Here is a 127,292-nt window from a genome sequence, read left to right as displayed (position 1 = left end):
TACTTTTCACCCCGTGCAAGTTAGAGAAAATCCAAATAAATAAAAACTTTTGCGCCCAGTTTTTTAATCATTCAAGATGCATTAAAGATTATAAACTGCGTTTAAATATGCAGCCATTAGGTCAACGATTCTCTTAAACTCTTCACTGAGCCTGAGGAGGTTAAACAGTTACGTTTGATCTGGGGTCCCTAAGCACAGAGAGGTCAGAGGTCAGTCAGTGGGTTGTATATTTACACAAGAAACCACAAAGTGTGGCAGAGTACAGTGTTGGTGTAATGAAAAAGATGATGGTCTCTGCAGTGATGCAGGCTGAGATACAAACACAGCTGCTGCAGCTCTAATGAGAAGGAGTAAGAAACAGCAGGAGCATCGGAGGCAGTAACAATATGAGCTACTGTCCAAGGCCGGACTGTGTAATAATAGATTGGCATTAACCAGTCAGCTGTGTTAGCCTATCAGAAAGGATCATTTAATTACAGTAAGAGAAAAATGTCAAAAGTAGTTAAGGGCTCATATCAGTAGTTAAGGGCGACCGTGGCTCAGGGGGTTGGGAAGCGTATCTGTAACCGGCAGGTCGCCGGTTCGATCCCTGGGCTCTCTGTCCTGGTCGTTGTGTCCTTGGGCAAGACACTTTACCCTACTTGCCTACTGGTGTTGGCCAGAGGGGCCGATGGCGCGATATGGCAGCCTGGCTTCTGTCAGTCTGCCCCAGGGCAGCTGTGGCTACAACTGTAGCCTCCACCAGTGTGTGAATGTGAGAGTGAATGAATAGTGGCATTGTAAAGTGCTTTGGGTGCCTTGAAAAGCGCTATATAAATCTAAACCATTATTATTATTATCACATAAAAAAACATACTCCATGTACTTATCATAGTTGAATTCAATTCTGTTGTATTTATATAGCGCCAAATCACAACCTCAATGCATTTTATATTGTAAGATAAAGACTCTACAGAGATCATCCCTATCAAACAACCCCCCATGAGCAAGCATTTGGCGACAGTGGGAAGGAAAAACTCCCTTTTAACAGGAAGAAACCTCCAGCAGAACCAGGCTCAGGTACAGGCAGCATCTGTGGAGACCAGTTGGGGGCAATGGGAGGAAGACAAAACAAAGGACAAACCATCCTTGCTTCTTTTTCTCATAAGCCCTCAGCGTACTCTAGATGTCCAGGAAGTACTTCATCACCCTTCGACTGCAGGTCTTCTGGTAAATCTGATACTTTATGTCACTACTGGCGTTCTTTCTCAAACTCTACAGTTCAAAAGTAGGACTGTACAGGTTAGCCTTTCATCCACAAACCAGCAATCACAGACAGAGCTAACCAGGACCTAGTAGCTGTTCTGTCACTGCCTCCAAACGTTGCTCACACAACTCTCACTGAGTGGACAGTCTACCCACATAATGAAGGCTCTCAATGGCTACTCGATTAGCACCTTTGGAATAAACTCTAGGTTGTCAGCCACATTTAATTCCAGGCCAGAAGTTGTCGGGGCATCCTGCTGCCATCCTGCATCATTATTTTCAGTATTGCTGGAAAGTCTAGAGAGACCAGCACTGGTTACTGGTGACTGGCTGATCAGGCTGAAGACTCTTGCCCAGGTTGGACACCAGGTCAGAAAGTTTGACTGCACTCTACAGATACCTTGTTACATTATTGTAACCATCCACATAAGACTTTAAAATATGAATCTCTAAACAGTTAGAGTATGATAATGCACTCGTGTCTTCGAGTCCTGCACTCTGTCATTATGAGCTGTGGTTGAACTTTTGCAGACTGCCTCCCACTGTCTCTGAGGGGGTTGGTGGTCTCCTTTTGCCTCTGGAGTGAGCCTAATGTACGTGTGTCTGTCAGGTCTTTTCAGAGGTGTGGCTTCTCACTGCTTTCAGCTCGATTTCTGGCTGACATACTTGCACTTCATCATCTAATCACCCCTCTGCAGTACTGAAGGAGCAACTTATCCACCCACTCTCTGCCAGGTCATTACAGCAGCCACAGTGCTAGCTTGTTCAACTGCTTTCAAGTTGCTTTTGTATTTCCCTGCACTTACTTTTGATTCTCCTCTTGTTCGAGAACTTTGACAGCCAGCAGTCTCCATGTCTCTGGAGCCCTGGCTCTCACCAAACTTTACTGCCCACTCACTTTCTGTTGCCCCTTCAGTGACAGTCTGACTCACATCCAGGCTTTATAACGAATAATTTTTTCTCATTCCAGATAATGGAAACACATGTTTGTGTCTGGCTTCACTCACTTTAAAATTGACAGTCAAGCTAATCATCACATGATCAACTTGATAAGTAAACCCGGGATTTCATAATTAGCAATAACGGCAGCATGAGAGTTATCACAAACATGGGCAGCAGAGCATCATGTTTGACAAAAGAAGGGCTGCAGTGTGCACGTGTGTTCACAACATGCTGTGTATGTATTTATCATGTATGGCTGTAAGGCTGGGAGACTGCTATGTAAATCTGCTGAAAGCAAGAAAGAGAAACTGGTGAAGTTATTGGATTTATCAGCATCACAATCCCATCATTAAGACAGGACTTTTACATGGAATTACAAATTATTGTAATTCCATGTTGATGCTAGTATAGTGGTGTTTGAGAGAAAATTAAAAACAAAAAACAAAAATAAAAACTGAATTTAAATGAGTAGATCGGCTGTTATGCAAAGTGTATGTAAGGTCAACAAGGAGCAACATTTAAATGCACAATTTTAGGATATTATTGTTATGCTTACACGACAGTAAAAGTATTTTAAGAGCAAGGGGAAAACTGAAGAACAGTAAAGAAAGTTGCTCGTCAGGCAAAGACCAACACTTTGTCTGTAGGAGTACACACTCCCAGTGTCTCTCACTGCATCCACTCAGAATGGGTTAATTGTTTTGAACAACTTTATTCTCTTTAACGAAGCCATGCAAACTTTTATCTTCATCCTATGAATATTTTTGAATTGTAGGACTTTGCTCTAATTTTTGAGCCTTTGCCTTATTTATTTATTCACTTATTTTTGAGAAAAGCAGACCTAAACTCTGCTAAATACCACAACCGAATAAATGTAACACCCACTCTTTGAGCATCAATATCATGGGATAAATCCTAGTTTCAATAAGGTGTGCTTACTGTGAGGCCCTGTGGAAAAGTCTGTATTACCTGACCAGTTGACGAGTGGTTGGTTGAGATTGCTACCACTGTTTGAAACTGGTTACACTTACAATCAGCTAGAGATTCCTTTGATCACTTGCAGGTTTCCAGCACTTCAGCTGCTCATTAAGAGCAGTGACACTGTGAATGGAGAGCGCTTTGGCTCAAAGTAAAAGTTGCACCTTTTGAAATGTGTTGGTTTTAGCATCAAGGCCCAACTTTTAACTTTATTTCTTGTTTGCATCACTTTCACTACTTCCACAGACTAATTGGAGAGTTTTTCATGCAAATTATCATCAATTACCCCAAACAATCACAAGGGAGATCTATATGACTAGTTTCACCCTGCAACAGTCAGCACACAGATTTTACTCCAGCAACAAGGGGTCACTGACTAGTCTCTGTGACTATGGTATATAAAGGCTGGTATCATTTGCATTGCAATGAAAATGTGTGAAGTTTTTCTAATAATGCTGGGGAAGCACTGGTCCCAGCAGAGAATCCTGCAGAACTCTGAGACTAACTTTTGTGTTACAGACGCATTTCCACGCACAAACTGGAGTCTAACAGATAGATGTGATTCACACCACTGCAGCAAAGTTCCTTTAATAGCCTCATTGTGTTCTGTTCTCTGTAACAGCATTGTATTGTGTTGTGAACTGAATGTTGCACTGAGGTCTAGCAGGACAAGCATCACGATGAGTGCACTGTCAAAGGCTATAAGAAGATCATTTGTAACCTTCACTGTCTTCGCTGTCTGACAAATACTCTTCCAAGATTCTTTAAAATATAAGGTAAGTTAGAAATGAGTCTACAATTAGCTAAGACAGTCAGATGTTTGCTTAGAAAGTAAAGGCTTAATCACCGCCACCTTAAAAGTCTGTGATACGTAGCGTGTTACTAAAGATTAAAACTGAATCGTGCTTTGTTCCTGTTTTCGTTTCATCAGTGACGAGCAGTAAGGCGTCCTCGCTTAGCAGAGGGCTTTTGTTCATCAAGCAAACGGAAATATATAAATGAGCGCAACGCCATTTCCTGTCCAGCTTATGTGTGGTCTGCTCTAAGGTGAGAGGAACACATACCAACCTTAGATCAGTTTGAGGTATCTCTTCCTTAAACATAATTACAACACTTTAAGAAAGATTATTATTGTAAATGTTATCCAAACATGGGGAGACAGAAGAGGTTTCTCAGGAAATACTCTTTTACTGGTTTTGATTTTACAGTAAAGGTGAACAAGGAGTCAGGCTTTCAGCTGAGCACCCCAATCTGTGGTTACAGTGACAGATTGCTGCCACTCCTCCTCAGGCTGTGCTTCAAGCATTCTGACAGTTTGCATGACTCGGGGTGTTGATGTAAGGATTCAGCCTGCTGTAACCATGTGTCTGTAAGGCACAATCAATACGTTGATCAATTATTGACACTGGTTGTTTGGAGTAGTAAATATTACGATGGTTCTAGGGGCTCCTGCCCAGACTGGGACCAGCCAGGTTTCCCAGTCTGGCCCCCACAGAGTCTGAGCTCTTTTGTGTGGATACACATCATTTTAGCTGGTCTGATGATGACTTTATTTTTCTGAGTGTGTAAAGAGACGGAGAGTGTAACTGTGGCCAGAGGCCTTGCAGAACGTACGTCTTGGTTTGAGGACATGTTTATGGGCAGACTGGAGAGCACTCCAGCACGTGTTTATTGAGGACGACAATGCAATCAAGAGAGACGGGCTCACAATGGTAGGTTGTTTGTGTCTGTGTGTGTCTCCACCCTCCACCTGCACCTGAGTTAGGTTTCACTTGTGGAACGAATCATCCAAGTCAGCTACAACACAGATGCCTGTTTGAAACCCAACGATGTGGGACCACTGTAATGAGATAATGAAAAGACTACAGGATCTACTCTTCAAATGTGCAAAGCATCAAATATCTCAGTGTAAAATCATATATAAGGCCATGCTTTGATCTTTATGGAACTATTACTTTATTTGAAAATGTTGTTACTTTGGGTGCAACTCAACAATGCCTCCGCTCAGCCCTGGCGCAGGGGGCCTCTGGCGCATCGACCTAACTAGGGGGCTCTTCAACTGACAGGGAGGTTGTTCCATCCTTGGAGGAGTCCACTCTGCAGGTGGGGGAGAGTCACAGGAGAGGTGGAGAATAAACTTAACCTGGGTGTCTACTGTCTTGTGCAGTCTGGGAGATGATTGAATGTTAGGGTGGGTACAGTTTCCTCTGCGGTGGGGTCGGGTGGGCTGCCCCGGGTCCTGTGGGGCAACAAAGGTCGATCAAATGGATCAATACGGCAAGGCCGTGGTGATCCATTTGGCAAGTAAATCCATTGGGTCTCATTGTTGGTCTTCAGACAACAGTTCTGACGGCTAAAGAACCAAATGGGACAGGAAAAAAACCAAAAAAAAACAAACAATGCCTCCGCTAACTCGTTTAGCTAATAGCCTGCATGCCATGTTTATAACTCTGCTAACTTCTGCAAGAAGGACACCAATCTCTTAATTTCTCAAGTGATGTTTGCTGTTGGTGAAGTTTGGCTTCAGTTGGTCTAATCCATCAACTATCACATGAGGAAGTAAGGAGGTGTCATATTCAGGAGTGGGTTGGCCAATTGTCTTGGCTCATGCATCATTCTGCTAGCTCTGCATCTGTAGCTTCTTGAGAATGCGATACATCATCACCGTCTTGTCTAAGACAGATTTGCACAGCGGCTAAGAGTTTTTCATCAAAGCGAAATGTGTCATCAAGTATCCAGAATAAAAGATGCCATGTGCTCCCTCTAATTCCTCTTCCTGGCAAAGTAGACGGTCCAGAAAACATTTAGACTATTCAGTCTTGCCCGCCAGCTTGTATATCTGCACTGTCTCTACCATAGGTGTGCAAAATCATTTTATATATGTATAAATTGCATTTAATTGCTTGTCGTTTGGACAGAGCCTGCTAGAGAACCTAGAGACTTGCAGGCTAAGGAGTCGTGTATGTCGGGTCACGAATGTCTTTTATTGTGATTTTATATCCATGTGGTGGCGGGAAGCTGGAGCCACATTACATGACAAACTGTTTTAATGGTTTCACAGTTCAGATTTGTCATCCAGATTGTTGTCTATAAATAATTACATCACATTAGCTCTGCAATAACAACTGATGCCAATTCACTGTCCAAAATTTAAACAGTAACACATTAGAAAAATTACACAATTAGAGACACTTGCTGACTTACTGACAGAATAATACCTTCATTTGAATTGACCTATGGAGTATTAATCCTTCGATGTCGACTTTTTCTGTTGTTTTGTAGTAGAATTGACGCATTAATAGGGAATGCGAGCTGGTTTTAGGCCATCATGGTTAGTTTTACTCTACTGATGATGTGTTGTTGCAATAGTCCGTAAGCACTTTGAGTAGAAAAACGCTATATAAGAGCCAGTCCAGTTACCATTTACAAGACGAAACAAAGGTCAGACATTTGGGTTACCTGCTTGACTGTAAATCAGGACCCTGCCTAGACACAGTGATACTGTGGCTCTGAGAATTTCTGGATGGTCTTGGTCCAAGACATATCGATCCTTTTAGAGGAACTTTTTACAAACAGCTCTCCTTCAATGGCCAGTTATCCAAGACCAGAGGCGGAGCCAGACATTTGAAACACCCGGGGCTTAGCCCTAAAGGGTAGTATGCATGTGGGATTTTTTTTGGGGGGGGGGGGGTGTAGAAATGACTGAAAGATTAATAGGCTCTGTTTTGAGTTTTGTTCAAAAAAGAATGACTTCATATAGGGAAAAATATATATCACACATGCAGGACATCTTAAACTAGTTTTTTAATTAAGCAGCGAGGCAGAACAAAGTCGGGGCTGCATCAAGACACGAGGACTAAACCCCAATTCAACCAGACCCAGAACTGATCCAGAATTAAAACAGGACTACAACAGTTCAAAATCAGGACTACTGAGGACTTAACCAAGACAGAACCAGAATCAGAACTAGATGATAGTAGCATTAAAAATCATCATAGACCTGCACTACACTTATTTTTTTAATTCTACCAAAGTACAATATTTAGATTGAGAAACGTTTATATAATTATTCAGCCTTGTTGTGCAAACAAGCCTGCAAAACTTAATTAATGTAGAATTTGAAAAATAGCAAACCTAAAAAGAAACACTTGGTACGAGATACATGAGGACCTGTGATACGGTGATACTTTTGGTAAACAACCATTTGACTAACATGTGTGTCTCACCTGCTCTTGTTCATCTGTTCTGTCCTCATTCTCCATCTCCCTCTCTCTCCCTCTCTGTTCCTCTCTCTCCCTCTCTGTTCCTCTCTCTCCCTCTTTGTGCTGACAATCATCAAATATACAGTTGAAACCACATATTAATGTACTCTTCAGATCAAAACACAAACACTTTTTTAATTGTAACATCAAATCAGACTAAATGTTTATTTTTTTAGATTGATAAATATAAAAACATATTTGTTAACTTTAAGAGTAAAGAGAGAAACTATCTGTATTTCTTAATTGCAAATGGCACCAAATTGTATTCAAACTTGAGCCACACTTATGGAGCTCCACAGTTCTGTTCCTGGTGTTTTGGTTGACATCTCTTGATGTTCCCATGTCACAGAAACAGGCTCTGTGTTTTGCCTTATATGCATCCACAGCTGTGCCACCAACTTACTCACATGGACTCTACAAACCAATCAGAAGCTTCTTCAGCTCAGAATGGAATCGTCTGCAGTTTTCTTATTAATTAACAATAAACTTAGTGTACATGTACTCCTAAATTTAATGAAAGTGATAAAAAACAGAAGCTCTGTCTCTCTTTATTCTGACATTTAACTAATTCAAAATATATTTCAATATTCATCTAAAACAAAAGTTTACTCTAAATTGATGTTGTACAGTAAAAATGTTTTGTGTTTTCTCCCTAAAGTGTAAATGTCCGGTTACAAATGTGAATATCCTGCTGTGTACTGAAATCCCTCTTGTTTTGCATAGAAATATACTGAACAACATACAAAGCATAATATATAAAATAACATTTACCTGAGTTTTTTCTTTGAAAGAAGCCTCTAATGTCCATTCTTATATTTCAGTACATAACTGAAACCGATTTAGTCGGGGAGTACGGAAGAGGATTAGGGCCACTGAAAAAAAAAAAAAGAATTCTGACTTTTTTCTCAGAATTCTGAGATTAAAGTCAGAATTCTTTTTTTTTTTTCCAGTGGCCCTAATCCTCTTCCGTAGGGGAGGGTAAGAACTGAAAATATGAAATAAACACACGTAAGCTAAGACTCTAAAAAAATAGCATTTGTTCGGCTTTTCATTTCGCCATTTGTTGATTCACTTGAAGAGCGAGTAACGTAATATTGGTCAAGTGATCAGTTTGATATCAATCTTTGGTGATGCACCGTCATATTTACATTATTTGTACAGTACGAATGATTTGCTTTGGTACCTGCTCAAACTTAAGCTCTCCTTAGTATGGCTGGTAGTGATGTGTGGATCGATCCTGAAATATCGATTCCTCCGATACCAATCATTTATGTTCTAGAATCGATTCTCACATTAAAATATCGATATTTTAGTCATTTAGAGTAAATTTGTAGTTTATCATTAACAGGAACACAGTGGAAAGAAACTATAACATTCGGATTGTCTACATTCAAAGGAACTACTTCCTCTTCCGCCTTTCATAGTCATGTGCAAAATACGGCTGTATAAATGTCTCGCAGCCCCTTGGCGCGTGCACTCACAACAATGGCTGAGCGTAACTGTGCGGACGTATTTTACCTCCACAAACAGCTGAGATGTGGTTTGCGATACATGTGACAAAAAAGGGAGGTGTTGTGGCCATAGGGAGACCTTCAAAAGGGCTGTTGGGGGGGTGGAGCTCCCTCGGTGGAGTGAAACTCTGCTGTCTGCTCCTTACTATCTAAAATATAACCGGGCGCTCACACTTTGTTTAATTAGTTTTCTGTTTGACGTTTATTCAGCTGTGTGAAAACCCAGAGGAACCCTCCCGAGGGATTAATAAAGTTAAATTTAATTTAATCTAATCTAATAACTTTAATCTCAGCCAAACCGATTTACTCATGAACAAGTAAAACACTGAAAAAGCCAAACAATAACATTTTTAAGTTATCAAAGTGACTTATATATCATGTTTAACCCGAGTAGCGAAAGACCGCGGGGGTTTGAGAACGATGTGTCGGTTGGCTCAGATATTTGAAGTTTACACAGCTACATTCTTTTTTTTTGCGACCCGGAAAGAGAAATAAGAGTAATATTAAAACTAAGTAGCTGCCGCCATTGTTGGAAACTGGAATTGGCTGGGCCGCGCTATGAATTCTGCGATATGGTTTTTCAATTTTGTTGTCTGGGTGAAAAATCGGGAGAAATTCGGGAGAATGGTGGCTCTGGGAGATTTTCGGGAGGAGCACTGAAATTCGGGATTCTCCCGGAAAAATCGGGAGGGTTGGCATGTAAATGGAAAATGGCCTGTATTTGTATAGCGCTTTACTAGTCCCTAAGGACCCCAAAGCGCTTTACACATCCAGTCATCCACCCATTCACACACACATCCACACACTGGTGATGGCAGCTACATTGTAGCCACAGCCACCCTGGGGCGCACTGACAGAGGCAAGGCTGCCGGACACTGGCGCCACCGGGCCCTCTGACCACCACCAGTCGGCAACGGGTGAAGTGTCTTGCCCAAGGACACAACGACCGAGACTTTCCAAGCCGGGGCTCAAACCGGCAACCTTCCGATTACAAGGCGAACTCCCAACTCTTGAGCCACGATCGCCAGGATGTATGGTTGTGGCAACATCACTAACCTTGTCAAACACCTCAGAGTAAATCATATCACAGAATATGAGGAGCGTATGTTGAGACGAACTAAAGAGGAGGAGAGGGACAGGTGCTGCTAGGGCGAGACAGACGTCTCTCACGGAGTCCTTTAGTGCTGCAGGCAGGCAACGTGTTCAAATAGCCACAACTTAAGTTTTTGTATTTCTATATGATGAACCCTGCATTATTAAGTGATAAGAACACGTAATCTGATGTCCTGTAATCATTATGATGCTATAATTTGAAATACAATAAATAAAATAAGTTTCGATGCTCCACATTGAAAGGAGCCAGCTGAGGTGGTTCGGGCATCTGACAAGGATGCCCCCTGGGCGCCTCCTGGGTGAGGTGTTCCAGGCATGTCCCACCGGGAGGAGGCCCCGGGGCAGACCCAGGACACGCTGGAGAGATTATATCTCTCGGCTGGCCTGGGAACGCCTTGGTATTCCCCTGGATAAGCTGGAGGAGGTGGCTGGGGAGAGGGAGGTCTGGGCCTCTTTGCTTAGGCTGCTGCCCCCGCGACCCGGCCCCGGACAAAGCAGATGAAGATGGATGGATGGAAGTTTTTGTACAAAGTATCGGTATTGGATCAGTATCGTCGATATCACCCTGAATATTACTTGGTATCGGATCGGAAAGGAAATCAGTGGTATCGCACATCACTGATGGCTGGCTCCGTCTCTCCAACAGCGCACTCACAGGCAGCAGCTGCCCCGCCCTCTCGCTCAGTCGCTTAGTGCCTGAGCTCGGATCATACCAATATCAGGGGGGATTCACGCACAGTCGTAAATTCCCACAGTGTGCACTATGTGCTTCGAATATTGCTTGCACTTTTTGTTTTATACAGTTGTCAGCCAGGCATCTAACTATGAAAAAATTACACTCCAAAAGACCCCGGGCTTCTGACAAAACAACCCGGGCTTAAGCCCAGTAAGCCACCCCCACGCTCCGCCCCTGGTGGCAAGACGTCTCTGTTTCCACTATTGTAACAGGTCTGTTACTGCAAACCCGTCCCATATGGACACTCAAAGTCAGATTTAATCACAATGAGCGTGTTACAGCTTGTCTGCATAGATTATTGTGATGGGACATACTTTCTCTAAAATTTCTGATCCTATCCAAGCACCACCTGACAGAGCAGCAGTATTCGATGCCCTGTGATTGGAATGGTCAGCTATTGCCCATAACAGTAAAACATATTGACAAGTGTGGTAAATTACTTTGTGCATCACGACAGAGACATCGCCTTTCTGAAGTAGCATGGCAATAAAAATGGCCAGACTAGTTAGGAGCTAGAGAATCCACCAACCCCATAGATAGAAGCGTACACGAGTTCCACACAAGACAGAAGGAGTCACAGACAAAGTGGATTTCAGTGTCATTTTATTGTGAAAACAGGATAAACCACGGGTCACGCTGCTGTAGGATCCACCGCACTCTCCCACACAGTGTACATTATTCATTATTCATGATTTTGGAAAGTACCCCTGAAAATGAACAGAGTAAAAGAGCACAGCGAGAGGCTGTCCCACGAGGAAAAGCAACATATAGAAAATTTGGGTGTGTTGCCATGGTAACGTGAGCAGGGAAGCAGTATCTAGAAATAAATAAATAAATTAATGGTACATGTTGGAACGAGGGTCTCGACTTCCTGGAGCAGTGGTGGCGCGCACACACGCGCACAAACTCCACTGACACATAGCTCTTTGATACAGCACACATGGTGAAAACGCTGATGATATGGAATAACGCAGCATCACACACTGATCGTTTAAATTAAAAGGTCACCCACACATTACAGCGCAACATCCGTGCCTCCTGGCAGCACGGGAAGCAGCTGGAACCACGAGACGTGCGGGGCCTCTGCTGAAGGACGTACACAACGTCAGGGCGACACAGAGACACGTGAAACCTGCTTGGACAGGTCATGCCCATGCTAATGCTAACTGATTTGAAAACGTGCCTAGATGTCGCTGAGCATGCGAAGGGCAGGCCTACTCATGCTAACTTGTTTATTATAAGATCACTTATAATAAACACCATCTCAGTTTATTATAACTTGGGTTGTTAGTTTTGGAGTCATTGCTATTAAATATTTATTGGCAAGAGTAACAGTGTTACAACCAAGCTAACTATTTGCATCTTAAACAGGATCAATAACTGGGAAAAGATGGTTACATTTTTTGGAAATCTGACTTTACTATGTAGGTACCATTTTCGGCCTGTATACTTCATAAACACTTTAGAAAGATTTACATTTGATAGTTAATTTTGTGCAGTTATATTTAGCAAAGTTTTCAGCTGTCAGAATGTTAGCTTGTTCTGGTGCTAGTTGGATAACTAATCTGTGCTGTACATATTCATACTATTCTGCTCTGCTAGTTGTTGGGATTGTTACAGATATTTTGGCTGAGTCTGCTGCTGTTTGACCTAAAAATAAAGTGGTTTAAGTCTAGAGACCAGTCGCACCCATCTGGCAACATCTGTTTGCAAGGGGAAAATGTGTATTCCCCAACCAGTTGGCAAGTGGTTGCTGGAAGCTGCTGGCAGCCACTGGGTGAAGTCAAAAAAACTCCAACTGTTTTCCAACCAGTCAGGGAATACCCACGTTTCTCTTGCAACCAGCGGCTCACTTAGAGGCCTACAACACTGAGAGAGTCGATTTTATAGCGACTGCCAACAACATCCAAGTGCTTGCAATTGGTGGGGGATAAAATGTCCACAACTTTTTCATCCTTTGACTGCTCTGACTTGTGTGTCTTTAACACTAACCTGTTGTGGTGATACCGGTATTACCAGTTTGTTGGACAAAATACTCCAAATAATCCAAGCTGTAATAAACTGAGCAACTTCTGACGAACGCTCATTTGTTTGTAGTTTTCAGGATCATGTCCGTCCCACAGATTTCTAAAAATAAAGCTGAAGTCATACCTGATGGGGTCACTTCTTTATTGCAGGTATGAGTAAGGTTATAACTGAGGATGTACGCCTTCTGTCCTAATGTGACTGCAGGATGTTCACTGTGTCTCTGTGTCGCCTCTGAATGAAAGGCACAGAAAAATGAGAGTAGTAATGTGTGTGTGTCTGTGTGTGTATGTATGAGGCAACCAAAGTAAGTCATAAATATCACAGCTCAAAAAATAACAGCAGAATGAATGACATCATGTTTGGACTGTACAAAAATATCCTGTGCTGGGACTCAGATATGTCTGACACGACACAGGCAGAGGACGCATGTAAGAAATCATCCTGGCTTTGTCCTTCTGTGCTGATGATATGATGCTTATTTTCAAATATGGTGTCTCTGCTGATGAAAAGTGTCCCCACAGAGAGAGAGACTGAAACGACCTTTGTGTCTCCACTGCTGTGAGTGAGCGAGTGAGCCGACTGAGAGCTTGCAGCGTTTGGTTGGAAACAGGTGACGAGGGTTAGGTCATTAGCCAAACTAGCAGCGTGCTCACCCACTTAAATTGTATCTTCTACCTTTATAATCAGCTCTTTTTTAGCATGTTAACAATCTGAACTCTGAAAGTAAAAAACAAATAAATGACCTGAACAAATAAGTGTATTTACACTAAAAGACTTAATCTGTTGACATCATCACTGACAAAGAGTCCAATCCAAGGCCAGGCGCTGCACCGTGTCTCCTGTTTTCACTCAGAATGACAGAAATGCTCAGCTCCAGCCTGCATAGCTGAATGTCACTAACAAATACGTCAGATTATATTAGATATAGGCACACTGACACCCACTCCAAAGCACAGAACTGAGTCAGGATTCCATTTGAACTTTCTACCATCAAATTTACAGGAAATTTCACTTCAAACACAATTTTCCTGCTTCTGAAACGATTCTTTCTTGTATTTACAAAATCTGGGTGTCAATACAATAAAATAAAAATACAAGTAAAGCAGAAAAATAACATCATCTACTCATCCTCAAGAGGAAAACTGCTGTTAGAAGACAGCAAATGTGTAGTTCAGTCTAAAAGCAGACGTCGTTCAGAAACAACATAAATATACCCACTAGCTAGTCCTCAATATAGACACAGCTATGGAGGAAAAATAACTTTAAATGTTGCTGCTTGTTTGTAACTGAGAGACTGAGACAGCGTCTCAGGGCTGCAGGAGTCCCCGTGGGCTCTGTTTGCTTAAGCAGGCTGCGTTTTCCTGCATGGACAGTACTGATCACTGACACTGAGCCTTTTTGTTCTGGTTTTGTTTTTAAACCAGGGGGCCACTTCTGGAGCGATGTAGGAGGAGAGAAACCGGAGTGTGAAGAGAGGCAGCTGTAATGGCTTGTTTGCAGGTTAAGAGGTCCTTTGTGCATTGTTTGTCTTTCATTCTGAGCGCAAAATGAGCCGTTTAAACTGAGCTCTGACAGTGTGAGGTTCTGCCTGCTCGTGGCTTTCCCTATAACTGCTGAGTAAGACGCTGCGTGGCAATAACCTCAGCAGCAGTGCTGGTGTGTGTCTGTGTGAGTGTGTTTGTGTGCGCCTGACCCAGGAGGAGGCCCAGATGAGAATATAACCATTGTTTCTGCTGGAGGATGAGGACCGGGGCGACAAGCCAGCCCAGTAGACTCGTTCCTTTATTAGAGCCAGATGTCTGTGGGTGTTAGAAAGGAAAACTAAGGCTGTTTGACTCGAACCTCCAGACACGGGCATGTCTGGACACCAGCAATGAGTCCAAAGCAACAAGAAGGGATCTGCAGCTACAACATCCAGCCCGAGGGGGAAAAGGCGTATGTGCAATCTGATTTAGATGTGCTGACTAACCAGGGGTCATAATGAGACAGTTTTCAAGCAGAGTGGACCTGGATTTATTCTATCAGAAAGAAAACATCATACTGCAACTCCAAAGAGTTAGGGACTCAAAAACCATCAAAATCCTTAATGAAGTACAATCAGTAGTGTTATATATATATTTACGCTTGTCTTGCTAATCTCTCAGGATGAGATCAAACTCAGTGATCAAGCCTGAGCTGTGATAACCCTACTGTCGCCACGTCATCACCGCTGGAACGCTCTCGTCACATTTTGAGGGTCTTTACTTTGCAACCTAAAGCACCTCGAGGCGATTGTTGTTGTTGTTATTTGGTGCGATACGAAAACATGGAATTATCCTGAATTGAATTAAATTGACTATATTAACCACAATGCCCCCTCACACAGATCTGCTGACCTCCCTGAGCCTGCTTCTGCTGGAGGGTTCTTCCTGTTAAAAGGGAGTTTTTCCTTCCCACTGTCGCCACAGTGCTTCAAAGGCAGTTGTTGTTCTCTCTGTTATTCTCAGGTCTGTACCTCACAATATAAAGTACCTTAAGGGGATTGTTGTTGTGATTTGGTGCTATATAAATTAAATATTCTAACGCTGTGAAATTAATTTGAAGCTGGAGTGGATTAAAATGTACAAACTGGTGTAAAACACAAAACGACTCCCTCTGTCACTATAGTGTGTGACGGGCAGCCCATCCTCCCTCCTGTGTAGTTATTGACATTACACAACATTAATCACACCACAGGATCCTTTCTCTGTTATGTTGATTGTTGACGTGTCTTCTTTGGGATGTCCTAAATGGCAAAGATGTGCACTTAACAGTGACTGTGGGTCTCTGAGGCCCTCAGCCATTTTGGCACCAAACGTCTGACAATAGAAATGTAAAAAAACATAAATTTTGAATGATGTGAAGCACAGAAAGACAAAGCCAAGGGCCAAAAATGTACCACAAGAAATGAAAAAGTTTGAACTTCTCTAAAGTGTCCTAAATGTTTTTCAGCCCAAGAAAATAAAATATTAAATTCTTTCCATCTTAGTTTCAACAACAAAGCAAATTAAATAATCTTTTCATTGCTGCTCGCAGCAGTGATTCATAAGACAATAAAAACAAATAAAGCATGAAGACGAGAAAAGAGGATCATTTAGTGAAAAACAGGTTTGGTTGCTGGAGCAGGGGCACGTCAACGAAGCTCCTCTATGCAGGGCATGGGCGGTAATGAGACTCAGCGCCTTTAACCCTTTAACAGCCACACAGGCCGTCTCTCGTCTTGTAGGTTAGAGGCAGGCCGGTGCGCCCACTGAGCGAATCCTGTACCTGTCCAGACACGTTCTGTAGCTCAAAGTATTAAGGATGCTTGGTGTTACAGGCAATGATACGTAAGCACTTCACTGCTGTGGCAGAAGGGCCGACAAACTAATGCTAGAAACCAGTGACAGCGAGCTGTCGGCTGCACCGCCACACTACTAATGTGGAGGTCTTGAGAGTGGAACCGCAGCCATCAGCTGCAGTAATCCTCGAGGTGGTGATGAGGCAGTTTCCCTCTCAGCTGTATGAATCTAATGAGAGCAAGCATGATGGGTACTGGCTCGCCACGCCGAGAGCTCGGTGGAAGATGTGAAGTGTGCCTTACAATTTGGCGGAGTTTCTATATTGATCAGAAGGAGGAGGAGACAAACTTAGCTCCCATAATGCTTTGGGGTCAGGGCACGTGCGAGGACGCTGTTTGCTTTGCAGAATCTGAAGCAGCCTAATTTGTCAGCAGTTTGCGTGTAGGGAACAACATCAGGAGAATCCCTCATCCAGTCCATCCTCTGAGGATAACAACCATGAAGACCTGCTTCACCCACACATTTCAGTCTTTGCATGCGTCTAGTCCATTTAGCCCACATCCATGTCCAGTCGGTGCTGACTGAACATCCTCTGAATTATTCCCAGAAACTCACACACCTCCGGCACCTGTTTACACATCAATTTTACAGTTTTTTAAATCAAGTTTGTTCCCATAAAATTCTGCCCTCCGCTCATTTCCTTTTATCTGTTTGACCGAATCAGCCGCTCTCAGAGTCCCATCTCTGTCCACCATTACTCCAACCTCAGGTAGCTGGGTATGGAGTAGTTGAACATGAGGAAGTCTAACTTGTAAAGCTGGTAGAGCTGGATCTGCTGCTGAGTGCTGATATTGCTGAAGAACTGAGCCGTCATAGCATCCGTGGTACGAGTGGACTTGGCGTAGGTCGGGAAGCGCAGGGAGTCACCTACACCCACCAGCTGCAACAGGTAGTTTGCATCCTCCTCCAGTGTCTCATACTTGCCCACCATGTCATAGTGGATGTGACACGGGTGACAGAGCTGGTACACAGTCTGCCAGTGCTCGTTGAGTCCGTCCCGCTGTGTGGCCGGGTCCACCAGATACTCAATGAACTCTTTGAATTTGACATCAGCCCCGTTGAGCAGGGCATCCTGCGTGGCGTTCTTGCGGTAGCGGCGGATGATTCGGGTGCCAAAGCGCTTGTGGAAGGATGAGTTGTACTTGAGGGTGAACTTGTTGCGATATGCAGAAACCAGCCTCTCGAAGGGCTCACGAACAAAAAGGAACTTGAGGTAGTTCTTGAGGCGGTGATTGATCTCGGCAATGCTGTACTGATTCAGTGTCTTAAGGTTGGAGGGAACGTGGGCTTCATTGGAAGGAATTTCCATTGGGTCACTGCGTGAGAGAGGCACGAGACAGTGAAGAACAACAGAAGCACTTATTTTCCTTCCTCTCTGTACAGTACCAAACTCACCTGTACTTGCCCCGGCCTGTAAGCACCATCATGACACGTTTCCAGTTGGTACAGGCCACCTTGGGGACATAGCAGTAGATAAGCTCATGGTCTTCATCCACCACGAGGTGTTTGAGGTCTCCGGGTGTCAGGACTCTCCGCTTACGACTCGATGCACTGTAGACCCGACAGGCATCGACTACCTGATCCCTCCTGGCCTGGTGGAGGACAGCAGCTCCTGATAACTCCGTCTGAGAGAGAGAGAGAGAGAGAGAGACTACTGTGAAATTCAAATAAAAGGCTTCAGGAGGGTAAGTACAGCACAAGATGTGAACAGTCAGTTTTACTTTAATTATGTAGTTTACAGCACAGAGTTGAAAAGAATCCAGAGTAAACAATGTGTGATGTGCAATAAAGGTCCCTGAACAAACACTGGTTCCCAGCTCAAACTGGGTGGTTAGCCAACTTTCAGGATAATTACCAGATAAACCAATGAACCCTCTTTAGGCTGATGTAAAAAATAAATCTTTCTTTTTCAGCTGTGATTGATTGGGTTCAGCTAACCACAAGCTTAAAGAAGAAAAACTCATTGGCTAAATGAAAAGCTCCAATTCCCATGTTACTAGTTTGGACGAGTATGTCCCAGTGAAAGCCCGGCTGTAATCTGTGTGAAGGGATGAACAAAACAAACAAAATGAACTGCCTACTGGTTTTATTACCAGTTGATCTGATAAGGAATCCAATAATTAAACCCAACAACACTTCATCATTAGCTAAACTCTGCGCAAGTCGTTTGTAACAAATGTAGCAAAATGTGACAATTGTGGGATTTTTGTTGACAATAATTGAACTAAACCTTTCCCAAGAAAGGGAACATACCGTATTAGTCACCAACATTCATATTTAACTCACTACACTAGTTATTGTAGCAGAATAATAAAATATTATTTCACACATTTGTTCTGAAACTTAAAGATGTTTTAGTGCTCTTGGTCACTAACACGGCAGTGAGAAAAAGCCGAGCACTCTACAACTGAAATGAATCAGAAAGAGGGCATGAGGACGGATATGGAAAAGACAGGCAGTTAGATTGCGAGTTATCAATCTTAGGCTTTATTATCATACTCATCTCTTTATTCACTCTATCTTTTTGCCTTATTTGAGTCATTCCACAGACTGTGATAGAGATTAGTCCATGGGTGTGGAGGAAAATAATGATATTGGAGAATATTACAGATCCTGCGAGTTCGGTATGAGTGGCTCCAGTCGGTAATCATTTATTGGAGGCATATTTCACCGTCCCAGTGATGCCTGTGGTGAAGCCGACCGTGGCAGGAGAGAAAGGATGAGGTTACAGAAAGAAATGAGAAGAGTAAGAGCAGTATGGAAGTTTTGCATTTTAGGGGCGGGAATGTTTGCTCGTGCCTCTTGATTATTTTTCCTCTGGGTCTACATTCCCCTGTAGGGCAGTGCTCTGGGTTCCTCACAGTATCTAAATTGATTTTACTGTGGCCTGCAGCCTTACCACTCTGTCCCACTCCACACAGCCATGGCCTTTCAGTGATACACTGTCAGGGGCTGAGAGGGTGGGAGAGATGCTGACATGAAGTAATGAAACAACACTGGGGCTAACAGGGAGTCTGTACACGAACACAGCTTTGACTAAAGAGGTTTGCATGTGATTCTCTTGGACGCCAGCTTTCAAAACAGGTCTCCAAGTTTGCAGTTCATCACACGCACAGCTTGCTACGGCATCATGGGGAAAGCTTTTACAGTAGGGGATTGCACGATGTGCTCCTGTTATCCCGTAGCTAACAAGTCTACAACGATCCCAGCTGGGGCGAGAGGCGCGGTACACCCTGGGCAGGCGACCAGTCTATCGCAGGGCAAACACAACAGACAGTCATACCGACGGGCAATTATAATCATTTAACCCAACCCTACTAACTGCATGTCTTTGGACTGTGGGAGGAAGCTGGAGTACAGAAAGGCCCCGGCTACATGGGGGAGTCGGACCCAGGGACCTTCATGCCACCGTGCTGCCCCCCATAAGTCAGATAAGACATCTATAAAATACACTTCTTGAACTAAACCAAAAAATAAAGTACTTACAATCGTTTTTTCTCACTATCTTTCTGTTCACTTATCTAGTGCTCAGTTCATTTAAGTATATCTCACAAAAATACTCTACATTTAAATACAAATACAAACCTGTCCACAAAAATGATGTGGACAGGTTTGCAAAGCAGTTTCATACTGTGAGTCACCTGGTGGTCCAACCTGTCTCCTGACAATTGTTTGCACAGTAGTGTCTCAGTTATAAGAAGCACACTGACTCACACTGACTCACACTGACTCACACTGACTCACACTGACTCACACTGACTGGGCCTCGGTGTAAAACATTGCCAATTGGTTGTATTTTGGTTATATCCCTATACAAAAACACGGTTGCCCAGCACTTACGATATTTTGCAGTCAAATGTAATTTTGTGTAGTAAAAATAAATAAATAAAACACATGCAATCCTTGCTCTCCCTGACCAAAAAATAACTTCCTGTCACATTAGACAGCTCTGCACAAAACTATGATTTATTTTAAACTGTCATGGTTTGCTGTGTGGCAGGCAGGAGAAGGACCCAAGATGCAGACTCACAGACACGGGGATAAACTCAAAAAACACAGCTTTATTGCTGGCCACGAGAAGTAATACAAAATAACCTAAAACTGGGAAAACTAAAGCATGAGCTGTACAAGGAACCGAACCACGGGGAGAATTACACACAACATGAGGGAGAACGCGACGCCGAACAGAGGGAGACTCAGACAGAAATACACAGAGGGTAAACGAGGAAAGTGGGCACACACGGGGAACACAGGTGACACTGATAATCATAACGAGACAGGGCGGGGTGAACTGAACATGACATGTACAGGCACAGAGGTTCAGACAGGAGGAGAGAGAGCACGGGGAAAACACAGACATAACGGGCTGGGGAAACATGAAACAACCACAAAGGGAGACGAGGGCTCATAAATACATAGAGGGCACACAGGGGGGAGAGAGAGCACGGGGAGAACTTAGACATAATGGGCAGGGGAAACATGGAATAAAACATAAGGAGAGACGAGGGCTCACAGATACACAGAGGGGCACACAGGGGGTAAAAGCCATGAAGGGAAAACACTTAGGGAACAACACAACAGGGCAACTCAGAAAACATGGCCTAAATAAGGAACGAAATACAAACATACAAGGAACTAAGAATACTGGGCCCACATGGCCCAGGACCATGACATAAACTAAGATTTGCTTTTTTGCACAAGACACAATATTTTATTCCCACCAGAGAAAAAGTAATATCTAGATCTTTCTTCATTGGGCAACGATAAAAGAGTATTTTCAAACGTTGCTGTCTTTATTAGAATTAAAGCAATAGTGGGCGTCCTTTATTCCCATAGTTACTCCTGCTTTTGGGAAAGGGAAGTGGAGCTTTTTCAGGATGGACAATGAAAGTCTCCAGTCAAGATGAAGTGCTCCTTTTGTGCGTCTCCACTTGTTTGCTCTTTTATGCATTTTGCAGTCATGGTCATCAACTCCAAAGCATCAAAGCCCACTAAGGCATAAGAGCTCTTTGTTGATGAAACTCTTAAAGAAAAGGAAGAAGTGGGAGCATCAGGCTATAATTCCCTCAAATGTTGCAGCAGACATGCAGCCCTCCATCTCAGCACAGTTTAAACTGTATTTAACTCGGGAAAAGAGACAAGGGGATCTTCTCAGGCTTGCCCTCAGTTTTCCTCTCATCTCTCTTCTTTCTCTGGGATCACTTTCTACCACTTATCTCATCTTTAGGCAGCCCTGTGAAGTCTCTTGTGGGGTTTTGATGAAGAGTGAGGACAGGGATGAAAAGCAGGAGGAGGAGATGAGATGTGGTGGAGGTCACTGACCTCTGGCCATGTCGAGCTTTTCCCATTGGACAGCAGACTATAGCACTAGCAAATATGCTTGCCCATTTCTGCCCTGATACTTTGTGGACACAAGCTAGTGAAACGGCACCAAATAAGAGCCAGTGTCATAAAATGTCATAAAACCACAGCTATAAAAGTAGTTAGCCGCGACACATTTTATGGCTAATTCAGTTTGATCTCTTCCAATAAGAGCCTCAAACATCCAGCTCAGCAGTTTCTGCGTGCAGGTATACTAGATGATGAATTACTTAGTGTTACAGACACCATGCACTGATATGGAAGTGAAGGTTTAGTCCCTATTTCTCTCTGGCAAACACCATCACAACTTTGAGAAAACCGGGGGGCTGGAAATCCTTAATCCCACCACGAAAGTCATTGTCAGCAGCGTATCTGCAAACAGGGAAGGCTTTACTTCCTTATCCTGAGGGTTCGAGATGATGGGAAATGCACATCCTCTCCTTGTTGCACATTTGTTGTTAAAATGTGTGAGAAAGTGATGAAAGGGCAACATGGAGACTGTGTTTCAATATTTCAAGTCTTCATTTCCTCACCACGACTGTGTTATTGTCTCTGAAAGTTGTTATGAGTTTGAAATATCATCTGTGTATCAGCGCTGAGCCGCTTGTCGCAGCGGTGGTAATGAATAGCTTCCTCCTAATCTGCTGATGATAGCAAAGAAAGAGATAAAGGAAGGAAGCCAGGAAGTGATCGCTAAAGGACAGAAGAAACATATTCCAGTGAAAGTCTGTAAACTAGCTTACATACAAACGTAGACCCAAGGCTAAAGTATCAACAAAGCAAAGCAAGCCAGCGACGCAGGAAGTCTCAGGGTTACTCCACATCAGTTTGGTCACTTTGATTTGACCAAAGTCTCTGACAGAGCCTTCATCAGACTGTTAATTGGCTGCCTTGGCAGTAGTTTTATATACGTGTGCTATAACCTGTGTTTCTGTATTGTAACAAAGTTAAGACAAGTGTAAAATATTCTGAAAGCTAAAATAAAGATTGAACCAACCATATTTTTGACAGTAAATCATCTTCTGTTACTAATCAAACAGTTTTAGTACAGATTAGGACTTAAAGACTTTTACTATGTAGCTAAAGATGACTAAAAATACACTTGAATGTTCCAGTTAGAGTCATGAATTTTCATGGTGCAAAAGTAAGAAATTCACAATTTGTCTCACGTAATGACCTGAGGATGTTTCTTCAGAATAAGCTAAATGCTGAGGACCAAAAGGTTAAGGGAAAGAACAAAATGGACAAGGATGCAGCGAGTGAGAAGGAAAGACTATGACTTGACTGGCAAAGAGAGCTGGCTGATAAAAGGAGAGTAGATATACTGTGCGTGCAGTTGTCCAGGGTAAATAAGGGGGAGGCTAGGAGCTTAGGAGATGGACTCAAACTGGTCTACAACGGTGCCAACAGAAGGGGAAATGGACTTTATTGGCTAGACTGACAGACTAAGTTAGAAAGGAAATGTACTAATGATTGAAGGGAGTGTGTTGAGGGGTTTGTGATGAAAGAAAATAAGAGAGAGAGACAGATGGATGGCAGTTAGTGAATCAGGAAGTGCAGAGGATGAGTAAGGACAACGTGAGGATGAAGAGTGGAAAGGTGGTTGGTCCTGATGACATACAGCGGACTTTTTTTTAACACAATCTAGGAGGATGAAAAAATGCTTGAGGAATGGAGACAAAGTGCCAATTTTCAAGAACAATGATGATGTGCAGAGCTGTAGTAACTACAGAGAGATAAAGCTGATGAGCCATACCAAGAAAATATGTGAAAGAGTTCTTGGCGGGCTGATAATCAGTGAGCAGCGGTATAGCCATGCCAAGAAGGAGCACTACAGATGCGATGTTTGCTTTGAGAGTGTTGATGGAGAAGCACAGAAAAGGTCAGGACAGCAGCACAGAGAAAGCATATGATAGCATGCCTGGAGAGGAACTGTGGTGCTGAAGGAATCAGGAGTGGCTGGTGCAGCACATATATGAGTGTGTGAACAGATCTGTTTAAGGTAGGGATGGGATCACATCAGCAATCAGCTCTAATTCTTTGCAATGGCTGACAGATGAGATCAGATGGGAGTGTCTGCAGACTATGAACAGATAGAAGACAACCTGGTGTGTTGAGGTATGCTTTGGAGAGCAGAGGGATGAAGGTCATCAGAAGCAGGGCAGAATACATGTGTGTGAACGAGAAGACGACAGTGTGACAGCTGCATGGAGTACAGGTAGTGGAGGTGGATGAGTTTAAATACCTGAGGTCAACCGTGTGAAGCAATGGACGCATAAGAGAGGTGAAAAATATGTGACAGAAGCACAGCAGCAAAAGTGAAAGGGGAGATTCATGAGACAGTAGTGAGACATAACAAAAGGCTGGAAATGGACAGACTGTCATTGGGAGTGACGACAACGGACAGGATTAGAAACAAGTGCATGAGGACGGCTCAGGCTGAGTGCTTTGGAGACACAGTTAGAGCAGCAAGGTTGAGACGGTTTGGACACGTGCAGAAGAAGTAGACCACATGAATATAGAGGCTATGGGTGGGTGATGGTGGGGAGCCAGACGCTCCACTGTGGTGACCCCTAAGGTGCTGAAAGAGAGAAACTAATGCATTTGATTTATACCTCCCTTTGTTTAGAGAGGCACTGTTCATTCATGAAGCTAAGATTCTGCTCCTTATTGCAATTTAGACGCTGCAACAGTCATTACTCCTGTGTACATTTAACCGTCCGATTTATTCTGTGTATGCCTTGTGTTTCTGAAGACTTTACAGTGGGTGTGTGAAAAGAAGAAAGTCCAGTGTCGAGAGGGTGAAGTGCAGCAGCAGCACGTATCCTGTCTTTAGCTCGATGCTGCTTATTATCATAAGAATGCCGTTTCCGTTTTGTCTCCTAAAAATTCATCCGTCTGCGCTCCCCGTCTCGGGTCGCTGAGTTAGCTTCTCTCTCTGCTCGCCAGCTGTGAAGACAGCCAAACAAAGATCAACAGGATTCATCAAAGCACCTCTCTGTCACACACACTGAGCACTAAAGGCAGTCTGTGTCTGTGCGCACAGGCTGGCATTCATAAAGCAGGCAGGCATAAAGCTGCCAGTGTGCCACAACTGTACCAAATAGCACCTGATTTGCAACCATAGAGCTTAACGGGTCGCTGCATGAAAGGTAACAAGGCTCTGCTATGAAAGCTTTATGAGGCAGATTCATCCTTTCCAATAAGACCAGCAGTACATGGACTTTTCCACTATGTCATTTATGAGAAGTCCAGTAGCTGCTGAGGAGAAACTGGGCCAATCATCATGACACAATAACCGCCTGCAGCCACGGAGACACCGACTGGATCTGAGGAAGTTTTTCTGTACCTGTATTTTTCCAGTGGGATAACTGAGAACACACACTCTTTTTCTGAAGCACTCTGCTTCATATTCCTTCCTCATACATTCATACCTAGAAAAAGAGCACAGCTGTCTACTGAGCTGCTCTGAAGGAGGAGTAAGCAAATGCTGCAGAAAATAATAAGCTTAATGTTAAATAATTGATTGTAAAGCAAGAATGTTTGTAATGCCAAATTTGTTGAGTCTTGCTGGCTTTTATACACAGACAGCACTCGGGTGTAGCTGCTGACAGCAGCTTCATTCAAAGTAGCAAGTGTGACTGTTACAGTGTAACTGGATACATTTGAAATACATTTCAGCCCTCTCTGTCTCTGCTACACTGAAACTGGAAAATCAGATCAGTCTAAAATGAGTTTGTTTTTGATGCTCTTGTCCCGCTTTGATGTTTTATGGAAAGCTGTGGTCGTGGTTATTACCTTCTTCAGTAAAGTGTTGAGCTACAACAGCAACTTCAAGTCAACAGCTCTCAGGGAAATGTAAAACATTTATATGAGGCATGTTTCCCACCATCAGTGATATTCTGTGAGTCTAACTTTGAACTCTGTGACTCTGTTGTGCAGATTCAGAGGATTTCAGTGGCAAACTGAGAACAAGAACCTCTCGACCTTGTATCCTACTAGCTGGATACGATCAGTTAACTAACTCACATACACTGGGTCCTGATGATACTGACATATTTACTGATGTCATGCCAATCTGCCTGCCAGCCTCATATTCAGTTAACAAACTGCACGTACTTACCACAGATGCCTGAACTCGACTGCTCTGTGTTTTATCTCAAACATGGCTGGTGCAATGTTTAAATACTGAGCATCACAAAAGCAGCCTTTCTAAGCTACAGCTTTAAATCTGTGAATCTACTGATTCATGATTTTTGTGCTGACGCTGTTGCATAAGGGCAGTGTGGGAAGGCCATGAATGGAGACAGTGTTCATGCCAGGGGCTAGAAGCACTGAGCTTTCCTGCCAGGTGCCATCAAGGTCAAGTAAACATGCAAACACACACAGATACATGCTCGCTATGATGCTACTTGCTGCAGGGTTCACTTCTTAACACATTCGCAGTAGCAGTTAAAAGTACTGCTAATAAAGTAAAAATAATCTGGGAATCCCCAAAACACCACCCTGAGCAGCAGCCAGTCACAGATGTTTCATTAGAGGCTACAGTTTGACACACAGCCCTGGATGTTTATCTGTAAAAGCAGCAGTGGAGCCTGGAGGCCTCGCCTTCACTGAGGGGGCTGTTAACAGACCATCATAAGAATTTAACTGGCAGAGGTTTTTATGGAGTCTTTAGTGTCTTGTGACGATCTGTAGCTTTTCAACCCTAACAGTGTTGTAACTCTGGGGGTAGGCACCGAATCCTTCTCATGCATGCATGTGACAGGAGGACAGGAGGTTAGTGAACTCTGCAGCATGGTCATTTCATGTGTTACGTTTTGGTGTTGTCGGTGTGTTGCTTTTGGCGTGACTGTTATGTGTTTCCTGTTTTACTTTGAAAGTCTGTGTTATCTTAGTGTTTTCAGTTTACGTTTCCCTGTCTCGTCAGGTCTAATTTGCCCCAGCTGTGTTTCCCTTCTGTGGTCCATTCCCTGATTGCCCCTTCTATGTATTTAAGCCTTGTGTTTCAGTGTGTCATGGTCGCGATCTTCCCCCCGTTGTAAATAGTTTGGTGTTTTGTTGTGAATAAATAGTCTGTTGTAAATAGTTGTGAATGGGTTGGTTAATAATTTCGTTATGGGAATACTTTCGTTTCGGGATTTTGGTGGTGAGCCTTCGTGGTTTTATTTTTCTTATCTTTGTTTTTCTACGTTGCACCCCGGTTGCCTAGGCCGGGGTGTAACACATGCTTTAAACTCCAGGATATCCGACACCTGGGTAAGGCCGGCCGTCCCTATCCCACGGTAACGTTAAACCGGCAACCTGAGCCCGGAGACAGACCTCCTTCACAGGTGAAAGCTAACCCACAAGGACAGAGAATAGTCTTTACACTGTATCTCTGATGTCAGCCCAACGTTTTAAAGTTCATGTGAAGAATGTTATACTGTAAACTCTTTGGATGTGCAAGGGTTTTATGCTGCTCTGCCAGCTGATTTGTTTTTACCTGACGAGGAAAAATGAAACACACAAGGGAGAGTGTCGATTTAGTTTGTCGGTCTGTGGAAGAACCACTGACTGCTTAACAGAGTGAAAGCGGAGAGTATATCCCTGTTTTTTTAAAACGTAGCTATTGGATTTATCAACATTTAATCTGAATGGATTCAGAAGTTAATGACTAATAATGCATTGCTGTGACTGTTAAAACGTGAGCCTTGAAAAAGTTTTACTCATATTTACTTTGTTATTTATCTTCCTCTCTGGATACGTGCTCGTGGCCTCGTAATACAGACGTCTGTTTTACTTTCCAGGGTTAAAATGCAACAAAGAGTTAAATTAAGCAGGCGGCGCAGTGACACGAGAGAATGAAATGAACCCGGAGGCCGTACATGTGTGCAGTGATATGTGTTTACTGTATATGTAGAACGTGTGCGCTGATGTACATCTCTGGATCAACAGTGTGTTGTACTTAAATATACACTTGTGCAGAGAACCAGCGTGTGTCTGTGACTAAACAGCAAAGAGAAAAGTGTGGGGTATAATCATAGCACCAAAGACAAGATAATGACAAAGTGCTCTGACTTTCCCTCAGTGCAATCAAAGTTTCTTCTTCCTCTCATGAGCACTTTACTTTGTCTCTCTGCATCGTGTGTTTCACCCCTCAGGGAGAAAAAAATCAGAAAAGAGACGTCGAAGGAAAAAATGAGAAATAGGATTTCAATAAAACCCAGTGACAACTACATTCTCTTTTCTGTTTGTTTTGTTTGTTCGAGTTTGTGATTTGATGGCCTCAAATGCAGCAAACAAGAATTTGTTTGGGTTTAGACGTCTACATTATCAAGAAAATTACGCACTGTTAACTCTGCTGCAGTCAGTGTAAAGTAGAGCTGCTGTGGTATCAGTCCAGTCCTGATTTTCAGATAGATAACACTGCTAAAGCTAAGCTCTGAGATTCCTTTGGTTTTAATGTAAGGACATGCACTCAATGATCACTCAAAATAAGCGGCAATAGTTATTATTTTGGTAGAAAAGTGAAAATAAAATGATATACAATGTACAATTTCCAAAATAACAACAATAATAAAAAAACAGTCCTATTGAGTTCATTATTATTTCAGTTTGTACTTTTTGGTCATTAGTCAGGATTGTTTGTTAATTCCGTTGCTTTTTTTTTTGCTTTGAATCGAATAGAATAGAATTCAACTTTATTGTCATTGCACATGTCACAAGTACAAGGCAACGAAATGCAGTTTGCATCCATCCAGAAGTGCTTTAGCCATGATATAGATATATTACAAAATATATATTAGCAATAATATAGGTATATAGATATATTACAGAAATGGGTCTGTTATAGGTATGAGGGTACAAAAATGGGTCTATTATGGTATGTTATAATGTACACGGTATGAAGGTATGTTATGAATATGCTATAACTATAAGTATGTACAGGCTATGAACAGGATATAAATATGAAACTAAACAGAAATATGCAAGTTATAAACAGTTGTAGAATTATAATTATATTGTACAGAATGATTGTTTATACAGAATTATACAGTAGTGCAGTTAAGATCAGTGAAATATGTGGCTACTTTCTACAGAGGCTATATAAAGTGTAGGTGGTTATGGGTGTATGTTCAGTACATGTGTTAACGTGGGTCAGATGTCAGGAGGCAGAGTTCAGGAGTCTGACAGCTGTGGGGAAGAAGCTGTTCCGGTACCTGGTGGTCTTAGTCCGGAGGCTCCTGTGGCGCCTCCCAGAGGGCAGGAGGGTGAAGAGTCCATGTGATGGGTGACTGGGGTCTTTGATGATTTTCCCAGCCCTTTTCAGACACCGCTTCCTGTAGATGCCTTTTATGGCAGGAAGTGGTGCTCCGGCGATGCGCTGGGCAGTTTTCACGACCCTCTGCAACGCCTTCCGGTCCGAGGCAGAGCAGTTCCCGTACCAGACTGTTATACAGTTGGTCAGGATGCTCTCGATGGTGCAGCGATAGAAGTTCACCAGGATGTCTGAGGACAGGTGGTTCTCAGGAAGAAGAGTCCTTGGTGAGCCTTCTTGACCAGCTTGGAGCAGGTGGTCGTCCACGTGAGATCCTCGGAGATGTGGACTCCCAGGAACTTGAAGCTGCTCACATGCTCCACAGCCGTCCCCTTAATGTGGATGGGTGGATGTGGGTCAGCATTCCTCCTGTAGTCCATGATGAGCTCCTTGGTCTTCTCGGTGTTAAGCAGCAGGTTGTTTGTGTCGCACCACTCAGCCAGACGATCCACCTCCTCCCTGTAGGCGGCCTCATCGTTGTCACTGATGAGGCCAATCACCGTGGTGTCATCTGCAAACTTAATGATGGTGTTGGAACCATCAGCCGGTCTGCAGTCGTGGGTGAAGAGGAAGTAGAGGAAAGGGCTCATCACACAGCCTTGTGTGATGAGCCCTTTCCTCTACTCCCTCTTCAGGGAGTTGGTCAGGATGCTCTCGATGGTGCAGCAATAGAAGTTCACCAGGATGTCTGAGGACAGGTGGTTCTCAGGAAGAAGAGTCCTTGGTGAGCCTTCTTGACCAGCTTGGAGCAATTGGTCATCCAGATGAGATCCATCGTTGTCACTGATGAGGCCAATCACCGCGGTGTCATCTGCAAACTTAATGATGGTGTTGGAACCATCAGCAGGTCTGCAGTCGTGGGTGAAGAGGGAGTAGAGGAAAGGGCTCATCACACAGCCTTGTGGTACACCGGTGTTCATTGTGATTGTAGATGAGCAGCGGTTATCCAGCCGGACATGTTGGGGGCGGTTGGTCAGGAAGTCCAGTAACCATTTGCAGATGAGGGAACTGATGCCCAGGTCTGTCAGTTTCCTGATGAGTTGTGAGGGGTGGATTGTATTGAATGCTGAACTGAAGTCTATAAACAGCATTCTGGCGTAGGTGTTGTTGTTGTCCAGGTGTGAGAGGACAGAGTGCAGTGCGATGGAGACTGCATCCTCTGTGCTCCTGTTCTGGCGGTATGCGAATTGGTGGGGGTCCAGGGTGGGGGGGGGGGGGGGGGGGGGGAGACAGGATTTGAAGTGTGCTAGGACCAGCTGCTCTAAGCACTTAGTGATGATGGGGGTGAGTGCTACTGGGCGGTAGTCATTGAGGCAAGATGGGTTGGAGTTTTTGGGTATCGGGACGATGGAGGTGGATTTGAAGCAGGCCGGTACCACAGCGTGGGCCAAGGACAGATTGAATATGTCTGTGAGCACTCCTGCAAGCTCCCCAGAACACGCTCTGAGAACACGCCCGGAGATGCCATCAGGGCCTGCAGCCTTGTGGACATTGATCCTGCTCAGCACCGCTCCTACATCGGTGGGGGAGAGAGTCAGAGGTTGGTGGTCTGGCGTCATGTCTGCTTTGGTTGTGGTTGTGGGGTTCCCTCGCTCAAAACGAGCATAAAAGTTGTTGAGCTCGTTGAGGAAGGAGACATCAGAGGATGCGGGGGAGGGTTTGGTGGTCCTGTAGTCTGTGATGGTCTGGAGTCCTTGCCACATGCGTCGGGGGTTGGAGTTGGAGAAGTGTTCTTCTACCTTCTTTTTGCAATGGTGTTTGGCTTTTTTGATTCAGTGGTTTGGTTTGGTGGTCTGAGTTGTTACCACTTTGGTGCTTCTCAGGAGAGAAGAATGAGTTTCTTAAACAAGAGTTCAGTTCAGTCTGGGCATAGGCTCGCCATCTCCATCCGGAGAGAATCCAGGAATCTGTTCCATTTGCTTTACACCAACACCAACAAAAAAAACCTAGGACAGTGGCGCAGCTGCCCCTCTGTTGGTCTTCCTTGGTCTCTTGTGTTCTGGGGGCCTCTGGATGTCTGGAGTTTTGATCTCCTCCATACCTGCTTCATGCCCTGGAGGACGGGGCTGTGGCCCCCCCACACCCTCTAGCAGATCATTACGTGAAGGAACCTTTTAAAAACAAGCGTGTCCATGCTCACAGGTGTACACACGGGTGATCACACCCACAAACTACACCCTTTTTGGCTCCTACCATAAGCACACTGTGTTCTGTTGATCTTATGTGCTGCACAGTAATGTTTAATATTTAGTATTTACTGTCATATTCCCATATATCATTGTGATGTTGTTTATTCTATTACTCTTGTTCTCTTCTGCTTGTTTTCTTTTTTCTTTCTCAGCAGGTGATCCAGGTGATTGATATATGCATTTTCTTTTTCTGCTCATTCTGTTGGTTTTTGTTTTTTGCCCTTCTCCCCCGTCCCTCTTCTCAGCTGTTTCTCTTTCCCTCTTTCTTTCTCCCCTTCTTTCCCCCAGTCAAGTCTGTCCCGTATTCAGTAAGTGAAAATAAAATAAACAATAAAAGGTGAATCAAATGGACCATTACAGCAAGGCTGGGATGGTCAATTTGGTAAAGTAAATCCGTTGGGCATCTTTCTTTGCCTTTAGACAACAATTCTGATGCAAAAGAGCCAAACGGGACAGGCAAAAAAAAAAAAAAAAACCTAGCCAAGATGAGGTATCAGCGTGAACGTGGCAGGGGACACAACCACACGCCCCCCTCTAGCTCCTGCTCACATCAACAAGACGACCGATAGTTCAGCATGGACGTCTGCAGCCTGTCTCATTTACTTTTCAAAGTGCAAATACTCTCAATACTTAATACATGATGGCTGGACTAACATAGTTTCTACACAAATGACAGTATTATCGCCTATCGGATGACTGCAGAAAAGTAAATTTTTTACAGTCACTGGTCTGGCTCCAGTCCCCTCCGCTAACAGGGAGGCGGGGTTTATGACCTATACTGCAGCCAGACACCAGGGGGCGATAGAGACATTTTGGCTTCATTTTGGGGAGCTGGTAGGTCGTCCTTTTCTACAGTCGCTGCACTGATCGCTAACCGTGAAACAGAGAAGGTCACACTTCCTTTTTTCAAAATAAATATTTTTCAAAGAAAACGACTGCAAATGCAAAAATATACATAAAAGGAAGAGAGAAAGGAAATTAAAAAAAAAACGTTTTCTCTACTCTGTTACACTTGGTAATGCAAATATGTTATCAGCCAATCACATGAAAGCAGCCTCGGTGCATTTAGGCTTGCAGAAAGGGTCGAGTTGACTTGATGAAGTTCAGACTGAGCACCAAGCAAATGGTTTAAGTGATTTTTAACGTTGTGTTGCTGTTGGTACCAGACATACTAATATGAGTAATTCAGAAACTGCTAAACTGCTGGGAATTTCCCACGCAGCCATCATTAGCATTTACAGAGAGTGCTTCGAAAAAGAGAAAATGTCCAGTGAGCAGCAACTCGTTGGGTAAAATGTCTTGTTGATGCCAGAGAAGAGGGCCGAGCTGATTGAATGAACTGAATCTATCCCATGAAGAATAAGGGCAATTCTAACCCCACACTAACGAGGTGTAACTAATCAGAGTGGACCCTGAGTGTATTACTGACATGACACTGCTCAGGTCAAAGTGGATTTTTTGCTTCATTTGCTTGGTTGAGATTTTACTGCTGAGCTTGTAATATCTTTTTTTGATTTCACAGAACTCAGACATATTTATCTCCCAAACTGGACAACTCACACCAAAACACTCTTTAAGGATAAATAGCACCACAGACCAGGTAAAATATGGGAAAACTGTCCATTTACAACCGAGACTTAACACAGTAGCTACTGCTGCAGCCAGAAACTCCACTGTCAGCTACTTTTATGTAGACTAACTAATACAAACTCATCATCTTGCAGGACTTCAAGATTCAAGAACATAAGTGTTTGTCTCTGGAAAGCAACCAACAGCAACCAACACCGTCACACCCAATTTGGGATGAATCAGACTTTCCATTATGACCTGAGTTCAGGTGTCGCATCTCTCATTTTGCAGTATTTTAATTTTTGGCATAGATCGAAATATCTGTCAGCTGAATCACTTTTTGCTGTAAAATATTCTCCTCTGAGAATCCATCGCATACAGAGACCTGAGACAGCAGGAAAAACATTGCTGTGCTTTCTTCTGCCTGCAGTAGGTGCGTCTCACAGTTTCGGGGACTCCACTGCACTATGAAAGCTTAGTGTGGAGCAGGTAATGTTAATGAGCACTATAACCTACTTTAATACACAGTTACATACGAAAGAAGACCAAGGTGGAATCACAAAAAACAATTCAAGATTAGTTTTTCTAAAAATTCAAAGTAGTGAGCCAAAGGCCTTCTGGAAGGACGTCTGCTGGAATCGAGCTTGGTTTGAACTTCGTGTAACCACACAATATAATTATTTTATAGTTTTAAGTAAACAAGCTTGTAATTTCAAGATCACGAAACATTTGCTTTTTGATCTCGATGACACACAAAGTCTTATTTATGCATTTCTCTAATCCATTTCTCTACGGCCTTCTGTACTATAGCTCCTCTTTCATGCACACAGTTTATCTTCTCCGAGAGCAAAACAGAGCACTCATCCCCTTTAAATCCCTTTGTCTCTCTCTTTTCACCGCCTTTCTTCAGCCTGTTTATATGCAGCCTGTAGAGATAGGCAGAGACAAAAAAGAGTAAAGCCTCCTCCTCTAAAGCCCTTTGTCTTTAAACCCAGAGTGACTTATCCAGCTTCCTGCGCACACATCTTAGAACCCACACCCACAGCGTATGACTGTGCTCCGGTCTGATGGCTTTACAGCAGAGGAACACTCAAGACAGCTGCTTTGGCTTTTTGCTGTGGGTGAAAGGTGTGACGCTTCTTTCAAGTCTGTGCCAGTCTCAGCTGCTGTGTTCCTGCATAATCTGGCCCAGGGTGCCAATTCCAGAGAGTGCACACACACACACACACACACACACACACACACACACACACACACGATTGCAGTGAGTGGATTGCAGGGTTAGAGGCGTATCTGCAGCTGGTGAAACAGCCACACAGGTATTAGTGTCACAGACACACAGAGACACTTTCCTCTTTTCACTGATTACATTTATTTATGAAGCAGTAAAACGACCTGTCTGCACAACATGGTTAAAGTCTAATGATGTCTGGTCTGAAACATGCAACCCTACATGCAACCCTACATGATGTTCAATATGAACTAATGTGCAGTTTGGTCTACAACAGCCTTCTTTGCTTGTCAGAGGTGGACCCTGTTTATTGAATGTCCAGCCCACCTCCCACAACAAATATCATTTGTTGTGGGAGGCGGGCTTCTTTCGTTGAGCCTTGTTGATTGGTCAGCTGCTTTGGTGTGATGAGTCATAGAGCGCTATGTCGTCTGAAAGATTTTCGAATTAGAGTCGCTCTTTTTCACCTTTCTGATGATGACCTCATTATTTTTGTCAAACCTGTCAAACGCTCATCTAAACTTTGCTGAATGAGTAAAGCAGCTAGCTTCCAGCCTGGATTAAATACCATTACCAGTCAAATTATTAGTCAAGTGTACCATCCAGTCATTACCCTGGGACCTGACTATTTACTGAAAGAATGACATTTCACAGCCTGAAACTCTTTAATGTGATATTCCTCAGAAATGTATGTGGACACAAAATGCAACTTGAGTGTGATTATCAGGAGGTCATAGAGTCAAGAAGCAGGTTTGAGATGTATGGAACTGCTATTTTTTCACTTTCATGCAGCTTTTATACCTAAATTACGTTTTTGGTTCACGAGTTTCTGTCGTTCAGAATCTTGATGTGGGTATTATAAATCCTCCTATTTCAAACTTTTACATTTAACAAATAACCCACTGACTTTAGCCCCCTTTTAACTTTCAAATCAATTTATTTGTTCAGTCGTTCCAAATTACGTCAGTAACAGAAAGGAAACCGTTTCAAGTTACTACAAAAGGGCTGTTGTACCAGAATGCAGCACGTTACCTGATAAAGTCTGAACGGTAAGTGGCAAAAGTTTAGTCAGATTCAGGTTTTGTCATTGACCCATCTTTTAAAGCGTCTCTCTGCTATGTCAGTATAAAGCTGAAATGAAAGAGGATGAATGAACAGAGCTGTAAAAAACACTCCTCTGTATCCTTTGACAGAATGGTATCTTTAGCAGGTATGGAGTTTAATTCCAGTTCAAATGTTCAGCCATTATGAAAACGAGATACCTGGAATAAAAGTCTCCCTACAAAACGCCTTGTTTTGTCACTCTGCAGTCATCTGGAAACACCTCTGAGCAGTTATTTTCTGCCATTATCTAAGTTAGACTCCACAGCCATAGACAGTACATGTTTAAACTGATAGTGAAACTTGTGCTCTAACCGCTCTCTATGCTGCTGTGGACCTGTCATGGGTTTCATCTCAGGCTTCTTTGTGCTGTACTCGACTTTCTCACAGAATTTAAGATGTTTTCTCAGGACATTTAAATTCTGCCGTCACTGCTAGCTGAGGAAATCTAGGAAAGAGCAAGAATTCATGGGTTTTTTGGTGCTCTTCTTTTAACACAGTGCTGTGCATAGTTCAATCCAACATATTCATCTCTTCAAATAAGTCATTCCATTCAAATAAAAAGGATTTCAATGCACCTATCAGCCAGCACTAACCAGTGAAGTGAGTATAAACATGGATCCTGACATTCAAGTGGGAGCTACTCTGACATGTCAGCTGACTCCACACCGAGCACAGGAAATGTGAGAAAAGAGTGAGACACCAACGCTGAGGTAACCAGCGTTTTTAAAAATATATAACCCCAAAATGTGATGCACACACACACACACTGATGAATGGTTTAGGGGCAACCCAGGGGTCAGGGGTCAGGACTTGCCCAAGGATGCCTCACAATACAAACTGGAGGAGCTGGGGATTGAACCGCTGATCTTGTGGCCACCTTCATACTCCGTTTAAAAACTATTATTACAACCATGCATATCTGAACTGTTTGGCTTTCAACTTAACGTTGATGAGAAGAATTCACCAACAAGCCAAGAAACCTGCATAACTCTGAACGATTGTATTTTTCTTATCAGACTGTCCTGTTACTTTTGGACAAACTCATGCATGTTTTCTGGCAGCAGAAAAGTTTGTAGTAAGAACAAGAAAATAATTCTCTAACTTTTATTAAATGCACTTCAGAAGAAATCCTGGCATCTGGACTTTATGATGTCAAAGGTGGATATGGATGTGATTAGGAGACAACAGCAGTATGATTAAGGCAAACTATTGTTTTAAGCCCAAACAGATGGATCATCAAAACAACTTGAAGCATCTGTGTATCCTTGGATCCCTCAGCACAAACACAATGAACACACATAGACGATGTTAGCCTACATTAGCTGAGTCATTCCTTTTACTACGGCACAGATCTGAGCATCAAGTCTGATTTCTGATTCAGCATTAATGAGTGAGCTGGTATAATCTGTTATAACTGCCTCTGTGAGCCAGCCTGTCATTGCTGGTTGGAGGATAAAAAGGAAGAAGGATCATTAGCAGGTTTCTTTACTGTATTTAGATGTACTCTGACCACATGTGGCCACGTTAAATTACTTAATTACATTCAGCATCTGATTTAAATTGTGGTTAATAAAACTATCTCTGAGGAGTCAGAGCTTAGCTTTAATATAATGTATTCTAAAAACACACAGGTTCAAGTCACAAAGACGAGGGTGTCATTGGGCTTTTGGAAGTCTAAGCGAGACCTTGTAGCTCCCGCCTTCTGCGCCTCCAGGGCTCAATAAGAGGGAAGTTAAGCCCTGAATTAAACACTTGACTTCAGATTTATTTAAAGTGAGCTTTTTTGTAAGAAAACCAGCGAGCATGTATTAGCTGAAAGCAAAAACATCCAAAAGAAGAGAGCGGCACGGAGAGAGAGGAGTGCAGATTATTACAGAGTAGCATATTAAAGGGCTGCGAGGAGCTGAGTGGGTAAATGAGAATACTGCAAGGGAAGCTTTCATTTACTTTTGTTTAATAAACTCTGGAGCTGTGTATTAAAAGTGACGCTGGGAAATTATAGATATGAATATGAGTAAATCTCTACATGCAAATAATAACAGTAAAGCTGCAGGCCTGTTAGCAGTGATGCTGGTGTGTGCAGGCTGTGTTTGCCAGTCACATGAATCATACCTCAGACAGCACGGCCCTGCTGACAGAACGGCCTGAGGACATGGACCCTGTTGCTGTATGCATGATTAATACCGTATATAGAGACATGATGTTGTTCACTAGCAAGGATGCCACCTACAGTGGGCCAAAAAAGTATTTAGTCAGCCACCGATTGTGCAAGTTCCCCCACTTAAAATGATAACAGAGGTCAGTAATTTGCACCAGAGGTACACTTCAACTGTGAGAGACAGAATGTGAAAAAAAAATCCATGAATCCACATGGTAGGATTTGTAAAGAATTTATTCGTAAATCAGGGTGGAAAATAAGTATTTGGTCACCTCAAACAAGGAAAATCTCTGGCTCTCACAGTTGAAGTGTACCTCTGGTGCAAATTACTGACCTCTGTCATCATTTTAGGTGGGGGAACTTGCACAATCGGTGGCTGACTAAATACTTTTTTGCCCCACTGTATTTAAACTGGTTCCAATATTTTGAAGTTTCATTAGATTTTCTGCATTTCGTTTCAATCATTTCTATCATGCAGCAGTTAAAAATAAAAACAGGTGGATGGAAACACGCCTACAGTCTGCGTAAACCTGCTACTGTGAATGACTGCACGAGGTCGCTGTGTAGCCACCATGTAGGCTGCTGCTTGCAAAGTTTATGTTTTGTAAAAGTGGATTACAGATGCACTAAAAGCACAAAGTGAGGTTTTCATATTTATATGAGTCTTACATTTATTTCTATTTATGATTCTGTTTTCCGCTCGACACACACACACACACACACACACACACACACACACACACACACACACACACACACACACACACACACACACACACATCTCTCTTTGACCACTGACCCCAAGCACCCTGCTAAAATTTACCCTAGCTGCACTAGAAGCCTCCTCTACATAGAAATATATCAATGGTGCTTCACATGAGTGGGAAAAATCATCCAGGGAAAATCAACTAACGCCAGGCCCATGTGCGCCTGGTCTAATCTTAGCTGTCCAGCAAACCGTTTAAATTCCTACGGTATGCTTTTAAAAGGTCCTGGGTGATAAATGGCCGACAGTGAAATGGAAACGGAGAGAGGGAGAGGATGAGGGACAGCCTGAGACAGCACGCAGCAGAACACAGTGAATAAAGGACAACAGGAAGCGTGAGGTAAGACACTGTCGGGGTTAGCGGCAGAAGAAAGAGGCATGCAGACAGGAAGTGATAGATGGTAGGACATCGATCAGAGAGCAGAAGAGGAGCAGAAACTATCCAATCTATCACCATCACCTCCAGCAGTGTCCTCCTGTCATGCTCCTCTCCTCAGTGACTGCACTGCTGGCAGGTTGCGCTCAGCCCCGAGAGCCACAGCTGCACAAAATGTGCATCTCCACAGTGCTCCAAAATGTGCCTGATTTAGTTGATACTGCATACTGCAAAACATGTACACTTTCCATCCTTTCCAACCATCTTTTGAACATTAAGTTGTTGAATTGATTTTCTACCTTCGAGGCACTCATTGGTTTCAGCTCACTTGCTTGAGATTGGTAATCCATCACAGTGAACATCGAGGCACAGTTTCATTATCACAGCAAGCAGGGTTTCTTTGAACGTTCCCCTCTCTGATGCAGGCTGTTTGAAGTCAAGAAGACTCATACCTGTGCAGCCACACTCGCTGGTTCACCTACAGCCTGCTTTACATGCTGTAGTTTCCAGTTTTCTCATGAAAACTAAACATATTGATGATACACTGTCCAGATAAAAAGTTACATTCCAAGAAGGTAAAACACTCGAATTCTAATTGGAGATAAAGTATCTGAATTTCAGGCGTGGGACCTCGCCTCCAAACACGCGCCTGCGCCTCCCCACACAAGCTGTTCATCTTGTTCGGCCCTACACTGTAGAGGCTCTGGTATTACACAAAGGGAACAATCAAAAGAGGGTCAGTTCCTCTTGCTGGCAGGACATGCAGGGTTCAGCTTGACAGAGTGTGACGTCCAGCACCAACCTGGCTGCACTCAGTTCTGTGTACATGCACGTCTGTGTAAGGATGTCTGCTGTACCTGAAACACTGCATAGACCAATCCTATAGTGGTACCTAATAATTTGGACCAACTGACGACTCGTCTCTCTGATATTTGATAGTAACCTTTTGACTGCAGCACGCTGTTATTTTAAACTAAGAGGTGACCACACCTTTCAGGACGCAGTGCCTGAACTCTGCAGCAGCCCTCCTCAGCTCATCAGGTTGGCTGAATGAGTTTGCTTAAAATGAAACACATTGTTGTATGTTAGCATTTCCTTTCATCTTGCATCCATTATTTCGGTCATACTTTATCTGTATGCTGCATTCGCTTTAATGCATGTTTATCCAAACTGGAGCATTTTGTAACCGTGTGTTTGAAGCAGCACACCGACACAAGTGAAGATTCATCTGAGAGGGACAAACTGAACTAGACCGAGTGCTGAACTTTATTTATTTTTTCTACTTTATGGGACAATTTTAGACTTTTCAGGTCAAAATAATAGCCATCACTGCCAAATCCTTCTTCTGTGAGCATTAACAGACTGGGCACAGATTGTTGCAGTTTTCACTAGACTCATTTTTCCATGAAATATAAAACCTATAAGAATATTCTATACATGGTATTAAAGTTAGCAATGACTTTGTTAGTGCCATCCTTTTAAAACATATGCTTTTCTCTGGTCCCCCTTCAGTTCAGTATAGCTTATGAACGCAGCACTGTTGGCAGCTACATTTAAAGTGCTGCCAAAGCTTCTTTTTACCCTTGAATTAAAAAGCTCTCTGGGTGATAGGAAATCATAGCAAACATAGCATATGCTCAGGAGTAATGTGCAAAACCACTGATATGGTTTGATTCATTTGATTTTATCCCAGCCATCGCTCTTAAAGTCATTCACATGGTAGGTGTTCTCTATTTTATGTCCTTTGCTTCTTTAATTGTAAGCATAAACCGACGAGGCTGAGGCCTGTGTCTGCATCTCCTTCTGATTTTTCCTGCGTCAGTCTCTTCACTGTAAACTGTCCAGTAAAACTCGAGCCATTAAAATGGCATCACATTATACGCTTTAATTTCATGCTGGCAATCACACTGTTATAGCAGGCAGCGTGCGGTCAGATGGTCGTCGTCCTGTAAAGCGTTTTAAATCGTGAAAAATGAGATGAAGCAAGGTTTCACTGGCTGGGACAGACATGACAGCACTGTAATAGTCTCGCTGTTTATGCGATATGAAAAAATGCTGCAGAAAAGAGCTTCTAGTAGGAGTTTGTCATTTCCTCACTGTCCTTGAAAAGGGTAAATTGTGAGACCTGAGAAAAACCTCTGTCCTTTCTTGTGATTTATTGTCTGCTCTCATTTATGATACAATCGGGATGACTTATCACCTGAGGCCGGCAACATTTCCTGACCAAGAGACGGAGAATCAATCATTATGCTGAGCTTTCACAAACAGTCAGCTGTTTCCTCAGGTAAAGACTGAGCATCAGTCCTGTGGGCACCAACAGTTAGAAAAGAAAATATCTGCCTTCTAAACATGCAGGCAAAGACAAATATAGGCCTTCTTCCACCGCCTTCTTCAGGCGAAAACCTGGAGTAAAATACAAATGTGAAAACAGATGCAGGTGGTGATAAGGAGATGACAAGGGCGCTTATGGAAGTGGGACAGTGTCCTACCTGTGTGGGGTTGTAGAGCTCCTGCAGGGCATTGCGGGATCCTTTCCTACAGCAGCCTTCCACCATGAAGGGGTTCCTCCGCATGACTGGAAAACAGATGATGCTCCAGTAAGAACGGAGGACATTCAGACTTACTGCAGCTGTTCTGACACAGCAATCATTTTGACAGCATGCAGTGCAGAACACACGTCATCCTATATAAAAACATATCGTTTGGGTTGGATTATTTTTCATGCAGCTATCAGTGTGAGAACGCCTCCACGACACTTGAGGCTGGCTCCAAGCGTCCATCCATCCTTTCTATACAGTCTGTGATCTCAGCTCATAGCTGCTCAGCAGCGGTGACTGTGGCCACATGTGGTAATTACACAACAGTAACGCCTTTTATTCCTCACACTGAACACGAGTCTGTCTACATCCAAGGGGGCTGTTATCCTTTGACTGATGAAAGATTAAATCCCAGCTTCCCTTTATTTTTTACTCCCTTCCTTGAATATCCCACATGTGGAAGCATCACCTTGAACAACCAACTGCTGCAAGTGGCAAGCAGAAAGCTACAGGGATAAATAATGAGAGCAGTGACTATATGCCAAGGGCAAAGCCACAGTTCAGTGTTTATTTGGCTGGATCTCAGCTCTTTATACAACTCGATACAGAGCAGTAGCTGCTGGCACCAGCTCAGTGGGAGCAGCCAGCGCAACACTTTGCCTCGGCCAGCACACTCTCTCCAATTACTCTGGACGGAAAAGTGCGCAAGAACGGCGCAGGATCAACAGGAAAGGAAAGGAACCGCTAACGAGAAAGCCGAGGGTTTAATAGCACTTTGTTCTGCACGTCATCTGCCTCGTGTTCGTGGATGAACGCGTGTTCTTGCCATCAGGAAAGCTAACGATGAGAATAACAAGAGGTGTACATTCATTTCTACGGCGAGTTTCCATCTGTGAATCAGGTTTCACAGCATGTTTGCCAACCACAAAGCAACAAAGTAGGATTATACGTGGACAACAGAGTATGTTTACATTTAAAGCACACTGATACTGTTCAACTGATCAGGGGTTAAAATAATAGCCAGACCTGTTTCTAAACACCACAGACTTCTTATGGGTTAAGAACTATTATAATTATATGAAAACAAAGCAGTCAAACACACAGTTTTATATACGCTGTATGTTTGAAATGGATGGTCCACAGGCCTTCTGCACACAGGCCACAGGGCTCAGAGGCTGAGGAAGTCCCAGAAAGACAGAGGTGCTGCAATAAAGAGGAACAAAGGGATGAAAAAGACAAAATTACCAGAGAGACACAAAAGACATCAAATACTCCAAAAGAAAACTGAGAGACACAATGTGATTGCAGACAAAGTCACAAAAAACCTGCTGCAAAACACACAAAGAGAGACAACGCAACGATGAAATGATGATGAAATAATGAACAAAACAGCAGAGATGCAACGAGCAGTGGAAGTAAATATGAATGAACACAACCACAGACAAAGTTCTGCCACAAAGAGATGCAAGAAAGAGACTAAATGGCTACAAAGTGCAGCAACTGGACCACAGAGAGAAGCTATTTCGAACAGTTTTGTGATGCTGTCAGTTTTGCGCATGACATGGAGGGCGTGGCTTCTAATTAATGATCAGTTATTGGTTAATGATTCAGGATCAGAAGCCAGATAAACACCGTTGTCCTGTTAGACCTACACTTTATGAGGGTGTGTGTCTGTGTGCTCGTTGGACATGCTGCAAATCTGCTGTGCAGAGCTGATAATGTCACAATGGATATTTGCTCATCTGCAGCATCTAACAAATGTGTTGACCGCAAACATGTAGCCTGTGTACACAATATCTGATGAAGATGTCGTTGCAGTGTCATCATCATTATTATTATGAATGTTATTTAGTGATTCATTTTTCCTGTTGCGGAGAACTTTCCGTCAGGACTGATTGAGGGGCGTGTCCTCGCCTCTCTCGTCCTCCGCGTCACAAGAGCATCAAAGCAAAAAACAGAAAAGGAGACTCTTGATTTTTTCAAATCCTGCTTAAAAATTGAAGAATGGGGTGTGATGGGGCTGGAACTGAGCACAGCCTGGATCCCTGTAAGAGACGTGTAATCCTCTGTTCACACGAATCCTTTGACAGAGCCCTAGGGAGTGAGCCGGTGCTTGTTAGTGTAACGAGCCCCAGCAGACAGCAATGACCTTCAAACACCAAAGGGAATGCTAGACAGAAAGGAGGGATGCCTTTACACACGCTATGTGCAATTAACCATGCACAGACACACACGAGAGCGTGATTGATAATAGTTTTGTGAAAGCTGGTCTTTAATAATGCAGTTCAGCACTCCGTCCTGCTGTGGACGTTGTAAATAGGCAATTAATGCTGGCTTGGAGAACAAGAGCTCGCAGCACAGTAACGCAGTTGCATAGTATTTGCCTTTTAGGTGCTTCCACAGGCCAGCTCAAACCCAGCACATACACACACGTCTCCAGCACCAGTAAGTCAGTACAAGCTGAATCAGCAGACGGTGGGCCACTGCTGATTGCTGTGGACACAGCCCTGAGGTGGGTCTCAAGGTATTAAGGATTTAGTGTCTGAGTGTGTGTGATTGCACTGTGTTCACTGACAGGTTGCACAGCTGGGGGGATTCTTATTCACTAGCACCAGTGGACCCAGGGCTAACTGGAATGGAGGCCATAATAAATCAGGCATCGGTAACAGTCACTACAATTGAAGAAGAGGCTTGAATAGACATAAATGAGCTAGTTGTATTGTGGGGACCTTTCACTTGTTACTCCACATAAGAGCACTGTTACACATGTAACAAATCTTATTTGAGAAAATGATTATATATCTTAGCACATGCTCTTAGACAACTGGATGCAATAAAATAAAAGAGGAGGCTGAAAGCAACCACACAGAGCACAGAGGAACACAACTGCAATGAAAAAACACGCAAAAGCCTGAGACAAACCAGAGAATCAATGAAAGGTATGATTTTACTTTTTAACAACGTGGATATTAGTTAATATGTACAAAGATATAACATCATTATCATGTTATGTCAATAGATACAACGTGACCACAAAGAAGCTTCCCACAGGGATGATGAAAATATACAGTGGGGCAAAAAAGTATTTAGTCAGCCACCGATTGTGCAAGTTCCCCCACCTAAAATGATGACAGAGGTCAGTAATTTGCACCAGAGGTACACTTCAACTGTGAGAGACAGAATGTGAAAAAAAAATCCATGAATCCACATGGTAGGATTTGTAAAGAATTTATTGGTAAATCAGGGTGGAAAATAAGTATTTGGTCAATAACAAAAATACAACTCAATACTTTGTAACATAACCTTTGTTGGCAATAACAGAGGTCAAACGTTTACTATAGGTCTTTACCAGGTTTGCACACACAGTAGCTGGTATTTTGGCCCATTCCTCCATGCAGATCTTCTCGAGAGCAGTGATGTTTTGGGGCTGTCGCCGAGCAACACGGACTTTCAACTCCCGCCACAGATTTTCTATGGGGTTGAGGTCTGGAGACTGGCTAGGCCACTCCAGGACTTTCAAATGCTTCTTACGGAGCCACTCCTTTGTTGCCCGGGCGGTGTGTTTTGGATCATTGTCATGTTGGAAGACCCAGCCTCGTTTCATCTTCAAAGTTCTCACTGATGGAAGGAGGTTTTGGCTCAAAATCTCACGATACATGGCCCCATTCATTCTGTCCTTAACACGGATCAGTCGTCCTGTCCCCTTGGCAGAAAAACAGCCCCATAGCATGATGTTTCCACCCCCATGCTTCACAGTAGGTATGGTGTTCTTGGGATGCAACTCAGTATTCTTCTTCCTCCAAACACGACGAGTTGAGTTTATACCAAAAAGTTCTACTTTGGTTTCATCTGACCACATGACATTCTCCCAATCCTCTGCTGTATCATCCATGTGCTCTCTGGCAAACTTCAGACGGGCCTGGACATGCACTGGCTTCAGCAGCGGAACACGTCTGGCACTGCGGCATTTGATTCCCTGCCGTTGTAGTGTGTTACTGATGGTGACCTTTGTTACTTTGGTCCCAGCTCTCTGCAGGTCATTCACCAGGTCCCCCCGTGTGGTTCTGGGATCTTTGCTCACCGTTCTCATGATCATTTTGACCCCACGGGATGAGATCTTGCGTGGAGCCCCAGATCGAGGGAGATTATCAGTGGTCTTGTATGTCTTCCATTTTCTGATGATTGTTCCCACAGTTGATTTTTTCACACCAAGCTGCTTGCCTATTGTAGATTCACTCTTCCCAGTCTGGTGCAGGTCTACAATACTTTTCCTGGTGTCCTTCGAAAGCTCTTTGGTCTTGGCCATGGCGGAGTTTGGAGTCTGACTGTTTGAGGCTGTGGACAGGTGTCTTTTATACAGATGATGAGTTCAAACAGGTGCCATTCATACAGGTAACGAGTGGGGGACAGAAAAGCTTCTTACAGAAGACGTTACAGGTCTGTGAGAGCCAGAGATTTTCCTTGTTTGAGGTGACCAAATACTTATTTTCCACCCTGATTTACGAATAAATTCTTTACAAATCCTACCATGTGGATTCATGGATTTTTTTTTCACATTCTGTCTCTCACAGTTGAAGTGTACCTCTGGTGCAAATTACTGACCTCTGTCATCATTTTAAGTGGGGGAACTTGCACAATCGGTGGCTCACTAAATACTTTTTTGCCCCACTGTATATATACACATATATATACACACACACAGCACAGAGGCACTAATCATGGCAGCACAAGAACAAGCTCTGAGCACAAGATCCATAGAGGCTGGGGTCTATCACACCAGCCAAGACCCCAGGTGCAGGCTGTGTAAAGATGCCCCAGAGACAATCCAGCACATAACAGCAGGGTGCAAGATGCTAGCAGGCAAGGCATACATGGAACGCCATAACCAAGTGGCCGGCATAGTGTACAGGAACATCTGTGCCGAGTATAACCTGGAAGTCCCGAGGTCAAAATGGGAGAACTAAGTTCCTGTGGGACTTCCAGATACAGACGGACATAGTGGTGGTAGACAAACAGAAGAAGATGGCCGTAGCGATAGACGTGGCGATACCACACGACAGCAACATCAGGAAGAAGGAACATATATACAGAAGCTGCTTCCATCAGCTGGAGTGAGCTGTTATATTCAGCCTATGTGTTTCCATTTTTATGGTAAAACGAATTTCTCTGTAGGTTTGTGCAAATGAGACCACCCTGGAGAAAGAAGTGAGAGAAAAGCTCATCTTTCTAAATCCCTCACATGGTGCAGAACTTGCCCCAAGCACACATACAGACACACAAACCAAAATGTACAAGTTATATTAAATCTGTCCACACAGGCCTTATCTCTCTGCTCTGATGCCTCCAGGCATCACATACACAGCCACCACGCACAGCTGTACTAATGAACTTTTTAGTCTGCCAGTATTCCTGCGTGTGTTTGTTACCTTGAAGTAATGGATTAGTCACAGCGCATGAAGGCCTGGGACTGGTGCGACAAGGCTGAAAACCAGCTTCCAGAACTCTGCATGTAATCCAGTCAACAGGAACACAAGGTCACCTCTACCAGTACCTGGCTCCTTAATTAGTGGGAACTGGGCTGAACCTCCACCATCACCTGCACCAGCTGGCTGGATGCCTGAGCTCTGGAATCAGGTAAGGTCATGGGAAAGCAGAACCTTATTCACTTCCTCAGTGCTGACAGTATTGATTGTGCACCATCATAACACACACACACACACACACACACACACACACACACACACACACACACACACACACACGCGCACACACAATGTGGATGCCAATAAGCTTTCAGACTCACAGATTCTCAGCGTACATGAACATGTACATTTCTAATGCCACATTTCGAATGCTACAGCGAGCAGAGCACGTTACAAATGCAGGCCCTGCATGTGTTTGTCAGAGATACTTGAAATTTAACGGCAATGGTTTGTTTGTATAAACAAACATGCATAAACTTTTCCAATAAGCAGATCTTCAGCTCTGCTTTTGACCCTTTATTTGCTAACATTTCTGAAACTTCAATACGCACAGTTTGCTTTTGACAGTTCTGTTATATTGTACAGCACGTGTGGATATTAGTGAATTACTAAGTAAAGTAAAGCTTTGGTTATTGATTAGCTGTATGGTGCATCAGCTGTCATGTTTATGCTGGCACTCTGCATGTCACACAGCTGCAAAGTTTTCCCTTTTCTCTTCAAGCTGTTGCAAAATCTTCTTCTTCAAAAAAGAGGGTTACCGGGGCTCACCCTGCACCCGGCCTGGGGAGGGAGGGGCCACTGTTGCAAGCAATTCAGTGCGTGTACCGCTGCAGTGAGATCTCAGTCCAGAACAATAAAGGTACAGAAATAGTGTTGGTTTGTTTTTTCTCTCTGACCAAAGCTGAAAATAGTGCAGCCAGTTCCTGTCCATTAGTCTCTGGTGGATTAAATTCAAATTTTTTATTTGTCACGTACACAGTCATACACAGTACGATATGTAGTGAAATGCTTGGACAACTGCTCGTGACCTGATTAGCACAAGAGAACTGCAGCTACTGGTGATTTTAGTAATTGAGTACTGTATTGATCTTTCCACTGATTAATTGAGTAACCAGTTAAAATATACTTTCAAAAATAGCCTTTACTCTGTCTTCTTGAAGTAGTTCCAACAGTATCTCCTGGATGAGGTCACTTTTTAGCCGTACCTCTGTGGGCTACACTGTGTGTGTGCAGACAGACTTCAGTTCCACATTAAACTACAACAACTGTGTAAAGCTCAGGCTTAGGTAAAAGCATGTTTGTGTGACTTTGAGTACTTTAGTGCTCCACTTGAGAGCATAAGGTCTAAACTACAAGTGGAATATAAGTTATATAGTTATAGTGTCTATGATATGGCATATAAGCAGCAGGCTACAGCCATGAGATCGTCCGTTCTTCTGCTGTAGCTTGAGGACATTGCCTCATTTGGCCTCTGCTCTCAGGGGATCTGGGCAGAACATGCTGAGCCATTAAGATGCTCTTTCACTTTCATTTCCCTTGAGATGCAGTTCTTCTAAGTTTGCTGTCTCATCAAGCATGAGTCAGCGAACTTAACACTGTTTTGGGTTCAAATGTGCTTTTAAATCAAACCCCAGCTAAGGTCTGATAGCCCCTGGAACTTCGAATTGGTTTATTTTACTTAGTCAACCCCGCCACACCGTTATTTAAATGTATACTTTTCTACTACAGCTCCTGATTTGATCTTTTTCTTGGACATATTAGACAATAAACTACTGCTAGATTTTTAAAGTTGGTGGTTGCCATATTTTGGTATTGCTGGTCACAACGATCCCTTCTCCAGTGCCTCCTGTTAGTAGATTTTAGATGATCCAGTCTGTGTTATTCTCAAACTAGCATTGCTGGCTGAGAACTGGTGTGTGATAAGGCACCAGCTCCAAACTGGCACTTTAATTACATGACGTGCTTTTAGAGCCAGGATTGAGTGTACAGGAGACACCAACACACATGAATGAAAACTTAGAAACAGCTGAAACCCATCAGAGGTGCTGAGGCAGACTGAGACATAGCTCTGCCTCCACCACTGACATGGTTCCTGCCTCCTCCTCATTCAGTAACACTCACTCCCCTGCCAGCCCAAATGGCAGCAGTCTCCAGCGTTACCTCGAAACTAAGAGGCGCTCTGCGCACTGAACAAACATCCATACGCACCACAGATAAAGAGTGCACACAGCATTCAGTCACTGTGATATGCCGCCTCCTCTCCTCCTCTTTGCTGTCACCATCATCCCACTGGTGAAAGTGCTCCAAAAATGTTCTGATTTCAAGTGTGCGCTCTTGTAAAAGCAAGTGGAGAAAAAGCCAAATCACTGAAAGTATTCTCCAGTAACAATGTTTCCATGCTGCTTCCTGAGGAACAGCTTTCTAAAATAGGCGACAAAAAACAAACTCATTTCACAATTTACTGAAAAGACAGAACAAAAGACTTGCTAAAAGATGTTTTTGTCTGAAAGCACCACGGAGCGATTTCTCAGCCAGGTGACAGGATTTAATAGGCTGTCAGCAGAGACAAGCATGAGAGTGCTCAGAATGGTGTGTGCTACTGTACACCAGTACAAAATGTGCCGTTTGAAAATCAGAACTATTCATGTATATATACTTTATTTGAAATGGGCTTTCATAAGCCTGTCTGTTCAAACGGAAACTGGATTCATCTCTGAAAGGCAAAGATTAAGAGTGAAAAGGGAGATGAGGTTGAAATAAATTTTTAAATGATATTTGCAGCTTAGTTTTTCTACATTTGGAAACTTTCACTTTACATATAGTTATGTTTTGGTTTTATAATGTGCTGAAAAATCAAGTTAAAGCACCTTATGTGTACTCGCATTGTAATTTAAGTCCTGTTGCTTTTTTAAAGTTTACAGCCCAAAACTATCCAGTCTAAGTCTTCAGGTCCCAAAGTCAAACGAACACTGCAGCATCACTGAGAGTTAAAAACGGTCTAAAGTCTTTCATCTGTAATAAAATGATCAGCGTTCTGCTCTACCAGGTGTAACAATTAAGTTTAACATCCAGGCAATGAAAACAGAATTTATTACATCTAACAGAGTTAGAAGTTAGCAGGATGTTAGCTCGCTAGCTTCCACCTAAACATGATATAGCATGTTCTGACTGAGAGGTTTCTGAGAAATTCAAACGTACAGCTCTGCTATCACTTCCAACATAAATGAAGACAGGAAACTAAACAGCAGTGACGTTTGTAGGGTTACTGAAGTTGGGCTAGCTGCTATATAATGATGTGCTCTCAGGCCTCCCAACGTGTAACATACGGACGATTTGTCACAGTCGTGGGTGTGTTAGACGTTGGGATGAGAACATGTTGTAACTATGCTGCTGCATGGGCTGGGCTGTAGTTACATCGTAAGGTTTAAACTGAGCTTTAAAATGAACAGTGGTAATAAAATCCCAGCGAGGCCGACGGCAATCACGGCCTTTTCTAGGGGCTCGTTCAGATGAACTAGAACAAGATGGAAACCATTCAAACAAGTTAAAAACACACCAGCCTTAATCTCCAAAGGCTGATTCTGTTCATCTGGACGTTTTCAGTGGGAGAATCGCTTCACTCATCCAAGTGACTTCTTCAGTCTGCAGGTTTCCAATCTTATGAACAGGACATTTGCACAATGACTGAAACCAGCCCACTGATGGAACAATGGGCAGAATCATCAGAATCAACTTTTGGAGATTTACTTACCTGGATGATTGAGAATGCATCAAGACACGAGCCTTAATAAACACAGCAGTTTGGGTCCAGAAGCAGGGTTCATACATCATCACAGGACAGGACCAGAAGTCTATCGGTAAACCCGTAAAAATAATGCTAAAGAAAACAAGCTTACCTTTTTTCAGTTTAGGTCAAACATTATCATGTGCACTATGCACACACATCAGCATGTGAAACATCTGTATCCTTCTGCAGATTTATTTACTTTTCTTTGAAAGTTAATCTGATATGGTTCAAAAATAAAAGCACAGTGTAGAAAATTATGTCTTTTTAAAAATGAGGCTGCAGTTTAATGCACAGTCTCAGCGGACAAGCTTTAAAGTGGCCTAATGCAAAACAAGCACTGCAGCTAGAAAGTATTACACTGCATTCAGTTTTCTCACCATCTGATTATGAATGAGTCACCTTATAAACAGCAGGGATGCTTCTGCACATGCTCGGTACGGGCCTGCAATCAAGCAAAACATCTGCCATCATCTATCAGCAGAGGATTATGGTCCACTGGAGGATTAACTCGTCACTAATCTTACCTTCACAGTAGGAAAGGAAGGAGAGACAATTCACACTGGGCCGCCCGCACATAATAATCAGCCAACACACACACACACACACACACACACACACACACACACACACACACACACACACACACACACACACACACACATATGAATCTATGTGTGTGTGTGTGTTACCGTCCTACACAAAGTGAAGTGCCACAGTGTAATTGGGATTTAAATGAACAATGCAACTGGAGCAGGGAAGTAGAGATACAGGTGATTAGCAATGTTGGCACAACTTCATTAAACAAAGCTCAATAAGAAGTTGGGGAAGTGATTTTCCCAGCGTGAGTGGGTAGGCTATAAAACCAATCAAGTCTCCAGTGATGATTGACTGCATGTGTCTTTTCCTGGTTGGAGCGCTCAGTCTAATCCCCTTAATGATGATTACTAACACGACGATAATACACAAGCAATTATGTCTGTGACAGTCCTCACCTGAGGCTCACAGGCAGAGTCAGGAGGAAAGAAAGATCTAATATTTCTCCAAACTCCATGTCTGCTCAGTCTTATTATCAGTATGCATCATAATAAGCTTTGACTGGTCCTGAGAACAGCAGGAGGCAAGAAATGCCAATCACCACGTTTGAAGATATAATCAAGTTATCACGGAGACACATTCAGAGTTTCTCTCATTATAAAGAAAATATGAATCTCAGTTAGTTTAATTCTCCTTTTCTTTTTCAAACTAAACAGAGCAGCTGACTGGATAAGGTTGTGGAGCGAGAACCCTGAGCCTTCTATGAAATGTCTTCACATCTTAACACTAGTAAGAATTGTAAACAAAGTTGGATTCATCACTCCATAAGACCGGCTGCCACTGGTCTTTAGTCCTGTTCTTTTATAATTTGGCATCCTCAGCCTTGTTTCTCTCCTTAAGTGCAGCTTCCTGACAGCCGCCCTGCCACTGAGCCCATTTCTGATCAGGCTTTGATTAGATGGATCCAGGTCCAGACGCATCTGTCAGATCACGTGTTAGGTTTCTGGCACAGCACTGGTTCTTTAAGGTGCCACTTTATGCTTACATGATCCGCAGGTCAGTGTCATCAAGAGGCTTAAGAAACAAACAATATGAAAGTCTTCTGTAGAGACCGGACTGAAAATGAGTGGAAGAGCAGCCATGTCCAGACTTTCAGAAAGCCAAAGTTAAAAATGACTCCACTCACATTTATTCTAGAGTTCAAATGACTTTAGCCATCATTTATGCTTTGTTCTATGGACAGCCACAAAGGAGGGTCACAAGAGCCATCTCATGGGGTCTCTGCAGAATGTCCAAAAATCAAGAACACTTCCAATAAAGTCACATTAAAAATCCAACACAAATCTAGCTTGACAATTATCATATTACGTAAGAAAAAAAGCTGATCATTTCTGGAGAGCTGCCCTCAGTACGATCGTTGTTCCGCCTACTCTGCTGTACCAAGTAGTCTTCTGTATCACTTCCAGCCCAGATGTCCCTGAGACAAACTGAGGAAAACTGTGGACTGAATCCACAAGGACAAAGAGAGCACCTGACAGCTTCTACACACATCTACATTGTACTACATGAACAGTGGACCGGACGTTTCAGGCCTCCTTTAACACAACAGAGCATGAAACACAAAGAAGTGGCAGCAGGTGAAAGAGCACCACCGCGCAGCACGCAGATAACCTCGGCATCATCCTACCGTCAGTGTTTTGTCATTCAACACGAGGAATCCCATTCCTGATGCATTACTCCAGGAACATGAGCTGCACTGCTGCAGTACGTAGATGATGCACTTGGAGCCACAATCAAATCCTGATGTGTTGCTTCTACATCCAGTACTGATGTTGATCGCTGTTGTTTCTGCACTGACTCTCACCTCAATGCACCAAAAAGGAAAGCATCTACCAGAGGAATTGATCCTGAACTACAGGATTAATAAATAAAGTCGTTATGTTAGAAGCTTTCAGATGAGAAATAATAAATATTACATTTATAGCTTCAAGGCCAGTTTTATTCATTAGCTGAATAATTAAAAATCGATGGGGGAATTAATACAATATTAATAATTTGCACTAAACAACTATAGATTCATATTTTGGTAATGCTGACATCTCTAAGGTGGCAGTGAGTGGAAAAAGTGAACAACATGTAACACTCTTTTGTTTTTATTGCCTTTCATCCATCTTATGCAGTGACACTGAGTTCATTCATATACAAGGCACCATTTCACACAAGGAATTTTAACAGCCCCACCCTGCAATCGGACGTATCCGTGAGAACTTTATCCACATATTATCCCAGTTTTGAAAGAAAAACACCCCCAATCAGTACAGGTGGCTGATATCCCCAAGGTGTCCAGGCAGGAAGCACACAAACACAATCGGAGTCAGTCAGTTTATTCCAGATGAATGAGCCCAGAACAGGAGTCACATAGGCACCCTAAACCATCTCACTGTCCTAACCTGTGACCTTCTGACTCTGTGGAGTCATTTTACTCACCTGCACCTGCAACGTGAGGTCATGACCACATGCTGGGTCATGCCCTCACCTGCACCTGCAACGTGAGGTCATGACCACATGCTGGGTCATGCTGGGTCCACATGCTGCCAGAGCCTGCAGGTGCATGTTTCAGTGTCAGTATTCCTCACTTCACTGCTGTTAGTCACCCACACCTTCTTCAGTCAGTGGAGCTTTCTCGCGTGTTTCCACGTGTTGAAGTGGCTCTAATGCTGGGCAGACATTGTGCGATTTTTGGCCCATTTTGAGCCGATTTTTGAGTCGTGCGACCGTTTTGGCGATCGGCCCGATTTTGGCCTTCATCGTGCATCGTGTAGTATACGTTGGGTAACGAGAAGCGATTGACACCTCACGACCAGCTCCCGATCATCAATCGCTTGGGTTTGAAATCTTCGCGATCGTCGTGAGGGTGTCACCGCAGTTTCTCACACTGCGCACGCGCAAACACAAATGTCAGCGAAAAAGACGGAGCAGCACGGCTGTGCAGCGTGTGATCTGGACACAAGCGATGGAGGAACAACTTGTAGAACTTTAGAAAGCTCATCCGAGCCTTTTCCATGTGGCCTCACAAAATTATCACGACACAACAACCGTGAAAATAGTTGGATCTACACTGCTGCTCAATCACAGCTGCCTGATCATGTTTTTCATTAGCAATTTAGCAAAGCTGATGGTGGTGGTGTGTCTGTGTGAGTGAAAGACAGAGAGAGGGAGCGACAGATTTTCTGTTATAACCTTCATGTTATGGACGCACAGTGTGAGCACTCAGGTCGCATCAGAGCATCGGGCCGTATAGTGTGAGACCTGCATCGTGACCTATGAACTTCTAACCCCTGCGAGTCAATCGTACAGTTTGAGCAGGAGCTGAATAACGTGACTGAAAAAATCGCACAGTGTCTGCCCAGCATAAGGTTTAAGCTTTCAGCTGACATGTCAATAAAGACATTTGATAAGAAAAGCAGCATGGTGTGCATATTTAGTGTGTGTGACGGTCGTGTGCGTTATCAATGCAAATTTAAAAGCTCCATTCAATCAAAAATATGTTACAAATATTCCTCATTGTTTTTTAACTTTCACGTGCCTCTGGTGAGATTTCTTGTTATCGTATGAATCCGACGGTTATGAAACCTTCACACGTCAGTATTAAAAGTCCAGCCCACGTGCAGCTGCAGACTACTGTCCATGATGCCACCATGCTGCTTACACATTTGCTCCAGAAGCCCTGAGTCACAGCTCGCTGCATGACTCAACATTCCCTCGACAAAAAAGGGAAGGAATTCGTACTCAGTGGCCTTCAGATGGGAACGAAGACCTCAAACGTCCACTTAAGTCTTTGCCTGGCAACCGACCACATGTGTTTTGCTGGTATCATAGTCGAGCAATGTATGTGTTGAGGAAGTGTCAGCATGGAAACTGAGCATAAGTCAGTGAGACAGAGGAAACTTGATGGTTTGCATGCCAGACTTTTAGAGGCTCCAGACTTTAATTATTTACAAAGAAAAGATTTGGAACCTGAATTTAGACCAGTGCATGATGGGAAATCTCCCACAAATGAAATCATATACTTTTTTTCAAAATGATTATTGAATAAACAAGTTAGAAAATAAATATGCAAATAACAGAAAGTTTATGAGAGTATTCCATCATATCATTTTACAATGTAATAACGATTTCAGTAGGTGGAGGGAGATGGAGATTCATGTAGCTCAAGCTTTTGATGAATGGCAGGAAGTGATGACTGTTTATACTCCACCTCTCCCTCGAGACACACACACACACACACACACACACACACACACACACACACACACACACACACAGCATGATTTGGTTGAAAGGTGGCCAAGTGTGCAGACAGACCGAGTCACATGGGGGCCAACCAGGGGCCTTGGAGCTCGCCGGGCTCAGACAGTCAGAGTCATGAGGAGACAAAGACGGAGAGAGACAGTGAGTCAGACAGTGGAGGAGACACCTCTGCCTGGATACAGGCTGGAAAGCTCAAATTGAACTCACTGAACCTCTTCACACATGCCCTGTGGGAGTCACACACCCACACATTTCACGACTTTCACCCTCCACCTCCCCACACTCCACCCTTCAATAAAAAAGCATGTATGTAAGCAAACGTCAACTAAGTGAAGAAGAAAGGCATGCTGGGCTCAGACAGAGGCATCTGAAGCAAGCTGACAATTTGAGCTGTCATCTGCAAACCATCACACACCGGCAGACACAGGCAAGCACGCAAGGAGATGAATAATTCAGACAGGAAAAGGCGCCAGCAATGCCACTAAATTCCCAACATTGCTACGGGGTGGAATGATCTTCGTCTTCCCTGGTGCTCACTGCCTGGACTCCAGGGTCTTTTGCATTAAACATCTTAAGTTGGAGAAATGTTCTCAGGAGAGAGAAGCTGGTGAGAAATTCATGAGGGTTTGTAACTGTGAGAATCCTTCAAGAAGGGCAGATATTGAGCTGCATGTGCGAGCTGGCTTGGTTCAAATAACTGAAGTTGTGCTCTGTTATCAAGGGCACGATTTACAAGCACAACACAGCAGAACGTTAGGATGGAGAAAACTGACATTTGTTGTTTGCAAAACTTAAACTTAAAGTCATGAAAGCAGTTAGCAGATGTTGTATAGAGCCACGCTGCAAACACACCTAAAGATGTGCTACAGCCAATCACAACAGTCTCGCCAAGCAAATCCAACTCATATAACACACACTAACACTGTGTTCTTGCCAATAGCACTAAATTCTGTGCTAATACTCCAGGATACGTTTGTTGTTATCACCAGCAGTTATTCAGAAAAACTCTTCTTCCTAAAGTTTTCTGCTAGGCTGGAGGCAGAAGACCTGAGGGAGTCTCACAAGTAGAGCTTCTATTGCATTTACATTACATTCCAGCTTTGTACAGCGTCAGGAGAATTTAACAGAAACTGCAAACTTAAAGAAGCCGTGACTCTCCCCAAATGACCGACTCACAATATAGATGCCAAGGATGAAAAGCCACAGGGGTGTGATAACAGATGTACGAAGCAGAAGTGAATATTTGAGTGTCCTCAGTGAGACAAAGGATCGCCACATGAAGACAGATGAGTCAGAGCAGACGTGACGTGAGTGGTAACGAGAGGAGTTATTCAAACTGAACATAAGGAGCGACTGCAGCTTCGCCTGTGGCAAGAAGAGTAAGACGAACGAGGCCCAGGTGGAGCAATGCCCCAGCGACTGCTTCTGAGTGAGAGCTGCATTTGTGCTAACAGCTCAGAGTTAAATGCATCTGCTAATGGGAGATTGGAGCTCCCACAAAGGCCACATGCACTGGAGACACCCCCACTCCCCTCACACACAGGGATGTCCTACACTTCCTAAACTCATTCTTCAGTTTGGAACTTTTGTGTAGTGGAGAGGTAATAAAGACGGACAACGAGTAACGAGTAACAGCCAATCTACTACTGTGTTTATGCCAGACGAGTTCGTATGAGGTAGAAGGTAAAGAGACAAATTTATGCCAGACTCTGTGACTCTGCTTTCATTCAAAGCTTTCTTGCTGGCCTCCAAAAGTCCACCAGCACAGGTTTTCCCGTAGCTGTGCTGTGGACCGTCATGATGGAGGATGAACGTGAGGAAAGAGAGCAAAATTATATGACCTCCTGGTAAGTTGTGAATATTTTACTGTAAATTGATTCTCCTGTTGGCCGTAAGGGAAGAATATTTTTAGCTTCCCAAAACTCTCCAGTGATTCTATTTGCATGAATATTAAAAGGAAAAACTTTGCCTTGCATTTATTCTGAAAGCATCATAGTTGGAGACGTGAGCTGAATGATTTCTATCAAGAAGTCACATCCAATAACAGGGTCAGAGAGCAACTTGGGGTCAGTATTTTACCCGAGGATACGTGGGATTAAACCACCAGCTGTCTGATTGGTAGATGACCTGCTCTGCCTCCTGAGCGACCAAACTACTGTTGACAGTCTGAAGATATGAAATTAAGAGTTCTAATTTCTTGAACATCTTTTTTCACCTTTCAGCATGGTGGTGCAGTGTTCAACACTCATGTGAAAAAGATTTCGGGTTCAAATCTGATGGTCACACGGGGTCTTTCTGTTTAGTGCATATTTCCCCTGTGCCTGCATCGGCTTTCTCCGCTCATCCCAAACACATGCATGTTAGTCGGCAGGAAGTGTGAACGTCACTACTTGGGTACCCTGCATCTTGCATAGTGATAGATGGAAAGGCTCTAGTGTGGATGAGTGGTTAAGGAAACAGACGAATGGATTTGCTCCTGCCTTCCTAGGAATCTGGCCCTCGTAAGGATCCATGTGTATTACAGATGTTTATGCCTTTATCAGTGATTCAACCACAACTCTGCTTTTGTTTAAAAATGTTCCCTTAATCCACCCATGAGGTACCAATTATTCAAGCCCAAGCTGGACTGGCAGCTCTTCCAACCAGGGGACATAATCTGTCCAGCATATCCTGGGCGTCCTCCTGATATGACTAATTGATGGATATTAGCAGCTCTGCTCAGGGAAGCCAATCTTTTATAACATGCTTGTTCACTAAATGAAGTCAATGTATCAATATTAAACGGAACAAAGTTACTAGATTTAAATAAACATGTTAAAACTAAACATTCATATTTAGTTTTGTTATGTAGTAACAAATACAGTGTGTACAGAATGAACACAACAGTGTGTGTCTGAGAAAACTGAGACACAGAACCCAAGCTTGTATCCACCAGTGCAGCGTTTTGGAGTTATGAACACTGGTTTCTCTACATGTTCTTTGATTTATGCATGTTGGCCATTAAAGGACAGTAGACCATGGTGTTTGGTATTCATAGATCAGCTTTGTGCATCCAGTTTTTACGCCTGTCAATCAGTCTAAGCATCTTTTAAGACCCAGCCTTTCAGTATGCCATTTTTAAGAACTGCCTGCTTGGCATTTACATTTCCTGGTGGTTGGTTTATAATCATCAGTGCTTGGTTTTATGTTTTCAGCTCATCTTTCTTCATTTTTTGAAGTTCCTCTGCTTTTGTTATGTCCACTGGGGCCACTCATGCTAAAAATAAAAGGCTGCTCCATTACAGAATGGTATGGATGAAAGTGTGTGCATGATGTTTCCACAGTGCAGAACCAGTTAATACTGTGGTGGACGCCAATGCTAAACAGTCTTTACACTGAGCTCAGTTCACTGTGTCAGGTTAACCGTAGGACAGGTCAGCACTGCTGCAATGAAAATACAAACACAGGCTGACACAAGCAGTGCTAATTGGTAACTACTACTCTCCCAGAGCACTCGAAGCACTCTACACAACATGCTGCATTCACTTCTATGCTTTCAAGTGCTTTCTAACTAACATTCACGCACATTCATACTCCGATGGATGCATCAGCGAGCAACTCTGGGTTAGCATCGTGCCCAAGGGCAGCCAGGGATCAAACCACCAACCTTCCAATCAGCAGATGACCTCCTGAACTACAGCTAACTTAGATCTGACACACACAAAAATATCCAGCAGGTATTTAAAACAAAAAAGCTACAGGAACAGAGAACCATCCAAAGATACTGAGGTCTGTAGCGCACAAACAGACACACACATGTGCGTGCTCACACACACACACATCACACACACCAAGCAAAACCACTTTCATTACAGTCATCAGCCTCATCAGCGTAAGTACGACAGCACTTACTGGTTACAACCTTACACTGACCAGCAAACAGCTTAACACAAGAAAGCAGACACACACGTGCACGCACAGCATCTGTATCTCAGCATCCTTGGAGAGCTGAGACGACAGGCCTCAACTGGGTGATGTTGTGATGTCTATGTTCACTGTTCCTTTCTGCAGTGATAGATGTTTGTCAAAGATCTGATGTGTGATTAAACAAAGTTCATGGGTATGAGGCAGGTTTATAACCGTCCTCAGAGAAACCCAAGGTCTTCAAAAACACTTAAAACTACATGGAGTTTGTGCTGTAAAAGATAAAACACTAACACACCCAGTAAACAGTGAATCTCCATTGTGAGATCTGTCTTTGGCCTGAGGGAGCTACGGGAAGCAGCAGAGTCAGGAGATCATTTTCTGTGAGCTTATCTTCACATGCAACATAATCAATATAACGTTTTGATGTGACTGATTAACCTTTAACAGTAACTCAGAAATACTGAGTTGTATCGTGTTTGAGTTGTAGCGTGCTGCCTGATGGGTAAACTTTACTATTCATGACCTTGTTTCCCTCATCACAGTGAGACCCTGTGAAAAATTATATTTCTCAGCATTTTTAATTTAGTAAGATTTCAGCCTCTGGGGAGCAATACTGAGATTTTGACTTTTATTCTTATTGTTATCTGTACCCAGGTCTATAAGTGGCTGCATGAAATATTTAACAGACCCTGACAAAGGCCACAGGCCAAATTGTGTTGGTCAAGTAATAAAGTTGATTCATACCACAAGTGGAGCCTCAACCTCCTTTGAAATATTGGACAGCAGAGTATTGTAGCTGTCTGTCCAATCGAAACAAGCTTCCCTGCAGCAATATGCAGCTCGCTGTGATGTAGACACAAACATACACAGCTTCCATTACGCATGCTGTGATTTCAATCTAATTCATATCGCTCAGTGTTTCTGGATCTGTGTGTCCCTCTGAAGAGATCGCCTTAAGTCTGGAGTGCTGTAGCACAAAGCGGGGAACGCTTTTACATGTTTGCACTCAAGCATATTGTACAGAAATCTGCATTTCCAAACCACAATTTATGTCAGTACTCCATGTCTTTAACTTGGAGCATTGTCTCAGCATCACTTAAAAGAAAACTAGATTTAAGACACTGTTTTGCAAGACATTTCCTCACGTGGAGCTTTTAAATGATCTGTGATGCTAAAATCCTCAATAACAGATGAAATCTTTCAACTGCAACAGTGTTGAAAGGTAACTGAAGAAGTGCTGGAACCAAAGCAAACGGCAACATCTCCAAAAGTCCAGGAGCCAGTAATGTGTGAAACTACCAGGCTCTATGCTGCTGATTTAAATGTAAATGCATGAAACCGAGTTGCACACTATGCCACCCTGAACACATTTTATTACCACTGCTATGATGATGCAACCCAAATTTCTCCACAGGGAATTGGATGAAAGTATAATATATCCATAAAGATGGATGTGTTATACGAGCAGTGCTGCCATACAGACATGGAGCTTTTTTAGCTCCATGTCTGTGAATCCCTTTATATTCAAGAGCGCTGAACCTGAACCACTAGTCACCATCCTATTTATCTTAATTCCACCTAACCTGTCGGGGCGGGGGGCACCAGCGTAATTATGATGCAGACACGAAAGGAGACGGAACTGAGTTACAACAAAAGGCGAGTCGTTTATTTGGGCCGAAAAACATGGATACAAAATAAGCCAAAACTGAACACCGGCGAAAACTAAAACTAAAACCTAAACTGGGAAAAACTGATTGATGACTGTGAAAAGGACATGAGCACAATTCAGAGCAGGAGCATGCGGGAAAAACACATGAACATGAGACATGAGCATGACCTGAACAGAGTCATGAAAGGAAAACAGACGACCTGACAACTGAATGAAAACACACAGACTAAGGCTGTGTCCCAATTAGGAGACCGCACGCTTGAAGTACGCGCACTTGAAGTGCGAGTAGTGCAGAAGTGGGAGGCTTGTGAACCATGATACTAACCGCGAGACACGTGTCATACAGCTTTGTGTGACAGAAATGAAGGAGAAAAAAATGTTTTGTTGGTCATTCATTTTTGTCATGACATCACTGTGATTAGTTGAGTATCTGAGGCTGAGACCACAGGACTGTAAACATGATTGTTGGGCTTCCTTTCTGTGCTGAACACTCATTTAAGATTAGTTAGTAAATAACAATCAGCTGATGTTGTTCATGAGACTAAAGTCATCTCACTGTGGTGATGTAAATATAATATGGCCAATATTATAGTATTGTCAGATTATTATGATATATAACAGCAGTGAGCTGTCAAAGACTCAAGTTGCATTTATTTATATTTCCTATCACCTTAAATCTTCAGTCAAAGACAAGTATCTGTGACAGTGTATCTACAGATGTATCATATATAAGAGACAAATATTGTTCCTTCAGTATGTTGACATTACTAAATTTGGCTCAATGCTTACATATATGTGTAAAAAGCAAATGTACGAGCTGTGATAACTGTGTCTGATAGAATGAAGAGTAGACTGATATATGAAATATTCCTTTATTGGGTGAGAAAATCAGACCATGTCATAACTGCTGTAAGTCACACAGAATAGACATCAGAGCCTTAAACAGGCTGACGTCTGCTAAATGGGTCAAACTGGGCAGAAAGTCTACAAACACATAACATCCTTATAGAATATGATGTAACACTATAGATCAACTTACCTCAGAATATATAAAGCATATAAACAGTTACAGCAATATGATGCAACAAACACAGCAGCTACTGATCCAAAATACTCAAAGCTTCATAGAACTGAAACCAACATTTATTTTAGCTCCATTCTGCTGCTGATACAGACTTTAGGTTTCTGAACATTAAACTTGTTGCTGCCTTTCATAGTGTGTAGCTTGAAGGCCCTGAGTACTTTCTCTCACACTGGAAACACTGGAATGATAAAATTATTTGAACATTACCTAATAAGACTGATTCAGCACAGACAGTTATGTTAAACTTTCCTAGCAGTCCTTCACAAACAGGGAACAGTCTGTCTATTCTCTCCATCTGTCAGCTGCTGCTGGCTCTTCCTCCTCCTCTTCCTCACACACTGCTGAGTTTGTCCTGGTGGATCATCAGGGCTGCAAAGCCTCACAGATGATGTGCAGCAGTGTGTCCCTCAGTCTGTCCTCACTCTGGACACTTGCAGGTCTTTTAGATCTGTGACTTCAACTGTAGGCCGTAGTCACACCACCATAGAAACTGGCTGGTGACCACCATGGTTACCACCAGTCTCTGGGAAAAAATGGATATTCCCAGACCACTTGCAACTGGTTTCTGGAGGTTCCTGTCAGTCACCATGAAATTAGCTTACTGTTATGTGTTTCAACAGATCAGCAAATGGCTCATACTGGTCGATAATATCAGCTCACTGATAAATCAGGTGGTTAATTTAATAATTATAACAAAAACATTGTAGAATTGGGATTTAGATACAGTCCACTGCAAAGTAGTTAAAAGAGTTTAGTGCACACTCTTACACCCTGTTAGTAGTAGTATTTTTATTAGCTAGGCCCATTCACAAAGGCCTAGAGATCAGTGTGTGATCCCCTGGCAACCCCAAGCATGATTTGAAATTACACATATGTTTTTGTTTATTTGTTTGTTAATTCAACATATATACATAAAGTTATTCAATTCCTAGTTACACAAACACACACCACCATCCCGCCGAGAGACTCTTCTTTTTGCAGTTTGCAGAACACAGAAAAAAGAAAACTTTGGAAATTTATAGTTGATCACATTTGTTAGAAAACGTTACAGCTGAAAAGTCACTGGTGGCAAAGAGAAAGTGAGAGAAATGCAAGTGTAGGTGTAATAGCTGCTGAAGGGTACGGTTTTCTAAGCCTGGCTCGGTTAATTGGCTTCTGTTGTCCTACTGGCAAACGATGGGCAGCTTGGCTCTACAGCCCACACCTGCTGGGCCTGACCCTGGTCCAACACTAGCCCAAGCTCGACTCCTCTGAAGGGAATCAAAAAGCAGGTAAAAGCAGTTCGTTAACCCTCGCAGACACTCATTTGCATTGTCCCTAAGTCTTCTTGCAGCAATTTCACAGTGAGCATCAGACAACAACAGAGGTACAACTCATTAGAGTCACTGCAGACATTCTTTGGAAGTTAAGCATCTGCCTGTGTCAGAATGGTTGTTGTGGTAAAAGACGGATAATTGTGGATGCCCAGCATTTAATCAATCAAAAGTGTAGTGAGTTAGGTAATGAAAGATTCATGCAATTCATCCAACGTAGCCAAAGTGTGCCAGTTTCTAATGCTTACATTACAGCCAGCTTTATCAGCATTCTGAGGTGTGGTCTGAGAAACATTAAAGTCATTCAGGATACACAATGCCAGAACTCGACAGTTTGTAAAATGAGGCTACCTGTGCTTCACCACATTCTCTGTGTACTTCAGTGGAGCTGTGACATCTGACCTTGCAGTCTTTCTTAATGTGGTTCAGTGGACACATTGATTACAGGATAATTAAAAACGATGCTGGTTAATACCCAGACGACTCCCACACAACAGCAGCATCAGGAACTGGGGATAAGCACTTTGTAAGACACACACACACACAAAGCTCTTTATAGTCCTAATGACGGTCAATGACTTAATGGGTTGAGGACATGGCAGTTATGAATCCTCCCACTGGGGCAACATATGTGAAATACAGTACAGACCAGTACACACTGAAATTGAATTAGCGTGTCAGCCATATGGCAGCAGAAATCAAGCGCTCCAACCCCCGAAGCAAAGATGTGTATATAGCAAAAGTTCCACTTGGACTCTTTCAGACTGTTAGCTCACATTAAACAGAAAGATGCATGCATGACTGGGATGGAGCAAACACACTGCCTTTAGCTGCAGTTTGGCTGTTTCCTAATTTAACCGTTAAAGCTTCTACAACTACATCTTTACTTGCTTGTAGATAACGTTGTCCCTGATCTCTTTACTCCTGGGTGGGCAGTGTACAGACAGTTTAATGATTTTGGCTGTAAATAGTTTCCTGCTGTGACTGGCAGCTGATGAAAGCCAGGGAAGGGGATCTAAAGAGTGAAATGGCTGGCAATAAAAAAGAAACAATGAGCTGGAAAATGCTAAAATATGCAGTTTGCACACTGCAATTAGATCCATTTTCTGTATTTTTAAGGAGGCATACGCAGAGCCAGAACTTTTAGGCTTATACTCACTGAAAGGTGTGACTTCAGTCTCACTATAAGCCAGCTAAAACACAGACGGATTAAAGATGCAGTGAATTTACAGATGTACTGAACAGCTTCCTGCACAGATGCATAATTAACATTTATGATATTAGATTGACCTTCAAGTGTAAAATGGACCCAGTGCCCACTCAAGGCTTTTGGAAATTTGGGTCACAATGAGCAAACCTACTGTCACACATGAAAAATGTTTGCACCAGACTGTTCCAGTGCCAGGCTCGTCTTTGTGCCCAGGTCTCTGCTACATAATCCCTTAAGGGTGTAGAAATGCATTTTTGTTAGTTCTTGTACACCACATAACTTTTTTCACATTTTATGAGGCCATGTTATTGTTACTGATGCCCAGCAGAGCAAACATGCTCACACGCTCCTCAGATCAAACCATCGAGCTGTTGTGTTTATGACCTGCACCCTGTGGAGAACTGCATTGTTTCATGGAGGCCTCCCATAGTGCTCTGAGGCACTGTGTAAGTCCAAGCCATCTGCCACGCTGGAAGTCTCCAACAACAGGACCGCAAGAGCACCTTTTGAATTGCATCATTGCAAAATCATAGTTTATCTAGAACGTTTCCCACGTCCGTGCGCTGCTGGAGTGTCCTTCAGGCAAATCCACAGCTGAGTTTGATCCTTCTGCAGAGGATTCATAAAAAGCTGCTGCTACAGGAACATCAAATTAAAATGTGCTTGCTCATGACTATTTGAGACTCTGCAGCCAGGTGCACCATCTATCAGACCTCTGACATGACAGAGGCCCAGTGGGGACCGTCTTAATGGCTCGTAGACTCCATTAGCTTCAAACACTGGTACCAGGTGCCATTTTTCACAAAGTAAATTTCTCCTTTTGGTCCACGTGGCAAGATCAGCTAACGGCCAGGATGATACAACCAGCTCTTCATACACCTTGCCAGACTCTGGAGGTCATGAGTCCCAGCTTAAGTTAATGACTTGGCTTGATTGATGGACCCTCCATTTAAAGGTCGAAGTTTTGTTAGGCCAAATAATGCTAATAATAGGTCCAGCCTTAACCAACATGGGAAGAAAAAATATATCTTGAATTTTGTTATAAAATAGAAGCTGAGTTCAAGCAGAGGCTTCTGTATCTACACCAAAACCAGGAGGGCAGACAAATGACCCTGACTGCATTTCTTTCTTATGAATAAGACCTTTGAGCTGAGCTGAGTTTCAGACGGTTTCGAACAAATAAAATGATCCTTATCATTTAAGAAATCTTGCTCCTTTTTCCGCTTCGCAGCATTTTAACCACTTTTCATATACTCCCATAAATGTTATATGAATCAAACCGCTCAAAATTGAAAAAGTTAAATAATCTTTGTTATATGCAGAGCAGGATGCTTATGATGAGATGATAAATGGAAAGTCAGCTCCCCTTGGAAGATTATTGTAATCCTTTCTATCCAAGCCTAGAGCAAGATTCAAACGCAGTTTGAGGTTATCGTGGTTATTTTACTGCTAGAGCTGCTTTCTTTTGACATCATCTGAACTAAGTTTCTTTGCATTTTCCCAAAACTAATGTTTTTTTACCCCAGTAAATATTCACATAACTACATCATACAAATTAAGAAGATTCCTAAGCGGCCAGCGTTTGAGCCTTACAAATATAATCATGCTGTACATTTCAATACAGTTTCAGTCAGTTCATGCAGTGGGAGAAGAAAATGTTACACCGGGATGACACATGATTAAATAGTAAGGCTGTAGTAGACAGAAGAAGTGGGATTACATTTATCATTAAATATATGTATTAAATCTGCTGAAGCAGTAAAACTATTGGAACTCTGTGTAAATGTGTTTTACACATAAAATAAATGGAAACCAACTGCAGAGCACGGTTTGTAAAGTACTTTAGATTCATGTAAAGTGTTCATGATTTGTAATTAATGGGCTACAATGTGCAAAATCTTCTTAATTAAGTAACTTTCTTGGAGCTTATTGATTTTTCTGGGCTAATGAACTACAGGACATCCATACATAACCATTAACAGAGTCATCGTGGGGCACAAAGCTTCCAGCTGACAAACTGTCCCTTGTGGGAGAGCCTGTTTGGCTGACGTCACCTTGGCGTTAGTGGTCTGTTGACACGACGCCTTGATCGACGTCACCGGCTGTGGTAAAGTGAGTCTTTCAGAAGGGAAAGAGCAAAAGAGGGAGTGAGAGAAGGGGAGTGGAAATCCCGAGTCAGCAGAAAAGCTGGGTGTAAGATATCTGATGACATCCTGACAAAGCACAGAGTGTGTGTCTCAGGGCACTACAAGGCAGTGAAGCAGACAGTATTTCTCCCCGTCAGAAGCCAATGTCGCTTCAGTCGTTCTGGATTCACATAGACAGATTATTCTGCTCTCATGCTGCAGGGATCTTGTCTCCATATGTCACCTGAAGGACACTTTTAAAGTTCGTCACTGTCTCTCAAAGTCTATTTCTGTGTTTGAGAGCTAAGCAGCAGGGAGGTAAACATTGTCAAAGCGAGTCTCCTTTCACTTTGTATCTTTATCCTTGTGAGAAGCAGCTCGAACTGAAGGTCATGTTTGCTGATCCCCAGACTGAAGCTGGGGTAAAATGAAGTTGAACTGGAATTAATTGGGCTTAATGGACGGTGCTGGTGTGATGCTTTAAACTAAATCACACTGCATGTTCTCAGACTGCAGCTCGAACCTGAATGCCCGTTCGGCTTGTTTAATGATTTTCACATGCAACAGGGAGTTTGAATCTCAGGGGAAGAAGATATCATTTGTCCTTCAAACCAAGAGAAATTTCTCTGCATTACCAAGACAAAGGTTTATTTGATCGGCGATGAAGTGCAGCACAGAAGCTGCATGTAAAAATAGACCAATGGTTTCCAAAATTAATGGTGGTCTAATCTTTGATTTTAGTGTGAAATTAGGGCTGAATAGAGTCATGTTAATGAAACCATGTGGGAAGTTCAGAGGGTAACAGTGGTCTGCAGACCACAGAGATGCATGTATGCAGTGTCTCTCTCTGCAAAGCACACACTTCTCTAACGGCTTCTTGACGTATAATCTTTGACACATCAAGACATGAGGGTGTAAAATAAGCAGCAGAGATTAGCTCAGTTATAATGCGAGCTAAACACATGCACTTCACCTAGGTATGCTGTTGCAGGTCCAAGCCATCACACTGCCTGTGCCGTGTTTTACACATGTTGTGATGTATGCTCTGGATCACGAGCTCCTCCACTCCATCTCCATGCGTTTTTCTTGCCATCGTTCTGGTGGAGGTTGATCTCAGGTTCATGTTTCCAAAGGACTGAGGGCCCAATGATGCCATGGACTGTAAAATCTTTCTCCCTCAGAACTCATGGATGGGTCATGGATGGGTCTTCCAGCTTGACAATGACCTAAATTATACCACCGAGGCAACAAAGCCGTGGACCGGCTCTACGTGGACGGACAGCTCTACCGCGACCCCGGCACCACACCGTGGTTATACTGACTGCACTCCAGATAAGAACCCGCTACACTCTTTTCTTATTCATTCACACTCTCTCCTTTAACATGAGTTTAAGCTAGTAATATCAGTAGGATGTCATAGCAGATATAACACCGTCACCCTCCGTCATTGCTTTAATTGGAATGTTTCCGTTTCGTTTCCTTTTTTTTGTTGTTGCTCACAGTTCATGTGGTTTCTTTCTTTCTCTTGTCTTTCACTGCTGTGATCACCTACTTCCCCACTCACCTACAAACAACACCCTCTATTTCTCCATATTTTCACACCACGATCACGCAAACACATCAGCTCAACGGCAGCACATTCACAACAGCCTCACAGCACGCACAGACTTGCAGGACACATAAGCAAGCCACGCTTGTTCATATTAGTGAATATTCACACACATAGTCAGACTTATGGAGTCTCTCACCACACTTCTTTTTCTCTTTCTATTTACAAACAAGGGATGTTTCCACATTCTCTCCACCTGTCTAAACGAAACACCCAGCATACTTCATTAGACATACACACACAATTATGGGCATGCTGAGGTTTGTCACATGGAATGTAAATGGAGCTGGCTCCAGAGGAAAGAGGTTAAAGATATTTAACCAGCTTAAAAAACTACAGGCAGATGTTGTTTTATTACAAGAAACTCACAAACCTGTCACAGGTTTAAACGAACTTAAAACACCTGAGTTTCCTAACGTGTTTGCAGCCTGTTATAATTCTAGACAACGGGGAGTAGCAATTTTAATACATAAAAATGTTAATTTTACAGTACTCGATACAGTTATAGATCCAGAGGGTAGATTTCTAATTATTAAACTATCAATATTGAACAAAAAACTATGTATTGTAAGTATATATGGTCCAAATGTTGATGAACCCTCATTCTTCCACGGATTTTTTAGTGCACTCTCTGAACACCTTGATTGCACACTCATTCTTGGCGGTGACCTCAACCTTGGACTAAATGAAGAAATGGATAGGCTCAACACAACAGGAACTCAGCGTAATTGGCAGTCCACAAATATAATCAAACAGTATATGAACGACTTTGGTCTTTGCGATGCATGGCGCTCTCTTCACCCCACCAGTAAGGAATATACTTTTTTCTCGCATGTTCATCACTCTTACTCTCGTCTGGATTATTTTTTGGTCAGCAGCTCACTGCTGTGTGACATTTCAGACACTGAGATTCATCCTATAGCTGTCAGCGATCATGCTCCTGTATCTTTAACACTAATGCACAAGAATAATACCACGCCAAGTAAAAACTGGAGATTTAATATATCACTACTTAAAGATGAAGACTTTATTAAATATTTTAAAAAGGAATGGACTTCATATTTAGACTTTAATGACACTCCCGGAATATCAGCTTCTGTTCTATGGGAAGCAGGGAAAGCTGTGATGAGAGGTAAAATAATTTCTTTCTCATCACACAAAAAGAAAGAAGAAAACAAAAATATTCAGGAATTAGAAAAAAACATCAAATCACTAGAAGAAGCCTACGCGTCCCACCAAGATCAGGAAACATTGAACAAAATATGCAAAACAAAACTAGAATTAAATGAAATTATTAATAAAAAAACACAATTCCTCATACAAAGACTTCGCTTGCAGAATTTTGAACACAGTAACAAATCAGGTCGATTTCTAGCTAACCAGCTAAAAATAAATAAAGAAAAAACAACTATATGTGCTGCTAAAGATTTATCGGGGAACACAATATATGATCCTGGAAGAATAAACAACATTTTTAGGGATTTCTATGAAACTTTATACTCACCACAAATAAACCCATCTAAAAATGAAATTGATCTGTTTCTTGACAATGTAACTCTTCCAAAATTACTAGATAGTCAAGCAATGGAACTGGATTCACCACTGACACCAGGTGAACTCCAGGAAGCCCTGATAAGTATGCCCAATAATAAGGCTCCAGGTCCAGACGGCTTCCCTGCAGAATTCTACAAAGAATTCTGGATAATTTTGGCACCAGTATTCCACGGCATGTTGCAGGAAATCGAGGAAAATGGCAGACTACCACCAAATATGAATTCTGCCAACATTAGTCTCCTGCTAAAATCAGGCAAAGACCCTTTATTTCCCTCAAGCTATCGTCCAATTTCTCTTTTAAATGTAGACCTTAAAATAATCTGCAAAGCTCTCTCAAAGAGATTAGAGAAAATGACCCCCCTCTTAATTCATCCTGACCAAACTGGTTTCATAAAAGGTCAGCACTCCTCAACAAACACTCGTAGATTACTTAATTTAATAGACTACTCATACGATAAAAACATCGAAACCATAATATTATCTCTAGATGCAGAAAAAGCATTTGACAGAGTTAACTGGAAATTTTTATTCGCAACTTTACACAAATTTGGTTTTGGAAACTCTTTCATAAACTGGATAAGATTAATATTATACAATTCCCCAACAGCTCGTATCAGAACAAATGACCAGACATCCTCCAGCTTCTGTCTCCTGAGGGGCACCAGACAGGGATGCCCACTCTCCCCTTCACTTTTTGCAATTTTTATCGAACTTCTAGCAGCAGCAATTAGACAGAATTCAGTAATTAAGGGCATAAAATGTAAGAACATAGAACATAAAATCAGTCTCTATGCGGATGATGTGTTGCTTTTTCTGCAAAACACACAAGCCAACCTCTCTGAGGTAATTACTTTAATAAACTGGTTTTCAAGAGTTTCAGATTATTCAATTAACTGGCCAAAATCTACAGTTCTCCCCATTAACTGCTCCTTCCATAATTCTTCCTCTGCCCCACTGCAATCCGGAAATATTAAATATTTAGGTATTAATGTCTCTCCTAAGCTTTCAGACTTAACTAAACTAAACCACATCCCACTTCTAAAGAAAGTAGAAGGCGATCTGACTAGATGGAAATCTTTACCCATATCACTCATGGGAAGGGTCGCCACTATAAAAATGATGATCTTGCCAAAAATAAATTACTTATTTTTGATGATCCCTAACAAACCATCACAAGATTGGTTCAGATCTCTGGATTCATATATTTCCAAATTCCTTTGGAAAGATAAACCCCCGCGTATCAGCTTAAAAACGCTACAAAGAACCAAGGATAGAGGAGGATTAGACCTGCCTAATTTTCACCAATACTTCTTAGCCAACAGCCTTCAGTTCATCTCAGAATGGTCAAAACATACCTTCCTAGATGAACCTTGGCTAGATGTTGAACAGGCACTATGCAAGGATCTAGAGATTTCAGACCTACCATTTATTAGCTCAAACATCAAAAGACATGAATGCTTTAAAAGTATCAACATCAGCTTTTCTCTGACAGCATGGTGGGAGTTTCTAAAAATAACGGAGTCTTCATTAATCCCATGCAAACGTACACCTATCTGGAATAACCCTGACATATTACAAAACAATAATATGATTAATTTCCCAGAATGGAGTTGTAAAGGAATTAAATACTTAGAACATATATTAGAGGGAACAGAATTTATTTCATTTGACAGACTAGTTGCACAATATGGGATCAACAAGACAAGATTTTTAGAATATCAACAAATTAAATCCATAGTAAAAAAGAAATTTAACCTCAGTCAAGTTGAATTACAAACACCACTAAGTGCAGCACATTTTCTTACTCTTAAATCCCCCAAATTATTATCTAAAATATACAGAACACTTTCTAAATTAGATGAATCAATATCCCTTCCTATTGCAAAGTGGGAAGCAGATTTATCAGTCAGCTTAGACCAAAACTTCTGGTCTCAGATTTGCTTAAAAACCTTTAAATTAATTAAAAATCCCAGTCTGCAATTAATACAATACAAAATACTTCATAGAGTGCACTATACAGGTCATCGGATGTTCAAGATGGGCTTTACATCTTCCAACAACTGCTCACACTGTCAAGGCAATACACCAGACAATTATATCCACGCTCTTTGGTTCTGTCCACCAGTGCAGAAGTTTTGGTGCGAGATATGTGAAGACTTATCAAAATGTCTGAAATGTAACATTCCAACCTCCCCCTTAGTGTGTTTGTTGGGCAGCTTAGATAATGTCACTTCAGAAAAGAATATAGCCCATATGATCTTCACTGCCCTATGCATAGCCAAGAAAACAGTCCTCATGAACTGGAAAAATAAAAATAATCTTAATTCTAACCAATATAGAAATTATCTATTAGATTACATTAGTCTTGATACAGCCTCTGCCACCACATCAGATCAATTGCTCTGGGCTCCTTTGATCAGCTCCATCACCTAGTGGGGGTGGGGGGTCATAGTTTGGTCCCGCCTTCACTGTTGTGATTGGTGTGGGGGTAGGGACAGGCTTAGGGCGTCGGGGGGTTCCCCAGAGGCATCTTCCTTGGGGGGCTCAACCCGGGGTAGCGGTCATGTCCGGTTAGGGGCTCTGTTGGCTCTCAGGTGACTGTTTCCTCGCGGCTGCGTGCAGCGGGGCTAGGGGAGGGTCTGTGCTGACGGACGTGGGTTACTGACCTGGTAGCCTGGCTGGCCCTGGGTGGGTCCGGGATGGGCGTGAGGTTCTGGGGGCGCTCCGTCTCTGGGCTGGGGCCCGGGCCGGGCCTCGGGGGCTTGGATCCTGGTTGGTGTGTTGCCGGGGTTGTGGGCGGGTGGGTGCATGGGGGCCCGGCCCTGGAGCAGGGTGCCGCCGGTGCGTCGAACCACCTGGGGGGCTCTTCAACTGGTGGGGGAGATGGTCACATCTTGCAGGAGCTTTCCTCTCTTCAGGAACTCTCTCTGCAGGAGGGGGAGATACAGGAGAGGTGGAGGAAGATCTCAGCCTGGGCGTTTACTGTCTTATGTAGTCTGGAAGATGAGTGGATGGGGTGGGTGCAGTTTTCTCTGTGGTGGGGTTGGGTGGACTGTCCAGGGCTCTGTGGGGCCGGGAGGCGCTGCTGCACTGGGCCCCGGTCTGGATGGGCCTGGGCCCCCTTTCCCTGGCGGGTCGCGGAGTATGGGGGTGCCTACTGGGGTCGGCGGGGGAGCTGGCCCCAGGGAGGGGTTACCTGCCCCTCCCTTCCTTCCCTCCCCATCTCCAGCTGCCTCTCTCTTCCCGCTCCACCACAACCACCCACACATGCAGGGCCTTGGAGTAGGGGTATGTCACCAGGGTGCAGAGGAGGCTACCCCCCCCCTCTGTCCCCTTCTGGCTGCCTCTGCCTCAATTTTATCCCACAACTTAGACATTCACATTACTCACACTCTCATTACACATACATATAGGATCTTGGGGGTGGGCACAATCACGGAGTCCAAATTACCATCAGGGTGTACACCTCACCCCTGGCGTCATTGCCCACCTCTCAATTTTAAATACACGTAGACATTGAGGGCTATCAGGAGGGACTATGCGCTTACCCGCTGCTCTCTGGCAGGTAGCTCCATGCCCTCCTGGGTTTTAAATGCACCTTAGAACACACATGCATCAACACTACAATGAGCGGGTGGAGGGAGGTTTGGAGTCTTCTCCCACCCCCATTCTCTGCGGCCTGCTGGAGCGGGAGGGCTAGGTGGAGTTGGCCGTCCGACTGCGGTCTGGAGTGTGGGGCCTCCCTGCTGCTACGGAGTCGGGGTGGTCTGCCTCTCCCCACCGCAGGGAAAAGGGTAACACCACCTGGGTCTGGGTGCAGTTCCCCCCTCCAGGGGCAAGGGTACCTAGACCCGGTTTGTAGAGTACGCTTGGGGAGTGTGATCGTGTGTGTCTGTCTCCACGTTGGTTGAGTGTGGAGTAAGTGCATATGAGAGCATGAGGGGGGGAATGGATGTTTGTGTCTGTGTGTGCCTGTATGTCTGTGTCTATATGTCAGGTTGGGTATCAGACGCCACCTCTCTGGGGACATCTCAGGCCCTCCAAGGTTTGGAGGCCTATCTCCACCTACCACCACTTCCCCTGCCGGTGGCGGACTCCCTCAGGTGTCGGTGCGTTGGTGGTTCCTTGTGTCTGGGGGTGGGCGTCCAGGTACACACCGGCTCACTCCTTGGCGGCCGCTTATCGGGGCCTGGAGCCTGGGGCTCGCTCGGGCCCCTTCGGGGGTGGGGTGCCCCCGGCCTCTCGGCCTGGGGCTCGGTCACTCAGGCACAGCTGGCGGCCGGCGGAGCTCACGGGCGCGTCACTGCAACTCCCCCTGGCTTCTGCTCCGCGGCTGCTGAGTGAACCCTCATCTGGGACTCTCCTCAGCTCTTACTGGAACAGTGGCGCGGCTGGCCCTCTGTTGGTCTTCCATGGTTTCTTGTGTTCTGGGGGCCTCTGGATGTCTGGAGTTTTGATCTCCCCCATACCTGCTTCATGCCCTGGAGGACGGGGCTGTGGCCCCCCCACACTCCCTAGCAGATCGTTACATGGAGAAACCTTTGGAATACAAGCGCGCTGATCCACACAGGTATGCACACGGGTGTTCACTGCTCGTAGACCCAAATTACACCTTTCTTGGCTGCTACTTCGAAGCACATCTGTCCTGCGTGCTGCACAACAACATTGAATATTTAGTATTTACTGCTGTTTACACTTAGCTAGATTAATGCGATGGTGTTGTGTTTAGTATGTTGCTTTGTTTTTTTTCTGCTTGTTTTCTATTCTTCTCTCAACAGGTGATCCAGGAGATTTTTATTTTTTTTTCTCCCCCCCTTTCTCACTGTCCCTCTCCCCTTCTGTTTTTCCTTTCCTTCCTCTTTCTTTCTCCCTTTCCTATCCCTCACTCATGTCTGTCCCGTCTGTAACATCTGAAAATAAAATATAATAAATAATAAAAACAAAGATCGACCAAATGGACCAATACGGCAATGCCACGATGATCCATTTGGCAAAGTAAATCCATTGGGTATCCTTGTTGGTCTTCAGACAACAATTCTGATGGCTAAAGAACCAAATGGGACAGGCGAAAGAAAAAACAAAAAAACAAAACAAAACAAAAAAAAACCCAAAAAACAAAGGAGTGGCAAAAGAAGAAGCACATTAAGGTCATGGAGTGGCCTAGTCAGTCTTCAGACCTTAGTCCTCAAAGGTCAGGAAAGCCAGGAGAGCGAAAGAATTAGAGGTGGACCAATTCCTCCCTAAAATGTCTGCAAAGCTGGTAACTACAAGAAACACCATGCTCTTGTGCTTTTGGGTGCACAGCATTATAATCATATGATACTTCTATCTAATGATCTCAGAGCATTTTACCTGTAAGGACAAACCTTAAGCAACTCAAAGCTATTGTCAAAGAGATGCACTGGACTAAATGGCCCTAGAAAGCAAACACAAGTGGATACAGTACTTGACTACAAGTCATTTCTGTGGTCTACAGCATCCGCACTGTCTTACAGGTGATCAGTAAATGATGGAAATAAGCAGCAAGAAACTCATTCACAAGGTTTGGTCTGTCTTCATCTTCTTCTCGTCATAGAAGATCAGTCTCCCAATATAACATTTGAAATGGGATTAGCTGACAGGTCTGTAGGTTATTCAATACAGTCGGACCAAGAGTTGAGAAAATATCTGACAAAGAACGTACAAATGCAACAAATCATTTGGGAAATTGACAGTATGTAGGTGGGCTGGTGGGTGGATGAAAATGATGATAAACGTTGACAATTCTAGTTATTCAGCCTACACACACACTGCTGCTTGAAAATCAGATGCAGGGTTTCAAATTTATGCCATCCCTCGCTCCATATCATCTGAACACGAAGAGAAAACTCAGTATGTTGAACATGTGCTTGTATACAATCCCTCTGTGATCTTTATTCCATTCCAAGAGTTATTTCTGAAATGAAGCCTTATAATTAACTTTTTTTGAGGTACCCACATTACCTCAACTTGCCTCATCTGTTTCTGTCTCAGCTCAGTGGGTTCCTACACTTCCCAGAATGCTTTTCATCAGCCCACACAGTGTAGGCCCTGACCACAGGAATATAACTCAGATTTTTAGTGGGGTTTAATATGACTGACTGCAGACGTATGAGAGTATTTCAGTGACACTTAAATGTAGATGCTGTCCTTCAACAATGTTATATAAGAACAAATATAGATGAATGTTAGCGCAGAGCGGTTGACAGTTTTTTTGGGTCATGACACAATCTAAATATGGAAACAAATGTGAGTAAGACATTTGGCTTTGTATCTATAGAAACTTTTAGACACCCTAAGATCCGTTCAGCTGTGGGTATGTAGGTGAAAGCAGCAGCAGTGATGACAGTTTTCTGCTTTAGAATAACTGTTGTGTTCTGGTCTGCTCACCTGCCATTGATCGCACCCTCCCTGATGGATTTTATAACTTAATACTTGTTGATTTTTCCAGAAAGGTTTGGGCTCGTACTAAAAACTTTTTTAGTTTTTTCACGTCCTTCTAAGCTAGAATATGTTAGTCAGGTTAGCTGGCCAACACACTCTAAAGCAAAGTCTATTAATCTTGCTTTCTCAGTATCTGAACCCTGAATTGTTCATGTTTTAAATCCAGCGTAACAAAATAGTTGTCACTTTTATTTGTATTGGAGAAATGGGTGCTAGTGATGTGTGGCTCTTAGAGCCGACTCTTTGAAGTGAACGAGGCGAGCTGTGTTTTTTTTTTCTTTCTCACCCTCTCTCTCTCTCTCTCTCTCTCACCCTCTCTCTCTCTCTCTCTCGCACTTTTTTCGCTTCACTCCGCACGCGAGCCTTGTGCTTTGCGCTGGGCAGAGGGGGGAGGGGCGGTAGTTACACTCAGTAGCACAGGAACAGAGCGGGAGGAAGAGAGAGAGAGAGCCAGGGACAACAACGTCACATTAGAAAGGTACAGTATCCACAACTATTTTCAGTTGCAGATGATAAAGGATTCAGAAAGTTTATTCATGCAGGCCCATATGACAGAGAATGTGCATCTTCTTTTTGTTTTCATTTATAATTTATATTTAATTGTGTTGTGGTTTGCAGTGTTTTGTGTTGTTTCACTTTAAATTTGCTTAACAGGAAAAAGCTGAAAATTTAAATAGTTAAAAGTTGAAGGTGGCCCCTAGAGACAAAGCACCCGTACAAAACACAACAGAGGTGCTCCAGGATGCTAGGGGGCAGCGTTGAGCTTTTGTTACCTCGTGGCTACACAAGCCAGGAAGTACCAACGACCGGATTTAGTGTGTGGTAGTAACAGGTAAATGAACATTTTTTTGAATTATTTGAATATATATGAGTGCTTGTGTATAAATACACAAACAATGCACACATGCTTTCAATTGTGTCATTTAAGTGATCTAGTAGCTCTGTTTTGAAGTTCAGTTCATGCTAGAAATGTGTTTTGGAGTTTGTACGTGTTTTGTCTCTAGGGGCCACCGCATATATTTATATATAAATATATATAAATAAAACCACGTGTCTTTTTTTTACATTAGTAATTCCATTTGTGCATAATGTTATATTATTGTTAATAATACATTAATTAAAGCAACAAAACAACCTGAAGAGCCGGTTGGGAGCTGAAAGAACCGGCTCTCTAAGAAGAGCTGGAAATCCCATCACTAGTAACTGCAAATACAGATATTGTCACGGATTTTCTCTATTTTTGAGAAAATAAAGAATTTTAAGTGTGGAAAATACGTTATACAGAAGAAAAGAATATATCGTTACCGCACGTGCTTCAAATTATATCGCAATATGAATTTTAGGCCATATCGCCCAGCCTTACAAGAAAGCCAAACTAAGACACTAGACTAAAGAATAACTAAATAATAATGACTCAAGTGTCTGACGGTGGCTTTAGTTAGCTGCAGTGAAAAGACAGCTACTTGAGCTGCACAGAAGCCTGGTGAAGTCCTCACAAGTATAAATGAATATTTGTGTTTTTCCTATGGTAGACCTCGCTGATCTGTTTGCCAGTACTTTTCTTTTCTCTCCTCTGAAAATGAGATTTCAACACAAAGCTAATGAGCTGCTTTTATGGGCTCATTTTCTACTTTTCTCTCCCACTCTTTATTTTCCCCATTTGCACACTTGTTCTTTCAAATCTACTTTTCAGCTTTTTCCTAACAGTCTGCAGCCGTTTCTTTCTCCCTCTCTTCTTTCCAGCATCTCATTCATGCTGCTGTCTGGGGTGCGGCCCATCCGATTAAGGGTATTGTGGGAGAGCTGAGCCATAGTGAGGGCTGCTCTTAGCCAGATCACCCCCCTCCGGAGCCACAGCTGGCCTCGGGGACTAAATATAGAGAGAGAGCTTGGGGCTTGGCAATCTGGAGAAAAAAATAAACAGAGGCTGAAGAAGATAAAGAGAAAGGAAGGGAAGATCGATTCAGATAACACCCTTAAGGTTTATTACAGAGAGGGAAGGTAAAGAAATATAATAAAAACAGTGAGAAGAGACTGAGAGCCCAACAGGGCATGCTTTGTAATCCTGACCTCCACAGTGGACTAAAGGGATTTAAGGTGCATGCTGAGGATTTCTCTGGTCACGCTATCTATCTATGCTCTCTGGCCCAAGGCCGAAAAGCCTCAGTGGCTCCTAGCAGCAGCATCAGCACTCCAACCTCTGTACCTAGCTACTAAAAGAGGCTTTTATGTGCACCAGGCAATGTTGGACTATAACCACTAGGGATGGGTATTGATAAGATTTTCACGATTCCGATTCCAGTTTCGATTCTGTTTAACGATTCAATTCTTTATTGATTCTCTTATCGATTCTTTTTTTTTAAAAAGGACAACACTAAGGTTGATTAGCTCAGAACTTTGTTTTATATCTTCTCTTTGAACAAGATAGAAATTTAGGAGTAACATGGCCTTACAAACCCAACAGTGAGATCTTAAGAGATCCAGCCTACGGCTCTTCAATGGGGTGTCACAAGGTCCCCGGGGAAAAAAATTGTAAATGTAAAATAATAAAATAAATATTCTTCTGTAGCAATAACAAAGTGTAACATAAATTATTCAGTAGCAATTACACAAGAATATCCAGTAATGTCCCTGCCTACAATTAAACACATTCACTTACTGAAAATCATCTGCTGTGGCAAACGGGTGCAAGCCTTTGACCACAAACTGAGTCACTGCTCGGTGACGTTCGTCTATCCTGCCTGAAAGGAGACGCTACCGGTAGACTGCAGCGAGAACTGCCAGCATCTGAGCCAGACTCTGTCTGTCTCTCTCATCATGGTCACTAAATGCACAGTAATGGCAGGTTTTGTAATAAAGCAGATCGCGCTAACATAATATGCGCTGTTAGTTGATTATTTACCTGCCGCGTTAACGGGAGAGGACGTGCAAACGTTACCGCTGCTGCTGGGTTGAGATTCACGAGTCCGGAATTAAAAACACGACATTCATTTAAGGTCATCGCGTGTTTTGTGAGCAAATGCTTTTGCATATTCGTAGTGTTTCATCCCTTAAATGAAATATCTACTTTGCAAGTATTGCAAGTTTCCCCGTTGTCATCCGTTCTCGTAAAGTACAATCAAACTTTTGAGTGTTTGAGCCGCCGTGTTTCCTGCCAGGTAAATGACGCTCCGCAATGTGGTTACGTCATTCGGGGCGACTGGAATCGATAAGGGAATCGTTTGCAAAAATGGCAAACTATTCCAAGGAATTGAAACAGTGGGAACCGGTTCTCAACAAGAACCGGTTTTCGATACCCATCCCTAATAACCACACTACAATGTTTTTATATACAATACTCAGAACTGGCCTTTATGGTTTAACCTCAGTTCTAATGGCTTGCAGAAAATTCCACAACACAAATTGCTTTTTGGTGTGAATGTGAAAGCAAATGTTTGGCTGTCGCTATATGTTAGCCCTGCTACAGACTGGCGACTTATTCAAGGTGTACCCTGCCTCTCACTCTAAGACAGCTGGGATAGGCTCCATTCCCACATAGCAGACAGGTCTGACCCGGATCTGGTGTCAAGCCGGCATTGCTGGCTGACTTCTGGCACGGTAAGTGGTATGTCATCCAGATATGGGCCAGGCCTGGCATAGACGGCACTGTTTATGTGATGGCATGTCACATCTGGCCCAGATCTGGTTTGCCAGAGGTAATCCACACATGGGCCAGCACAGGACCACCAGTGTGTCTCCAATTGGCCTTGTGCTGGCCAACGAGTGGGCCACCGCTGGCAAACCAGATCTGGGCCACCAAAGGGCCATCATTCTTTGCGGTATGTGGCCCAGGTGTAAGCACATTGTGTGGGCCAGATCTGGGCCATACCAGTTTTGCTATGTGGGATTGGATAAGTGGAAGAGGATGGATAGCAGGCTGCATTTAAATGAGTTGATCTCCTAGCACAGACAAAGCCCCAAACTCAACCCTGTCGAACATAGTCCACAAATGCTCAACAGGGCTGATATTGGGGCTTTGGGAAGGCTGTTTCACAAGCTTAATGTTAGCCTCCTTTATCCATTCCAAAATCAGTTTACCTGATCCAACACCTAACTATATACAAGACTCGGCTGTCTAGCTGTTGATTTGAGATGAAATTGAAGAATTTCTATGTAGTCCTTCATATTCCATCCACTTTGTGCAGTGTACCAATACAACTGGCACCAAAACAGAGCATGGTGCTGCCACCACTATGCTTGACAGTTGGTATAGTGCTATTAGGTTTGAAAGCCTGACCCTTCCAACTCTAAACATACTTCTTATCAGCATAGCCAGACATTTGATTTTAGCTGACCATAAAGCTTTTTCAATTTGGGCAGCCAAAAACTTTCAGTCAAGTCAAAGGGTTTGCTTCTTGGTCAGCACCCTCTCAGTTCATGGAAATATGAAACTGTGGACAGGTATCAGCAGTTTCCAGTTCATGGCAGGCAACATGGTTCCTAGGTTGTTGCTGAACAACATAACCACATTTCCTCTCATCTCAGAGTCACAGTTTGGGTCTTCATTCAGGCTTTGGCAAAGTGATGGCACATCACTATGAACTTCTTTCATTCAGCTGTTTGGAAATGTCTCCAGGAGACCTTCCCAACTTGTGTAAATCTGCAAATGAGTGCTATGAAACTCTGTATCAATCACTATCACTAACTGAAGTTTGCAGACCATGGCCTTGTCAAGTTAAGAGATCGCAGAGCATTCAGCACCACTTACTGAAAGTGACAAATTTGTGCATCCAATTCTTGTTTTTTCAGTGGTTAATCATTCCACCTTGGGAAAAATACAGTTAAAAAAAATAACAGAAAGGCTAAAATCACAATGACCTTCATGTCTATGAATGTCTATGTCCTTTTTTTCCAACTCTAAGTTGATAAGCTATTAAAAGAAAAAAAAATATCCCCACATTCCATATGAGCACAAAAGAAATAACCCAGAAGAGGAGAAAAACAAAACGAAACACTTGTTAAAAAATCACATTTACTCATGCCAAAAACATCGAAACGCAACAGCAGAAACACAAAATGAAATCTGCCCTTAGCTCAGATTACTTTCGCGACTCAGCAGTGGCAATGGCAGCTAACTTCCTGTGTCAGCTCTATTTGTGCTGTGGTGCAACTGATGCTGCTGAAGCAGAAATGGAAGCGGTAAGCAACCCGGTTCAACCAATCAAAGATTTTCAGAAAAAAAAACTACAAACTTCAGTGATGATGCAGCTGACATGAAGAGGGACTGATTTTACACAAGCGCTCCCTCAGCAACCAGACGGACTTTAGAGGAGAAGAGACGTCCTAGTCATCTACTAAATGACCTGCAGCACAATGCAGGAACGCAAACAGCTGTGCCACGCCTTACAGCATCACGTGTCTGTTTCACTCAGTCATTTTGTGGGTTAAACTCAAAATATTTAAATCAAGAAACTTTAAGATGAAAACTTGTTGGATTAGAGTTACTCAAAGAAAGACGTGTAATTGAAAAAGATTCTATTCAGTTTTATTTATGCAGCACCAAATCACAACAACAGTCGCCTCAAGGTGCTTGATGTTGTAAGGTAGACCCTACAATATGACCCCCTATGAGCAAGCACTTTGGCGACAGTGGGAAGGAAAAACTCCCTTTTAACAGGAAGAAACCTCCGGCAGAACCAGGCTCAGGGAGGGGCGGGGCCATCTGCTGTGATTGGTTGGGGTGAGAGAAGGAAGACAGGATAAAGACATGCTGTGGAAGAGAGACAGAGATTAATAACAGATATGAGTCAGTGCAGAGAGGTCTGTTAACACATAGTGAGTGAAGAAGAAACACCCAGTGCATCATGGGAATCCCCGGCAGCCTACGTCTATTGCAGCATAACTAAGGGAGGATTCAGGGTCACCTGGTCCAGCCCTAACTATATGCTTTAGCAAAAAGGAAAGTTTGAAGCCTAATCTTGAAAGTAGAGATAGTGTCTGTCTCCTGAATCCAAACTGGAAGCTGGTTCCACAGAAGAGGGGCCTGAAAACTGAAGGCTCTGCCTCCCATTCTACTTTTAAATACTCTAGGAACAACAAGTAGGCCTGCAGTGTGAGAGCGAAGTGCTCTAATAGGGTGATATGGTACTACAAGGTCATTAAGATAAGATGGGGCCTGATTATTTAAGACCTTGTATGTGAGGAGCAGGATTTTGAATTCAGTTCAACTTCAAAAAGACGAGGATGATCCACGATGAGCTATCCATGATACCACTTTAATATCTGGGGTTAACCTAATGACTCAAGTGTGTTGCTGAACATCATGAAATTTAAAGCATTACACTTTTTCATTAGTTAAGTACTAAAGTTGTTTGTATAGTATTTATGTATAACTGTTTCATTGACAAACGAGAATAATAGAGGCAACAATATGAATGTTGATTTCTGTAAGAGGATTTGAAACAGATGTACATGCTCTAAATTTAGCAATAAAACCAAGCACAGATTTTTCTATAACATCCTCTCACTGCTGCTGCATTATCTTTTTGCCAGCTTGTAGAATAATATTTGAAGTGGGCTTGTGTGTTTAATTCTGTGATCACTGCATTCATTGAGGTCTGAACCATAAAAACATGTTAGGCTCAGGAAAGAGGAAGAAAAGAAGAAAAGAAGAAGATGATGATAGACTGATTGGAGAGAAATCATAGGATGAGTCTTGTGTAACGCCGGTGCTCCTTTCCTTCTCCAATCATGGACATGCAGCTTTGAAGTGCGAACAAGTTGGGCAGTTGGAGGGTTGTAATTATAAAAGCCATAATCAGCATGGAGCAGAGGGAAGTGTGTGTGTGTGGGTGTGTGTGTGTGTGTGTGCGTGTGTGTGTGTGTGTGTGTGTGCGTGTGTGTGTGCGTGTGTGTGTGTGTGTGTGTGTGCGTGTGTGTGTGCGTGTGTGTGCGTGTGTGTGTGTGTGCGTGTGTGTGTGTGTGTGTGCGTGTGTGTGTGTGTGTGTGTGTGTGTGTGTGTGTGTGTGTGTGCGTGCGTGCGTGTGTGTGTGTGTGCGTGTGTGTGCGTGCGTGTGCGTGCGTGCGTGTGTGTGTGTGTGTGTATGGTTTAGGATGATGCACGTGGGGGTGCCTGTTTGAAAATGGAAAAAGTGTTGGACTGTGTGTATGTCTCTGAGGCTATAGCATTGTGTATATGCTCCTAAATGGCTGTGCAGAGCTAAAATCGATGGCGTGTATGTGGCTGAGGATGTGTGTGTGTTCACAGGCATGTGTGTGCGTGCGTGTGTGTGTGTGTGTGTGGCTGCAAAAAAGCCCTGATGTGATTACATGTGTCCGTGTGTGCACTATGACAGTGTGGGTCTGGGGGTTTGTATTAGTGCATGTCTGTGGTCATTTGTGTGTTTGCAGTGATCAATGAATAGTGTGTGTGAAGGAGCGCGTGTGCATTTCAAATATCTGGGTATAAAGCAGTGTGCATTGTGCATTATAAAGACAACAAGATGAGTCATAATTTATTCATAGTCTTCATCATTCCCTTTAAATTGTTTTCTAGGCAGGTGAGAAAAAACCTTCCTCACTGTGTATTTGCATATAGGTGTTTGTGCGTGAAGCGTAATTCTTTTAATAGTTTGTTTATCTCGCAGCATTCGCCCTCACATGGAGGAGTGCATGTTGTCATTTTCTTCTTCATTCATTTCTTCAGAGGCCAGCAAGGCTCAGCAGCAAGCTGCCACTTTGCTTTCAGCTCCACTTACATTTAGGGAAATCTATTCCTCATTATGCCACCAAATGAAATGAACCTATTACCTTTTCGGCTTTCTTCTTCATCGTCTCTTCATTATACCAGGATGCTGTTTCCATTCACACGCACAAGGTAAAAGCACATCATGAAGTCATGTCTTAGGGAGGAACCAACATCTTGCTATTGTTAGCTAAACAAAAATGCAAGTAAAATAGCTGAGATAGAGGTTTGAATGTTGCGTACTAGTACTGGCTTTCTGGGATTAATAACTCATAATCAACCGGTTAGGCAAAAACATATCTCACAGGCAGCACTAAGCATGGTAACACAACATCTATCTAACCACATGCATGTATTAGATAGGCAACTTCCTTTCAATTCAGATCAATATAGCACCAAATCACAACAGGTTGCCCCTTATATTGCATGGGGAAACCCCTAAAAATAACACAGCTCAAACAGTTGTGTGTATCACTACTTTGTCACAGTCAGGAAGAAGACCCAAACTACCACCCTCAGAGGAGACACAACTCCTCTGAGCTGTGTGTGATGTGTGTGATCATCAACCTCAGGTTCTCTGGAGGTTTTCGGGTTCTGTAAAACATCTTTTTTCCAGGCCTCCACTCTTCTGGACAGAGACCTCCGATATTGTGTCAGGAATCTGCTGGAATCACTCTTTCAGTTTCGGAGTTAATACTCACATTATCACTAGGACCACTTTGGACTTTGCCTTCTGCACTTGCTCTAGTTGTTCCTCCAGCTCCTAGTACTTCTTTTTCCTTATTCCCGTTATTCCTGATGTTGCCATCCACTGTGATAATTACTTGTTAACCACCATTACGATTGGTCGGTTGGTCAGCAGCTGCTTGTTGGTTTGTAACTCAAAGTCTCACAGGACCTTTGCCATGTTGCTGTGGTTGAGGCCTGTGCAGAACAGTAGCAGGGAATCACCTTGGTGTATACCATACCTGATAATATCAGGCCATCTAGTATCCATGTGTTTGGTACTGAGTCATAGACAAACGTGGTGCTCACGCTTGTCTGCCTGGTCTTAAGTCCTGATGCTTTATCAACAATAAGCTGGTGCTTTGGCCCTCTGGTGTCATTTCCGATGCCTTTCTCAGTGATGCTCACATCTTTACTGCATACACTGTTTGTTTGCTGTGTTGCCTGAGAGACTCTTCAGTGGTCTGGAAAGAGATAATTGGCCAGTAGTTTCATGGTGTAATACAATTTTGAGGATCCCTTAAGACCAGAATTGTTCTGCTCCGTGTTAGCAGCCCTTTATTTTTGCTGCCAGGAATTCATATAGTGCTGTCAGCTCCTTCAGCTTCCACAGTAGGTGTGGATAATGTCGTATCCTAGTGCCGTGTAGCTCTTCCTTGATTGCTAGGAATCTGCCTTTGTGATAACGACTGATTCTTTCTCTCCGGAGCTGCTGTGGTCTGCTCTGTGGTCCACCAGGTACTTGGCATTGGTGTTGTGTGATGCCCTTTTCTCTCAGATGTATTGCTATTGCTATAGTTCCCTTGTAGCTGAAAGTACATCCAACTTGGGTCTTTGGAGAACAGGTCATTTATTCTACTGGCCTCTTCAACATCTCTTTAGCCAAGTATTAGTGGGTTTTGTTTGGACCATTTAGGACTAGGATTAGGACAGTTTCTTGTGCCCCTTAATCATGTGGGAACTGTCTCTTGTGATACCTTTCTGCTCTTCAGTTAAATGACTAATATCTGTCTGGGTTTCTTGATTTTGACCCCCAGACTTTTTTTTCATGGGAGCTTTCTCTCGAGGCCTCTTTGGTCGTACACCCAAGTGCTCCTAGGTTCATTGGAGCACATTGTTTTCAGTGATAATTGAAATAGGGTTGGTGCATAGAGTACTGTTCACATCTGCAAGCATCAACTCTGAGTTGTGCTCTTGGTTAGGTGCCTACCTTGAGTCTGGACACAACTTTCTCCAATCAGCAGACACATCTGCCACTGCAGATGGCCGGGCATCATCTAAATTATATCCATACTGCTCACTATTGTTCCAACAGTGTTGTAGCCTCTGGATCACCAGCTTTGATAGTAGCTCCTTTTATTGATGTCTGCACAAGTGACAGTTTGTTGCAGAACGTGGGCCTGATGCTCCAGACGATAAGCGGGCAGGACGTGCGACAGGAAGACACCTGGGATGGAGACGAGGCGGTGTTCTTTTCAAACTGTGTTAAAAGTCATTGTGGTTTTGATTTGACGTATGCATGTATTGTATCTGATGACGCATGAGGGGGCGTTAACCCTGATGAATCAAAAGCAATCTGAAGGTTCTTTTTGGGCGGAGATCTACAGTTGATGTTTTGCAGTGTACATCTCCCTACGCGTGTTCATTAAAATCATCGTTTGACTCCACCCGGCCGGATCAGTGTTGTTATTTTGGAATTCCTCCTGTATCCCTCCTCAATATTTGAACCCTGAACATACTGCACTAAGCAACCAGGTGCTTCTTGCTACATGTGGATGTTGGCTTTTTACTTATCCCTAGTTCTCACATGCATTACAAATATAACCTGTCTCACTGGGTTGGCTGATAAAGTCACTACATTCCCCAGTTATATATTTAGCATCCTGATACTGAAGTGGTATTTTTGACTTTGTTAAACTCTTATTACAAACATGGTAAAAATAGCTAATGATGGTGTAAAAGTGAGCACTGAGAGTGTTTGCCTGTATTTAGGCTAAGAAAACATGTGACTCGATCTTTATACATACACAAGTCGAGTCCAACAGATCTCAGGCTCATTGTCACCACTATGAAACTCACTGCTTTTTATGTGTCAACCCCTCAATGCATGACTTTCCCATACAGAGAAAACACGACACAAAAGTGTGCAGAGGAAAAGAACAAGCGCTCATTTCTGTGCTTCTGTCTAAATGCCTGTTTCCTGATGATGCCCACCCACACAGAAACAGGAAGACAGGCTCCTAGACATGCTCTTGACTCATATGTGAGCAAAAGACCAGAACAACTACTTCAAGGGACGGTGCAGTTTTAATTGTTATAAAACTACTTACAGTAAATACAAAGACATAATCTGGAACAATATACTACAGCATAAATGAACCACACATGTATGTGTGCTCTTCTGTTCTTTTCGTTTGGCTGGCCTTTTCTCTGTGCACTCAGATACCTTTAATACTGGCTGCTCCTCCAACACTACAGTTATATACCGCTAAATTACAGTGTGTGTGTGTTTTCTTTCTGAGGATTCCAAGTCCTCTTAAAATAGATGGCAGGGGAAATTATGGTTCTGTGTGCCCATGTGTTAGTATATGTGTGTGAGTGAGCACGATTCAGTGAGCGACAGAATAAAAGCTGCATCTTAGATGTTTCGGTTCTCTGCCATTCAGGACTACAGCAGACACAGCCATGACTTTGCATCGGAAAGCACCTCGAAATGGCACCGAGACAAACAAACACGTGTGCTACTCATTACAACTCAACATCAGAGAGATTTACAAATATAAGAAAAGATTTGGAAATACGGGAACACTAGCAGCACTTCCACAAATGTACAGATTATAACTGATCTCAGAACAGTGAAATCAGACCCAGAAGCAGCTTGTCCAGCGTGCCAGTTTCCTGTCAGCCAGAAGTTTGTCCACTGCACACACTACCAGTCAAAAGTTTGGACACACCTTCTCATTTATCGCTTTTTTCTTCATTTTCATGACTGTTTACATTGTAGATTCTCACTGAAGGCATCAAATCTATGAATGAAGACATATGGAATTATGTAGTAAAAAAGAAAGTGTACAATTACTCAAAACATCTTATATATTTTAGATTCTTTACAATAGTTGACTTTTTCTGCATCGCACAAAGACACACAGGTGGAATCAAAGATCTCACATTTGGACTCATCAGGCCAAAGCACAGATTCTAATGTCCATTCTTTGTGTTTCATGGCCCAAACAATCTCTTCTGTTTGTTGCTTTCCCTTAGTCGTGGTTTCTTAGCAGCTGTTTGACCTAACGGCTGCCTCAGAGAGGTGTCTGCTGCTGGACCTCTGTGTGGGCTCTAATCTGAGGTGCTGCTAATTTCTGAGGCTGGTGACTCGGATGAGTTTACCCTCAGCAGCAGAGGGGACTCTTGGTCTTCCTTTCCTGGGGCGTCCTCCTGTGAGCCAGTTTCATTGTAGTCTTGATGTTTTTCTGACTGCACTTGGGGACAGATTCAAAGCTTTTTCCAGACTAACTCACCTTCAGTTCTTAAAATAAAGATGGACTGTTGTTTCTTTACCTAGCTGATTGGTTCTTCCTGTAATATGAATTCTAACAGCTGTCAGATAGAGCTGTCAGCTGTGTACCAATGTGACTTCTGCACAACTGATGGTCCCAACCGCATTAAGAAGGAAAGAAACCCCACAAATGAACCCTGACAGGCTCACCTGTGACGTGAAACCATTTCAGGTGACTACATCATGAAGCTCGTTAAAAGGAGGCCAAGGGTTGGCAGCGCTGTTAACAAAGCAAAGGGTGCCTACTTTCAGGAATCTAAAATATAAAACATATCTAGGGTTATTTATTTTCTTTGCTACATCATCCCACACAACTTGCTTATTTTAGATGTGATGCCTTTAGTTTGTGTCTGTAATGTAGAAAGTAGTAAAAATAAAGAAAAAACGTTAAATGTGAAGGTGCAACTTTTGGCCGTGTGTTAAAGGACAGATGCAAACAAACAAGAAGCTTTGTGAATAAAGGTGTTTTAGATGCAAGGAAGCAGTTTTGGCTTTTAATCCTGAATTACCCTTCTTTTTTCTATACACAGTGACAACAATTTAAATATCTTGCTCTATCTTTGCAAGTTGTCACTCAGAGCAGTACCCATACAGCCCAGCGTTCCCACTTTTACAGTGTTTTTCTCAAGCTCATACCAGTTGAAAACATTTTGTTATGGTCTTAGAAAGATGGCAAGTGTAGAGCCTCCATGGCTACAATGAGAAGATAAAATTAAGCACAGGAGTTTGAAGTCCATACCAATATGGCACTGTTCTTAGAAACCAGAGATAACAAAGGTGATAACACCACCACAACAACAAAAACATGCAGTAAAAGCAAACTGTGAGAGTAAATTTAAAAGGTCGTAGATCAGAAACAGTCTTGGTTTGGCCCATACAACATGTGCCGTATAGACCTCTTATTCAAAGGTCATTTTCCAGCTGTTACATGGCAACCTCATATTCCTAAATGTGGTCATATTTCTATTTTAACCCAAAGTAAAACATGTTCAACTGTTATTTATGGGTTATAGAATATATAATATAAGCTTGTGCTGATGAAAGCCTTTCAAACCCCCACAAATGCATTTTGGTCATGCAGTAAACAGGGCAAGTTGACACGAGGCTTTGTTCCTGACAGTGACGATAACTAAAGGCACAGTTCTGTCATTTATTCATTGTCTCTGTCTTCTCACATCTTAGATGTGTTTGAACCAAACAGATTCCAACAAAGCCTTTCCACTCTATCAGAAGTCACACTTCTGCTACGCTACTGTGTCAAGAGGACCCCCAGCCAACTGGGACGCCCATCACCATGGCAACCCCATCCTGCCCGAAAAGCAAGCTGGTAGTAGGAGGAAGGTGTAAACGCTTTGTGCATCTGTTCCTCTCCATCCTCTATCATCTCTCGCTGTCATTCTTTGCACTTCTTTCCACTATCACTGCCTCCATCCTTTCCCCCTTTTTACCAGCAGTTAACAGATGCCCAGCCTTCTCATAAATATCTCCTAATCACCAATACCAGTGATTCATGAAGCACACAGATGGATAACCTTTGGCTACATAAACAGTTTTGTCACATACACACATGCAGAGGACAGCTGGGCCTTCTCAGAGACACTACTATGAGGTTCTGCTGGGCAGCATGGTGTAAGCACCAGAAACCCAGAAGCAGCAGGACAGGAGAGGGTGAGATAAAGGAAGCAAAGGGGATCAAAGTGGAGAATAAAAGAAAGAGCAGGAAAAGCCAGAGGCAAGCACAGAAAATATGAGAGGAGAACGTAGTATCAGTTTAAGCCACATTCAGTCGCACCAGTATTTGACCATTTATGGTCGGTGAGCTGCACACGAGGCAGATACGGAGCAGAGGTGTTCTGCAAAGTTGTACAGACGTTTGAATCCCATTTTTCCTCCGAGTCACAACTGCTGGAGCTGAATATGTACTTAAAGAAAAGCTTTAAACTTCTGGACTCCTTTAAGCCACAGTTATGCTTTGTGCCTGCTGCTGTGGTGGTTTTAATGAGACGGGGACATTGATATAGCTTTCTGGATTTTCTTTTCTATATTTGGCAGGTGTTTAAAATGAAGGCTCTGAGGTCATATATCAGCATTCATGCTTCAGAGGGACACTATTAGCAAATACCAACTACTACGCATTCATATCAAGTCTGAGCATAGTCCAGTTCAGAATCTGGTTTAATCATTAATGTTGGTACATTTATATCAATGAGACATAGTTGAAAGCATAAAGGAGTATTAGGGCCACATTAAGGAAAACAATATTATTGATCTTCATCCTGACATCATACTGTGTTTATGTGCTCAGAGAGAAATCCTTTCCTTGTTCCTAAAACCGATTCTGAAGCAACTGTGCCAGCTGGTCTCCACATTTTGACTTTTGTCTTTAATAATATTAAAATGCTTTAATGTGGCCCTAACATATGTACATAGTGGAAAATGAAATATTGCAGAGAAGCAAATACAACAGAAGAGACGAGTGTCAGCAGACTACAGCAGGGATCCGAGGAGCAGACAGCTGTTGGTATTCTGATGTTCTGCTCTGCTTGTCTGCATGTGGTTTGACTGCAGTCTGGCTCTGACTCTGTACAGAAAGCAGACTCACAAAGACTCAGCCTTGTCTTTGGTACTGCGTGTAGCATTGCCATGTCAGCAAGGTGTAAACACATTCATTTTGAGATATTAATTACTATAATCACCGCAGTGGGAAACTGTTGCAGAGATGTTTGCTGAGGGCTAAATCTTTGGCCAAGTCTGACTTGAAAATTTTCAGGTTGGATCATATCATAGATTTTCTTATATTATTATTTTATAATTTTATTCTTTGTTAACTGTTTTCTCCTGTTGTAAATTGCAAGTATGGTTCGTTTGTGAAGCACTTTGTTGCACTTGTGACTTTTAAATGTGCTATAGAAATAAAATTGAAATTGAAATTGAATTGAAATAGAGTCTCAGGGAGCCATGATGTTTTCAAGACTTTGCATAAACAGCTGGCCACACCTTAAATATGCCTGTTAGAAGCCATTGGCTCTGTGGACATCAAACTACAGTTCCACACTTTGAAACAACAATTATTTGCCTTCTTGCAGAAAGTTAGATGCTAAGAATCAGTTAGGTGGGGGAAAAGAAGATTACAGAAAGTTGTAAATAAATAGTTCCACCATAGGCCTGCCTCCAAAAACACATATCTCTGTCTAAATATAAAATAATTATTACTAAGTTTACATACTTCCAGGTTTAGCTTTTGTCATGTCAGCTTTCCTCTAAAGTTTCTTCATATAGAAGAAAACATCTTCCGGCGTTAAACACATCATGTTCCTGGACATTCGTTTGAGCACTTTGAAATATAATAGGAACATTTGGGCTTTCACCTCATCAGTGAAGCACTCAGACTACTGTGACTGTGTTCATAAACAGCCCTGACATAATCCATCCTTTTACACTCAAACGTGTGCATGTTATACAGACTTTTGAACTAACTCATTTACCTTTAATTAATCTGAAACTCCGCCCAGTAAAACACATACGTGTGATCAACAGTTTATGTTTTCCTTGGTAAACATTAAAACAAGGCATTTCAAAGGAATCTGTGTTTTGATTAATTACAAACTTTTATATTGCAATGTATCTCATAATGTAACCCACATACTCTTTATCAGAGCACACTTTCTTTTGAACCACCTGGGCTTTGTATTAATAGCATTCAGGTATGCAACAAGTCAGAGATGCTTGACTCCCCTGTGTAACTTTCAAACATGCGCCTTAAAGCATCTTTAAGCAACACCATTTCCTCCCAAAGGAAACGTTGCTGAACTCAATCAAAAGATCTTCATTTGGCCTGAAAGATTTTTGTTATTCTATTCTTTAACAAATACGCCCTCGGTGAAATTAGGACATTTGGCACAGATCGAGGAAAACAGGAAGCACCCAGGTTTCTGTGCAGCTCTGCAGCCAAGCTGACACAGACTCAGAGCTCAGTCAGTCCAAGTATCCCTGCAACCTTAACTAGCAATAACTTCACAAATATGATTTTAACTGTAGGAGCAACATTCACAGCCGTCCCACAGATGCATCGTTACGTGCAGCAACTTTGATAACTGCTTTTGCTCCTATCGATTTTTCAGAGTTAAATTCAATCATTTCAACAAGACTGCTCAAAGAAGTTTCACCGTTAATTAATGCTTCAGTCTTCAGACAGCCGCCTCATCTCGCTCTGGCTGTTCTGCTACATCTTGGCATTCAGTACCACTGATCACAGTGTTTCGCTACAGAGATTAAACACCATTGGTGTTAAAGCAGCTACATTGCACTGGTTTGAGTCATATCTATCAGATGCATGGGGAGTCTTCTTCACACACAGTATAAATAAAATCAAACTGAGCTCCATGGTCTTGTTCTCTGTAGTGTAACTCTTCATTGTAGATCTGTCCCTCACTCATTTCAGGGACAATCTTTTCAGCCTCAGTGGGGTTAAGGGTGGAAAGATGTGAGGGCTCAGCTGTGGGGCATGCAATAAGTCTTATCCGATTCCTCGCTGTCCGTTTCTGTCCCATTACAGGCTTCTACAGGTTTTTGGTGGAGGTAGAGTAAATGCTGCAGTGTCATCTACTGTCACTACAGGGAGTGTTATATCACTCTTTTATTACATTTGGCATTTGCTGATGCTGGTTTGACTGCAGACAATGGGAAAAAAAGATGGATACGGTTGTTCCTTGGTGTGATTAAGTAGTTTTCTTCAGTTAAACATCAGGAAAATAAAGACCCATAAAAGTAGCTGTTTACTGCACTGAAGTTGTAAATGAATACAAGTATTTCTCTTTAACTAGAAACTTGTTTGGCCTGTAGAAAAAACTCAATTCAAACCGTAACTATATCTAGTAAAACTGCAGGTCTGCAGCAACAGTGTGGCAGTTACCACCATCAGATCAGAAGTACACGGCAACACACTGTAAACTACTCATACAAGAGTATCTTCTAGTATGTCTCTTTAGACCAGGTCACATTGGAGGCGTGGGATATTGTATATCGTGGTACTTTGATTATTGGTGATGAATTTTGTTGCTTGCATGTAATGTTTGTCGTTGCGATACTTTGTTGTGGTTGTATTTATCTGACAGTTGCCACAAACACAGATAACTTCCAAAAGAATAGCACACAGCTAACTCACTAACTATCAGCTCCAGCAAAGGAATAAGCCTTCTGTTTACTCATGCAGCCTTGTAAAATTGCTCTGCAGCTCTGTCTTCAAGGTTTATAGAGGCAAGTGGTGTGTGTGTGTGTGTGTCTGTATGCATATTCATACTTCTTGCTGAGTCAGTGATGAGAAGAAATTTGTTTGCCAACGTGTCCTCCCTGACCTCCATGTAGGGACATGAGAAGAGTCTTTGAGACTCCATCAGAACGGCCGCTGAGCTGCGTACTGCCATGCTGCACAGTGGAATCTGCAACAAGGCCAGTGGCACCATCCACCAGCTCCATGGGCCAAACTGGCCACGCTGGCAGAACAAACAAGGCTGGAAAAACTCATGCAACACTGAGCTCAGATGGAGAGTGGCAAAGAGAGCTCTGTGGAGGAATTGAAACAAGTGTGCTGTGGTAAAAAGCAAAAGTGATATCAGTGCCTGGTAAAATGTTTAGTGGCTGTACAATCAGTCAAGCAGTAATACACATAATGACTTTATGTCCATGTAGTCGGATTGTCCTGTTAGCTATTTTGTCATTTTCTATATAGCAGTAAAAGGAAGAATGCATGCAAAAGGAGGATATACTCTTGTATAACACTTTATTAAGATGCTCCTTTGCTTGCTTTTTGTCAAGTACAGATATATTCTGAGGCAATAAGTAGCCATCTCCCCAGTGACTCTCAGAGACATTTACTCTAGTCAACCATCACAGGCTCTCTGAAGAGGCAGCCAAATGATACCGAGGACCGCTAACACTGGCCTAGTCAGCTGACAGCTGGTAGGAAGGGGCTTTAAAGATATGGCCAACTGCTACTTGTGCAGCAACATTATAGTGTCACTGACCCCTGACAGCACCTTTACACTACCAAAAAAGCATATTTTTTCAGTCACACACATTCACTCACTCACGTCATTTACATGGACTTTTTCCGAACAAAACTATGGACTCTGCCTCGACTACGACACAGGTAACAAATTATTACTATCTATTACCCTTGCCGTCTACGATAGCAGATGTTGTGCACTTACATTCTGCATGACCGTTATCATTTATCATGTTGCTACTGATTTTGTGCTCAGGAGACAAGTCCAGTAAACATGTGTGGTCATGTGATATGCTTTTACTTAGACTTAGGTCCTGCTGCACCGTTCAGCGCATTGGGCGGCAGATCTCCGCCAGCATAATCAATCAGCTGCGGCTGCTTCGGCCTCATCCTATGCAATGTCTAAGGCGCGTAAATCATCAACGATAGTCCTCTGCCATGTTGTACGGCGGCGTCCTGGTTTGTGTCTTCCATGGAGTGGGTTCCACATGATCTTGGGCAGTTGGTGCAGGACTTGGTGCAGAATGTGACCTCCTGTGGCTTAGTCAAAATGTCATGGAGCGGACGTGTAGTCCGGCGGTGGACTTCTGCATTGGTGACATGGTCCCAGTAAGAGACAGGCAGGATCTGACTTAGCCATGCCTGTTGGGCCACATTGAGTCTTTTGGTGATTTTGGCTGCTGTTTTCCAGTTAGGTATAATGATGGAGCAGATTAATCTTCCTCGCCAGATCGATCTTTGCGTTCGACCAGATCGGCCGAAGAGCGCACCCGCTTTCGCAATCTGACACACGACGTCATGATCAGCATCTCTGTCGCTTGCAAAGATGCTGCCCAGGTAGGTGATTTGGTTCACCTCCTCCAGCGGTTGGTATCCTACTACAATGGGATCCTGAGTCATCACGTAACTGATCCTCATGACCTCGGTCTTGTTCCCGCTGATTTGCAAGCCCACTTTGGCTGCCTCTTGCTCCAAGCTTGGTGTCATGGTCGTCATGTTCTTCCGGACGTCGGCCAACAAAGCGATGTCATCCACGAAGTCGAGGTCCTTCAGGTGTGTTGATGGATGTCAAGGTATCCTGAAGCCATCTTGGTCATGATAACTTTGATTTGCCCTTTCAGTAGCAAGTTGATCTTTACAGGGTGGGTCGCTAGCCCAACGCCAACCCTCCTCCTTTCTCAGCCGGGCTTGGGACCCTCAATGGCGGACTTAACCATCCACGCCAGAGTTCTGCATTTACAGGCATGCTAATCTGGATGGTGATCTTTTTCATTCATGTAGCATGTAAGTGCTAATATGGGCCACCTATATATACACCACCCATGTTTTCCCACTAAAAATCCACCGTCTTTAAGTCTAATATTATATACTGTTTTAGTTATCATTATGCTATGCTACACTGTGACTGTCTTCTCAGGCTTGACAAAGGCAGAGCCACAGTTTTACAATGTATTTATTTATTTTTAGGATGAGCAATATACCCGTGGCAGGGTTAACAGACCTGGGGGATTGCCACGCTCAGAGAAAGCCAGGGCTAAAACTGAATATATTACTAATCATTTAAAAAGCTCCTAGTAGACCTGGATGACTTACGTTTAAAGAAATGCAGCATTTTATCATACGATGAAAGTTCTAAAGGCAATGACATTTAACAGTGTTCAAAGAGTACACAGGGCAGATAATTCCTTTTCTCTGGCAAATGGAGTGAGTCAGGAGAGGCTAGAGGAAGAAGAGTCGAAGGAGGAGGAGTGGAAATTCCCTCCCGTTGTTCTGTAAAGTGTCCCAGTAGCTGATGTAGAACAGGCAGGTTTAAATGTTCTTAATTTAATGAGACACGACTCAGCCTTCCTCCACTTAATTAAAGCCATGATTCACTTCTCGTATGCCACACAGTCTACAGTACATCTGGCAGCCAGAAACACACCGTCACCCTCTTTATTTGCTCACGTGTACAGAGCCTATGCTCTATACGCTGCACTTTGCTGACTTTCAAAGAGCTCAGCACCTCATCGTGCCCAGTTACTTTACCTAATTCCTAAATTAACTCATTGACTTTCCAAAGACAAGGATTCGAGGCACACAGGGAAACATGTATGCATACACTTGCTGAGTTGTCCTGGGGAAGCAGCAGGAGCGACTGTATGCCTAGTGGGTCATCTTGAGCACAGACACAAACCCACACACACTCCTCTGGCTCCTTGCACTCCAGGGTAAACACTAACTGTGAGAGCAGGCCTGAAAGCACTTCTGTCACCTCCTGAATATGCCCCAGTCCTGGACTGCGACTTCTAATGCCTAAATGTGGCAAACACAGACGTCTTGATGTCCTGCTTGGGGCTAAAACATAACAACCGAATCGATATTCATCTGCAGCGGTGCTGTGATTACATTCCCATCTCCGCTGCTGCTGTTGTTCTGTGCCAGCATATGCACAAGGGGCCGCTGTGCATGAGCCACTGGAACCATCCACTCCCACTACAAGCTACACTGTAATCAACATGCTAGTAAATACACATACCCAGTGATGCTGAACCCCCCACTTCCAGTCAGACACATCTCATTTAAAGCTGCTCTGGATTTTCCTGTAATTACACAATTATTAGTATCAGTCTGTATTAAACAGTCTCAGCTGTCATTCCACATACTTGAGATGTTATATTTTACTGCAATTTGTAATAATTAATTATACGGTTTATTTAAAGGAAAAAACCCTCTGTGGTATTTCAGGCACAGTTACTTCAACTGGAGGAGCAGATCTTTGAACAAACTAATAAAACAAAACAGGGTCATTCTTAGATGTGAATTGGCTTTGCATGTAAGGAGATTATTCATTTGTATCCCAAAGAATGGGACCAATTTTACAAATGGAAACATTAAACACTGATCATTCTCGTATTACTGCATGACTCATTTAAAGCAATGCTTCCTGTTCTGCTCAAACACCAATGTTAGCTAAACATTAGAGAAATCCAAAGTAAGCACAATTAGCTTGGAAAACATGGCATATAGACAGGTAGATAGATCCATAACCAAATATAGCTGTTCAGTGAAGTGAACTGAAGATCTCATTTGCGGTGTTGCCTCTTCATTAGTGTAGCACGCATCCTTTTCAAACAAAGACAACTACAGACGATCCAGACGTCACTGCAGAACATGGATGTGTGGCACATCACAACCATGTTTCAGTTTACTGCTCTATAATCCCCCTGTGAACACAGACTCATATAGAGAAGAATTTTTGGACACAATCTTGCCTTTGGTAAATTGATTGAACACAAGATGGATGAATACCCATCAAAACATCCTGTGAGACGTATTTTATGATGCATGGTGGGCAGATGTTTATGTGCAGGCCACACCGCTGAGGCTAACATTAGCACTTCCCTGTCTGACAAGTGATTCTTTGATCACCACGAGTCATTTTCTTTGTTTCTCCATGAGTCAAAGTTTACAAAGGATGCACTTCAGATAATAGTCTGCTTGATTCCTCCTGCCAGTTTGTGCAAATGAAAAGTGCACAACTAGAGAGTGCCTGTTTCTGCCATACAGTTTTATGTTGTATTCCAGCTGCAGTCACAGACTTGAATCCAGAGGACCACATATAAAGCAGACTTTGGTTCTCCAGACATCAGGTGGTTTTTATAGGGTGGGAAAGAAAGCTGGGTGACTGCAGAGTCAGTTTGTGCAATGTTGCATTTCAAATCCCCCAAGGCCTTGCTGATGATGCTCCAGTGAAGTTATTGGGGAGGTAAACGTAGATGCCAATTGGTCTAGAAAGGCCTCACACACACACACACACACACACACACACACACACACACACACACACACACACACACACACACACACACACTTGTTGGCTCTGACAGTATCTGTCTGTCCATTGTTTGCACTCAGAATAGGCCTGGTTGTTGTTCCGAGCTATGGGAATGTCTCACTGTGTCTGATAATGGCCATAAAAGCTGTGTTATTGTTCGTGTGCAAATTGTTTTCTTACTGATACAAAATGTCAAAAAGGAAATATTTCCGGTTGTGGCAAACTTCTATCACATGATTTTGTAAATCTCAATCAAGGCTCAAAGAGTGTGTGTGTGTGTGTGTGTGTGTGTGTGTGTGTGTGTGTGTGTGTGTGTGTGTGTTTTCAAGTGTCTCTCTTTGTGGCAGTCCTTTCATCGCCTCACTAATGAAGTCCAGATGCTCGTGCAGATGGTGACCGACTCTAGTGAATGAGTGTTCAGTGTCAGGGCTCCGGCTGCTCAGAGTTTTACACTAAAGATTTTTAAAGAGTCAGGACAGTCACCTACCTTTGTTTAATATTAGGTTTCAACAAATATAAGTGTATATACACTGTTTACATTTTAAAGGAGCAGTCAGCTGCAATGCCCCGTACACCATTTTAATGTCTGAATGTAATCTTTGTTACTTTATAACTCAGATCAGTGTCCTGGAAACATTCTAAATATTCTTATAACACGTTTGACTGCCTGATATATCTGACTATAAATATATGCACTCCATACTGTACATTAATGCCACTGTTTTACACATGTCTCAACTCTGTATATTTTTATTTATTTTATTTATTGTTTACTCTATTTAATTTTTAAAATATGTGTATACACACACACACACACACACACACACACACACACACACACACACACACACACACACACGTAGAAAAATATTTAGTATACACATCCAGAAATGCATATACTATTATATATTGTACATATATTTATTAGTTTCAGATGTAGCCATTCTCGTATTTTGCTTGTTTACATTATTGTATTTTGCACAACTCTGTTGCTTGTGAAGCTCGCACACAAGAATTTCACTCACATGTGCTGTACCAGTGTACCTGCACATGTGATGTGACAATAAAAGTGATTTGATTTGATATGTTGTTCGAGTGTTACTGTAACGTCCCTCCAGCTGTGATGGGGACAGGTGCGGCCTACACTGCACAGTAACACAGCGATGGCTCTTTAGATGATAAAGACCTGAAACTTTCCAGCTGGCATCATCCCTCTTTTGTGTTTAGCTGGTGTATGTTCAATACATTTCATTGTCCTTTAGCCCTGAATTTAGCCCTCGTCTAAAGTTAGCCAAGCAGAATATGAACTTTTTGTTAATAATAAATTGTTATACAGTGGTCCCTCGCTATAACGAGGTTCACCTCTCGCTGTTTGACAGATTTTTTTGTTGGTTTTTTTTTTTTTTGGGGGGGGGGGGGGGGGGGGGCAACTTTCCATTGGTTTTTTGTTTTTTTTACAGCGCGTTGTGTTCTGCATCCTGATTGACAATAGTCTACAGCCAATCAATCTCGTGCCGTGTCTGCTGTACAGTACAGAACATGTTCAGCTCGTCAACTTTACATAAATCTTCGATCCTAGCAGTGAGTCCTGTAAATGGTGAAATGATAAATGGCCTGCAGTATATAGCGCTTTACTAGTCCCTAAGGACCCCAAAGTGCTTTACACTACATTCACTCATTCACACACACATTCACACACTGGTGATGGCAGCTACATTGTACCCACAGCTGCCCTGGGGCGCACTGACAGACTGGGGATAGGGTTAGGGGGTAAGTTTTCTCCCCAACAAACAACAGTGTTGATGAAACGTCGTCACCTGCGGGTTCCTTTGGTTTCTTTCTGTAATACTGGACTCATTTTCTACAAGGTTTGAACTTTGAGAGTTTAAACAAGACAGAAAAGTGTGAAAATGTTCATGCCTGTCTAACAAAAGTGTGTAAAGTGTGTCGTGAGGGGTTTTACAGCCTTAAAACATCTATAATAATTGTAAAAAATAAAGTTGGCTACTTTGCGGATTTCACTTATTGTTTTTAGAACGTAACTCCTGCGATAAACGAGCGACTGCTGTACATAATTTTATGAAATGAAAATAGATTAGTGTTTGTATAGAGGATTTCCAGTCTCATTGCCGCTCTTTCTATTTCTGTTGCTTTATTTTTTGCACCTGTGGCTAAACGAAATGATATGTCTAGCTTTACTGTCCATATGCACCTTTTTGGCCTCAGTGAGGCGCCATAGTAACCATGAGCTCCAAAAATTGGCCCTTGGGTTCATGTTTGTGGAGACTTTCCTGCACTTTGTAAGAATGCATCAAGAGCAATGTCAGACATTAAGTCTACTCTGAACATCCCTGATCATCACACATATCATGACGTTATGTGTGGGAGTTCATCAGGGCGCACTGGGATCAGAGAACGAGCCATAACAGGGATCCCCTGCTCCCCGCCCCCCGCCTCTGATGCACTGGATGTTTTAAGCAGAGCAGGAAAACAGCAGCAGAACCGGGATTACACACACAGGACATCCGGGATACACTCTCACAACACACACAGACATAAAGTGGCAGAGAGGTGGGAAAGGGGACAACGTTTGGAGGTAAAGAAGGGGGTACACAAACACAGCTATGAGGCTGAATCCAAACAAGGCAGCTATGCTTTGCTGTGTATCTGGATCATCTCCTCGCACTGTGATAACATCAGCCGGGTTCTGTGAGGAACCCTAAACAGGAAGGATACACAGGAAACCTGAGAAGTGGCAACAGGCTCTAAAAGAAAGGGAGCAGTTTGGTTGTGACAGCATATGTTAAAGCAGCGGTCTGAGCTGCAGTCGCCGCAGCTGGTAGTTATTGTCCTCAGAAGAAAAGTGAATCTGTGCGCTGTTCTGAGGATTTCTCAACATGTTGAAAACATCACTGACCTTTGAGCACCGTGCATTTAAATGTTAATGCAGCTCCACGGCTTTGTAAGCGCTAAAGTGATCAGTCATCACATCGAGGATCTGAAGTGATCATACACATGTAAACTGCAAAGTTTACTCGAGTCTGTTTCTCACATTTTACATCTGAAGCTCTTGAATGCTTTTTAGTAGACAGGCTGCTGGAACAGAGATACCTGCTCTGGGTAACTGGACCAGCAAACTGCAGCAAGCTTGATGGGAATTCATGGCTCAGGTGCAAAGCTTTTGCTCTTGCTTGTCTCACTTGCACACAGGTGTTAGCATCAAAAACACACATGCTTTGCTCTAGACGTTTCCTAAAACAGACAAATCAGACAAGGCCAACATCCCCTCCTGAAACCAAAACTGCAAAGAGCAAGCATGAACCTGCACGCTGACCAGAATAAAAAGAAAAAAGCTGCAAATCAATAACAGTAGCTAGAAGACACGCACACAGCCAGATGATTTACACTGCTGGATGCATTTTTCTTTCTGTTTTTGTGTGAATAGAAAATTTGAGGGTGTCTCTCGGTTCTTCAAAAGTAAAGACTAATCGCCTTGTACACGCAGAAATACCAAATTGCAACTTGTAGCTCATGACAAACTCAGAAGCTCGGACTTGAGAGCGCATTTCTTTTCCCATTCCAGCCCGACAGTTTGAGCAATCTCACTGTTCTACTTTCCACCCTAAGAACACAATTAATGTCTTGTTAGGGTGGAAAAGATGTCATCTTAAAAATGCTGGTTTGATAAGGAGAACACAGAAACTGTCTTCATGGATCATGATGCCACAGTGATGACAAAACGTTCTTTTGTCTGTTTGAAGAAGGTGAAAAGAGGCACATTTTGGTCACAGATAAGAATTGGTTAGAAATATTCTCTGTTTTATAACATGTTAAATAATAAAACTATTAGACAAAAGCAGCCTTTGCAAAGGCATTCTTCTATTCTTCTCAGTTTGTTGCAAGTTTCTTAAAGAGGCTCTCCATTTTTTCAGATTACAAGGCCCCATAATTGAGGTCACTGACCCGAGTGACTCAGCCTCTTTACCACAGCTGACGCCACAGAGCAACCAAGGTGAGGAATTTTGAGTTTCCTGTAGACATTCTAGGATTTTGTTCTTTCTCGAGACAGAATCAGTTCACTCGTCCATCTCTGTTGTTATCATAGAGCTTTCTCTCTCCCACACAAACACATGAGGAACAAAACTAATAATGTTGAGATTTCTAATGAGGTCACTGAGGTCTGTCTCAGCGAGCAGCTGGCTGCTCCAGTGGCAGACGTGAAATGTGAGCACGCAACTTTGAAGCCTGGGTGCACAAGCAGGTTACCTCTCACAGGCTGAGCAAAGACAGTGCAGTGGGCGAGCAGGGCTGCAGCCTCACACACACACACTCCAGATATCCCAGACAAGAAGCCCACGAAGCAAACGGCCTTATTAGCCATGCTGATTTCTGCAGCTACGATGCCTTTAAAGGCCCAGCAGCAACTCAGTGTGGTGACGCAGATGAGATCTGTCACAGGCACAATGAAGGCTGCAGGTGAATGCACCCAGAAAGGATTAAGGTGGAAGGCCAGAGGTTGTAGCTCTTGGCTGTCAGCAAGCTGAACTATACAACAACAAGAGCTGTGACAGTCTCCGTTCAGCAGGAAAGGCCTATGTTTCCCCGTCTGGCTGTCGCATTTGTGATCACAGAGATGCGTATTGCACCAATAATCTACCGTATACTTCTTAAAACCCTACACCGCCTTTTTTTGCTGCGTGAAATTCATGACTCCATATTTCAGGCAGGCAGGCAGGACTGTTCGCCGTAGGCATCCTAAATAATTTGAGCGACATCCTAATGTGGGCTTTTCTATCATGCCAGTAGTCATTTTGTCAGATTAACTTTGCCTTTTTCCAGACTCTGGATATTTCATTTCAGTGTGGAAGAAAAGCCTTGAGAGCTTCCACCAAAGCTCTTAGAACTTTTGCCATTTTTTATCCAGCGTGTGATGAGAGGTTTGGCAAATGCACCAAGGAATTCAGCTGCTGTAGTGTGTAGAATACAAGCATGTGCATAATGACAGATCATGTAATCAGTATTAGGTCAGTATAGATAAATACTGCTGACAATTAGTGAGAGCCCCTAACATGGTATCCTGGATAAATCATTTAGAGACTGTGTGTCATGAGGCTAAATGCCAGAGTAAATGGAAGAAGCAGAGAGGCCGTGGTTCTGAGCATCATGAGCGTTATGAGCCATGCAAATAACACTCCTTAAACCTGAATAAAAGTACAGCATTAAATCAAAGTAACTACCTATACTTCCTTTGTATGGACCCAAAACAGTAATTATATGTTCCAGCAACAAAGACCATAACCGTTTTGATTGGTCTGCTTGGTTGTAATATGTGCTGTGAGGCTCTCATATCTGACTGCTCACACTGCCAATGCAATAGTCAGTATGGTCCTTATCTTCCATTTTGAAGCGCTAACGAGTGTGTCGAGTCAAACGTCTTTCCTGTGTTTCAGCTGAGACGATAGGCAGGATCAGTCCTGCTGGCAGAGCAAGGCTGACAAACAAGCACATGTGCATGAGTGCAAACCGTACTCACTATAAATCAAGTTTAATGGTACAGTAAAAAGACTTTATAAAAGACCTTCATGTGGGAGAATTTACATTTTTCAGGTTTGGGGACAACTTTATTTTATTCTTTATGTACCTTGAGAACAGAACCTTAGAACGACAGTCTTGTTCTCCCGATTCACTCGTAGATACAGACAGTTGTACCTAACAAAGAGTCGTCATGTCTGACACAGGTGCAAACAGCTTAACTTCACTCTGAGCATGAGAACTGCTAATGTTCTCCCTGCCGCCATGCTTTCTGCCTGTTTTGTCTAGGCTGGCAGTACGCGCCAAACAGAATCTCATTTGGCGTGCGCTCAACAAGCTGTTGAATACAGAGCTGCAGGCTAATGCCAGTGCACTGGCAGCATTACCGGGGCATCTCCTTCTACTGCAGAGATTATGAACTGCACTGGGAGCAGAAAAGACCACAGGTAAAACACCAGTCTCTGGAGAGCTGCAAAATGCTTCTTCACACTTCCATTCATGCCAAATGATTTTTCTTTTTGAGCGTAAACTTGACAGTTTTTGACATTTTGACACGGTGAACACACAAAAACCTTTTTGCCTCAGACTACACTTGAGCTCTTAAGCCTTATTCTGTAGAGATATTAGCAAAGACTACAGTGTGACACCACTGTAAACCCCCTACCCAGCTCACCACCACTCTACCCTCATCCCCCTTCCTTTGTCTCTTCTACAAGAGGTCGTGATCCTGCAAGCCCTGGAGGAGAGGTGAGAGTTTACACTGGGAGGCCCAGTGGGATTCCTAAACCAGCTAAACATGCCTGAACCACAGAGACGCTGCTTCCAACTTTATCGGAAGAACAATGACAGTGCTGGTGTGTGTGTTTGAAAGACAGGAATGTAAAGGAGTGAAAGGGAGGGGAAGGACAGAGGGCTTACAAAAGGGTGATTAAGTCATTTCAGAAAGAGGGATAAGATGGCAAAGATAGAGATAACGATAAATGTCATAAAGGAAGTCAGCAACAGTAAACACACATGCTAGTCAGCAGTACCCGTCTCAGCTGTGTAATCGTGCACAGACACACACTCCAGCATTTAAACTTGTACCAAGCTCCTGCACAAACACCCTGCTTTAAACGTGTCCTCTTTAATCACAGCATCCAGACCATGTCATTGCCATGACGACATCAAATATCCACTTTGTAATCTGTATATTTCTCTGTGTGTGTGTGCGTGTGCGCGTGTGTGTGTGTGTGTGTGTGCGTGTGTGTGTGTGTGTGTGTGTTGAGCAGAAGCTGATGCAACATCTGTGGCGATTGGCACAACTCTTGGAGCATGATGCCGGGGTCCTTGAGAACAGTTTTATGGAGGCTCGGTTCAACTATTACAATCACTTCCTGCCCTGGAAGCTCCTTTAATGACACACAGACAAGAGGTCTCTCTCTGTACAGTGTTCCTGCAGCAGGTTACAGTTACGTAATTTTTAAATAAATCTTATGATTCTACCAGGATCTTCGCAAACAGGGCGTCTTAAGAAGACATTTTAAATGCATAAAGGGTCACAAAGTCTAGTTGAGACTGAAGTAACTGACTGGAAACTCTACATCCAGATCAACAGAATCAACCTTTCTGGGATTTACTAACCTGGATGATTGAGCGTGCATCAAGACGATTAAAGGGTCAGTTCACCCATATTAACAAAAATTTGACTCTCACTTGGAGCCAGGCAGTACAGCTCTGCTGCTACCCAGTACACCAGAGCTTTCACTTGAGTTTTCAACATGAGCATCTGTATCCAGAGTCAGTGTGCATGCACCTTTGCACAACACTGCAAACTACTTTTAATTTGACCTATAAAAGTTGGAGTTGCACAGAAAACTGGGCAATACAGCAATTATTTTACTATAATTTTTGTTTCTCACCATCATTATCTAAAACCTGAAAATCATGTGGAGTAATTGGTGTTTCAGCCCCTCGGTATCTCTTTCTATAGAGACGTGCAGAATCAAGCCAAGGCTCTTTGAGCTTCTTCTGGCAGCACCAAACAGCCCAACATCTTATAAAGACTAGGGATGGGTATCCAGTGCCATTGTGGCACCGGTTCTGACATAAACGGTAGTAACCAGACCGAAAAGCAGCGCACATTTCTGTGCTTTATTTCGGTGCTTTATTTTCCTGAGATGTCAGACACTTTGGATTCTAGCCAATCATTTTACCTTTGCGAGCGTAGTAGGCGGGCCCAGGTACGTACGTTCTTTTAGAGCAGAGCTACAGATTAAAAATGCCCAAGGAGGACCGGTCAAAGTCTGGCTGTACTTCACAGCAAAATATGCAAACTCAGCAGCAACAAGTGCTTTAAGCTGATACTGTGATACTGTCAAAGGAGGTAACACCTCGAATCCGATGAAACACCTGGCGACGCATAGCGTTTTTTTTAAAAGCCGAGAAATGCGCCGTATTTGATAGCTTGCTGCGAGACCTCACACCGAGCACATCTACTACGGGTGTGGTGCCTGTTATCGGACCCGGAGCAACATCCCCCAAGAACCCGAAGAGGAGAGTCCTGGCCCCTAGCCCTGCCAGTGTAGCAGAAATGATGAGGATGATGATGCAGCAGCAGCCGTTCTTCTCTGCGTGAGTAGCTTCATGTTGTTGGTGTGTAATTTACGTTGAGTAGGCTAACCACGTTATTACATTAATGCATGTAAGGTGAACTAGCAAACATCATCATAGCTACATGCGGCTGTCTTCTTGTTTGATGGCAGATACTCCCTTCACCCTGGCCAAAAAGGCTAAAATGACCAAAGAAAAAGTGGAAAACAGCTAAACATGAGAGGTTTAGGACAAAGTTTGTGTTTTCCATTGTTTAAGCACTGCTTCCAGCCAAGAGTGATACCATATATGTCCCATAGCTGCAGAAAAGATGAGATGAGATGATCCTTTATTTGTCAGTTGCAGGTCTTTTGCCCACAACCGAGATGACAGACCTTGCCGACCGTACATACAATACAGAGACAGGTCAATGTGATGTTAACTTGTTAACTTTTTACAAAAAAACAGCTAAACATGAGAGGTTTTTGGACCAATTTTGTGTTTTCCATTCTTTAAGCACCGGTTCGAGCACCGTTTAAGCACCGTTTCAAAAGTACTGGTTTGGTACTGGTATCGGATAAAACCTAAACGATACCCATCCCTAATAAAGACATCATTTCATCATTTTATCATCATCATTGTCATAACTGTTGCATTATTTTTTGAGTAGAATTTAATCTTTGCATTTTATTCCATGTGTGACTCCTTCCTAACTATAAAGCTATGACCAACAACTGCTTTGCTTAATTTCAATTTGGATGAAAATAAGAAATCATCATAACTAAGCAGAGCTCAGTGTCACAGTAACCAGCAGACTAAAGTTGGACCAGTTTTATATACAACACATTTTTACACAGTCTCTGCTCTTTCTAAGAACAAAACTGCACTGTTAGAAAAAACATCTTAAAAAAACAGTAATATTCTGGCAGCTGGGGCGCCAAAATACTACCGTAAAATAACAGAAAATAACTTACTCATGAAAATACGGTTATTTCCAGTAATGAAAATACAATTTGTTGCCCTAATTTTACATGGAATTTTGCCTTTTTCAAGTGCTTTTAAACATTAAATTAGGAACATTTTAATGTGATTAAACAATGAAATTACCTATAAACAAGGTCAATGAATGCGGCAATATGAATAATAATACTTAAATGTACAGAAATATACAGTTAACAGTTGGTTTAAATAATAATGGATTGCATTCATATCGTGCTCTTTGAGACCCTCAAAGCGCTTTACAATTCCACTTTATAATTCTCCTCCGACCACCACCTGTAGGTGAAGCGTCTTGCCCAAGGACACAACGACCGAGTGCCCGAGTCGGGGATCGAACCGGCAACCTTCTGATTACAAGGCGAACTGCCAATTCTTGAGCCACGATTGCCCTTAATAACAAAAATAATTATTATTATTTGATGTAAAAAAAAGTTTATACGAATCATTTTATATATTTTTCCATAACATCACATTTGAATTTAACAGTTCAATCTTTCAAATAACGGACAGATATTTGTGAAATTATGATGCATTTGTGAATTATTTTAACAATCTAAATATGCTCATGTACAGACAGATACATTTAAAAAACAAGGAAATTATGTTTTATTACATTTACAGTGCCCGAACCACCTCAGGAGCCAGCTGAGGTGGTTAGGCTGCTGCCCCCGCGACCCGGCCCCGGATAAAGCGGATGAAGATGGATGGATGGACATTTACTGTGATTTTACGTTAATTTACATTTGAAATGTGAAATCAGTCTATTGATGTAAATTTAATGATATTCTAGAAGAACAGTACAAAACTGTAAAACACACAGTAAAATACTTTTATATTAAGATTTGTTTTTACAGTGTGGTCAAGGGGTTGAAATAGAATTGTTGACAAATATTTAGTAGTATTTAGACATAATTATAGATCAGAAGTTATCACAGAGGCCTAAATAAAATGTATTTTCTCCTTCTAAGTAACGAAACTGGCATTTAGCCTTACTGGACTGGATGCGTTGCCACAACTGGTTATTGTGGATGACTTAATGTAAATGTTAAAAGAACTCTTTGTCGGTGTGAATGGTGCATGAAATTCGTTTGAAACAGTTGTGTGTCTAATGTGTTATGTCATATAGTCTGACTGCTGTGTTTACTTGTATTTGTGTTTTTTCCTTATGTTTAAAAATGTCACCTGGTGCCATCTTTGTCAGGTTATCCTTGAAAAAGACACTTTAAATCAGTGACAAAAGATATCAAACTCTCAAGGATAACAAGCCCAGTGACTTACTAATACACAGAACACGTGTATTGTGGTAATATTTCTGAGCAGATTAGAAATAGAAATGATGGTCCATCTATGGCAGCAGCACCTGCACTGGTGACTCACACAGTGGCAGTGTGTGTACAGAAAAAACAGCAGGTCAGTTCAGTTTCATATTCCCATGGATGATATTAGCCTTTCTCTGTTTATCTCATGTTTCATCGCAGCCCCATTACCCACACAGAGCAGCGATGTCTCCAAATCATTACCTGCGCACCGATCCACGTCTCTACACGATCTCACCAGTGGACATGGTGGCATTAAACCCCTGTAGATATTTTATATGTTTATTATAACCTTAAGTATCGTAGCCTGATCCAGTCAATCTGAAATGAGCCGCTGAGCCGCGCAGACACCGGGACTTTTCTGGGATTTAAATGTCTGGTGCTTCAGTTTATTAAGAGAAAGCAAATACTCCGAAAGTATGCTCTCCGTTCAGAGCTTTAGTAGACCTGTTGTGCAGCAGGTCGGCAGCCCTGAGCCTGAATAGTCGCTGCGCCTGTGCTTGACGCGCAGACTTGTGTGATTTCGGCGCACAGAGACGCTGCTGTACAGCCCTTCCATCCATCCAGACAGCGGAGATTTGGCAAAGCAATAGATCAGATTACATAATTTAACATAATTAGATGCAAATTCTATCACCGAGCCCCCGCTGAGATGGAGAGGAGCTCTTTTCTTGTGCAAGAAATTACTACCTGCTGGTCTCCAGACAGGACACGCGTCCTAAACGCTCCCCAGAGACAGTTCCGTTTTAGATATGGATTCCACATGAAAGTAACTCCTTGTTCTCCTGACAGCGAGAACCACTGGGGAGGGTTTGAGCATAATGCCACAGCCCACGCTGCGTGCCAGACCTAAGTGCTGCCCCGTACACCAGTTCCTATCGCCAAGCCGCGTTTGTGAAGACAAAAAGCCCCCCCACCGCTACTGCCACCATGCCACTTGTCAGCTGAAGGGAAGCGAGTGGCCAGCCCCAGGTTACTCACACATACACACAAACCAAGAAACACTTCAACCAAAAAAGAGCAGCTCAGCAAACGCCGGAACGCGCAACAAGGCGACCGGTCTCACGTGGAAGATCGATTTAAACCACCGTACTCACTCTGGTTGATTTACGCCTTTACATCGCGCAAGTATCAATTATTTATCGGGCGCATTACTGTACAGCCAGAACAAATCGATGTGTCGGCGCGCCAGGAGGTTACCAGGCAGGATGCAATTCATCAACACGCACTCACACACCCGAGAGAAAGAGCAGCGAGATCCTACCTGGTTGAAACATACTTTGGAAATAAAAGATGACCAGAATAAAGGATCCCAAACAAGTGGCAAATATCATCCGGCATATCCTGCTCATCCTCATCAGTTCGCTCAGAGTCTGTTTCATGGCGGGACGGAGAGGCTGGAGGATGCCGCGCGCTTTGTGCGGGAATGAAGGGCCGGTCTGTCGGAGGCTCCGGGGCTCTGGCGGTACTGATGAGGATTGTCCGCCGGTCAATGAGCTGAACACATCCAACATGGAGCGTACCACTTCTGGGCTAAAAGAGGGGTGGTTCGTCCTCGGAGCGAATGAGCGCGTCCACGTGTGCACTTGAATTTATGAGCATAATTCCAAGCTGCTGTTTGTTGTTATGGCGCCGTGTCTGTCGTGGCTGTATGACCAACACAAGGAAACTTTTAAAATAAGAACAAAGTATAAAAATATCACCAGTCTCAACAGAGATCGATATAGATTAAACGTTTGCAACATTGTGTATTGGGCCTATACCCCGATGGCGTGCTTTGGGTGTCAGTTCTTAACTGTCTGTATTAGTTAAATAGATGTATTGTGGGTTTAAAAAGTACAGTGCTTCCTTCCGAAATGCATAACATAAAATTAAGTCAACAGCATCTAGTCGTTTTAACTTCCTTTGAACATCCACAACGTCAGCTTACATTTGAGTCGACTATACTGCAGTGGTGCACCGTAACCAAGTACACTTTATTACAGTTCAGTATACTTTTCATTTTATGCTGCTTTTCACTTTGACGTCTGATTAGTGCAGAGGTAAGTGTTCTAACTCTGAACACTATAGTTTTGTTACTTTACAGCACGTTAGGATTTTAAAACTTTAATAATATAAGGAATGAAATGAAACACAGAAAGCGAAGCCTCAAAAAAGTGAATCTAGTGCTATCGCCTATCATAGCACAAGGCTCTGACCCATCCAGGTCCACCAGAATAACAAGAATATTAGTTATTCTTCGGTCATGTCTAATTTTTAAATACAAGTTCATTGTCTTGCAGAAATCCATCAACATTGGTCCACCTTGGTTTGCAGTGAATATCTTTTACTTTTATTGCTACTCAAGTACATTTTGCTGACAAGATTTGCATACATTTAGTTAAAACAGGCTGCGAATGCAGGACCTACTTTATATTATAGTCCACTATTTTTACATTGTATTGCTACCTTTACTTAGCAGAAGATGTGAGTATTTCCTCCACTATTGCCGTTGGATGGCTAAAACTATAATGACTCAGAGGGAGAAGGACCAAATGAGTTAATGTCCAAAATAAAAATTATTTGGTTAAAACACGCAACTATCTTACGAAAACAGTGTGCCAAAGAAGCACAAGAGGAGCACACAGGAGCCTTTAAACAGTCCAAAAAATGCCAAACACGATGAGGAAAACATGACAAGAACAAGAGCAATGTGTGGAGTACATATGCCTGCGGGTGAATAAAGGATCAAATGTATAACTGTGAAACTGGGCAAACCAGTTATCGAGGTCTAAAAAGTTACCATCCAGACAGGAACCAGTGATAACAACACAAAATGTGAAACAGCTCGAACAAACATAACAAAAATCCAAAAACAGTCATTCAGCATTCAAAGTGTGTAGTTTGTTTTGTCATGTCTCAGCTGATTGATTTGTTTTTCTGACAGAGAACTAGAAGCACTGTAAATGATTGTTTTAGGCTTCAATGATCGAGTATTTCACAAAGCAAAGAAAAAAGATGGATCTGAGCACACAGATGTGCTTTTACTCTTCACTCTGCCCTCTTCATCATGTTACAGCAGCTTCATCCTGTGACCCTTTGGAGGTTCCTGGGCTCCATGGGCTGGAAACCATTGGACTAAACTACTGAGCTGTGTGCAGTGGAATTAGAGCTGGCTCCACCTTGAAGAGCTACAAATTCAAATTCAAATTCAAATTCAAATTCAAATTTTATTTGTCACGTACACAGTCATACACAGTACGATATGTAGTGAAATGCTTGGACAACTGCTCGTGACCTAAAGAGAACAAAAAAGGAAAAGGCTATGAATAAGATAGGAAATAAATATGAAAAATTAAAAAGGGTAAATTTAACTAGGAAGGAATAAAATATAAATTAAGGTTAAAAATGAAATAACTGTACAACACAAAGCTAAACTACTGCTTATACACATGAATAGATCTGTATTAGCAATATAACGCTGTTTCATATATTAATGACATTAGCTGATAATATGAGGACTTGTGCTTCTCATGAAATCAACCAGTACAGCTTTTCAGTTTGTGACTTAAATGCAAGCAGAGCTGCTTCATTCACTTCATTCAGCTACAGTCCCACCTAGTGGAGTAAGAGCATACTGTAAGAAGGTCAGGCAAAACCTTTAAACCAAGTCCAAACCAAGAGGCCGGTGATAAATAGACTCCTACATGGCATCTCCACCTTGCTGTGAGACCTGCACAAAGTCATAGAAGCTGCTTTGCTTTGATCAAATTATGCTCTAATTGCATTTTCAAGCACACGCCAGAAAGAGGCAGTCCTGTGCACTTGTTCTAATGAGGGTATCTATCTTTTGCAGGCAGGTCTGTCACAGAGGCAGTCAGAAGGTGGTCAGGGGGATAGCAATAGAAAATCTGCATCTAATCACTCAGCATCAATGGTAAATGGACTGATTCTTATATAGTGCTTTTCTACTCTCCCGGAGTACTCAAAGCGCTCTATACAACCACTCATACCAGCACGTCTATACACAAGTGCAAACTAACCTGCATTCACATTCATCCACGCTCCGATGAACGCATCAGAGGGCAATTTGGGGTTAGTATCTTACCCAAGGATACTTGATATGCAGACTGGGGAAGCCAAGGACCGAACCACCGACTTTCCGATCAGTAGCTGATTTGCTCTACCACCTGAGCCACAGCCACCCCATCAATGATCATAGAGTGTAACAACATGGAGTGGATGTTTAACCTGTGCACTCGAGACAGGCTGCAACTCACCAAGACAATGAAAATGATGCCCTTGCACGGGACACGTCCATGCTGTGAGCTCACAGAGGTACTTTTTTTTAAAAATGTAATCGAAATGAAGAGTGCAGACCTGAGGTGATGAGGGATGAAAGAACTCTTCAGAGAGATACTTTATGTGCTTCACTCAATGACCTGCACCAAGATTCAGCCGTTGCTTTAAAGCAGATGTTGTGCTCTGTGATGCTGAGTTGGAATATAAGAGTAAAAATAGGGAACTCTAAAGGCTATAGCATTAGCTTCCACCAAGAATACCATTAATTTAGATAATTCCATAATCTTCCGTCTAGTTCATTACATGAAATTAAGTCTGTAAAACCCCCGAGGCTCGTACCAGGCAATAAAAACACAGAGTATAAGCCAGAGCTTTTACTCCATGTAAAAGCAGCAAATCCCAGTCTTATCACTATGTTGCAGCCTTTAAAATATTCTACTAAATTTAAGCTTACAGAGGCTTTCAAAGGCAGAACCTTAGGGAGCATCTTATCTTCCCTGAGGCAACGAAGCAAAAAAAAAAATGCTTCAGTGGGACTTTATATTTTAAAGTTATACTCAAAGCAACCAGTTCATAAAAAAAAGCAAACAAACAGAAAAAAGACACACAAAAAGAGAGAGTGTGTTAGCAGCAGACTAACAGTCGTCACCCGCCTGTCTGTCAGGGTTCAGGTGAAAACATCACTCGAGGATCATCCAGCCTTTCTGCCACCTCCACTAATCAGCTGGTCACAAACGTGTGCCTGCTGTCCTGTTGCAGTAAGAGACGGTGACGCGCAGCAGGGGAGCTAACCTCAGCAGTTTCCTCTCAGCATCAAGGCCTCAGACAGACGTTGTGTCTGGGTCAAAGCGGTGAGCACCACTCCACTGCAAAATCCATAAAAGTGAGAAAATGTTTCACTTTGTCTTTGCAACAACACACTTTTTGCAAAGACCAATGATGTCATCTCATTTAGATGGAATCTAAGCCTACAACATAACCTTCGGCCTGTGTATAAAATAAACTGAGCTGTTTTGGCTCATTTTCAGACAGACAGACGTCTGCGTCGAATCATAATTACTACTGGTTCATCACTGTGACACATTTCACATTACACACAGTCACATTCAGTAATTACAGCAGAGCAATCAATCCGTAGTCCACAAGGTGATATGTAGTTAGCCATCACTCCCCGAACCTCGTCTTAGCTGACACTGGCGGACTCAGTGACCTCTATTTACCACTTCATTGAATGTCTTATTAATTAACTTTTGAAAATGTCAACTATTACGGGCTCATGTACTGTGGGGTCAATCTCTGCTGCCTTGAGCGACAGGTTTTTGTTTTTTAATTAAATATTGTCTATGAATAATTCAGACTGGCTGCATCCAAAGTGGGAGACTCATTTAAATGTGCTGCTGTGGCAATGACCCCAAACAGCAGAGCTTTTCTAGGGCATGAACACTGTAATATCTCCAAAGTGAGCTCTCAGCACAGCTCTTCAAAACCAAGTGTAACAGCACATCAAGCAGAAGACAGAGGATTAATAACAAAAATAATTAAGAAAAATTATTAGCAGGTGTCAGAAGCAGCAGTTTGTCATTTGGTGCCTTAATAGCGTCCAGATTATGTTGTTCTTTCTAAACGGTTTTTAAAATATTGTGGAAAAATACTGACCTGGGCTGATCGGGGTGGCTGCTCACAGCAGTATCTAGTTGTTCCTTGGTGAGACAACATTTCACTGCTGCCACAAAACCCTGGAGGATATCTCCAGCACTGGGGCCCATAATATGGAAACCAGTCACATGTTCCTGTTGAAGCACAGCAGTTCGGCATTGGTTGAGCTCTTCTGGATTGATTTTTCCTTCAGTGGAACAACGGAGCTTCAGGAGGTGCAGGGGCGTCAAACGGCTGCTGGCTATGTCCAGATGATGCAGAGAGCATCCCTCATGACTGAGGGCCCTCGTCTGTGTGGTAACCACTGGGTTTTCAACAGGACAGCGCTACAGTACACAATGCCCGCTGGAACTTGGATTTTTATTGTGTGTGTGTGTGTGTGTGTGTGGGGGGGGGGATTACAGGTTTTTTTTTTTGGGAGGTGTGGTCCTAAACTTTGGATCAGTTGTAAAACAGCCTGTTTCAGTTTAAGTGTTGTTTTCAATAAACACTCCCATTTCTTCTGGTTGCATGTTGAAAGCTCTACTTGGAACCTTCTTAAGATCCAACCATGCAAAGCTGTGGTACACCTGCAATAAATATGCCTTTTTTAGGTGTGTGTGAGTGTTTGCTGTGTGTTGGCTTTTCCAGATGTCATACAGGCTTTCTCCTCAGACAGACCGAAGGCTGCGTACAGTGGAGTGAGAAGAACAGTGGGTACAGTAGCGTAATCACATTGTGACCAAAAGACTGATACCGACTGTTTCTCATGCAACATTTATCTCACTTCTAAAATCAGTTTGATAGACGTGTAGAAATCACACATTTATACAAACTGCATGTTCAGATTTTTTTTAATGTACCAAGACGTTCTCCCCTCCATAAAGTCACATGACCAGCAGCTTCCCACAATGCACAGAAAGGCCTGCAGTGGAGAGGCGTCCATGCTGCACTGATCCAGTGGCATAAATCTAATCCACGCTGGTCTGGTCCCTCTCATTTACCAGCATCCTGCCATTACCACATACACACATTTTACCGACCATCATTGTAACACTGGGCAAAACTAGACCCGTTTTTTGGATCAAAATGAAATGTAATGTAGAATAAATTCATCTGACATGAACTTCCCCAAATAGGAGTTGACAAAAAAATCTAATAATTTGTCCCTGGGAAGTAGCCAGACTTTTTCTTTCCCATACAGGAGGTTTAGTCTCATCCTGAGGAGGAGAAACTACCCTTCTGCCCCCCCAATTGAGATCTGATGTGTTTTCAGAGTGCTCCTTTCGTTCCGCTTTTTTGCCCCGTGTTAAAGTCACTACTAACGTGAAGTTTGCTGAGTGGTTTGAACACTTGTACTACTGATCCATGAAGGAAAACCTTACCCTGACACACCAGCATGTGAACAAACTAATTGCTTTCTTGTTTTATCCTTGTAGCTACTGGTGTCCTTGGCTGCACTGAGGGGAATCTTTGGTACCTTGCACAATGACATAAAGCCAGATACTATCATGTTTTTAATGTGCTGGAGCCCCTTAGAGTCAAACTCCCGAACTCCAGCTTCAGTCAGGCAGATACAGGTTGGTTCATCCCACATGGTACATACCCCACCCCCCCTCCCAGAGGTATATAATTTGCCCAGATACATGGTAACCCGCTTCAGCCTAATGTCTTGAACCAAACACAACCTTTATGCAGAATTTGTGTGCTTGTGTCTGTTGAGGATGCACATAGTGGAGGTTCTGAGAAAATATACCCAGTACTGGTTCTGTGAACTCTCCTAGTATATTGCTCGTGTATATTTTGTTCTTTCAGACACCAGAAGAATACACAACTGCTAACAAATGAAAGCAGAAGAGAGAAGCAGCTTTATTAACGTACCCAGCTCACAGAATGACCTGGTTCATGTAGATGTCTTCTGCTGCACCGTATAAATAATGACACAGTCAGTAGTAGTTATTGATCCAAGTCTAAGGAGTGAGGAGCTTATTAGCTCACTTGTCTCAGTTTCCAACCCAGATCTATCCAAAGTAGGGGCTATCACATTCATGGGCATTAGTGCGTTTGTGGACATCCTGACTGGGATGCTCCATCTTCACCAGTATCAGATGAATATCTCCACGTGAAGCTTTGCAGTACCCACTTAGCACAATGTCTCACGTGACCGAGATCACTGACAGCAGAGACTGCTGAGCAGTTGACTGGCTTCATGACTGATCCACCAATTTAACATTACACTTTGTTGTTTTGCAGGCCTTCGTTACGGTAGGGGTCAGACTGACAAACATGTGAGCATCTCTGTAGCCTTTAAACCTCATCATAAAATGCATAACTGCTTTATATTGCAGGTTAATGCAAAATTAATGTTAAGTACAATTAATGTGAGTCCACCAAGAACAATGGCCTAAATTATGCTAAAGATAACTGAGCATCATAAACCTGCTTGTTGGTCAACATGAAGAAAGCCTTTGAACAGATAAAGAAGGTGTGTTTAACAAAGCGATCTACAGGAATACATCGAAAACATCATAAAACTTAGCTGAAGGTGTTAAAGTTGCCTGAAAACCACATCTGTGGTCAAACCAATGCAAATGTATTATTTGATGAAAAAAGATCCACTAAGCATCAGGCAGGTACTGTATATGTCACATGTAGCTGACGTGTGTCCTCTTCCTGATTTCTTTTTTTTTTGCATATTTGTTACACTTGCATGTTTCAGATCATCAAACATTTTTATACAAAATGCAGTATTTAAATGATGATTTCATGACGTAAGGGAAAAACGTTATCCAAACCTACCTGTCCTTATTTCAAAAAGTAATCACCCCTTAAACCTAATAACTGTTAGGTATTTTGATACCATAGTAGCATTTACAGGATATTGTTTTATACAGGAAAACTGTTACTCAATAAGGCCCAACTACTAGTTGTTTTTCTCTTTCTCTGTGACCCAAGAATTAATGTGTAGGACTCACAAGCTGGTACCTCAAGGTCGAAAACACCACAGAGATGAGACCACTTCCTTACTCCCATCCTCCCTTTTTCCTTATCTCCTGGAAAAGGCTCGTTAAAGGCTAGGTGGTTTGTTTCAGAATTCACTAATGAAAGAACTCTGTATTTTATGTCTAGGAGTGTATTTTGCTGGGATGATCATAAATTATAGCTGAACTGATAAACTACACAAGGGATACTTTGCTCAGAAGGCAGGAAGACGTTTCCTTATTTGGTCTGTACCGGTTTGAACTGGGAAAGCTGACACACGAACCTTTTTTTCATCTATATAAACTGCTGTGTATCAAATAAACCTTTGAGTTGATTTGGGAAGGCAACCTGAAGCAGTCTGTGTTTCCTTGTTCTCCCAAGCTGCTCCCGGCGCTGTAACTAACCCAGCTGAACGGCATACCTGAGTGTTACTTTAAATAATTAGGAATCTTAGAACGAAAGGACAAAACTCTGCTTATCGCTCACGCCACGGAGGAAACCCGGGAAGGCAATTTCCTTCAATCTTGGTGTCAGAAGTGGGATCCCTGACAGAAGGTAAATATGTGTCTTTCATATTTATATAGAGACCATATTATACCTCTCTCAGTGATTGATCCATAAAGGAACGGGATATGCTGACGAAGTTTCACTTAGTGATCCAGAGAGATACACTGACGACTTCCTCAGTCCCCGAATAAAGTAAATTAACCCTTGTGTGGTGTTGGTGGACACAGGAAGTTGCCTGTTGTCTTGAATATTTTAATTTTGTTTAAAAAAAATAATAATAATTAATTGTTTAATTAAACGTACGTTAAAAAGTGAGAAGTTGCTCACTTAGAAAAGTGACACAGAAAGTTGCCTGTTGTCTTAAATACTTCTCGTTAAGTGAGAAGTTGCTCACCAAAGAGTGACACAGGGAGTTGCCTGTTATCTTGAAACGTACGTTAAGAAGTGAGAAGTTGCTCACTCACAGAAAGCTAGTAAATAATTAAATTTAATTTTGTTAAAAAAAAAAAAAAAAAAAACGAAAGAAAACTGAAAACGGGTCTCACAGACCCGATTACCATACAAGGGTTAAAAGCAGTAAATTAAAAGCAGAAAGACACAGGAAGTTGCCTGTTGTTTTACGAGAAGTTGCTCGTTAAGCGAGAAGTTGCTCGCTAAGTGAGAGTTGCTCACACAAACAAAACATTGCTAGCAATAAATTTAAAGTGACCTCAGCTGTGCCGCAGCGAAAATACTAACCTAAATCCTCCTAGCGTGTAAACCCCTCTGGAAATCACTGAACATGGGTCAGAATTATTCAAAGACCACAGACAGGTCCGATAAAAAATCTAAAGTACCTGTAAAACCAAAAATTAATAAAATACAAAATAAAGTCTCAAATAACGGCTCAGTATAACTCCCATTTCCGGTTACGTGTAACCTACGTCCGCGAATCGGTGAAGACGTCCATGATCACGTATCCAGAACATGCGGGAGTGCTTATGTGACTGACTTTGTTTACAACTTAAGAAGTTCAATGCATTCTAATTTATTTCCGGAGCCTTATCCCGAACGATTATCGCCAGAAAACAGGTCAGTGGAAATGTTGAATATCATTTGTGATAAGAAAAGTAGTCTGCTTAAAAAGTCCTGTAGAAAATATATGATAGAATGCCGCGACGTGATGCATCAAATGTTACCGCTATGGACAAAAGGAGGGTAAATAATGACAAAGTCGCCAATTTCTTTAAGAATCTAAAGAAATTCCTGCTAACAATGTCCAGAGACAAAATTGACTTAAATGCAGTAACTATGTGTAAACAGAAGCCTGATGAATCTATCCTAGTATTCATAAAACGCTTTATGCACTGTTGGACAAGCTAGAGGTGCAAATTTAGCTCAGTTTTCCAGCAGCCGCAGACACCCAGAGCAAAAATGAATTTGTGTATTTCATTTAACATAAAGGGTGAAATGTTTGCTGACACTGATAACAGCTTATGTTTTCTCTGCCCTATGTACCGACATGATGGAGAAGGAACATCCTCTGTGTCAGCTGGACCCTCAGCAGAGAATGAACTCAACATCCTTTTTGTCCGGTACTCTATGTCACACACTGTGCCAAAAAAACGTGTACAGACGCCACTAACAGGTAATCCCATGACTGGGAGCCACACTTTTGTTTCTCTCACACTGTTCAACAACATGATAACTGCTCACACAAGTGAAGGTCAAATAGTGATTTTGTTACATAACTCAGACATAGGTTACGAAATATGTCGTTACATAGATCTAACCTACCCTATCCACTGTACTATTTCTGCACTTACGTTGCCAGCTGAATACCAGAATATGACATTGTGGTCAAAAAGTGAGAATGATATAGGATTTATTGACTGCATACCTTATCACGCACAGCTAAAAAACAAAAAGCGAGTATATGTCAGGCAATGTCCCCTTTCCACGGAAAAAGCCGCAGCTCTAGATGTCATCATAGGAGATTTATTGACTACAGGAGCAATAAAGCCCACACTCCTGTCAATCCTGTGCCAAAGCCTAACAAACCTGGCGTATGGCGTTTCATACAAGACTTAAGGCAAATTAATGCAGTCAACATTCCTCTGCCACCTCTCGTTTCAGATGTTCACAGCATATTGACATGCATTGCATACACATTTTACCGTGGTGGATTTATGCTCCGCTCCTTTTTCTCAGTACCTGTGACACACAGCCGTTATTTGCATTCACACATAGAAATAAGCAGTACACTTGGACTCGTTTGCCCCAAGGCATGATAGACAGCTCTGCTGCTTTCTCAATGGTGCTTCACTCCTGAGGGCTGTACTCTGATCCAGTATGTGGACGATCTCCTCCTCTGTGCTCCGAGTGAGGAATTGTGTCAAACTGCTACACACATGCTTCTCCAGCACCTCCAAAAGACTGGCCACAAAGCATATGCAAAGAAAATGCAGTACTGTCAGACTTCTGTTCAATATTTGGGATTCACACTGTCTCACGGAAAACGTTCCATGACTGCAGACAGGGTCAAAGCTGTGACCTCCGTCCCTCGTCCCACTACACAGAAGGACATGTTGTCCTTCCTGGGCATGGTGAACTATTGCAGACAGTGGATACCAGACTGTTCTTTTCATGACCACATTCTGCGTGACTGTTGTAAAAAAGACAAGCCTCCTCGAATACTGTGATCCACAGAAATGACTGCCTCTTTCAATGCATTACAGGGAGTGCTGACCTCCGCCACTCAAAGGTGCTGCCTGAATTGTTCAGGAATGCCGGCCTGCCTGAGGGCAGTAGCAGCTTGCTCTATCATGATAAGGGACTGCGGGAAGCTCACACTCTCAAATGACACTATTCTACACACCAATCACCAGGTCACGACCATTATAGCAAACATAACTAAACAACATATGCAAATCTCACTATAAAAGCGAGCAGCACACCTGATTCGCCAGCACATTTATTGATCCTATGCTGTGTTCTTCTGACCGACAGGATGGCTCAGACAGGCTTGACGATCATGACTGCATGACACGTATACAGGAATCCACAGCACAACGTCCAGATTTAGAGCAAACACCTATCTCAGACTCAGCCACGGTTTATGTGGACGGGTCCTGTTCAAGGCCGAATGACAACTCATTTCTTTGTGGCTATTCAGTGGTAACAGTGCCTGACATCATACTAGAGGCTCACTCATTACCATTTCACTCAGCACAAAAAGCAGAGCTCATGGCTTTAATACGCGCCTGTGAGCTACATTTGGATAAGCATGTGACAATTTACGCAGACAGCCGCTATGCATTTGGCGTTGTGCATGACTTTGGCACATTGTGGAGACAGAGAGGATTTAGATCTGCTGATGGAAAATAAATTGCTAAATTGTGATTTTGTTCAAAGACTTTTTCAGGCTATACAGCTGCCATCGGCCGTTGCAGTTGTAAAAACGAAAGGACACAGTACAGCTGACACAGACGAAGCAACAGGTAATGCCTTAGCAGACGTGACAGCCAAGGCTGCAGCTGCATCACAGCTCCCACCTCCGCAGGAAGTATTATCTGTGCCCCTACAGCTGCCACTTGTTACACTCCCAGACTATTTAGACACAAATGTTGATTTAAAATTCATACAAGAGCAAGCCTCTGCATAGAATAATGACTGTACCTTAGAAGACAGAGATGGCCTATACAAAATCTTAAGGGTTTGATTGCCCTCCCATATTCCCTGATGCCAGTCCTTGCCCGACATTTTCACTGTGTGAGTCATGTCGGACAAAGAGGGGTAATAGGGGCAATAAAATCAAGATTTGTAATTGAGAAAACCTCACATGCAGTAAAAAGCATATTAGCAACCTGTCTAACATGTGCGCGAACTAATGTAGGAAAATCAAAAGCGAAACATCAGCATTTACCACAACCAGATTTTCCATTTCATACATTACAAATTGATTTCACACATATGCCAGCACAAGGAAGCATCAAGTACTTACTGGTAATAGTGGATCAATTTAGTAAATGGGTAGAAGCTTATCCAACCTCAAAAGAAACTGCAGAAGTAGTCTGTCAAAAGTTGAGCAATGAAATAATACCCAGATTCGGAATACCTCACCAGATTAACAGTGATAGAGGATCTTCATTCACATTAGAAGTAATTCAAAAGTGTGCTAAAACTTTAATGACCTGGGTCAAATTACTTCCTCAAGTCCTGTGTGAGATTGGAATGACTCAATCTGCAGTAACCAAATTATTTCCATTTGAAATAAGACTATTTCCAACACCATGGTCAGCTTCCAGAGGGGCACCGCTAGTAGAAGGTGATGTATATTGCATTGTCCACTGATGTTCACAACCTGGTAGAAAAACTGAATAATAACTATCAGAAAGTTTGTCTCTCTCAGCTTTTCCCCTCCACAGTTCCACCAGTGGAGACAAGGAGATGCATGTTGGAGAAGCCACTAAAACCAAGGACTCTCTGGGAGGCCGCGCGTGTTCCAGCCCCCAGACTGTACTGGCAGTGACGAAGAACCAGCATCCTTACGGACGGACAACCTCAGTGGATTCATGCCAGAAGGGTTAAGACCAGCCCAATCGGACCATCTCAGGCGTCGGATCAAGTAGATGACATCTCAGGCGAGCCAGCGCCCGGAACTAGAGCAAATAAACACACACGGGTAGATGACATCTCAGGCGAGCCAGCGCCCGGATCCAGTACATACACACACAATCACTGATTAACACACAACGCCTGAAAGAACAACAACAAGGTACTCAAACATCCAGCAGGAACAGAAAGCCAAAAGTACCACATGATGTCTAACCTGATAAAGCCAGACTCATTCCATCCTGATAATGGAGAAAATGAAATGCCCATTGTCATCACACGACGCTTATTCTGTGTCTCTCGAACCTGGGACCAGGCCAGGAGACGACTGAAGAACTGTCTTTCTTATATATTTAGGTTATTTATCACATCTATCGCAGTAACCTTAGGATTTCTCTTTGCTATCTTGTATTGTAAACTGCAACCATGTTCACATTTCTGCAGGTCATATTTTGCTGACTATACCTCATGCTCCATTTTGCAAGACACCTACTTAATGCACTCCTCACGCTCCCTAAAATCAGTAAATAGCAACATAGACGCCACTAATAAACCATTTTATGCACCCTCTAGAACAGGAGCTAACGCCTGGTATGAAAATGCCAGAACAGCCGCTCGTGATTTAGGAAACAGTAACTGTTATGTCTGTTCAAAGGCTAATCCAGAACAGGTAATAGTAGGATACCCCATATCCGGTTTCCCCCTCACTGAGGGACTAGAGAAAATCAGCGGAAATAATGCTCTCTTTAAAGACGCTTTACAGTTGACTCTGAGCCCTCTCGACTGCTTACTTAGACACACACACACACCAACTAACCCTGAGACTCCATTAGGCGAATTATTGAAGTTATCTGATGACACCGCAGGGACCTGCGCCCCAATGAAACGCCCTAAGAATAGGTTAAAGCCCTCACTGCCCTTAGGACAGATCCCTCTCCATTTTAATACTAGTATGATATGTCTGCGCAGACTAAAGTTAACTGGCCCAGACACACACATAGATTATACAAAGGATAACTATACATTCTTCTCTGACTCCCCAGGTGCACGCTGTAATGAGACATGGCTAGCTGTCTCTATGGCTGAAGTTGTATCATATCTGGAGGAACACACACACAGTTCAAGTTCGAGCGCAGAATCGATCATTGTTCCCCCAGAGGGTGTCTTAAATGATACTGACTGGGGGGAGTTAGTTAAATCACACATGGTCACGCGCCTGACCAGACCAATCCCACATGCTTATTGGATGTGCAATAATACCCTTAGATTAGCTTTACCTGTTAATTGGACCGGTACCTGTGGTCTAGTAACCGTTGATGTATGCTGTACTTTCATTCCCAATAATACCGCTCCTAACGGTCCATTCACACAAGCTATGAATAAACTTGAAGCATTGCAGATAGAACTAATTGCCAATACAGGTCACGGTCAGTGGCTACATAAGTGGCTACAGGACACGTTTGGAAGATGGAAGGAACTAATTGTAGCCTTTGTAACCGTTGCAGCATGTTTTTGATGATTATTGTCTGTTGTGTGGTACCCTGTGTACGTTCAATGATAACCCGTATAGCTGTTAGTACAGCTACTTCAATGTATTTGCAATTGGCACAAATTGACCCAGATTATGTGTCAGATGTCACCAATGATGTTCCTGATGTGTATATTGAACATTAGGTTGTGAACTATTACATTTTATGATTTGCTTTTTATATTATGTTATTACATTTGTGATTTTTCCTTTCTATTTGAGTTATTATTTTTAAAAATAATAAAAGAGGGGAACTGTTAGGTATTTTGATACCATAGTAGCATTTACAGGATATTGTTTTATACAGGAAAACTGTTACTCAATAAGGCCCAACTACTAGTTGTTTTTCTCTTTCTCTGTGACCCAAGAATTAATGTGTAGGACTCACAAGCTGGTACCTCAAGGTCGAAAACACCACAGAGATGAGACCACTTCCTTACTCCCATCCTCCCTTTTTCCTTATCTCCTGGAAAAGGCTCGTTAAAGGCTAGGTGGTTTGTTTCAGAATTCACTAATGAAAGAACTCTGTATTTTATGTCTAGGAGTGTATTTTGCTGGGATGATCATAAATTATAGCTGAACTGATAAACTACACAAGGGATACTTTGCTCAGAAGGCAGGAAGACGTTTCCTTATTTGGTCTGTACCGGTTTGAACTGGGAAAGCTGACACACGAACCTTTTTTTCATCTATATAAACTGCTGTGTATCAAATAAACCTTTGAGTTGATTTGGGAAGGCAACCTGAAGCAGTCTGTGTTTCCTTGTTCTCCCAAGCTGCTCCCGGCGCTGTAACTAACCCAGCTGAACGGCATACCTGAGTGTTACTTTAAATAATTAGGAATCTTAGAACGAAAGGACAAAACTCTGCTTATCGCTCACGCCACGGAGGAAACCCGGGAAGGCAATTTCCTTCAATAACTGGTTATGCCAACTTTGACAGCAAGAACTGCAGTTAAGTGTTTGTGATCGCTGTGGAGGAATCTAGGTCCACTCTTCTCTGCAGGATTAATTCGGCCATAGTGGAGGGTTTTTGAGTGTGACTGGCCTGTTTAAGGTCAGACCAAAATATCTTATTCAGACAATCAGATTTAAGTCTGGACTTGGGCTAAGCCACTCCAAAACCTTCATTTTTCTTTAATTTTCTTCTCTTGTTCTTGAACCATTCAGAGGTGGACTTGCCAGCGTGTTACAGATCGTTGTGCTGATACATAATCCAAGTGTGCCGGAGCTTGAGGGCACGAACTGATGAGCAGATATTTTCTATCAGAATTTTCCAGGAGAGAGCAGATTTCACAGTTTTAACAATTACAGCAAGTCATCGAGGTCCCAAACCCCCCAGACCATCACGCTGTCACATTCTGTTTGACAGCTGCTATAATGCATAAAATGCTGTGTTAGCTGCAAACAAGTGGAATCTTCCACCAAGTTAAACTTTTTGTCATTACTTCACAGGATATTTTCACAAAAGTCTTTTTTTTTTAGCAAATGTGAGACAAGCCTTTGTTTTTGGTCAGCAGATGTTATTTTGTCCCAGTAAATTTCTTATAGTTGAATCATGAACACTGAATAGATGGACATGGGTGGACGGGTGGACGGATGTCCCAGACACTCTCCTTTGTTTGAAGGTAATATCAACAAGGTCCGCGTCAGGTGTTGAGGAACCAGGGCACCCTGACGAGAAGTGGGCTACTGGAACAAGAAGGCATCGGTGGGCAAGAGAAGAAAACAGGGCGTTGTTGGAATGCTACTACGCAAGTAACCCTGGCGGAAGGGGCTACATGAATAGGATGAGGGACCTATGGATTCTTCGATACCCAACATCCACAATGACGGCAAAACAACTAGTAGCTCAGTGTTCCAACATTCGAAAGAAGGGACTGCTCTCACAGCTAGAGACTGACGAGGTACAACATAAATGCTACGGCAAGGAGGAGTCAGGACGCCAGGTCAGGGGGGAGATATCATCACCCCCACCTGAGATTGGGTACCAAACCCCAAGTGCGATAGGAGAAGGATCGTTGAGTGCAAGAGGAACTGACCTGAAAAATAGGATCATGGCCAAGCTTGAAACCTGGACCCGGTTAACAAGATTACGTGAAGTACCCTCAGAAGGTCTGCTAGATGATGTTAATGCAGCACTACGGGCAATACCTACAACCACGATTACCGACACTAACAAGCTGATCTACAATACGGCAGCAGTGATCAGTGAGATGCTTGGCTACAAGTTGAACAGCCACAAGGGGCAGTACCCTCCATGGAGAAGGAGGCTAGAGGGCAAGATCAAAGTAGCACGGAGGGAGGTTAGCCAACTAACGGAGTTGCAGAAAGGTGCGGCAAAGAAGGTGCATAAGAAATACAGCAAGCTGTCCATACCTGAGGCCTTGGAAACTGCCAAGCAAAGACTCACAGCCTTGGCCAGCCGCTTGAGGAGGTACACCAGAGAGATAGAAGGCAGGAGAATAAACCAGCTGTTCTCCACAGAACCAGCAAAGGTGTACTCTCAGTGGCAAGGGAACAATAAGAGAACAGCACCACCAAGGCTGGAGACGGAGCAATACTGGAAGAGCATATGGGAGAAGGACGCAACCCATAACGGCAATGCTCAGTGGCTAGAGGATCTGAGGGCAGACCACAGCGACCTCCCTGAACAGGGTCCAGTAACCATCACAGTGGCAGATATCCAAGAAAGGGTCTCCAGTATGAAGAGTTGGACAGCACCAAATCAAATCAAATCAAATCAAATCACTTTTATTGTCACATCACATGTGCAGGCACACTGGCACAGCACATGCGAGTGAAATTCTTGTGTGCGAGCCCCACAAGCAACAGAGATGTGCAAACACAACAACACAAACGAGCAAAATACAAGAATGGCCAACCTGAAACTAATAAATATATGTACAATATATAATAGTGTATGCATTTCTGGATGTGTATACTAAATATTTTCCTACGTGTGTGTGTGTGTGTGTGTGTGTGTGTATACACATTTTTACAAATTAAATAGTAAAAAAAAAAAAAAAAAAAAAAAAAAAATAATAATAATAATAATAAAATATAAAATATACAGAGTTGAATATGTGCAAAACAGTGGCGTTACTGTACAGTATGGAGTGCATAATGTTGAAGTTCCAGTAGTGAAGCTGAGGTGTCTATGAAGTGTTCAGCAGTCTGATGGCCTGATGGAAGAAGCTGTCTCTCAGTCTGCTGGTACGGGACCGGATGCTGCAGAACCTCCTTCCTGATGGAAGCAGTCTGAACAGTTTATGGCTGGGGTGACTGGAGTCCTTGATGATCCTCCCCGCTTTCCTCAGGCACCGCTTCCTGTAGATGTCTTGGCGCTGCTGCACCTTCTTCACTGTTTTGTTTGTGTGTACTGACCACGTAAGATCCTCAGCCAGATGTACTCCAAGGAACCGGAAGCTGCTCACTCTCTCCACAGCAGCGCCGTTGATGGTGATGGGGGTGTGTACTTCTCTGCACCTCCGGAAGTCCACTATCAACTCCTTTGTCTTTGCGACGTTGAGGGTGAGATGGTTGTCTTGACACCAGTGGGTCAGGGCGCTGACCTCCTCCCTGTAAGCCGTCTCATCACCGTTGGTGATAAGACCCACCACTGTAGTGTCGTCCGCAAACTTCACAATGATGTTGGAGCTGTTAGTGGCTGTGCAGTCGTAGGTGTAGAGTGAGTACAGGAGAGGGCT

At 42.9% G+C, this 127,292-nt stretch overlaps 1 protein-coding gene across 2 annotated transcripts; it reads right to left on the bottom strand.

Moving 5' to 3' along the window:
* Positions 1-11,334: 11,334 nt before the first annotated feature.
* Positions 11,335-109,571, bottom strand: chst11 (carbohydrate (chondroitin 4) sulfotransferase 11). Of its 2 annotated transcripts, none has more exons than XM_086268742.1 (4): positions 109,322-109,571; positions 40,718-40,803; positions 17,570-17,799; positions 11,335-17,490 (listed from the first exon to the last, which is right to left on the bottom strand). In XM_086268742.1, exons 1-4 carry the CDS (start codon positions 109,569-109,571, stop codon positions 16,869-16,871), a joined length of 1,188 nt encoding a protein of 395 aa, XP_086124868.1. In that variant the 3' UTR covers positions 11,335-16,868. The 2 variants fall into 2 exon arrangements, with proteins under 2 accessions (XP_086124868.1, XP_086124869.1); XM_086268743.1 differs by having other exon boundaries at positions 109,337-109,504.
* Between the last annotated feature and the right edge of the window lie 17,721 nt (positions 109,572-127,292).

The sequence above is a fragment of the Aulonocara sp. 'chitande type north' Nkhata Bay genome, linkage group LG17, assembly GCF_057382095.1.
Source record: "Aulonocara sp. 'chitande type north' Nkhata Bay isolate Kocher_YH1m ecotype deep benthic linkage group LG17, A_spYH_male_GT1.1, whole genome shotgun sequence".
NCBI classification, from domain to species: Eukaryota; Metazoa; Chordata; class Actinopteri; order Cichliformes; family Cichlidae; genus Aulonocara; species Aulonocara sp. 'chitande type north' Nkhata Bay.
This window is presented reverse-complemented; position numbering and strand designations above follow the sequence as displayed.

Coding starts and splice junctions, on each gene's coding strand:
- chst11 (XM_086268742.1), bottom strand. CDS start 109,571: ATGTTGGATGTGTTCAGCTCATTGACCGGCGGACAATCCTCATCAGTA. Junction 40,804..109,321: donor CCAAAGTATGTTTCAACCAG/GTAGGATCTCGC, acceptor TCTGTTTTCCAG/TCATGCGGAGGAACCCCTTC. Junction 17,491..17,569: donor ACAGGCCGGGGCAAGTACAG/GTGAGTTTGGTA, acceptor TCTCTCACGCAG/TGACCCAATGGAAATTCCTT.